Raw genomic sequence first — 144,179 nt, 5'->3', positions numbered from 1 at the left:
TTGCTTCAATTGTAATTTCTTTCGTAAAATCGTAGTTTCCTTTTTCGTTCGTCCCTTTTTCTTTGTGCTTGATAAGTAGCAACCTTCTTTTTATTTAACCATGGATATATAAAAATGTAGCTTGCAATTGATCAAGAGGGAGGAAAATAGTTAAGGATCAATAAGAGCAAATGGGGGAACGAAAGAATTAAAATTCATAATGTCTCAAAGCACATATTAATTCAAATGATTCAGAGTTTGTCACACAATATATGTAGTCCCAGTCCTTGTAGAACATGGAAAGGCCTTTCTCCTAGAATCATCTATTTTGCAGAATGCATGATAGCATGGAACCAATGGTGGCCCTCCCATGCCCAATTTCGTCATCACTCATCGATGCAATACTCACTGTGAAAATCCCTAGTCCTGTGAGAGAAACAAATCTTGTTGTCCCATATGCATGTAGCTGAGGAGTTTAAAGAGAGTGTTGTTCTTTTGGTTGACTGAACAACTACACAACGTTAACTTTACCTGTTTGCTGGCTTCATGAATGAAAGGGAACAAGAATTAATGTGCAGCTGATTTGTACTTGGAGCTTCTCAGACTGGTCATGCTTAACCCATTTATCACTCGTTCATTTAAATTTGGATAAAATGTGTTTAAGGTTTCTCATTTTTTTTATTTATTAAAATTGGTTTTAATTTCTGTATTTTGAAAATGATGATTTTATTCCTTATATTATTTATAATGAGTGAATTTCATCTCTCAATTTAATAAAGACTAAAAATATAATGACCAAAATCATCATTTTAAAATATAAAGACTAAAATTAATTTTTGATTGAATGACTTATAACATACTTTTGCATTTAAATTTTTATAGCAAATTGGCATAATAGAATCAGTTCTCAAGGTAAATATAACTCTCAAGTGGCACTTGATTTGGTTTGAATGTTTTCTATTTTTAGTTTTAAATAAAATAACAATCAGAGTAAAAATATATTTATTTAAAATTTAAAAAACAATTTCTCTAAAAATATTTTAAAAATATGTCCAAAAATGGAAACAATAAATAAATGCTTTTATCCTTTTCTAAAGAATTGAAAATGCACTAATACCTTATTTTCTTCCCAATACATATATGTTTTCTAAATATTAAAAATTTAAAATGAAAACAGAAAGTAATTAAGCATCAAGTAACTTTTCTTGGGAGTTATAAAATTGGTTTGATACATGCTTTCTAAATCTTAAAAATTTAAAAATGAAAATAAAAAATAAACATTAAAATCAAGTGTGACCTTAACCTCTCCCGAAAGTTATAAAATTGATTTGATAATAAAAAGAAAAAAAATGATAAAAAAAGTCATGGATTCAATTCTTTCAGCTAACAAAAACTAACCATTAACAACTAGTTACTAAAAAAAACTTAAGTTCTCTTTTGGTGGATAGTGTCAATAATTTCTTGAACATAATACATCCTTCTCTAATCCTCATGGGTTAATTTGGACAAAGGTATAAGCTGGAAATGTACTACTTTTGATATAATCACATTGCTCGATGCCGAAGACAATCAGCTCCTTCCTAAAAAAGGCTTTAAAATTCATTGAGCTAGCTAATTTAGCCCTAGCATAACATTATCAGTTAATCATGGTAATGATTTAAGAAATAACTCCATGTATTATCGACAGAACAATTTAAATGTTTGTTAAGAGCAAATTACATAGAAAAACTATTAGTAAATTGTGTGCATATATACGATATTGAGATAAATCACTAGGCTTTCTCTATTTATAACTTGAGTAATAATATATAAATTAATATTCATATATCATAAACACTTATTCGATACTTTTAATTTTTTTTCTTATCAAATCATATCATCTATAATTATTATTTTTCTCTTAATTTAACATTGATCCAAAGCTGATCATAAAAGTACCTTGGCCTATATGCAAGGTGGTGTGTGAAATGAATCAAAGCCATGAACAAGTAAAGTACGTGGAGGTGGCAAGTGGAAGGCCAAATGAAGACTCATCCTTTTCCCAGCCATGCAAGGAACAGTGGAAACCCTGAATGGCTATAAGGAATGACTTGATGCAAACCCATAAGGCATCTTCTGCTATATATTAAGAATAGCAGACGCCATTTCCAAACCCATAATCAACTTTAAGTAACAATATGTCATTGAGTCCTCCCAGAGAGAGAAACAACAATGGGAATGCCCAAGCGAGGACGTTCCAGCTCTACTATTGCTTCCAGTGCAACCGCACGGTCCGCGCCGCACCCGATAACAACAACCCCACCCAAATCACGTGCCCGCGCTGCTTCGGCCAATTCATCTGCGAAATCAACATGCCGCGTCCAAGGCTCGTCGTGGACTTCACCACACCGGACCCCTCCCCAGAAGCGCGTTTGCTCGAAGCACTTTCCCTCATGATGGACCCTCCCATCCGCCGCTTCCCCGGTTTAATCCAACCCCAACCCGAAGAGCTCCCCGTCTACCACCGCCACCGCCGCCCTCGTCGCCGCCACCCCGAACCCGAACCCGAACCCCAACACCGCCCCCGCACCTGGATCGTTTTCCAGCCCATGGACCCATCCAACCCCTTCGAGCCCATTAACATCCCAAACCGACGCGGCCCAGGCCCAATCCACGGCCCGGGCCCAATCCCGCGCGGACTGGACGCGCGAGATTATTTCTTCGGGCCAGGGCTTAACGAACTCATCGAACAGATAACAGAAAACGACCGGCAGGGTCCGGCGCCGGCGCCGGAACGGGCTATCGAGGCTATTCCGACGGTGAAAATCGAGAGCGCGCATCTGAAGGAGAATTCTCAGTGTCCTGTTTGTCAGGAGGAGTTCGAAGTGGGTGGAGAAGCGAGGGAGCTTCAGTGCAAGCACATATATCACTCCGATTGCATTGTTCCGTGGCTGAGGCTGCACAATTCTTGCCCCGTGTGCCGGCACGAGGTTCCGGTGCCGTCGTCGTCGTCGTCGTCGTCGGAGGGTGATGAATGCGTTGGTGACGGCGGAGAAGGTAGGTTGCAGAGGTGCTTGAGGTGGACTCGTCGTTTTACTTCGCTTTGGCCATTCAATGCAAGGTATCGTCGACGGGTTCACCCTCAAGGAAATAATACTACTGTTGCTGCTTCTTCTTCAAGGGGTGAATCATACTTTATTTAATTCACTTCTTCTTATTATTATTCATTACACTTCTAAATTACTATACATGATATTAGTTGTGCTAACTCTTGTGATGGTGATCATTGATAAAATTAAATCCTTCGTTGTCTGCTATTTATTATCTAGTAAAGTGAAAGAGTTAAGTTATTGTTATTCTCCTACATTTCCAGTTATCTCTAATTCCTTGACTTCATTAAGACCATATGGACCATGGTTAAAATACATATTACTGTTATTTCTGAAATTAATAGCTAATTAATTCAAGAGCAATTTTTGCGTGTTCACAATGCTTGTAAGATCATACAATATATATAATCAATCGATCAATGGCTCATAACGATTTTAAAACAGCTTTAGTGCAAACTCTTGGATACAAATTAATTTCAATATATTTTGACCTTTTAATTGGTTGTGTTTATTGATAAGCTACTTGCTTGTAAAAATTGAGTTCGCTCTGGTTAATTCAATTTGAAACCCTAAAACTAAAATGGCGATATTAAGCTTCACTATGATTGTGCAAGAATTGTTCTCATATTGAAATATGTTTACCTTGTGATTATATGTTGATTATATATGTGATTCAAACAGAGGCAGAACAATATGAAAATAAATCTAGGAGATTTTGTAAACATTCGATCACATGTATAGTGTATTACTATTATTTATTAGTCATCAATTACGTGATATGACTCACCATTTATTTATTTTTTGGGTGACCAGGATATTCTCCATCTAACAGTCCCACATTATTCTCTAGAGGTACGTACAAACCAAATTCAACATCTTTAATTCGGCTTAGCTCTTCTAGGTTTCTCCCAACAGATTTTGAACCTAACGAGAAAAGAAAATAGAAATGCTTTAAAAAAAAAAAAAAAGTATATTGATTATATCAGATGTTAGATTGTTGCGGTTGAATATATTCGCTCATACAATGAAAAGTGAAAATCATCTTTGCATTCATTAATTTTCAGCAGCTAATCGGAGGCAGCCCTCTTGTTGCATTCTTTAAGCTCTCAAATGGTTTACATCTGAGGCTCGTCAACTGGTTAGGATTGTAACTTGCATGTAAAGGCAGTAGATTAAGATGTCACGATCACGAGTAAGTTAATTTGAAGCTCTCTTGTTTGTTACGAGAGAATTTAATATCTATATATTAACCGTGTAAAGCAATCTTACACATTGTTTGTTTGTGTAAAATTTTTTACAATGTTGTATAACCTTTTTTTTCTCTCGTTATGATGTCTTTCCAACTTTGGTTACATTATTTTTAAAACAAGTAGAAGCTAAATAAACTTTTAATCCCATAACGTACACACCTCTTTCAATTTTAGTCTTCTGAAAAAAATTCTTGTCGTTTAGTCCCTGATGGTTTTTGTCAGTTTTAGTTCTTAAAAATGATGAATCGAAAAGAAAATCTTTCAATATATAAAGAACCAATCCCAAAAGTTTATAATTTGATATTAACTAAAATAGCAATATCAAGGACTAAAGCCAAAAAACTTAACAATGAACAAAAACATTTTGCTTAAATTTAAATTATAAAGATGTATATTACAGAGACTAAACTGTTTTTATTTTTATTTTTGAGAATAGACTAAACTGTTAATTAGACCATAAATAAACTACACAGGCCTAATCAAAGGCCTTCTTCTGAATAAAGTTTCAACGGCTAATTGCGTTTTGCAGGGCTGTCATTGGCTTGCGATTCAAAAATTAATGGCCTTCAAGTTTCAATCACGTTAAAAATTGAATTCATCACCAGATTCTACGAAGTTCGAGATCTGTATAATACTGCCACTTGTCGTCCTACCCTTGTATTTCACTCCATAGATAAACACATGTATAATTTAGAAAGGTTGAGGATACATGTTACCACAAAAAGATCCCATGTCAAATTGCCATATTTGTTGGTTACCATGTTATATCAATGGGTACGCTGTAAATATTAATTTGTTATTTGCAATGACAATTACCACATGTTATCACAACATGGGCACACTTTTTTTTTTGCTTTTTTCAGTACAAGTACACTTGTTATGTTATTTGTAAATCATATATATTAATAATTACTGTGTAAGTCTAATGTTTCAAGTTTACATTTTTTTCTTCTTTTTACACAATAATTATTAATATATATGATTTACTAAAAATGTAACTAGTAAAAAGTTCATTATTTTATCTTTAAAAAAAATAATTACTATAATTTAGAGAATCTTCAAAGTAGTTTACCCTTGTTTTCAAATGACCGATTTAGTGTGACTTTTTTCATTGATCAAATCGTTTCAAATCATCTATTCTATACCAAACATTTCCCAGTATATATGAATGCTCAAACAATGCATGGTGTGTTGTCACAAACTAAACATTGAACAACTAAGTTACAATTTTGGTCCCCTCTTTTACTTTCCTGCCAGCAAATCGCAAATCATCGTGTGCTTCACATGAGCGGGGGCCTATAATGAGTACCGGCACGGAACCCTTCCGTATATGCTGTGTTCTTAAAAATCATCTGAAATAAAGAAAATTTGGTGATCGGAGACATAATTGCATAACAGGAAAATTTTAGTAGCATCTTCATATACTTACAGCAAGGTTCTTAAACTCTGCATTGAGGTTTTTCAGTAATTTGTCAGATAACACAGTACCGAGCTGCTCCCCATGTAACTTTATATTTTCATCCTTGACCTGTATGACCAAGATTCTTCAGCCTGATGCAGGACGTATAGCATAAGTTGGAATTGAAGGAAAGTATACATTTTTGTTTTACCTCTGAAAGCAATAACTGTGATGTTTTTTGCAATATCTCTTCAACGAATTGCCCAGCATCTGCAAAGGAGCCTGATGAATTAACATTTTTTGCTGGTGTCCCCCTTTGAACTTTTCCTGCCAGAGGATGGCTTGACAACTTTAGCTGCCCAGAATTTTTTTTACTTTGTTACTAATTTAGTCACTGGGATAATTCAACCACAAACAAGCTTTTTCTGCTACCCTTACGAAATTGATGAACTAATGTGCTGAACATTTGTGAGCCATAGCAAGGGTCAAATGCGAAAAATATATGTCTGAACAACTAAATGCTAAACATTGTAGCAGTCAGTAGTCGCTAATGCAACAGCAGATTGCAAACAGTAGCTTCACCCAAAGTAAAGCTATAAACCAGCAAGCACCTTTTACTACACTAGATAAATTTGCAAATTGTCTCAAAAGGATCATAATGTCAATGGTAGGTCCTCATAAACTTCTAGTTTCAAATGGTACAAAATATAATTTTAATGCATTCATTGGGCAATGACGTTTTTAAGGATGAGGAAAAAAATGTTAACAGGAAAAAAAATGTATATATATACAAGGGTTAGAAATTAATCCACTGGGAAAAACAAAATAAAATAGAAGACTGTCACTCTACAAGTGTGATCATTTCATTTCTTTATGAGACCTAAACAAAATGATTGCTTATAGAATGAATTATACATTGCTGAAATGCCTAATGCAACAATTTTGGACGACTACACATCCTTATGCTAGTCTTCAAAGGATGTAGAAGATTTTGACAGATTCTTATCAATCCTGTTAAGTGGCATCATCAAATATGGCTCTGCATTAGCTTTCTGAGGTCAAATTTAGATAACTTAAACTACCCAAGATTGCTTGCATTTCAGATACATGCATGGGAAAAGCAGATAGAGACTATTATGAAAAGGAACAAAAAAAATGAGATATAGCAAGGCACTTTTAGCAATTACAAATTTACAAAACAAAAAAACTCAAGGTCTGTGCACAATACTGAGTCTGAGTACTTCTCAAATCATAGAAATGAAGACAATCAAAACAAATAGTAGCTGTTGTTTCAATGCAAATAATAGATAAATGAACAAATTGAATAATGCAGTTAATAGAATTTTTTACCAGAAACTGTATTGGTTCCATTATCCATGGAAACATGGTTTGCATCCTCAGGAACCTGTGAAGAAGATTGTTTTTGTGGTTGATCGGGTAAGACTATCAAACCAGATGGAACTAGTGCAGCTAGATCAGGGGGTTGATCTTTTCCCACTTTAGGATTGGCCTGCAAGGAGATAAGGCAGGCACACAATGATCATCAATGAATAAATAATAGGTGAATTTTTTATTTTATTTTAAAAGAAAAAAAAAAAAAAGAGGTGCCTTAAATTTACTCACCTCCAAATCAACGTATGAGCGATTTCTTCCAATTGATTTAAGAAACTAGTCAAGATCACATGCATTTAGAGCTGCAATTGTAAAGGATGAGAGTCTAATTAACTGGGTTTTCAGTGCATCGACGCATAATGGATCTGACATGAACCTAAGACATTATTATGTCTTAATCAACATAGATGAGCTAAAAGATATCATTTGGATACAAAACACCATGAATATTTAAGTTCCAAAATTGTCAAATAGTAAGCATGAAAGAATTGGTGGACCCATGGTGTTGAACAAATACTAGCAAAAGAATTCCCTAATGTGGAGGAAATGCATCTATATAATATTATCAACTTTATAAGAGTTGAAAAAAATGTGCAAGCAGATCTTTTTTCCTTTTCATAAGAGAATCTGTTTGCTTACATATAGACATGTCATTGGACAGTGGATGGAAGAAGCAGTGCTTCTGAGACTTGAACCCTTGATCCAATAGCAGTGAAACATCTCTTCAGAAAGGAAATGATGCAACATAGAAGAAAAATAAATGAGTTCCTTGGAAATAGATTAGCTGAGTGGATCAGAACAATGTTTATAAACAGTCTAACAAGCAAAAACATAAACATGAATTCATGGCTTCAACAAGCCAGTGCACTAACAAATCAAGTGTGGCTAAGATCAACACAGTATTAATAATTCAACAGATTTAGTTCATCATTCAAGAGAAGATCATTTTAAATTTGATGGCAGGAAAGAAGCAACAACTAAATTCAAAACTAGTAGAATTTTCATGAATAAATGAAGAAACTTTATAAGAAAACTCAAAGGATAGAAGAATGTGATTTAAGACTAAAATGAGAAACCTACAACTACAAGGAAAAACAGTGATGGATGGATTTCAAAGCGAAACATCTTAATAGTGAAAGAGGGAGGGAAATGCCTTCAGTGAATAGCTCCAAAGAACAGTATTGAAATCAAATTGGGTATGTGACCAAACATTTCCAAGAAAAAAATAATTAGATATCTCATAAGCACGCAAACAAAGAACATAAGCATACCGTGCTGATTCATTCACAAGTGCAAATGGAGTGACACAACCCAAGGGTACCTGGTGAGATAAAGAAAAATAAGAGCATGAGGTAAGACAATAATTTCAGCCATGTCATTAACACAATGTTGATTCTCTTCTTAAATTTTGTAATTGATAACTTCTTGCTTAGCATATATAGAAGTAACCATTGTCATTATATAATTGAAACTTATAGTAACGACAATATCAACATTCAACATAAAAACTAAAAGGAAAATTTTACATTGATTAATAATAAGGTTCTAAATATATGCATTAGTGTTCTCAATCGCTAATTGTGGAAAATGGCAGAAAGCCAATAAAGATAATGAATATTCTACAGATAAAAGCTATAAAACAGTTTCCATGACAAAGATAGGACAAATCTTTGACCAGAGTGAGATTAACTCGATTTACCAATTTCTGCAACCAACTCAATCAGTGATTAGAGAGTGCCTCAATAAGAATTGTCTTTCTTATACACTATATAATGCATGGCGATAACAAGGTAACCGGCCTAATTTTACAATTCATATGTTTAAAAAAAAAAAAAAAAAAACTCCATAAATATGTTTTATGCAAAGACTGTCAGAACACAAGCCTTTAGAACTTTTGGTCAATTTAATGGGCACTGCTTCTTCTTATACAAGGTAAGAGTGAAAGAGAGAAATGAAGGTTCCAACAACAAAATGATTCATAGAAGAAAGGCATAGACACTTAGACAGACCTGAAGTACTTCACCCAAAGCCTCCTCAGGTGCCATTCTGAGACCACCTTTTCCCAAACCAAGCCGCTGAGATAACACTGCTCAGCTTTGAAGCAACAAATAAATCTTATCAATACCCATTGAAGTAAAGCGATACAAACTCCCTAAGGCCTACAAAATCATGCATAACTTTGGTACCAGCTAAAGCAGAAACAACATACAGCCTGCTTTTCTAGTCCTGTTTAATTTTTTTATTTTCAAAAAAGTGATAATCAGTGCATAATACGCATAACAAGTTAAAAACAAAGAGCAACAGAAATACATAGATTTTTGTTTTAGTTATCCTCTTAAATTATAAGATACCTTGAGAAATAAATTCTTGCTGAGGCCACCCCCCAATTGTCCAACATATTGAGCCAGAAGGTAAAATAAAATAAATGGATATTGTATCAGAAATAAATAAAAAATGAACAAGATATGCCTTATACCTGAGCGTCAACGGTCAAAACAACTGGATGTTCATACTGGGAAAATGGAATCTGAAGCTCCTGTGAATAAAAAAGAGAAATTATGACAACAAAAAATTAGCTTAGTCTCGTTTATGTTTGAGTTGTTCTGTGACTGATGGAATAGGAAAAGAGCGAAGAACCTTTAACCGCGCAAGAAGCTGTTGCTTGGAGAAACCCATGACTATGTGCGGCGAAAGGAATGAATGACTTGCGGAGTGGAAACTAGAAACTATTGCAATCGCGGAAACCCAAAAGCACTAATCTCAAGGCCCGTTAAGAGCTTGGCCCAATACTTATTTAGTTTTATTGAAATTGATTTTATGACTTTATTAAGAGTATCTTATCTTTTTTTATTATTTATTAAAATAAATTTCAATATGAAAAACAAAAGTAATATAACAAAAGAAAACAAGAGATACAAGAAAAATTTTAAACTAATTAAAAAATGATAAACTTACAAATAACAATAAAAGTATACATAATATAGGTAATAGAATTATGTACAGACAAAATACATTGGTATAATAATATAAAAGTATGAGTGGTATGTTGATTTCATAAATAAAACTACACATGAGCATATAGGTTTGATATGAATTTGGCAGGATTTGCCTTTAATATTAGATTTAAAATTCGATTTTTTTATTAAGAGCATTAAAATTCAACTTGATAGAATAAAACAAACATTTTTTTTATTTGGTTTTATTACTTGTATTAGATATTGAATCAGTCTATGAATATTCCTGTACATGTATTAATTGATGACACGATGGTATGCAATAAAGACCCAAAGTTATTTAAACAAATTACCGGACTAAATTTTAGGTTATATAAAGGTACGATATAATAATCGTATCAATCTTGTTGAAATTTGTTTTAATATAATAACAAATGATATTAGATATTCCAAATTTTACCACTGATTGTATTTTTTTAGTTGTGAGAATTAAACATTATTTAAAAAAATATATGATAACTTACTTATTCTTATTTAAATAATTTAGCTAAATTCCTTGATTTACCACTAATTATATGAATTAAATGATATGGAGTTATTTTAATTTAATTACTACTTAGTTCTAAGTATTGATAAAGGTTAGGTATATATATCTACCGTCTACCAAAAAAATAAAAATAAAAACCAAAATTTCACATTTACGTGTCAGAAATAGGAAGTGAAGTTTATAAAAATGGACAATCTATTATTTGCGTTGCATCTAGAAAAAAAGGAAAATCTGATAAACAAAAATAAAAAAAATTAGAGGAAATAGTTTATGTATCTATGTTGACATTCAATTAAAATTTCTCATCGTATATATAATAAATTTGTTAATTTTTATGATAAATATTTTAAAATTCATTAATTTACTATGTTTTTAATTAGTTGTCATTGTACTTAAATTTTACACTAGCTGTGTAAAAATTAAACTAAAAAAATCAATTAGTATAATAGTAATTCTTATTCATGTCAAGATAAAAAATGGTTGAGAGAAACCATGGCGTAGCACACAGTTTTATTATTTTTGAGCAATTTTTTTTATAAATATTCTTCTTTTGGCATAGTAATAATTACAGTTGGTTACAGAACTGTAATAGCGAGTGTCCAGTTTGCCAAATGCCCACTAGCTCTGGGGCTCATAGAATTCCAAATGCTCACTGTCAACACTCAACAGACAATAGTTTCAAACTTTCTCTCACACGTTTTGGACCAAATAGTTGCATTTGAGTTAAGTACTGCGGGCTGAACAGTGAACGAAGAAAATAAATACTGTCGTTACTGAGACACCTTCACGGTTAAAAATCACTTCCTGTATTATATGCAAGATAATTTGCATTAATTTGCGTTGTTTGATAGGATGCCATGTGAAACAAATCAATTAATAAAAGTTTAACTGGTTAAAATCTACACGGATTCTTGATTAATCAGCAATTCACTAAAATTATGTCTTAATAAGGCCAAGCATGGATCATTTAAATCATGCTTAATGTTGGATCTCGACCTCCCTACCCCTGCCTTTTCTTTATGGTGGGCAATTATTCTTTCTCACAATCATTATATGAGAAGCGAGTGATCCCACATGAAATACCTAACCATTGTTTATACTTCAACGTATCACTTCTTTATATGATATCGCAATCACTATACATAATGTCATTGAAACATGTCATAACTAAATTAGTAATGACAAGCCTAATAATTATGGCCTTGTCTAATTCTACAGCACCTGTTACTTTTACGAGCACAAAATGGTATACTTAAAAGTAAACTATTAGCATAATTTCAAAGGATCTAAGAGGTAAAAGAAAAAAAAATACAACAAATTTGATTGAGTCGCTTGTTAATATAAAATAAAATACCAATAATTTACAAAATATATTATAATCTTGTATTGATTGACACATTGAGCTCACATGCTGACGGCCAAAAGAAGGACACTCACATGCTGTGTCTCAAAACGCAACATTTAAATTGTCATTTAGTTATATCATTTTCATGTGCATAAAATTGAGAATAAGCTAAATTGAATCGATGCCTTAGGGACATAATGCTATGTAGGCCCAAGAACATGTACGTCGAGAAAAACAAAGGTTTCAAAGGAAAGGGAGGATCCCCTGTCCTTCTTCCTACGTATATGTGAACTAGTAATACCAAAAGCAAAAGCTTAATTTCTTGTATACTCCCTTTGTGAGAAAAAGCCTACATAGCCCGTGGAAGCCACTTTGTGTCCATGTTGAGCATTGAGACTAGTTTAGTTAGATGCAATGTAAAAAGAACAAGAGAGAATGGCATCCCATGCCTTAGCCCATTTCACAATAGGACAGGTCATGTCTGATGAATAGGCTCGGACACATGATGAGGTTCAAAAGTTGGCCAAAAAGCGTCAAAGTTTGTCTAGCCTTCTTATTGTGTAAAGAATATGACCTTGCATATAATATTCTCAACACGTTACAAAAGAAAGAATTGCTTGCATCAACAGTCATGACTATAAATTTTCTTTTTCGCTAGATATCATATGCTACTAAAGGCAAACAAAGTTGGCCCAATTAAAGAACCAAAAAAAGAATTTAAGGAATCATCATACGATCAAATCATCTTTGATGTTCAATTTCATAAATTTGTTGCCTCCACCAACTCAATTAATTAAAAGCATTGCCAAAATCTAACCCAAAACTGTGGGAGGGAGAGTGTTACAGCTCAGGGGCAGAACAAAATCGATCACTATGCACCATGCATAAAATGGAAATTAACCAGGATTTATTCCCATCTAGGAGAAGAATAGAATAGGGTATAAAATGCCAAACTTAAACATCAAAATAAGGGAACACTCTTTGTTCTTTGGGCACGCGGGAGAGCAGACAATGCTTAGAAAAGACGCACTTTTTCCAATGGTTTCAAGTTACCACGCTCTGTACATGGTTTCCTATTCTCATTGGATTGGAAATAAGCATCTCAGATACCTTCCCTTGCAAAAAAAGCCTTCCTAAAGATACTCACAATAGCAAAAGTCTCCTCCCATAGTTACATTCAAAAAACAGTGAAATGAATTGCTTATAACTAAGGATTTTGATGACTATATTATTTTTTCTCCCTTTATTCTGTGACACAGTGGATGGGAAACCATTCATGACATTGACATAACAAGCTTTGCATCAATGATACATAATTTCAGACTCCTAGAAATTCACATAAGAGAGGCCAAAAATTGTCTTATCTCAACATGAATTTCATCTAATATGCACTATTATGTAGCATAGGGTATACAAATTTTAATCTGGTTACAGTCAGTAACATCTTAAGTTATACCACTGAAGACAAACGAATTGAATTTTTGAGAAAAGAGAAATATTGTAGTTGGCTTGAATTGATTTTTTTTTTTTCTCAGCAGAAGCTCCACAAACGAATGTCACTTTCTTCGTATAGATCATCAAACAGATGAGACGAATCGAAATCGAAGAAAGCACCACTTAGCATCTGATCAATATACTTAGGGGATTGAAGACCATCAGCAAAGGTGTACCAAGGTTCCATCACATTCATAGTCATTGGTTGATTTGCTTGGTCACAACTAGTGTAGGCTTCGAAAGACGATATCAGCGATGCGTTGTCGTCGATTTGATCCGAGGGAGAAGAGACCAATGAGGGGGATGAGGCCAATGATGATGGGTTAGAAGCAGGAGGTGGGGAAGGGGGAGTGTTGGCATTGTCAATGAAACTATTTGCAGCGGCCGCAGCAACTCTTTGGATTGATTTGGGGGACATGACAGCCTCTCCTGGAATGTATTGTTGTGAAGAGCTTAAAGGGAAATTGAGATTTGCTGAGGATCCTTTAAGGCATAGAAGTGCAGCATCATAGGCTCTAGCTGCAGCCTCCGGGGTTGAATAAGAGCCTAACCATATTCTTGTTTTCTGGTTTGGTGCTCTAATCTCAGACACCCATGATCCCCAGCTCCTCATTCTCACTCCCTTGTACTTCTTCTTCTTGCAATCTGATGATGTTGATGCTGATGATGAGAGTGAAGATAACCGCATTTCCTTTGATGATGGTTCTGTTTTGATCTTGTGCTCTAACTTAACCATGATAGATGGCTGCAAGTGCAAGTGCAAAGATCCTTCTTCAGTGAATAGAAAATGTTTGAAGAGTAGTACTTTCTTTGAGGTAGGAATTAAGGGTGCGTGTTTAAGAGGTTTCTCTTTCTCTTTTTGTTGAGTACTAGTTTGTTTTTTTTTGGCTCTCTCTCTCTCTCTCTCTCTATACCTTGTTGCTGCTGTTCTGAAAGTGGGGAAAAGAATCAAATCAAAAGTGAATGTGGGGAAGAAGAGAGATCCACTATTTATAGAGAGAACCATAGAGAGGCTTGCGTCTCAAGGTAGCAACTAGCAAATCCTCGGTAGTCAAGATACGACATTGGTGCCAGATGGTTTTTAGTTTATGTCAATTTAATACATACAACTTTGTTCTTAAAATGACTTTTTTGTCCTTTCTCACTGAAGCTTCCTTCATAGGTGTAAAATATATACTTACGTCACTTACCATATATTAAGCTTTTATCTTAACAAACTAACTTGTTCACTAATTAGTAATTGCATGTTTAGTAACCTCTTTTTCTTGAAAAATAGTTAATTTTCTGAACTCTCTACAAAAGATAATACTCTTTAAACTGAACTAAACTCACAGTAAACTAAATTGCGACCATATTGTAATCATGCTGCATATCATCCACTTTTTGGCTAGAAGAATCAAATTAACTCTTCTGCTTCACTAATCTAACTGACCTGATTACTGTTTAATTAGCACCAAAAGATATATCTGGCTTGTTCTTTCAGCACATTTTGACCACTTCCCGTGGATGAGCTTGCTTCCTAGTGCATTAAATATTAATGTTCTTTTGGGAGAGTTTTGATTTGGTCCTCGCAGAATGTTAGTTTTTGGATGCTCAATGTCAAAGGAGGATTTATTCTACGGCGGTATAAAATAAAATGTGATACGACTTTTTAGTTGATAACTTCGCAGGGTGGTTAATACAACTCAAACGACTAAGGACAAGTGATGAGCAAAGTTTTCAAACGCCACGACTTATAGTTGAAGTGTGCAATCCATAGATGCATTAAACTCGAATCCTATGGACGAATCAGAAATATGAAAATAAAGTACATTAATCTTCCTGTCTGTTTTAGGTCTGACTTTGGAATAAGTCTTCATCTTTTCCCTGCTGAAACTCCAATTTATTAATCTTAGATTGAACTCCAAAAGTAAGGGCAAAATTGTATCTTTGCAAACAGCGTACAGTTTTAATTATCCACCCAATAATGTGCACATTATCATTTTTTAGACCCTATGAAATTTCCTTAAGAGTATGTTTGGATGGAGGAATTTAAAATTCTGAGGAATTTTAAATTCTAAGAATTTCAAATATTTCAATTGAAATTTTTTTATTTTCAAAATTTTGTGTTTGGATAAAAAAGGTTAAAATTACGAGGGTGAAAAAAAATGAATGAAAAAAAAGAAAAAATATTATTAGTGTGCTAGTTATACGTGTTCCTATGTTCTAAGGTCATCATGTTTCACACTCTTACACGGTGTTTGTTTGTTTTTTTGAAGAAGACGGTAAGAAGAGAATTTCAATTTCTCACCTTTTAGGAGGAAATTAAAATTCCAAATTTTTAGTTGTTTAAAATTTTGTTTTAAAATTCCAAAATTTTAAATTATTCAAAAAAAATATCCAAACAATGAATTCTAGATTACAGAAATTCAAATTATCTGATAAATTACTTTCCTCAGTTAAAATTCTCTATCCAAACATACTCTAAAAAAATTGTGCTCATTTTTAACAAAACTTTCTTTGTTTATAACATAATTTTTTCATGTATAAAAGTTTCGAATGGAAAAAAATATGCTTCATTTTATTATATGTTATCTTAAGTTGTAACTATTTGAGGAAGGCAAGATGGTTTATATGTTATTGTATGTCATCTTATAGTATAGTTTTTTACATTAATATTGTATGTAGAGATCGAGAGAGACACATTGGATTCTCTCAAAATTAAGAGGTAGCTTCCTGCAGGTGCTGATGCTTGACAGGGATTTTGAACTAAAGCTGTAATGCACAAGAAAGTTGGAAGGTAAAATATTTATGCAGACAACACTCGACGCGCAGTTCAATAGTGAACCCCATTTGCATATGCAATCGAACAGCTGTTGCTTCTCTGTACTCAGCTGCAAAACCGCGTCATGGACCCTCATTTTCTCATCGACTGTGGCTTATGTCTGTTATCCTTTTCTCTCTCTAAACTACGGAACAATTTACTAATAATTAAATCAAAGCTAGCCTCACACACCTCAACGGTATTATAACGATGCTTATGCTAACGCAACGCCTGCATAACTTGACTTTTTCACTCCTACTTGTTTTATTTATATACTTTTGAGTATGTGCCTTCCGTATCTATACTTTTATTTTTCTAACTTTTATCATATGATTGCAAGCAATGTAATTAATCTTATCAGATTCATTTATACACATATATTTAATCTAACTGTCCATCATCGCTTATGCGAGAACTATAATAACCAAAAAGCGAAATATTAAGGTTTTAACTGGAATCTCCATTCTTATGACACAAAAGAGAAATTAGTATGGTTTAAGAACACTAATAACGTGTTTGGTTTGGTGGTAGAATAATAGAATATCAGGATGAATACAAAATATAGTAAAATTACCAAAAAAACAATTCTTTGTTGCTACATAAAAATCATAGTAAAACATGTATCAGGTATAATTAATTTTTGTGTGACACAATAAGATTAAGTTTTTCTTATAAATTGAAAATTTTAATTACATGTTATATATAAAGATTAGTGTGGATTATAGTCTTGAATCACATGATAATTTTTACTTCGATTTTTACTTTGAGAAAATGCCTGCTCCGCTCACATGCTGGAGGATATGTGAGGAAAAGAAAGCGCTTTTTAGGAACAAGTGACTTAACCTGGGTCAAAGTTGAATTTTACGGGTTCAAAGGTTTCCTCTGCTCTTTTAAATATTATAAAATTCAGTCCTCATGTAGGAAACATATCGATAATCTCTATGCATGAGCTGAATATATAAAAATTCATTAACACTTGAATACATAAATATATATTTTTTTATTTGAATTAAGTTTATGCAGTAGGTAAACATGAGCGTGAGTTTTGTCAACTTTACAGCAAAGGTTTTGTAATTGTCCGCTAGCAATGATCTTCCAATGTGTAAGGAATAAGGATTACAAAGTAAGAATCCCAGATTAAAAAAAATAATTATACAGAGAGAGATGTCCATGAATTTTTTTTATATTTGTTGAAACTACTAATTTAATATCAAAAGTCAAAACCAAGTTAGATGAGCAGCCTTTTTAACATGGTTTCAAGTATTAACTGCGTTTTTTTTTATCCTTCCGGTTCGGGTATGCAACAATCATTTGGTACAATATAATCATATATACTACTATAAACTTAGAAATGGGTGTGCCAGTGCCTTTATTTTGAATTGAGAGTGAACAAAACAATTAGTGAGAGTTAGATTGATTAAAGTAATAACAAATTAGTAGTCACAATTGCACTCCCCAATGATAATGCATGTGTGAAGAGAATAGTGTCGTCAATCCGTACGTGTCCTCTCCTTCTTTCTTGCTTCCTTCCCCTGTTACATACTTGGGACTTGTAGAGAGAACACACAAAATATGGATTAATATTCAAGACATTTTGCTCTCTCAATGAACACAAGGACATTTTTTAAAATTAACAACCCAAGAAAATAACTTGATAATCGATTTATAATTGGGCGTGGCAGCTAAGAGTACGGTCTTTGACATGCCATTGATTTCATATTAATGATGCGCACATGTTCTTGCCACGCACAATCTGTTTTAGAATTGTGATCAAATATTCTGAGAAGAGGAGGCTCTGATTGTTGGAAGTTTGAAGGAAACTTCATTTGCAAATGGGTTTTATCCATTGGATTAGCTGGACCTTCTCGAATTTGGTTTACTTCTTGTTACCTACCAATTATGTGTGTGAACATGATCATGATACGTCTTAGATTTACCAATACTTAAATCCCGAAAGTTGGAACGTGGAGTAATACATAGAGATGAAAATAAGACTCCGTAAGACTGTTCAGAACTATCTACCTATTAAAATGGTCAGGCTAAAAAAATTTTAAAGCTTGATTTAATTAAAAGAAAAGTAAAAAAATCCTTGAGTTACCTAAAAAATTTGTTTGTTCTGGTGGATCAGCCTATTCAAAAATTTTGTTAGGCAATGTTGAATTATTATTATTATTATTATAATTCACGAAGAGGAGGATCAACTTATTCTAAGAGTAATTTTTTTTTAAAATTATTTTTCATTATCATTATTTATTTTTTAAAAATTTAATGATTATAATAAATAATTAATTTTAATTTTTAGATTTTAAGAAAAATAATGATAAGATTTCAAGAATAATGTCCCCCAATGTCTTCTCTTTAATTTGTTTCAATGAGATTCTTGATACAACTTGTCAAAATTGATGTCATTTCGAATATCTCATTTTTTTGTTATATAAAAGGCGGAAGAAATAGAATGAAAGAAAGGGGAAAAAAATAGGAAAAAAGAAAGTATATGTTGGAAAAGATAAATTCTTATATGAGTTAGAGATTTTGGATGCTACATTGAATAAATTGGAACTTAGTCTCTGATATGTTAAGCTTGCACAACTGGCTTCGAGGGCCAACACCTCCTCCGGAAGAAGAAGAAGAAGAAGAAGAAAGCTAGAGGGAATAGTTTTGTATTTTCATTCATATCCTTGTTGATTATTACATAGCCATATATATAGCAATTCTTGCTAACATAATTGCACCAAATCATGCTAGGGAATATTACAATAACAGAAAGCGGTTAAACTTGTCTCCTAGCAGTACTACACAACAAGGTCCCACTTCCAGCTTAGCCTCGATTCTGTTTTCCTTTTAGGCCTTAGCAGACTTGTTTCTTCCTTCTGTAATACCTTATTCCTATCACTATAAGAGGGCTTTGTGATGGCCCTCTTAGCTTTTCCTTCTATCTGCACCTTTGATTTTTGCATTGGCACCTCTAGTTGTTGCATTTTTTTGGAAAATCACCATGTCCTCAAGGTGATAGTCTTCACATAATTGAGTCCAGTCTTCCCAGGAAGTATCATCTGGGGATAACCCTTCCCATTGCACGAGCACTTCCCAAGGTCCTTGTGCCGATGTTCACCGATAATCTAATATGGCTAGAGGAGTAATTACGGGCTGATGTTGAACAAATTGATTCGGCAAGTGAACCTCTTGGATGGATTCCGGAGATCCTTTGAATACTTTCAACAATGAACAATGGAAAACAAGGTGTATGCGAACTGTAACATCCCAATTTTTTCGTCAATAAATTTAAAAAGCTTTTTAGTAAAAATAAATAAATAAATAAATATAGAGAAAATAATAGGCTGAGTACCCTAGGTATAAATAGTTATGTTAAGTCAGTTGCCTCCTTTTAGCCTCATTTTCGTTTTTCCCCTTCTCCTCTCAAAACTCTTTCTTTTCCCGCAGCCCACCAAACCAGTCTCACAAAAACGACGATCTCGAACCCATTCACCGTTGGATCGTCGTGAAATTTGAGTATCATGTTCGCAACCCAATTCCGAACATTCTCACCGTTGGGAATTTCAAAATCATATGTGAGCTTAGAGGAAAACCCTTCGCATTGTAGAATTTTAATTTCCCGCAGAAACCCAAAACTGTCTCGGTAAAACTACGATCCCGGTTTCGTTAGCCGTTGGATTTTCATGAAATTTGGATATGTTGTTCGAAATTCAATTCCGCACGCTTCCACCGTTGGGATTTGCGAGATAATATTTGTGGATGGATAAAAAGGAATCGCATGAAGACAGTACAAGTGGAGGTTTCAATCTCTTCTCCGTCTCTCTGACGTTTGGGAATTCTATCGGAGCAGTCGGAGGAATAATTGAAAGAATTTCCGGGAACCGCTAGAGATGTTGCTATCTGGCTGAAGACACGTGAGTCCGCTCAGAGGTAAGGGATGAGTTATTCACGATTGGGGATTAGTGAGAACATGTGTAGGGATCCTTAGAGTATCAATTGGAATGAGTTTTAAGGTGTTTCTACAATTTTTACTTTATCCTTATAATTATAACTATGAGTTATATATAAATTATATATGTTTGATGAATCATTTGATATCCCAATGAGAAATTTTTGTGAAATTAATGTGCTCTTGTATTGAGTGTGAACCGTAGTATGAATTGATAAAATTAAGTAAGGAGATATTGAGTTTGTATTTTCCCCTTTTCATGCTGTTTAGTTTTTTTTATAGTTTAAAATTGATATTATATTTGAAATTGAGAAAAGAATTCTAATAGACTATGTGTTGTATTCTTAGATAATATATATATGAATTCATGTATACTTATATATATGAGAAAGTGTTTATATAATTATTTAAAATTGGTACATTGAAAACTTTCTTTAAATTCATGATCAAATATGATATACGTTGCTGGATTTATATATATATATATATATATATATTTAGTTATATATTTATTTATATTAATAGTTTATGTAAATAATATTGTAGTGTTGTTATTGTGTGATTCCAAAAATTATTCAAATGTTGGAGTTCGAGAATACTATGTTTAGATTTGAGATACATGTGTATTGAGATGTGTGTATTGAGTTATGAGCTGTGAATTATACAATAACCCGACCAGTGTTGATATTGAGAAAATTGTTTATGCGCAGTGTTAAAGAGAATGTGTAGGTCTCCTATTTAGGAACCAGTGTTAAATTGTAGCGTAATGTGTTAAATGTGTTGAAACATGAGTGTGAGGTCGTGGTATTGTGTAATTCACTAGCAGTGTTTATAAATGGAATATGTGATAAATTGTGAAATAACATGTTGCTTTGAGATTATAATATTGTTATTGAGATTGAGTATAAGTGAAAAGTTGAACATGTGTTAATTTGTCAGATACGTGTAAACTTGTGATGGTGGATTGTGACATTATGAGATGTGAAATTGTGAATGAGTTTTGGTTGTGGATAAGTGTGTAGTTAACACTTGATGTGACATTACTTGTGTTGTAAGCTATGAATTGTACAATAACCCGACCAGTGTTATCTTGAGAAAAGCGTTGATGCGCAGTGTTAAAGAGAAAGTGTAGGTTCCTAATTAGGAACCAGTGTTAAAGAGAAAGTGTAGGTTTCCTATTTAGGAACCAGTGTTAAATCGTAGTGCAATTGTGTTGAACGTGTTTAAAACACGAGCGTGAGGTCGTGGGTATTGTATAATTCATGAGCAGTGTCTGCATGCAAAATTGTTTTAGGGGTTGGACCTGAATCAGGAGGGAGAGGCCCTGACGGACTCTTCGGAGTGTAGGCCTTGGGGGTCACCGGGTTTGAGTACTCCTTTAAGCCTATGTTGATCCCATATGGTTGGAGTATTCTTGCAAAACATCGTGACCCTGACTGGTCTCCCTATGATCTTACTTAGTGAGAGTGACCTGACAAACCCATGGTGTGGTGTGTCTTGTTATGTACTCCTAAGCGCCCCAGGGTGGTTTTTCACTGACATGGTACCACATTGCATATAGGATTGAGTCTTAGCATAACTGTTGCATATGCTTGCTAATTGATGTGTTATTATATCTTGATCGAAGGGTGGGATTCTTGTGTAATGTGATTGATGATTGAAAAGTGAATTTTGAATGACGCAGTGGTGAAGTTACGTGAGCTATGTTTAAGCAAGTGGTATCTCATTTATATAATATGTATATTTAATTGTCTTGTTTCTCTATTAGCTAGGAATGTGATAACTCACTCCCTGTGTGTTGTTGTGTTTGGATCCTGTGATGATCTTGAACTTGTGTTCGGGGGAGCAGATGAATAGGTGGATGACTATGAAGAACCTCATGCTAGAGGACACGGGAATACAACGTTCTGATAGGATGTGACATTAGGATATAGGTTCTATATTAATTGTATGGAGCTTAGACGACCTTGTTTGAGTCGAGAATACTTTATTATTTATTTGGACAAGTTTGAATATGATATAGAAGAAAATGAATGTGAGCCTTTTTCCCCTTTGAAAGACTTGTAAAAAAAATGTTTTAAAAAAATACTTTTAATTAATATTTGAATTTTTTTTCCTTATTAGTATATATGTGAGGGGTAGAGGGTGTCACATTTAGTGGTATCAGAGCAGGTCGAACCTTTCGGCCAGTGTGTTATGTGCTTACCATATTCTGGTGTGCACTCTGTGTGGTTACTTATGACTTGTTTTGTTGAACATGTTTGAATTATTATTCGTATTTTCTCATACATGATTAAATGAGACTTAATAATAATGCTTGTATGTGTCTTGCATCCTTAATGTTTGCTATACCATAAATCCACTGTTGAGTCATGAGTTATGAGACTGGCCATCTCTATAATTTGCGAAGTGCGGTTGGACTTTATGGCAAGCCATTGGGTGATTCAAGTGGTCTTGATATTGATGGATAATGCCTTGATGAGCCCTTATCTTCCTGCATGTATGTTGTTAATAAACTTATTTCTATCTTGATGTGTGGATTAGTGTTGTGAAAACCTTTTGAACCATATATATGTCTTGGATGAGTGTGTCTTTCTTGATGTGTAAACACATGACTACTTAACTCCCTTTATTTTGTGCGTAGTCGTGAATGTAGTAGTTGAAGTTTATGATTCCTTAATACATCCTTATTAACTATTTAATTCTTACTTCTTATATGTACGTTGTATACTTATTATAAGAACCTTATAATTCTATGTATACTTGTAGTATGGTGTTTTACCTTAATTGCATAAAGAGTATGGTTGTTTGAGATTCTTGTTCTTAGCGATGGTGATACTCTATAGTTCAATGACTCATATAAAAAAAAAATATTTCATAAAGAATACACTTTTGACCATACCTTCTAATTCTAGTGCAACCTATTCTTTGTGTTGTGTGCTTAAGTCAAGTAATTCAATTACGCTTCCAAGCTTGAGTATAATTCATTCTTTGTGTTGTGAGCCTACATCAAACAACTGGATTATTGATGTTTCTGTCACAATCAAGTGATAGTTGATGTCTCCATATGTGCGTACACTGTGATTATGTTTTCGTTTATAGAATTCATTTGGAGTATCTACTGTTGATTATGGATGAGTGATCGTTCTTGATTTAAAATTATTGTCTCCTAATCAATCGAGTGTTCATCTTGTTATTAGTTGTTCATCTTCCAATCATGTCTTGTTAAACTGCTCGATTTGTTGTCATGTGTTACTTCTGTTACGAATAGAGAGAGACTTCGCCCTTGATAATTACATTAAGGCGTTCGAGAGGAAATCCTTGAATAGGCATGATTCTTGTACTTACAGATGAAAGTAAACTTAATAAGTCAAGTACTTGTGTTCCTTGAGGATATGCTTAGTTACCACCTAAGTGTGAAATTGAGAATCTTATGAGTGTAGTACCCATAGAAAATTGTAATCCTAGTTCCTAAGAGATGACTGGTAAAGAGTTGTTTAAGAATATAGAGTAGTTGGAAAAGTTGTGAAGAATAGTTAAGAGGTTTAATGTGAAACCTTAAGAAAAGAGTAAGGTAGTTAGTGAAGCATAAAAGGATTCAAGAGTGAGTGTTCTTGCGTAAGGTAGGTGACCTAAAGGATTATGGATGATAGTTGTATGATTAGCAAGATAAATCTTAGTTCTTTTTACCTTAATTTGGAAAAGTTTGTGGATGCTTCAAGGAATACCTTAGTACCTATTGTGGCCTCTATGTGTACCTGGTCATGACCACTATGTGTTCATGGAATGTGTGACAGGATCTCCTACCCTGAGTGTTGTGGTTTCAATGAATAGTGTTTAGTATGTTTCCAGTTAAGTTGAATTATAGGGTATACCTTAAGGTTGTTATAGACCCTTGGGAATCATGTTCGTACTAAGAATTTCGTATGCATTTTAGTTAGATGATGTTGACCCTTAGAGTATGTTATTTCTAGGTGAGAGATAACTCTAAATCCTTCTTGGGCAGAAGTTGTTTTGAGATGAATGAAACCTAAGATTAAGATAAAATTTCCTTAACCAGTAGTCGAACCAAAAGTTATTTTAGCATTCCTTGAATTAACCTTAATTCTAGTTGGAGATGACTCAAGTAAGTTTAAGTTTTCGGATGAGATCCTTGTAAGGAGTAAGTCATAAGTTCATAGAAAAGTCGGTCACTGTAAACCGTTGAGTGATATCTTGGCCGCGTAGATCCTTATTGGAGTAGTAAAATAATTGAAATAATTTTTTTAAGTTTAGAGGAGTGCTTGTAGAAGGACAAATAGTGATCAATGTTTCTTGACAACTTAAGACTTATGAAAAGATTTATCCTATATGTGATTTAGAATAGGTAACTATGGTGTTCACCATAATATTTTGGGAGACATTACCGTTAGTTTGATACATTGTGAGGATCTTTGGAGTTGAATCCGGAATAAAAGAGATGGATAAAATTCTCAAGAATCTTGTTGTGAGTTTAGTTTTAAACATTAGAACTAGCTTAGTAGTTAGAGCTTGAATAGGAAACCGATGGTATGACTAGTGTCCTAGTTATAGAGTTAGATATTGTAAACAACAATCGAAACCTCAAGTTCAAGTGCAAAGTTATAGGGTGACATGAGTATATATGTGTGAAGATTACCTTAAGGTGAACAAACTTACAGAAGTAGGGAGTAATCTGTATTGCTTATCTAATTAGCACCCAGTTAGTATCAAGTAGGCAACCTTAGAGTTGAATCATTACAATTCTTGGACCTAAGTGAGAGTTATGAGTCAAGTATATGAAAGTGAGAAAGATCATGTTGAAGGAAGAGGCTTAGACTCAAGGATGGGCAAATCATGTATTCTCGATAGTCATTGTGAACTAGGATTGGTGGAGCGTGAAAGTCTCGACAGTTTTCTTCTTACTTCTATTCTTGAACCGTCCCATGTTAAAAAAAAAAAGGGGGTCGACCATGTGTTTAGTCACGTTTTCTTGTGTATATTTGTTTGTTTCTAATTGTTATTCGTGTTTCTTATGATATTACCCTAATCCAAATACTATGTCTTTCACATTCTATTATAGTTGAGATGTCACTCTCGTGAGAAGACTTACTTATGAAATACTATCATTGAGTAAACGAGGATCACCGGATTTAGTAGTTAAGTGCATAAGAGTCTTGTGATCGGAGTAACGGAAAAAGAGTTTCAACTAGACACACAACTTGATATTGAGAATCATAAGCATGATATCTTTTTTCTCGATCTTTCGGCAAGTTTCGGGGACGAAACTTCTTTTAAGAGGGGTGGAATTGTAACATCCCAATTTTTTCGTCAATAAATTTAAAAAGCTTTTTAGTAAAAATAAATAAATAAATAAATATAGAGAAAATAATAGGCTGAGTACCCTAGGTATAAATAGTTATGTTAAGTCAGTTGCCTCCTTTTGGCCTCATTTTCGTTTTTCCCCTTCTCCTCTCAAAACTCTTTCTTTTCCCGCAGCCCACCAAACCAGTCTCAGAAAAACGACGATCTCGAACCCATTCACCGTTGGATCGTCGTGAAATTTGAGTATCATGTTCGCAACCCAATTCCGAACATTCTCACCGTTGGGAATTTCAAAATCATATGTGAGCTTAGAGGAAAACCCTTCGCATTGTAGAATTTTAATTTCCCGCAGAAACCCAAAACTGTCTCGGTAAAACTACGATCCCGGTTTCGTTAGCCGTTGGATTTTTATGAAATTTGGATATGTTGTTCGAAATTCAATTCCGCACGCTTCCACCGTTGGGATTTGCGAGATAATATTTGTGGATGGATAAAAAGGAATCGCATGAAGACAGTACAAGTGGAGGTTTCAATCTCTTCTCCGTCTCTCTGACGTTTGGGAATTCTATCGGAGCAGTCGGAGGAATAATTGAAAGAATTTCTGGGAACCGCTAGAGATGTTGCTATCTGGCTGAAGACACGTGAGTCCGCTCAGAGGTAAGGGATGAGTTATTCACGATTGGGGATTAGTGAGAACATGTGTAGGGATCCTTAGAGTATCAATTGGAATGAGTTTTAAGGTGTTTCTACAATTTTTACTTTATCCTTATAATTATAACTATGAGTTATATATAAATTATATATGTTTGATGAATCATTTGATATCCCAATGAGAAATTTTTGTGAAATTAATGTACTCTTGTATTGAGTGTGAACCGTAGTATGAATTGATGAAATTAAGTAAGGAGATATTGAGTTTGTATTTTCCCCTTTTCATGCTGTTTAGTTTTTTTTATAGTTTAAAATTGATATTATATTTGAAATTGAGAAAACAAATCTAATAGACTATGTGTTGTATTCTTAGATAATATATATATGAATTCATGTATACTTATATATATGAGAAAGTGTTTATATAATTATTTAAAATTGGTACATTGAAAACTTTCTTTAAATTCATGATCAAATATGATATACGTTGCTGGATTTATATATATATATATATATATATTTAGTTATATATTTATTTATATTAATAGTTTATGTAAATAATATTGTAGTGTTGTTATTGTGTGATTCCAAAAATTATTCAAATGTTGGAGTTCGAGAATACTATGTTTAGATTTGAGATACATGTGTATTGAGATGTGTGTATTGAGTTATGAGCTGTGAATTATACAATAACCCGACCAGTGTTGATATTGAGAAAATTGTTTATGCGCAGTGTTAAAGAGAATGTGTAGGTCTCCTATTTAGGAACCAGTGTTAAATTGTAGCGTAATGTGTTAAATGTGTTGAAACATGAGTGTGAGGTCGTGGTATTGTGTAATTCACTAGCAGTGTTTATAAATGGAATATGTGATAAATTGTGAAATAACATGTTGCTTTGAGATTATAATATTGTTATTGAGATTGAGTATAAGTGAAAAGTTGAACATGTGTTAATTTGTCAGATACGTGTAAACTTGTGATGGTGGATTGTGACATTATGAGATGTGAAATTGTGAATGAGTTTTGGTTGTGGATAAGTGTGTAGTTAACACTTGATGTGACATTACTTGTGTTGTAAGCTATGAATTGTACAATAACCCGACCAGTGTTATCTTGAGAAAAGCGTTGATGCGCAGTGTTAAAGAGAAAGTGTAGGTTCCTAATTAGGAACCAGTGTTAAAGAGAAAGTGTAGGTTTCCTATTTAGGAACCAGTGTTAAATCGTAGTGCAATTGTGTTGAACGTGTTTAAAACACGAGCGTGAGGTCGTGGGTATTGTATAATTCATGAGCAGTGTCTGCATGCAAAATTGTTTTAGGGGTTGGACCTGAATCAGGAGGGAGAGGCCCTGACGGACTCTTCGGAGTGTAGGCCTTGGGGGTCACCGGGTTTGAGTACTCCTTTAAGCCTATGTTGATCCCATATGGTTGGAGTATTCTTGCAAAACATCGTGACCCTGACTGGTCTCCCTATGATCTTACTTAGTGAGAGTGACCTGACAAACCCATGGTGTGGTGTGTCTTGTTATGTACTCCTAAGCGCCCCAGGGTGGTTTTTCACTGACATGGTACCACATTGCATATAGGATTGAGTCTTAGCATAACTGTTGCATATGCTTGCTAATTGATGTGTTATTATATCTTGATCGAAGTGTGAGATTCTTGTGTAATGTGATTGATGATTGAAAAGTGAATTTTGAATGACGAAGTGGTGAAGTTACGTGAGCTATGTTTAAGTAAGTGGTATCTCATTTATATAATATGTATATTTAATTGTCTTGTTTCTCTATTAGCTAGGAATGTGATAACTCACTCCCTGTGTGTTGTTGTGTTTGGATCCTGTGATGATCTTGAACTTGTGTTCGGGGGAGCAGATGAATAGGTGGATGACTATGAAGAACCTCATGCTAGAGGACACGGGAATACAACGTTCTGATAGGATGTGACATTAGGATATAGGTTCTATATTAATTGTATGGAGCTTAGACGACCTTGTTTGAGTCGAGAATACTTTATTATTTATTTGGACAAGTTTGAATATGATATAGAAGAAAATGAATGTGAGCCTTTTTCCCCTTTGAAAGACTTGTAAAAAAAAATGTTTTAAAAAAATACTTTTAATTAATATTTGAATTTTTTTTCCTTATTAGTATATATGTGAGGGGTAGAGGGTGTCACACGAACCCCTTCTGGTAAATTCAGGCAGTATGCTATGGTCCCTACGCGTTCCAGGACTTGAAATGGACCGTAGAATCGCTTAACTAATTTTCCCATGAATGCGTGTGGTCCCTTAGCTGAAGCTTGCCGGTGCGGACGTAGTTTAAGCATGACCCAGTCATCTGGTTGGTAGGTCACTTCTCTCGGTTTCGCATTCGCAATGGTCTTCATACGTTCTTGTACCTTCAAAAGCTTCTTGCGAATGACCTAGAACATGTCTTCTCTGTTTGTTAGCATATCATCAGCCGCATCAAGAGTGGAGGAGCCCATGAGATATTCTGGGAAATTAAATGGTTTGCGGCCGAATGTAATTTCATAGGGTGTGGTGCCCGTCGCCGTGTTCCATGTTGTGTTATGAGACCACTCTACCCATAGAAGGAGTTTGCCCCATTCCCTTGGTCAACGATGCACAAATGCTCATAGGTATTGCTCTATGACTCTGTTTAAAGCTTCTGTTTGACCATCACTTTGTGGGTGATAGGCTGAGCTCATCCTCAGTTGCGTGCCACTTCGATGAAACAGCTCCTACTAAATTTGCTAACAAACAGAGGATCGCGATCAGAGACCAGGCTACGAGGGAGACCGTGAAGCTTTCCCATAATTTCCATGAACAAGAAGACTACTGCATGAGCTGTGTGAGTTGGTGGAAGCATGCCAAGGTGGATTCCCTTCGAAAATCAATCAACTACCACCAGTATCACTATGTTGCCGTGATAGGGCGGAAGTCCAATGATAAAGTCAAGGGACAAGTCTTTCCAGGGACGATGGGGAACTGGCAGTCAATGCATTGCGAGACAAACTTGGTGACATTTTCCCGGAGTCTTGGCCAATCAAAGTTTTCCAACAAACGGGCTATTATTTTTGCGATTCCCATGTGACTGCTGGCAGGTGTTGAATGATACTCAATAAGTAATGTGGGAATCAAGGATAGCCCTTTCGGTAGCCAAATTCGTCCCCTTCTGAGAATCAAGTTATAAACCAGGGTGAAACCCGAGTGTTTAGTTGGTTATGTCGTGATGGCTTCTCTAAGTCGTCGATACTCAGAATGATCCTCTAGCTGGCGACGTAGTTCCTCGAAGAACAATGGGCAAGGAACGGATAGACTCATCAGTGTGGACGAGTCATGATCAAAACATCTGGAGAGAGCATCTGCCGCTTGGTTGTGTACGCCAAAACGGTATTGGATTTGGTAGTCATAACCCATCAATCGCGCAAGATACATATGTTGTTCCGGCGTCTGTATGACCTGAGTCAAGAGTTCCTTGAGATTGCGGTGATCGGTGATGATAGTGAAACGATGGCCAAGCAAGTACTGGTGCCATTTCTTTACCGTCGCCGTTATCGCAAATAGTTCATGAACATACGCTAATGCTCGTTGGAATTTTGGACTGAAAGGCTTGCTAAAGAAGGCGATGGGGTGGTTGCATTGTGACAAGATTGCCCTCATCCCAACACTAGAGGCGTTTTTATCAATGGTGAAAGGAAACTGAAAGTCCGACAAGGCTAAAACGGGAGCTTCGAAGAGAGCGTGCTTAAGCTGGTCAAAAGTCGTTTGTGCTTGGGGTGTCCATTCAAAGTGGTCCAATGTGGTGACGTGGACCAGAGGTGCTGCGATTGAAGTGTAACCACGGATGAAACGGCGGTAAAACCCAGCAAGCCCCAAAAAGCACCAAAATGATACGTTAAGCTTGCACAACTGGCTTCGAGGGCCAACACCTCCTGAAGAAGAAGAAGAAAAGAAGAAAGTTAGAGGGAATAGTTCTGTATTTTCATTCATATCTTCTTGCTAACAGAATTGCACCAAATCAAGCTAGGGAATATTACAATAAGAAAAAGCGATTAAACTTGTCTCCTAACAGCACTACACAACAAGGTCCCATTGCCAACTCAGCCTCAATTCTGTTTTCCTTTTGGGCCTTAGCAGGCTTGTTTCTTCCTTCTGTAATACCTTCTTCCTATCAGTCTCTTATGAAATTATCTTACAATAATTGTTGTACATACTAAGAATGCTAATATATATGTACTCTAGCTTATAAATTAAAATTAGCAAGGATGGAACTAGAAAAAATTGTTAGGAGAGATGAAAGCTTAATGCACTTGATAGGAAAAATTAATATTAATCTATAGCTAAAATTAATTTATTTATTGAATTGAAAGCAATTTAAAACCTAACATATAAATGAGAAAACATATTTAAAAGCAATAAACATATAATTGCTAAAATTATATAGCAGATGAAATTATTAGTGTTGTTATAATTAGTATAAGAAAATCATTATAATTATAATTTATATGAGCAATTAAAAACAATTAACTTATATTTTATCTATCTAATGTATAAAACTATTGTTATATATAAAATAAAAAGTAAAATTGAATAATACAAGATTTTTTAAAGAAGAAGACACGTTGATTTCTCCTACTATCTTTAAGAAAAACGTTTCAATATTTGAAAGAATAAAAGAATTCAAAGGAAGAGAAGTAAAAGGATGATGCAATTAATATTGGAGATGGCTTGCTTCCTACACAGACCTTATACATTGCTAATTGATAAATTTTATTGTTTTATATTTGTATTAATTAGATAGCATAAAATATTTTTTAAAAAAAAATAAGTACCGAAAATAATGTCTCTTCATATGTTGGACTATGGCTGAAGCTTGCTCATGTAGTAAGGGGGGCAAATATATAATGTGAAAATGGATGTTAATGGAGTTTTGTGGATTCGGGGGGCAACTGCCCCTATTCCTCCTAACCTAGTTCCATCTGTGAATATCGGAGTATATTCAAAATTTATTAAAAGATGTCAACAATCATATTATTCACACATTAAAGCTAAAAAATATTGATTGAAAAAAAATTCAATTTTATACTGATTAAAAATAAAGACAGGATAAAATATATAAATAGAAAATAATTTTTATTCTTTAAGACAAGTTGGAACTAAATTACATCGAAACTCACATTTTTAAGAGAGAGAAAAGATAATTAAAATGGCAATGCATGCAAACGTGTATGTATAAGTGAATATAAAAGTTAGTTTTAAATAAAGTACGTTCAGCGATGAGAGTGAGATATAGACATATAGTTCAAAAGATTTTAGGAGTAACTAATAACTTTGTGCACAGGAGGTTGTGCACTTAATCATTCTAAGAAAAAAGTGAAGATGGCCATTGTTCAATAGGTTAGATTATATAAAAATAAGGAATTAAAAGCCCTTGAGTGAGTTTAGTGGTAATTATTATAAGGGGAATGGTAGGTAGTTTATAAGAACTACTTGTGCGTTTTTTCTGTTAAAAAAAAAAAAAAAAAACTTGTGCCTTTTCATATATAAAGAAAGGATTATATGTTTAAAGTTCAGCGTGATATATATCATAATTATGCTTATAAGTCCGTGAATAGTACTCCAATTGTTCACAATAAAACTGTATTTATGTTTTGATTGTATATTCAGTTGGTAAGCAACATCATCAACTTTGCCTTAAGGTTTAAAAAGGGATCAATACAAATTAAAGCGTATAAAATTTTTCCCAATTTAAGTTTCGCTTTGTTTCTAAGTAACAGATCAAATTTCAATATTGAAATTAAAGGCAAAAAAAATCTTCATTATCCTGGCCTGTCACACCTGAAACATTAAAGATAAGAGTTAATGAAATATGAAATATAGTACTTTGTAATGGAGTTGAACCTCTTGGGAGAAATTACACTAGGGGCCAGGATCAACACATCACGCTATTTTAATATACGAGTTTTTAAACTTAAATTAAATGACTATATAATCTTTTTTTAATATTGGCCAATATCTATTCATAGTTGAGCTTCCAATATAAATTACGGAAATACAGTAGACTAGGTGGCATGCTGCCGAACTACTTGACCATAAAATGTAGTGGATGCATGCATGGTTGAGCCATTTTGATAAGGTACTATATCTGTACTCTAGTCTGTCCTTATTGGCCCGTACCAACTACAGAACCATATCCGTACCCTTTTGACAGACGAAGACACCCATGAAAACGACATACTAAATAATTCAGCCAGAAAGAATTGTGATTTGTAGGACCAATTAGGTTGGATATGGCTTGGAGTTGGCACAATCAAAAATGTTACTTAAGACATTTATTTTGTTATTTAACCTCTAAAAATATAAATATTATAAGATTTATAATGTCATAGAAAAAGACCGATGAAAAATAAGAGATGTTAAAAAAGTATTTAAAATAATAAGATGTTTATGCATTGTTATTATCTTCACTAATATTGACCTCACACCCACCCTAGGGGCTAGTGCCATGCTTGCATGCATTGGAGACTCGGGATGTGTTTGGAATCTGAGAGTGAGATCGATGTTGAACGTGCATTGAGAAATAGGATGGAGTCATGGAGGTACTACAAGCAGTACACTAAATACTGTTAGTGTGTTTGATTCCACAGGTTTTGGATGTAATTTTTAGAAATTAATATTTATAATTAACTTTTACATTTGAAACATTGTATTTTCGATCTTTCTCAACAAATTTTCAAACACTCTATAGCAAGTTGTTAGCCAAAGTAGTGATAGCCTCTATTCTCTTACATAAGTATGTAGTTAATTAGAGGCTTGAATCGTAACTATTGCATATGAATAACCTCAAAAAAAAAACTATTGCATATGAATAAAATTTAATTGGGAAGAGATAACTCACGTCTTAGATAGTGCTTTCAGATCTTGGAATTCAAAGAAATTAGTCTCCTTGAAGACTAAAGATATTCTTTACAATTGTATGCATAAAAAATGGTAAACTAATTAATATTATGTTTGGATGAAACAATTTAACAGGAGAATTTATTTTTTTTAAGGAATTTAAAATGATTCGTGATAAAAATAATTTGTTTGGATAGAGTATTTGAAAAAAAAAATTAATTTTTGGTATTTTTATGAATCATTTTGATTGACTAAAATAGAGAGATTTCAAATTCTCTCAAAAAATATAGAATTTTAAATTCTTTTTTTGAAGATGCCCACTCTAACTCACGTTCTTGCTCGTGACTCTTTCTCGCTCAACACTCATAACTACGGGTAACCAAAATTTTTACGGTCGATATCGACATAAGTTGTTTTTCACTGATGTTGGCCGAAGTTTTTTCGGTCATAATTTTTTTGTATGATGTCAACTAAAGCTATTTTTTGTCGATATCGGCTAAGATAGATGATGTTGGTTAGGGTTATTTTTTCACTAACGTCAGTCATGGGAAATTTTTGCTAATGTCGGTCAAAGATTTTTTTGGTCGTTGTCATCCAGGTTTTTTCAGTTGATGTTGACCAATAATTTTTTTGGCCGACGTAGGCTAGATTTTTTCCATTGATATCGATCATGACTAACTTTTGAGTAGACACTTGTTAGGATTTTCCAGTCGATGCTAGTTAGGTTTTTTCAGCCAACATCAGCCAAAACTATTTTTTAGCCAATATCATTTATAGTTATTTTTTAGCTGATGTTAGCTAGGGTGCTTTAGTTGATGTCAACAAGATTTTCTTAGCCGACGTCGGTTAGGATTTTTTTGTTGACATCGACTAGGGTTTTCTGACTGACATCAGTTAGAGTTATTTCTTAACCACATTAACTAGGTTTTTTGGTTGATGTTGGCTAGGGTTTTTTCTGCTAACATTAGCTAGGTATTTTTGACCGACATCAGGCATAACTATTTTTAGTCGACATCAACTAGGTTCTTACAGTTGACATCCACTAATTTTTTTGGTCGACATCGGTCAGAGCTATTTTTTAGCCAACATCAGCCAAGACTATTTTATAGCCGATGTTAGGTAGGATTTTTTGTCCGACATTAGTCAGGGTTATTTTTAGCCGACATTGGATAGGTTCTATTAGTCGGCATCGACCAAACTATTTTTTAGCTGATATTGGGTAGATTTTTTTGTTAACGTCTGCTAGGATTTTTTAGGCCTACATTGACTAAAAATAACCTTGGTTAATGTCGTTCGAAAAGATCCAAGTCGGTGTCGGCCAAACAAACCCTAGCCGACATTGGTAAAAAAATCTAGTCAACATCAGCTTAAAAATAGACTCAACCAACGTTAGTCAAAAAATAGCCCCGACTGACATCAGCTGACAAATATTCCCAACATACTTTGACAAAAAAAATCCTATTTGATGTTGACCGAAAAATAGTCTTGGTTGATGTCAGTTTAAAAACATCATTGGTTGTGGTCAGACAAAACAACCCTAGTTAAAATTATCAATATTTTGTATTTATAAATTATTAAAAATTGAAAATATTTTTTAATTAATATTTCAAAATTAGATTGTGTTTATTTTCTATAAAGTTTAATATTAAAATTTCATCTATTTAAATATAAAATTGAAATTTTGCATAGGGAAGAAATTGAATTGCCTTATCCAAATAAAGAATTTAAAATTGAAGAAATTTGAATTGATTTATCCAAATAAAGCATTTAAAAAATGAAAGAAATTAAAATCAAAGCAATTCAAATTCTAGACATTTCAAATTCCTTGAAATTTTGAAATTCCTTTTCCAAACACAAGGTAATGGAATCGAGCAGAAAGACGTGGGTTTATCCAAGTAAGAACTCAGAAGAATGCTAATTTAGAAAAGTGAGTGTGAAAATTTGTTTGATTTAAATTAAAATACTTAATGGATTTAATTAATTTCAAATTTGAATATATATATATATATATATATATATATATATATATATATATATATATATATATATACACTTTTCATTTCATACACACAAGAAAATTTTCTTTCTAACATTCTCTTTTTAATGTTAGGGTTTATTATCTTTCTAGAATTTTTATTTTTAGTCTCTAACTTTTTTTTATCTGTTTTCATTATTTTATTGTTACTTTTACTCCCTTAATTTTTTTCCTTAGTTTTAGTTGTTTTTATCAGCTTAGTTTTAGTTCAAAAGGACTAAAATTAAGAACGGAAAAAAGTTAAGAGATTAAAAATAAAATTTGAAAAATTTCATTAATTAAAAAAAATTCTTATTATTTTTTTATCATTTACAAAAATTTATTGAAAATAAAAAATTTAATGAATATCACTTCTAGATCAAGAAAGAGTAATTGAATGAAAAGTAAGACTTAAAAAAAAAAACATAATTTTCAGTAAATTTCAGATAGTGTTAAGAAAAAAATTAGCATCTCTCTTTCACACATTCTTCAAGAAGAGGATATAAATCTCAAATTGAGAGAGGAGATTAGAAGTCCTTTTGATGACTATAATAAGAAGCACCATTATAGTTTTTTTTGGGTGGCGATAACACCATTATAGTTGTTTGGAAAGATGTTTATATTTTTATTTTTTTTAATCCTCTGATATTCATTAGAATTTTTTTTACTAATGCAAAGTTTAATAAAAAAATAAATAAAGCTTATCAATAATTATTTTTGAAAAGGATAAAATTCGGATAACTCACATTTACACTTGATGACTGTAACGTGATTTTACTTTAAAAAATTATGTTTAGTTATTACTTGTTAAATACGGGTTAGTAACTTAGTATGTTTAAGCTTCTTTTTTTTTTTTAAACAAAAATTATAAATAAAATAACCATTTTAATTTTATTTTTTTATGTTTCTAAACTATTTTTTAAAGTAGTTTTTTTGGCTTTTTTTTAAAGAAATAAATCTTATCGATCTGTTTCATAAAAAACCACTTTCTTAAAACGCACTTTTTTAAAAATTAATCTTTTAAGTTTAAAGAAATCGGACCATAATCTTACTTCTTAAAACACGTCAGATTATAAGGGGGAAAATATAACCTATGTATTAATTTAAAAATTTCCATACTAAATTCAACTATAAACTTACTTATAAGACGAAATTTCAAATATAAATCATTTCACATTTTCACTTCAAACATATTTTTAAGCAAAATCATTTTTATAAAATCAAAATAATCCAAATCAAGTTTACAAGCTTTCACCCAAATTGCACATTTAATTTTTGTATCGTCATGTTTAATTACCAACAAGTTCAGTAATTACACATCTAAAAGTGAATAATATCAAGTATCAACATATCTAAATAGCATTACATTTGTCATGAAAATTATCTATTTTAAATTTGATTTTAACTAAAATCAATTTTATAAAACACAGATAATCTAAAATTAATTACATTTATGAATACATATAACGTCATTTTATTTTATTTTTATCGAATATTTATTTAAGCTATTAAAATTTATATTTACGTTAAATTGAAAGAACTGTATTAAATTTTACTATAAAATTCACAGTTCTAATTTTTTTTTTTCAAACACAAATTAATTGGTTTTATTTTGCTAGTGTTGCCTTTTGCTTATTTTTGGTGGTCCTCGTTTGTGTTTTAGATTCTTTTCATACTGCTAAAAAAGATTACAAATTACTTTATTTTAAATTCACTTTTAACTAAAATAAATTTTATAAAATAAAGATGATTTTAACCATGATTGGAAACACTCGGCCGAATACAAATTATGATAAACAGCTACAACTACAAGTGAGAAATTTCATGAGATGGAGTTTGGGCCTAGGGGGGATGGGCAAATGTGCACTCAAGGATTTCAAAATTGGAAGCTTCTTCGGATACGAAAAGCAAGATCCACATGGGTGTGACCAGATATTTTAAGAAAGCAATTATTAATATTAAATTTTACTACTTTTATATTTTATATTTTATAATAATAATATCTTGGAGGAAGCAATTATAATACCTAAGAGGATATTAGTCTAACTTATAATTTTACTATGGCGGAAATGTAGATTCCTTTGCAATTCGCTGCTAATCTTAATTAGGAATAAAATTCGCTACTAGTATTAAAAAATAAAACTATATTTTTTAACCATCTTCTTGCTAAATCATACTTATCAACATTTCACATGTTTGCTAAACATTTTATTTGGCAGATATATAGATGAATAGTCATATCTTCATGATTCTTTATAATAATGGGATGTGTCTCAACCTGCACAAAGGTAGGAATTCATTTTATTCCAATTAAACAAAAGATATTTTAAAAATAATATTATTAAATAAAAAGAATTAATTAAAATTTACTTATATTTTAGTTTAGTATATATTAATTTTTTTTATTTATATTTTAATCCGGATGAAGTATTAATCTTTTAATATAAGATTATTTAATATAAAATTAAAATAAATATTTTAATATCTCATTTAATAATAGGTACATTTGAATTTTTTTTTTGAAAGGTTAAAACTGCAGTTGAGATAGAGAGAGTATTTTTAATTTTTTATAATAATCATCCAAATCCAGTACCACTTACCATAGCAAGTGAGTTCAAACGGGAATGTAGCGTGTGGTTTAAGGGTTTGTGTTAATGCTACATTTCGTAACAAGATACAGGCGTCATAATTGTGATTGGTGAATGGCATGCCACGTACTCTGGAAATGCGTCACCCCTACTCCTATTGTACGCGCACTTGTGCGCTTGGAGTAATTTTAACCCCTGCAAGTAAACAGTAAACAGTAAACACTACTACTTACTGTTAATTGTATCGTGGGTAATTGACAAATTTAGATCTGGTCTGATTTGGATTCATAGGTCAACAACCTTCTTGTCTTGAGTAATGGCGAAGGACATCAAGCTCAGCTCTCGAACCCCTCTGCTCTTGCTGTTATGTTTCACCACTCTCACCGAGGCTGTATGGTTAACCATCCCCAGCAAGGGAACCAAGTGCATGTCCGAGGAAATCCAGACACACGTTGTCGTTTTAGCAGATTACTATGTTGTAGCCGATGATGTCCAGGGTCACCAACTTCAAACTATTTCCGCCAAGGTATAAAAACAGTCTTTTTTTTTTTTTTAATTTTGTTTTATTGAATTTTCTGATTTTGATTTGTTGTTATTCCCATGCCCAGTTGTAGATCCTTGGCAGATTTAGGGCTAGACTAGATTTGTAGATTTCTTCCTTGCTCTTGAACTCAAATATTGTGAAATACTAGGATTTAATTAACTCAAAGTACAAGTATGATACTAGAGTTCATATTGACCAACTCGTTTTATACAATTGCTCCTTTTTTTTTTCTTCCGTAGGTGACATCCCCTTATGGAAATAATCTTCACCAGAATGAAAATGTTACCCACGGTCAGTTTGCATTTACAACTACCGAGTCTGGGAACTACGTGGCATGCTTTTGGGTGAATAACAAACATCAAGAAGGTGGAGGAGAGACCACAATCAGCCTTGAATGGAAAACTGGAATCCATGCCAAAGATTGGGACTCCGTTGCAAGAAAAGAAAAGATAGAGGTAATAAATCTATTAAAGATTTCATTAATTCATTCTCCATCATTGATGAGTAAATAAATAGGTTAAATTGTCATGTAGATTACTATTTATGATAAGTTTGTTAAATTTTATAATAATTATTTTTAATGTCATGTATATTATGATTTCTGATTGGTTGACAGTATAATTTATATTAATAGGGCATAGAATTAAACTCATCATTGATTGCCTGTGTAATATCTATAATGGATTTTTTTGTGTGCTAAGTGTTTAATGGCATTCATATTCCTTTTGTGGCATTGCTTTAGGGTGTTGAACTTGAGCTAAGGAAACTTGAAGGGGCTGTGGAAGCCATCCGGGACAATCTAATTTATTTGAAGAATAGGTAAATCTCATCTGTTCATTGTGCTGCTTGATTTCAGTTTTATTTAATAGGATGCGATCTTTTTGTTATGAGGCCTTTATGAATTAGGTTTTTTGAAGCACTTCACTATGTAACAATGATGGTGATGGGTGGCTGAGAAACAAGACCTATAAAATTATTGCAAATCATTCATTATATATGTTGATTAATACATTTCAAAACTTATTTTCCCCTTTTCTTGGACATTGCTACAGGGAAGCAGAGATGAGGGAAGTTAGTGAAACAACGAATGCTAGAGTCGCTTGGTTCAGTATCTTTTCTCTTGGCATCTGCATTTTGGTTTCAGGGTTGCAACTGTGGTTTCTGAAACGATTCTTTCGGAAGAAGAAGCTCATATAGATATTGCTTTCTTATGAAAACTATCAACACCAAATTGTTTTCTCAAGTTTTTGAGATGACTCCAACATTGTATAGTTTTTCTTCTTGTGGATCCTTTCATGTGTCATTGGGGTTTGTGGGTTGCCCCTGCAAGGGCTATGCAGAAATTGGAGAGTTTGGTTTGTTCTTGGAGGTAATGGAATGATGGTGACTGGGTTTGATTATTTAGCATCTACTATATGTATGAATTCCTTCGTCATTATGTCCCTTGGAAAAAAGCATTCACAGTTCAAAATATTTGTTGCAAATGATTTCCTGTGAAAGGGACTGATATGCCCTGTTTTTAAAGAAGGGATGGACTACAATAATTTAGGAAAATGTTTAACGCTTATGTTATTGATGAGATGAAACAATAAAAATGTATAGAGCTCTGAATTATGTTTGTGCACAAATGTTTGATGTATAAATTGCACTGAGTTGAAGATTATTTAATTATATGAAAATAAGTGAATATTTATACGAATGAAGTGTTGCTTGTATCACTGTATAAAAGATGTAGTTACTAGTATATAAGTTTATTATATACCACTGCGGGTTAACCTTATTTTACTCGTGGGTTAATTATGGAAATGGGTAGAATTTTTAAAAAATTATCATAAAGGGCATTTTTTAAAAAAATTATAAAAATGAGTAAATCACTTTGATATATGATTTTATAACGAAGAAATCTTATATTAAATTACATCATGGTGCAAGAGCCTATTCGTTTATAAGCCTAAACTACCAGCATATAAGTTTATATATAATTTTTTTAAATATTATTCTAGCAGTTTCTCATGTTTTTTTTAATAAGATGAAAAAGTAATGCTGCTTAATACTAGTTTTATCATTATGTTACCTTAATTAATGTAATGCGTTTTTTTAACAAACTCAACCTGATTTTCAAGTAGCTTAATCCGATCTAACTATGATGCCAGTATTCTGACGTAAAAAAAAAGATAGAACTATTCGGTCAAAACAATAATGCATACTAGTGACATTTGAAAATCATGCAATTTAACGACGTAAAAAAAAAATCTAGCTTGTTAAAAATAAGTTGAGCTGATGATTAAAAAACATGTTGATCTAGGCGATGACTTCACGAGTAATGTTGATGGATTTTTTTTTGACAGAAGTAATGTTGATCTAATTAATACAAGTCATGTTATGTAAAAGAAAAATATAATACAAGTCAGGGTTGAAATTCTAACTAAGAAGCCCAAAATAAAATTAATTGGGCTTGAGAAATGAGCATATCCCAGCCCATGGAACAGCTTGGGTTTAAGGTGAGAGAAAATTCAGTGTGAGGATTGTGGTGTCACTGTCGAGAAACATGGTGGTCGGAAGTGCTTTGGGAGCGTTTGCAGTGGCAAGGCCTTCCTCGCCACTTTTTTTGTTAAGAGGACAAACGGCTTTCAAATTCAGACCCCTCTCATCTTCTTCTTTTGGTGCTGCACCTTCTAGAAAGCTCGTCCTCTACTCCAAACCCGGTTGCTGTTTGTGCGATGGCCTCAAAGAGAAGCTTCAAGCTGCATTCTTACTCTTGGGCACTGATTCACTTCACGGCGTTGATTTGCAGGCAACTCTCTTTCTCTCTCGTACCTTGTATGCGTTACTATGCATTGAATACGAGATTTTTTTATTTGATGTTTGGTTTTGTTTTGTTTTGTCAGATAAGGGATATAACTACCAATCCTGAGTGGGAAAACGCTTACCAATATGAGATACCTGTGTTGGCTAAAGTGCTTTCCGATGGCACCGAGGTATGTCCTGTCACACATACTACTCTGTTTCGTTCTTGACTTTGAAGTTCTATAATTAAACACAGTGGAGGATTCTCGCATTGATATGGGTGGAACTAGAAAATTCTAGGTGGGGCTTTCTTAGAGATTTAAGGTTAACAAATGACATTTAAACCGTTAAAATTTTATGTTTAAAAAATGTCTGGAATTCTAAAGTTTCTCATTACTTACACTTACATCCAATAAAATTGCTTCCAAAACTATATATTGAAAATGTTGGAAAACTGCCTTAATTGCTGCCCTATCTCAAGGAGTGCCTTTGAATTTGGCTCTATGAATAGATGAAACACATTATTCATAAGTTTAAGGCTTTTGTACATGAACAATATCACCGCAAAGACAAAAGAAAAGAGTCAAAGGGCGAGTATTTTGGCAAAGGCTTCTGAAAATGTCCTTTCTTTGGCTAGTGAATATTAATCTTGTGTTCTCCCACGTATTAGACAAGACATGGTTAATTTTGGCATACATTTTGAGTTTTGAGGGTGGGTTTTAAGTGCTTCCTTATTTTCAAATGTTGTCCATGTTGCATACTTAATAACTTGACAGTACGAAATGGGCTGAGCAAGAGAGTTTTTACTTGGATTGCCTCAACTCCATTCTATGGGCAATATGTCCTGCATGAGGTGAATGGTGGAATGAAAATGCACAATTCATGTGGATGCTCATTTTTTACACATCTTTTGACGCTCAATACCTAGTCTGATGGTTAATGGAAAAGGTTGATTACGAAGGTCAGGAAGGAGGTCTTAAAAATAAGTTTTCTATTAATTTGGAGTTGCTGAAATTCTAGGGTTTTAGGTATAGAGGGAACCAAAGGAGATAAAATAGATTGAATACTCCAAAAATTGATATTGGCTTGATGTGTTTATTGTGTTACAATATGATGCAAAACATAAAACACTAAACCTTATTTATACTAACGTTAGATCATAATCATAATTAAATAAACAAATCATGAAATAAGGAAATAGAGAAACTTATCCTAAAACATAATCTAAGATACTGTAAGTTACTCTAAGATATAATCAAGATATTATTGGATATTTTTCTATATTTTAACACCCCTTCAACCTCAAGCTAAAGCTTGCTGTACCTTAAGCTTGTTACAGATAAGCCCTTTTAAAAAAGAAAAATATAATATGTACTCCATCAATCATGCCTGGAAAGGAAACTCAAGGATGTTGGAGATGTCAGAGAGATTGATAAGCACCCAAGTACTTGGAAACCCACCCTTAAAAGCTAGTTGTTAAGGGGTGGAGAACCAAGCTCTTAAATACTCCAACGAGCATCTCATACTACTCATAATACCCAGAGGCCCTATCATAGTATCACCCATGAGAGTTGACATCTCAGCAGTTGACACTCTACAATGTTTCACTCACCCTTTTTGGTTAGCCCCTCCACAAGTATCTCTTTCAGAGACATCGACAACTAGCTTGATACCAGCAAGTCAACAACCAACTCTGTTACCAATTGATAAGCATTCAAGCACTTGACAAACCCACCTTTAAAAGCTAGCTATTAAGGGGGGAGAACCAAGCACTTAAATACTCCACTGAGCATCCTATACTACTTTGTGAGACTTAGGCACCCCATAATACCCAAGTCCCTATCAGATATGGGCATTGTTAGAAGCTAGAAAGACAACTCTTTGACCCGAAATTCTGGTTGGAATGTTGTATGACCAAGAAAAAAAGTGATTTTGCTAGAAATTTCCTGACAAGTAATTTATACTCTATGAGAACTAAAACTTCTCCAAATTCATCAAAAACAACATTTGGAAGCTTTAAACCATAACAAAATTCTGGATTGAAAAAATTGAAATTGAAACTGAGTTGGTATGCATCACATTGTTCTGGTTTACTTGCTAGGAAAATGAAAAATCATAGTGAGATAGGAAAAAAATATCATTGTTATGATTCACATTGGGAGGCACAACCAATTGATCACTGCGTGAATAATTTCTTTTTGACATTTCAATATTTTCTCATCAACAAAGACATTGGGAAAGAAATACTTACAGTACTGACTATAAAACCTCCACCACATCTTCCACTAACTCTAGCATTCCTGAAACTGTATCTGCCACTATCATATCTGATTCTCTTTCTACAAGTACCACCTTACACGGATTGAGCAAATTCAACATAGTTTTTACCATTCAGCTTTTGGATCAAAAACTGTAAGTTGATCTGATCCCCCTTTTGTTTATTTTCCATTCTACATTCATTATGTAATTAGGCAGCCCTGCCTATATATGTATCTTTGTTATTTTTGAAATAATATACAAGTATTTTTCCTTCCCTACATTTTTTCTCTCCTTAGCAATCCCTAAAATCACAGAAACCTAGCTGATGGAGAGAACATGCCAGATTTCTGCATCCTACAGGAGCCACACAGCCATGACAAAGTGAACATAGGTGGCAAGATTATCCCTGAAAGAAGGCAAGGTAATATGATTAGAGACAATAGCAGCCAGAATAGGGATGATGTTCTGAGGCTTTTGAGTCAGGTTGTCTTCACTTAATGGTTGAGGGTGTGGAGACCAATTATCCAACCTTAATGGTGGTGACTCGAATGGTTAGACGATAACAAAGTAGTTCCAAATTTTAGTGAACTTAGCAGCAAAATATCACAAGATAGGTTATATATTGAGGATGATATCACTTTGATACCATATTACAATTATAGAATTTCAGGTAGAGGCAGAAATAGGAAATAAAAGAGAATAAGAGATTGAATACTTTGAAATTGATATTGACTTGATGTGTTTATTATGGTACGATGCGATGCAAAATGTAAAGCACTAACCTTTATTTATACTATATTGGACCATATCATCATATTTATACTTTAAATTATTGTAAAATATAATGAGTAAATTATACTGACACTTCTTGAGCTTTTATGAAATTACACTAAATCCTCCTGTTTTTTCTACCCCTACACTAACCCACTTAATTGTTTGAAAAACATTAAACCGTGTTTCCCTATAAGGGAGGTTATTGTAAACGTTAAAATAGCAGAGTGAGTTTGTGCAATTTCACAAAATTCTGAGGGTATCAGTGTAATTTACTCAAATATTGAGGTATTATTAGATTTTTTCATATATTCTAGTACTGTTCTTAATCTTCATTTTTCTCAGGTAAAAAGTCCTAAGTTCCTTGTTTGTACTTTGTAAGTTGGTAGATGTATTTCGCTATTATTCATAAAGTGACATTATGACTGACCCTTCGACATTGGAAATTAGAACAGTGCAAGTAGGGGTGGTTTAGGACCCTTATAGATAAGCAATAACTTATCAAAATTGAGATATTTCTCATTTTCATTTATTTTCTAGGATGCCAAAATTCTTTTGAATCCCTTGTGGACTCAATGGCCCTTGTTAGAATGAACCCTAGCCAATTGTCATTCATTTTGCATCATCCACGAAAGGGTGTTGTCTAAATTATTATGCAGGTTTAAATTGACCTAGGATTGAACACTGATGGAGTTTCAAAGTCATAAAGTGCTATAGTTGAACATACTGGTTGCAGTTTATTCATGTCCAAAGCTAATTTAAAGCTTTAAGTCTTTGATTTAGGTGATTAATTTAACGGCTTAGGCAGTTAGACTCTGGAAAGCCTTGGATTTTAGGTAGGGCCTTTTGAATTCGTAGAGAAAGATACATGACTCAAGGACTGTCAGTATGCACTGATGAGGAATTTATGTGAATAGTATTAACACTATTACACTGGTAATTGAATTACAAAATAATGTCACAAACATGCACAGCACGATCAACCACATTTATGCAGACCCAATCAGTCACTTTTGATTAACCCGTATTTTCTTGATATAAGGATTAAAGCGGTTGTAAGGTTTTTCTTCGTCCATAATTTTCGGTTATAAGGTTTTTGTCCGTTTGCGTTTGGTTAGATGAGCCAATGTGGAGAAAAATTTCTTGCCGTATTCATTTTCAGAGAGATCCATTGTACACAGATCATTCGTTCAGCCCAACCAAAAACAATATCCCAACTGAACTTGGACCATTTCATTATCCTTGGACTGTTGCTTCCTGCACCTCCTTGGCACCCCATTACATTAGGCTCAATCCTTAATGTAATGGAGTGTCAGGAGCAAAATTTGGAGGTGCGGGAAGTTTTACTCTTATCCTTGGTGCTGGCCCAGCCACTTATTGGCCCGAGTTAAATGTTGGCCATCTTGAGCCTGAAGAATTAGTATCATATGAGTTCGTCTTTTCTCATTTCAATATAAAATAACAATTTGGTCAGCCATCTTTATGAAGATGAAGCTCATGGAACAAAACCAGTGCCATTAGAAGTTTGATAGTCCCCTATTAGTTTTCTGATTTTATGTTCCAAGTCCAAGTGTTTGATTCTAGTTTATTCTCCCTGTTTAGTTTCATTTAACTAATCAATACTACCATATTGTTTGCCACGCAGTACTTTTGCAGCTTGTGTGGCACGCTGCTCCAATTGCCATTTGCCAGTTTAAGCATATAATAATTGGTTCTAGTATTTGTTTACCCTTTCTTGAAATGTCCATGACCACCAAACAAATAAAATTAGAGTTATAGAGGAAATGATACTGTATGTATCATCTGATGTTAAGTTTGTCCTGTTTTCCAGGTGGCTTTACCGCGATTGTCCCCACGTCTAGGAGTGGAGCTCCTCCAGAAAAAGATAGCTGCTGCTCTGAGTCAACAATAAAAGGCGTTTGTTTGTTTTGTAACCTTACATTTAAGTATTTAACACCATTTCGTGTAAATTATATTTGTAGACTTCCATTTTTTTTTAAAATGTTGTGTATTGAATAAATTAATTTCAAAATATTGCAATACAAACTGAACCCGATCAAGAACTCCATCTAAAATGTATTTTCTCTTATATCTGAAAAACACTGACATTACGTTATTCTGAATGAAACCGAGTTCAAATTTTATAACTAAGGTTTTAGATTTAAGTTTTATTGATAAAAAAATATAATTGAAAAGAAAGTCTCTCTTAGTAGATTAGTAGATGTAATCAGTAAAATTTTCTAAGGAAACTTAGTTATTAACGAAGCCTGTGCACATTTTGCATTTTGCACCTAGAATAGGAGATCTTTCTTGCATTTAACCTTATTTTTTTTTCAGTGCCAGTGGAGTATCTGTTGAGGGGTGTGAAATTTGTAGAGTCTAAATTAATCGTTTGGCGGCTGTTCTGATAACAATGACCTTTCTTAGGGTTTGAATTGAACTTTGGTTCTCTCAATGAGACAGCGTCTCATTTATTGCTGCGTCTAACCCTTATCATGGAAGAGTGCATGTTTTCCTGCACGTAACATGTTGGAAAATTTTGAGAACGCATGAAAGCAAATGAGACACGCAAAATATTCAATCCTTCAGCATGGCCCATTTTCCACTTGTAAGCTGGGAGTCCATTGACACTGATGTGTTAGGTAGAAATGGGCGTCACTTTCCTAATACAGGACGGATTTGAGCTTATTTATTTTCCCATTTTAATAATGATTACATGGAGTTAGTAAAACATAAGAATAATGCTAATACATATTGCTGTATATGTATACACTTCTTATTCTTTGATAAAGGTTGGTTTTATATCATTATTAATAGAATAAATTACACATATTTTTCTTAAGATTTAAGGAAATTATACTTACATCATTTTCTTTTATAAAACTTATATATAACTTTTCTGAGTTTTAAAAAAATTACAAATGCATTTTTTTTTTTTATAAAACTTACACATGTCTCTTATGAAGTTTAAGAAAATTATGTATGTCTTTGTATTTTTAAAATCTACACAAATTCCTTGTCTAAATATTTGACAATAACAAGTCATATACGTTAATAATTTTGATTTAAAAAGTTAAAATATAATTTTTTTCGTCCTTTTAAATATGTAAATGTTCGGAATTTTTCATATTGAAAAAAAATTCTCTATTTTTCATACTCAAAATTAAATCTATTATTTTTTCTCAAAACTAAGTTTAGGTATATCTAAACTTACATGTATATTGTAAAAAGTGTCAGATTTTTTAACTTTTTTATACCATTTTTTTAGTCTTTTTCTTAATCAAAATTGTAAACGAACATAATTTATTATTGTCAAATGCTTAGACGATATTTATGAGGTTTGTATAGATTTTCAAAATAAAAAGGAAGTGTGTATAATTTTCTGAAATCTTATAGTAGACATGTGTAATTTTTTTAAACCTCAGGAAAAGATATGTGTTTATTTTTAAAAAGAATAAAAATATATGTAATTTTCTTAAATCTATTAAGAGATACGTGTAATTTTTTATTTTGAATATATCTATACTTTGATTTTGTCAAAAAAAAAAAAAAAACAATAACGTGGAGATGTAACTCATGATATGTATGTAGCAAGCACTTTATGTAGCACAATAATGCAAGTTGTTGTATAGCATTGCGAAGCATTTCCTCTATCACAATTCACAATAGACTTCCTAGATGTTCTAGCAAATTTCAACACTCAACTTCGTTCTTTATTTATCAATCAATTATCAAAAGTGCTTCTCTCTAATTTAATATTAATTAATTATAGATTACAAGTTTTACTAACCATTTTAAGCTCCCCTTTCTATATTTGCATTTTTTAAATGCCGAATGCAATATGTGTTTTGTTATTTTCAAATTTAATATACTTGACGTGAGTTTCCAAATGAATGAAACTAAATATTATTATTCACAATAATATTGTTAAATACATGGGGGCATGGTTATGAAAAACACCACATCTCCTTTATTAGCACTTTTATGGTCGATTCCAAGTTATTTTTCTATGCAAGAATGCTGATTTATTGTTTTTATTACGTAGACATGAATATTTCATTGACAATAATTTGATTTGGACTTGGAAATGACCTAAACTTTGTTTTATACATAATTTTCATAACTTTTTTTTTAATTATTCGATCACTTTAGATACAAATAATAAAAGCATCGTCCATTTTCTTTAGCTAGCATATTTGCTAATTTACTTCGTTGCAAGCAAATTATTACCCATTAAAATTGGCTTAGTGGCAGGGCCCGGATTTTTAGTAGTTTACACAAAATCTTAGAGTTTATTCTTATATATTGTCACAATTGTACACCAAATTATATATATATATATATATATGTATGTGTAGTTTTATATTTATTTATGATAAATTATTTTATATATGTTTAGTTCATATAGAACCACACACAATTATGACCGTTAAAGTTATTTTGTTTTGAGCCTTGCTTACTTTAATTAAGGCATCGATAATAGATTTTTCTTTTTTTACTAGAAATTATGTTAGGTATGTATTATAAATCACTTTTATTTTGTTAGTCAATTCCCTAAAAAATATCAATTCAGCATAAAAATTATTAATATAGGTACTATAAACAAATTTTATATTATTATCCAATCATAAACTGTTATAAATGATAACTTAGTTAACATTTATTATAATTATATTAAAAATCATATTTATTATGTTTTTGATTGATTAAAAGTGTAAATTATTTTACACCCAGTACATAAAAATTAAAAATTATAAATCAGCCCGATAAGAAATTTATAAATTCGGCATATATATAAATTACAACTCACGGATATAAACTGCGTTTTGTGTAGTTCTTTTTGAACTGCTGAAATCCCAGTCCCAATACAATATGCTAAAAAAGATTCCTTATATTTGTAGTTCTCTTGTCTCCCAAGATCGACAAGATTAATTAATTGATCAATTTTATAAAAGCAAACCACTTTAATCATCTAAAAGGTGTTAGGTAATAATGGACTTTTCTTTGCCTAGGTGTATGGATTTCAATTAGTTATTCTCGCACATTCCTCCATCAACCAGGGATGATTTGTGGGTAGTGCTCACTCAAACTTGTTTTTGTGTGTCTTTTCTTCCTTCCTTGGTCTTCAGCTACTAGTTTTAAAAATTCTCCCTTCACGGACATTTATTTCTTTGTGGAGATTTCCTGTTTCTGCCTTTTGATTCTGATGGCTGAGTTGCGCCACACACTCTTTACCCTTTCCCCAACCCATCATAATTATTTTAAACCACTTTTCTATATGCACCTAGTACAAGCACACGTCGTTTCCATAAGTTAAAGTTGGGAGAGATATCTCAATTTAAATATCCGATTTTCTTACACCTTTTTAATAAACAAACAACAAATTAAGCTTTATTTTAGCCTAAATCGACTACATGAATCACACAATCGTATTAGACTCAGTTAAAAAAAACTTCAAAATGAACTACATTTAAAAGATAACATCGACCCCTATACTTCTAAAAAATTTAAATTATTCCTTACTTGTTAAGAGATTCTGTCGTTTTTTTTATAGTGATATATTAAAAATCTAGATATAATTTATGAATCTATTTGACAAGTAATTAATATAATCTTTATACTTTATTTGAGTTTTCAACTATAGGTCCATCTAATATTTAGTAAAAATTAATGATTGTTAATCTATTAAAAAAAATCAGAAACACGAGGATTTTATCCAAAACTTTGGAGACTAATAAAAATCAAATAGTTGTGAGAATAGTACCTGAAATAAAATAAAAAAAAACTAAAAGAGACACAAAAAATATTGAAAATGTGTAATTAAGAAAGTAAAAGAAGTGTTAGTCTCACATTTCAAATTAAGTGTACTTGTGTATTCTAATTTATAATACATAAGTAGATTAGTATTGCATGCGCAACCAATCTTCACAGTAATGCAAAACATTTTAGTATGTTTTACCAAAAGAAACTGTACCATTGAAAGTTTCACTAAAAATTAAATGACTTTTGTGATAATATTTATATAAAACTACCAGTCACTTTACTCTGAAATTATTAATTTTAAATTTTAGAATGCTTATATATCACTTGTTCATCATACACAAACTTTAGGATATAAACTTCACGTTTTTAAATTCTTTATGTCACTTTACAAGTATATGAGATATATTGTAGAAACCGAATCAACTGTCATCAATGTAAAAAGACATTATCCCTGTATAATTTATGAGAAACTTATCATAAGATGGGTTTAAAATTAAACAATATCATTCTTATCATATTTATTGAATTTTATATTAGTTTAAAACTGCTTTCTTATTATTGAAGATACAACATGCCTTCTAACCAGATATTTTCCACGTGTCGTAGCTAAATACCTAAATCGAAATTAAGTAAAAATCATGGAAAATATGTTTTTAATTCTATACTTTTAGTCAAATGCGATCAAAGTTTATGTATTTTCATATTAATGGATTTAATCCTCAAACTTTATAAAAGATGTGGATTTAGTCTATACTCTCTACAATGTCTTTTAAAGTTAGGAGGAACTAAATTCATGTGTTTTTTTTTATATATATAATTTGACGATCAAATTCATTAATACAAAAGTATAGGGGATCTTGATCACATTTAGTTAAAAATAAATGGACTAAAAATATAATTTCTCCCGAAAAGTATCACATTCCTTATTTGTAGGTAAAATTTGGAAACTCAGATCCACTGCTGTCTCTGCAGTAGAAATCTCCGTCATTGATAACATTTTCTCTCTATCTCTCTTTTTAACTACTACTGTAATAACTAATAAGAACCGAATATGGTTAATTTGGGTGCCTAACTCATAATTCCATGATAATTTTCATAATATACAATACTATGTAGGTACTGCATGCAGGAAGAATATCGCGTTAGTCATTAATTTTGTCAAAGCTGTCCATTCGGGTTTACACGTATGCAGTATGCACCATCGATCGGATCTATCCGAAATGAAATTTTGGATACTTATTAACATGGGATCAAATCATTTATTTCTTTTTATTTTTCTTCTCAAGATTATGAGTTTTTCACAAATTAACTTTTTTTAAGGTGATACTAATTTTTATTTTAATGATAAGTTGGCCCTAATGATAAGTATTTTTAGTGATGAATTTTCAGCTCATGAAGCTTAGTTTACCAATTAACATCCCTTAATTAATACTTAATCATTGATGATATTGATGCCAAACCATATATCAGTGGCGTCTTTTCTAATGCATGTAGTAAAACAAAGGAAGCCATGCAATCAACTAAATATTAAAAAGATTTTTTTTTCTAAATTAAAAGTATCCTTATGATTACTATGGATGACTAAGTTATTTTTCTAAATATTTAATATAGTTGCTTATAAAAACTTGAACGCAAGACTTCTAATTTAAGTTAAAATAATCATACATCAATTAATTCACTAGTTTGGTGATTAAAAAAAAGTTGAGATTAACTTGGTAACACACTAATATATTCTTTAACCTAGGTGGAGTGGTCTCACACACATAGGGATAATATCTTTTAAGCATTTTATTATCTACTTAATAATGTTTATAGCATATAAATTTAATATTTTTTTCTAAATCATGTAATATTATTGTAGTGATCCTGTATTTTAATTTTTAAATATTTATGACTATATAATACTCTAACTGAAATTTACCTATATTATATGTAAAAATAAAGTTACCCAATGAATTATTTTTAAAATTATAAAAATTTAAGACTTAATTTATTTTATTAGAATTTTAAATTAAACAATTAAATCAATGTAATTTAATATTATTTATAAAAATTTTAAACATATAAATTAAGTTTAATAAAACGTATTATTAAAATAAGTGAATTTTACACTCAAATATATAAATTCACTCAGAAAATTAATACGCGTTGTTGGTCACAGTGAAATTTAGTCTTCTTAGGTAATGTCTCAGTTCAAATTTAATAATTTATGAATGGTAAAAATATAATTGAAAGAAAAAAATTGATTGAATTTTCAGCAAAAGTTAATCATTAACAACATCATTAAAAAAAATGACCAAAAAAGTAATTTTTAACGTGGTGGATAATGTTGGTACTTGGCGAAGATTGGAGAGAGAGAAAAAAGAAGCTAGAATGACATTACAATCCTTTTCATGCCACTAAACTGGAAGCAGAGAGGAGGAAGCTTTGGCTGATCAGCGTACAAGAGAACAAACTGGATCATGGTGATATTATTATCTATAATTGTTGGGGATAAGCAGTTGAAGGTAGGTACCACGCATGTTTGTTACATATTCGTCAAATTTTTATTTGTTGCAAGAAGCTAATATCTTTTTTAATTTGGATATCAACTTTTCCCTCTAAAGAGTAAAGGCTAGTGTTCGTTTTCTTGACTAAGATCTGTAAGTATGTGTAGTTCATAGTTGTTTCCAGTTCAGCATGTAATTAAGCACTACTGCATGCCTGATGAGGACGGGTCCCCAAAACAAGTGCCTTTCATTTTCTTCGAATGATCTTTCCATTTAGTTTAATGCTATGAATCTAAATGGTTGAGCGTCCGTGTGGCAAAAACGTGCATATAAGAGATAAAAATCAGGACTGAAGCTAATAAAAGAAGTTTCAGTGTTAAATAGAAACAGGACATGATTTTAGAAGAAACACACGTAGGTCCAAACTGCAGCCATTGCTAAATATTTAAGGTTGGATTATTCAGTAGGTTTTTAAACTATTTGTGACTTTTTAAATAGGTCATTAATATTTTTTTTTAATTAGGATCTCGATCATATAATTTTTTGTTTGAATTCTTGTGGTTTGTGAAACAACCACGAATTGTTATTTTGTGGTGGTTTTAAGCTGAAAAAAGTAATTAATAATAGAAACCTACTTTAATTTATTAGTTTATAGACCAATTAAAAAAATAGTTTAACGATCAATTTAAAAATTTACAAATAATTCAGAAAGTTATTGAATTATTTAACCCATAATTAACTTGATTGCGTTGGGTTTTTAGGTTCAACATTTCAGCATCTACTAAAAATATAAATAAAACTATACTTTTAAACAAGAGGATATATATATATATATATATATATATATATATATATATATATATATATATATATATATATATATATATATATAAATAAAAGGAAATTGTAATGGTATAACTTTGATAATTATTATTTTATTCTATAACTTTTACATAGAATATATGTAAAATTTTATATTAATCTAAAATATTTACTACCTCTTTTATATAGATTAAAATCGATTTATTGTTTAAATTTGACATAAATAATCTTAGTAATACGTAGATATAATTCAACGGTTAAATTAATAAAAATTACATTTTATATCATGTTATAAAAATAATGAAATAATTGTCAAAATTATATATATAATTTGATCCGTTTACACTAGGTGTAAGTCTACAAATTTACGCCAAATAAATAGTTTAATCTAATGTTTAGAATTAATTTACTTAAAAAGTTAAACAAGTGAGTCACATGTTATCAAATTGGGGTGCTGGTTGCATTTGCTTTGCATTATGGAACACTTTCTCTGGCAATGTCATGGATCTGATCAACGATGCCCACAAATGGTTTGAGCGTAAGCATGGTAATTCTCTCCGCAACTTGGGGATTCCTGTGGGAACTGTCTCATTCGGGGTTCTACGGTTGGAGAAAAATTCTCCGTGGGGACAGGGATGAGAATGAAAAACCCCCGCAGCTAATTCGGGGGCGGGGACTATGCTCCCCTATCCCCGCGTATATAGAATTTTAATTATATATCCTCATAACTTAGAATATGTATAACATAAATATAAGGGTTAATATAGTATTTTTTACTAGTAAAAAAATACAAAAATAAAATTATCATATATATAAGTAATATCTCACAAGTCATAAAGATACAAATATTATTCAAACCCTAAAACGCTGCATCAAAAATCTGATTTCGTTCCTTGACTTCTTTCTTCACCTTTGTTACTTTTCCATTGTTTCACCTTCGTTCCTTCTTCACTTCTTCATTGTTCGTTTCACCATTTCACACTGTTTTCACCTTTTTCACTTCTTCGCTTCTTCACCGTTCGTTTCAGCGTTCCTTCTTCACTGTTCGTTTCAGCTGTGAACTCGTGGAAGCCTTCGTTGCACCTTTTTCTTCTTCAAGTCGCACCAGACATTTCTGGGTTTCGCAACTTCGAATTATTCTTCCTCTATTGTATGTTCTTCGCATTGTGCACTGTAACATTAATGTGTACTTGGATATTTTTTGAATGCTTTTATGCTTGTGTGATTTTTTAAATGGTGGAGTTTTGTGAATTGGGAGAAATTGAAGCTTTTAAGATTAGGGCATCTGAAGATTAAATAGAGCGAGAACAAAATCGGGTTCAAGAATATTGAAATTTAAAACAAAATAAATAAGGGGTCCTTTCTCTATATCTTTTACACAATTTTCCGTTGTTCTTTTCATGTGTTTTTTTTTCCCGAGAATATGGAATGGGTGAAAGAATGGTGATGGCCGTGGGAAAGATTGGTACAATAAGCACCCTAATTGTTATTGTAGCTTGGACCTGTGCATTGTTGGAGAAACAAGATGGAGGAAGTAGTAAACAGTAGAGAAGAACAAAATAACGAGAAAGATCGTTTAGAGCATAGACTCATTTATGTAATTTTTAAGTAAATTAATTCTAGCCATTAGATTAAATTATTTCAATGAATGAGATTTGGTCTAAATTTTTAGACTTATAACTAATGTAAACGGATTATATATATATATTGGTTATATTTAATTTAATCTTTTATTTTTTTAAAATAAATTTGATCTAGTCATTTATGTTTTTAAAATAAGTCAAAATGATCCTTTTAAAATAATGGTCATTTTTGTTTTGGAATACAATTTTAAGTATTTTCTTGACTAATTTGATATGTGAAACTTGATTCATTCACATAAATATTATGAGATTCAACTAATGTTCAAACAAAAAAAGGATTATAAACATGATAAAAATTATGTGAAAAATAAGTCTCATAAATAATTAAAAATTATATTTTTTTCATTTCCTAAATGCTCATTGAATTAACTTTTTATGTGATTTTTCACTATGTTTATAGATTTTTTTGTTTGAATAATAGTCAAATTTTATAATTTTCATGTACAAATACGAATCTAATAAGATAAGTTTCACATCTTAAATTGATTAAAAAGATTCAAAATTATGTCCCAAAATAAAAAAAAATCATTGTTCCATATTGACAATTTTGACTTACTTTAAATTTAAAAAACACAAAGGATTAAATTAAATTTTCTAAAATATAAGACTGAATATAATAAAAAACATAAAGGATTAAAAATATATTTTAACTTATGTTAAAAGATACAAAATAAAGTTTGTTTTCAAACAAACCAGAAATTTAATATAAAGGGATATAAAGTTGATTGAGCATGAGTGGTTAAGAAAGAAAAAAATGAGAAAAAGGTTTGCGGATTTGACTCCTTCTCCTAATAAAAAACTAGTAAAGTAATAATTAATATTTATCGATAAAAAATATAAATTTAGTAGAAATTTACTAAATTAAGTTATTTATTTAATTTTTGTGAATTAGTTAATGAGATCTTATAAAAAGTATTAGAGTATGATTTACATCTATATTGTTTATTTCATAGTGTGTGATCATTTTCATTGTATTTTTCCTACCAATATTTTTATTCTTAAAAGTATGTTAGCAACATTGAGTATATATTTGTAAATACTTAATTATGCTATATAGAAATCATTGTAAATGATATTTAAAAATTGTAAAATTTGGTGTACCTTATATCATTGATATATATATATATATATATATATATATATAAATTAAAATACAATTACATGAAAATTATGTAATGAATATAATTAATGTGATAAATTTAAATTTTCACTAAAACTAAATCTCAAGTATCCTTTGCATTTTAGTATATATTTATATTTTTTTCTATCTAGAATTATGTTTCTTATAAACTATTTTTTCAATAAAAATAAATTTTAAGGTATATATATATATATATATATATAATTTTTTAATCCTTTTTAATAATAAACTTTTAAAGGATTAAATTAAACTCTCCTCTTATGTTAGATATACATTTTCCTCTACTAACAGATTCAAATTTATGACAAAAATTAAGAGATAAACTATTATATATATATATATATATATATATATATATAAATTTATAAATATTGTGTGTATACATATGCATGTATTTTTCTATTATAAATTATGTTTTATAAATATTTATTAATAAATAATAAACATAATAAATATTAAAGTATATATATATATATATATATATTAAATTTGGTAATAATTTTATTTATTTAATGATTAATTTTCAAAATATATAAATAATGTATTAATAACATTAAATATCACATTAATACTTAAGTTAAAGTCTACTTTAGGATAGATAAATTGTCAATAATAAAAGCAAGTAATAGGTACCATGCATGTTTAAATTTTAGTGGTTTAGAATTGAAGTATTAATGATGGACTTCATAAAAAAAATTAATGATGGAAATTTGGGAGAGAAACAACTCAATGTAAAGTTGACACGCGGAAGCAAATCAGCTTGCTTGGATAAATAGCTAGATTCTATTGTCATGTCAGGAGGGGTCGATCAAACTCCTCTTTCTTCAATTATACCAAGTACATTTCCTTTTATCAATTAAAAAAAATTGTATTGGACACACTTTGAAAATAAAGGCAAAAGGGACACAAAAAAAAAAGAATAGGTTAATCATTTTTCCTACTATTCTATTTGTAATACTAATTACTAAAAAAATTGTATTGGGCATACTTTAAAAAAGGGGGAAAAAGGACAAAAAATAGGGTAATCATTTTTCCTACTATTTTTTGGTAATACTAATACTAATTACTAAAAATAGTTTTACTTTATTTAATTACGATATGACCCGTATTCTTTTCTATTAACTTTTTCCCTCAAGTTCGGTCTAAACTAGGTTTTATGTCATGAGGTGGTTTTAAGTTACCAATTGAGAACGTGCTTGGTAAAGAGCCTTATAATGAATTAACTCAAACACGCAAAGAGAGATGCAGTTTTAGTCTCTCTCTCTCTCTGAGCTAACAGCAGTGTTGTGTGTCCATTAGTAATTAACTTGTGAAAAAGCAACGATGACTGTTAATACGTGTTTTTCAGACATTAATTAAGAAATTAAAAACAACAAATTCTTATAAAAATGTTCATTAATATATATATTTATTCATTGTGATTTTTAATGTATCTCATTATAAGTTTTTGTAATATTTTTAATTGTTAATTAATTCTCGAACCTATCCAACGATCAAAGATGTATGTTAAGCTAGGGGCATTAGTATTATAGTACTTTTGCTTTTGCTTTACGTGTATAAAAGGAAAGGCCATCCATCTCACCTATTGCCTCAAGGTGTGTTCATAAAAACGAACCACATAGCATTTCTTTTTCACTCTTCTCTCTTCTATTCAGCCACTACCTCACACCACCATGAGTGCCGAGAAGGTGAAACTGACTGGCAGATTACGCCTATTTTTCACTAATGCAAAACCATACATCTTAATGATTGGCTTGCAATTTGGCATGGCTGGAAATTACATCTTCGGCAAGGATGTTCTTAACCATGGCATGAGCCGTTTTGTGTTCATTGTTTACCGAAATGCTATGGCTACTATTGCCCTTGCCCCTTTTGCATTTTTTATTGAAAGGTGTCACTATTTTTGTCTCTTTTACACCTTCATTCCCTATCTTTCTGAATATATATTTCTATCTGTCAATCTACATCTATATCTAAAAGTGTACGTACGTTTTATCACTCACGATGGTGGTGATTTATAATTAATTTTAACATTAATTTTATTTTTTTTCCAGGAAAAGTAGGCCTAAGATGACACTCCCAGTCTTTCTACAAATAATAGTCCTTGGATTCCTTGAGTAATGATCTAAAATTAGCCTTACCTACACACATATATACATGCAACAAACGTATAGTATATATATAATACACACATTTACTTGCAGCGTGTGTGTGTCTATATATATATATATATATATATATACACTCATGTGTATTTGTAGGAAAAATATGTTTTAATAGGATAATAACTTTGTTATTACATATTGCTAACTTTGACCAGGCCAGTTTTTAACCAAAGCTTCAATTACTTGGGGATGAAGTATACTTCGGCTTCATTCACATCTACTATAGTGAATGCTGTGCCCTCTATTACCTTTGTGCTTGCAGTCTTCGTCCGGTAACTAATTGGGATTACTTTAATTCTTTAATTACTCATTTCTGTATGTAATCAATCGGGAACACTAGATTTTCATAAATATACATACTCAACTATATTATAAAAAAAAAATGCACATGGTGTATACTGAATAATTTCCCGATTAATAGATGGTGCAATATAATATGCAATTCACGTTTGGAGAGTCCGCATATAGGTTGGAGCATCTAAGACTTAGGGAGGTTCGGAGTCAAGCCAAAGTGATTGGAACATTAGTAACCTTTGGAGGTGCTTTGCTAATGGCAATTTACAAAGGTCCGGCATTCAACCTTTTTCAGTCTGGAAGCACAACCCATCATGAAAATGGAAGCACCTCCTCTCACAACAGCCACCAAACTGCTGGTGCTATTTATATACTAATGGGTTGTGTGGCTTTGTCGTCTTTCTACATTTTGCAGGTAAATACAAAGAGAAATGCTAGCTAGTATCATATATAACATATTTTCTCTTATTAAATGAAATTAAATTACAGATATTAAATACGTGTTTCTCATTCTTAAACTATCAGGGATTCTCATATAAACTGAGTCACATATAGATATGACAAAACAGGTTATTTGATCTGATGCGCAATCCCATGCGGGTCAACCTGATACGAATCCTAGATTATAGTGGATGTGCTAAAAAAAGTTTGACTTCAATTCAGACTTCTAAAAGAAAAAATATTATTTTTTATTTTATAAATTAAACCTAAATTAAACTATGATTAATACATGGATTTGTGACAGTCTATAACGGTAAAGAGATACCCAGCGGAGCTATCATTGGCAACGTTGATATGCCTGGCGGGAACAGTGGAAGCATCTGCAGTGGCATTTGTGGCTGAACGTCACTCCCGTGCTTGGGCTGTTGGTTGGGATTATAGGCTCTATGCTCCTTTTTACACGGTTTGTTTTACTTTGTACCAATTCATCTGAATTTATTATTACTTTACCAATTCCTCTATAGTGTAACGTTAATTATTTTTTTCCTTCTTTACGGAAAAAGTTTTTCCTTTTCTGGTTTTAGATCTTATATCACGTTAAGTGTCAACTAATTAATCTTAATCAAATTGTCTGGACCACTTATGAGCATAAAGCCGATAAAAAAATACCTTTGAATCAATTTTCACGTTAAATGATGTTAACCTTCTTCCATCCGTGTTTGACATTTGATTACCAAAAATAAATTCCTCCCATCAATTTCAATTTGTTCAATTAGAACATACCATTATTATTATGAAGTGTAACCTATTAGAGTGTTAGCCTAGTGGTAAGGGTTGGGATGGATAGCTTACATGAAGTCTTAAGTTTAAATATTATTGTTGTTTTGAAAAATAAAAAAAAAGATTATTACAAAGTAGAGTAAAAAAATTTCTGTGCCACTGAAAAGCGTAATAAAAACTGTATATAATTAAACATGTTTAGATAGGTGTTGCCACATGTCAAATGTGAGTTTAAGGTAATCAAATGATAAGTTTACAAAGGATTTGTTTTGAATCAGAATTATTGTTGTTTTCATATATATAATATATATTAAACTTTAGAGCAAAAAAATTAAGATTTTGAGTTTTATTCCTACACAATGTTAGTATAAAAAATTACATTATCAAACAATAAAAATTTATTATTGTTATGACTTTTAAAGTATATATATATATATATATATATATATATATAAACAAACTTACCATACACATTAATTTGTGTTGAATAATAATGTAAAAATTCTTTACACGGGTTAATGCTACATATTTAATCTATCATTTTTATGTTAGGTTAAGAATTTTATATAAAATTGATTAATAATTTACTTTTTTAAGATAATAATTTATAAATTAAATGTAATTTTTTTATTCAAACATTTTTATTGGAATTGATTTTATATATAATTAAAATAATCTAAATTAATAATTTTGTAAATGATAAACTAAAGACAAAAAATTGTCACTAAGTCATTGAGATTAAAGTAATATATTTAGATCTTCAACCAAAAATCACACACCACGAAATTCGTTTGATATGACTTTAATAAGTTCTTTATAGACTAAAGTTATTTGACCTAAAGAAAATTGATTTTATTTTTAAGTGGTTTTTTTTCTTTCTCGGGGACTGGTTCAGTGGTTGACAAAGTTTAATTTAAAGACAAGTTTAAGTCTACCAAATTTTGGGGGTCCAGTAAAGTGTTTTCATTTAAGACAAGTTACAGACCTCTATATTTTTTGGATGATTATGGAAGAACCTTAGTTTCAGTGGAGTACCATGTTGATATATATTGTCTCATAAAATAGGGACGGTTTCGATTTTAGATGGGACACCCATATTCCTTTAACCAATCTCCATGCACATCACCCTCCTCGTGACTCCCTAAACAAAGGTGCACAATATCAAATATGAAAAGAAAAAATGTTTTCATTTACAAGTGTTAGGAGGAGTTGCTTTATATTTGGAAAAATCTCAATAATTTAGTTTCTTTTATCTCATTTCCTAACTTTTTCAGGGAGTAGTTAGTTCAGGAATTGCATACTATGTTCAAGGGCTGGTGATGAAACTAAGAGGCCCCGTATTTGCAACAGCCTTTAATCCTCTTTGCATGATCATTGTTGCTGCTTTGGGCTCCCTTATATTAGGAGAACTGCTCCATCTCGGAAGGTATATATATATTTTTCTTCAATTTCCTCGGTTATCCTAGCTACTCCATTTATGCTTTCAATAATCTTTTCTTGTATCCCTGTTTTCAATAATTAATGTCTTGATGACAAAACACAGATGAAAACAAGCCAAAAATAAATACTCACGTTTCTAAACCTTCTACAGTACTTGCTACATGTTTCGTAGTATAAATTAAACATACAAGCACTTATTACACCTTCTAACGAGTGTATTAATTAAGGAAAATAATTAAAGTTACCTAAATTAAAAATGAACATTAATGAAAGAGACTCTCTAGCAAAAAAAAAGGGCATTCATTAATGAACATTTAAAATATTTTATTACTTAAAACATGAGCATTAATTCGCGAGAAAAAAATGGTCCGTTGAATGTTTTCACTAGAAATAACTAGGATATGATGTCACCTAGTAACCGAAAAAAGATATGATATGACTCCAATTAAACTAAACTAATAATACAACACGGTGAGCTTGTTTATAACTTTCTGGAAACTTCAGAGGGTGGACCTTTCTGTGTATTAATTGACAAAAAAAATTATTTTTTGAATGGTGCATATGGCAGTATCATTGGAGGCATTGTAATCGCAGTGGGGCTTTACTCGGTTGTGTGGGGCAAAGCCAAAGATTATTCAGAACCCAAATTACCATCAACAGATGCAGAAGACACAGAATCACTGCCAATTACTGCAACTTCCAAAATTGATATTATTTCTGGGAATTTGGAAAAACAACCATCAACTGATCAGAAATTAGAGGAGACCAACAAAGTGGGGGAAGAAAAAGAGTTGAATGTTGTGAAGGTTTAATTGACTAATCAACGATTCCTTGTCCACCCACAATGTTCGGAGAAAGTGAAGTCTCACGTGTGCACTACCAGAAATGCATTGCCTCAAGTCAAATATCAATGTTTACAAAGAATGAGTCTAGGCAACTTAATTCCTAAGATTAGGCCATATAGCTACCAATAGTATTCCTCTCTCTCTCTCTCTCTCTCTCTCTCTCTCTCTCTCTCTCTGTTGTAATTAGTTTTGAACAAGCAATTACCTACGTTCTGTTTGTTAGAGTAGATAATGTATTTCATTACTTCTGTAACCTATGTATATGATTAAGGCATGCAGTGAGAATTAGTATGAATGTTTGCTCTTTAATACTCACGTTTAATAACCACAAAAACGGAATTGTGTAAGTTAACTATGATTTTTATTTGACTAATGTGAAGCACACCTCATGTATTAGTAATGTTACCTAAATTTGTCAGCCATAAATAGAAGTGAGTGTCTGATAGCTGCACTCTGCAGTATCATGCTTAATGTTCAAAACAAGATGAATCATGTTGAATATTATACTTATCATCCCTATACAACAAATTAAACACATGTTTAAGGGGCGTGTAACAAAAAAAAGTCAAACTGAAATTAGAGGCATCTGAAAACAAAAATGGAACAATAATTGTTACAACTTGTTGGGAACGAAACCACTCATAGACACATAGTAAAAAAGAAAATAGTTGAGAGAAGAAGAAATAGTAGTTTCTTTATTGATTACTTAAGTACACATATATTCACTCTCTATCATATAACACTCACACAAGCACACTTTTAAACGCACATATCTAATTAACTAAGATTATGCAACAAACACTAATTGATTGGACAACACAAAATGGGCGGATTGGTAAATCTGATTGAATATTCACACTTGTTAATTACCTTTTTTCCTCCCATTGCTAAAGTTAATTTTATGCACACTGTTGCAATTTTTATCCTTTTATGTTATCACTCGATCATGTATTGCAATATAATTAGAAGGGCTTGACTTTTGAAATAATTGTTGACTTGTTGTGAAAGTCAATTTTTTTTCAATAATATGACGTTGCACAATTGGGTGATCCGGTGTAAAATCTTTACTCTATCCATCAAAATCAAATCCTTAATTTGCAATATAGCTGAAGCCTGAAGGTAAATTAGTTGTGCCATCATCAAATAATTTTATCAGATTCATAAAACTTGATTTTTTAAACTAACCAATGAACTTTATAACTTACAACCAAATAAATTTAAAACACTTGTACAAATGTGTTTTATTTTTGGGTTTCATATAGCAGAGGTGTAAATAGAAAAAAATTCAAGAGAAGTACTATTGGCACTACCTGTTTCTGCTAATAGCACTACCTGCGTGGATGATTTTTGCCCATATCCCAAAACTATCCCCTTAAAAATTGCACAATGGAAACGTGTTTCTGTTGTGCAATTGGAGGGTGAAAAAATGCACAAGGGGAGTACATTTTCATCGTGCAAGTGCACAATGGAAGTGCACTTCCGTTGTGTATTTTTTCACCCCTCAACTGCACAACGGAAACAAGTTTCCATTGCACTTAGGTAGTTACACAATGGAAGTGTGTTTTCGTTGTGTTTTTGTTAGGTCACCCGTATTTTCACAATGAAAACACATTTCTGTTGTGTAACTACTCATGTACAATGGAAATGTTGTGTTATTTTTTTTATATTCTCTAACAAAATGGAAACATATTTTTGTTGTATATCTGCACAACGAAAACATGCTTCCAATTTGTTAGTTGTTTTGCAAAAAAAAAAAAAATAACAATGGAACCACAATTCCAAATACACAATGAAATCATGATTCTATTATGTATCAAATTTCAGACACACAATGAAATCATAATTCTAATATATTTTGGAAAATAAAAAAGCAGAATCATGTTTTCGCATTGTTTTTTAACATAACAAAAACATGATTTTGTTGTGTTAAAAAAAAATTACCACGTTGGGTGGTCTAAGGGAGACGAGAGAAGAGTTGGAGAAGTGACGGAGAAATGATAAGAGTGAGAGAGGAAGGGAGAAGTGTTGGATGTCTTATGAAAGAGGAAGCGAAAAGTGTGAAAGGAAAGGAGAAGGGTTGGGGTGTAGGAAAAAGGAAGGAGGATAGAATGATAAAAAATTTATGAGTGGTAGTGTCAATAGCAATTTAGGTAGTGAGAATAATTGTTCCCAAAATTTAACAAAATACACACAAGAAAGGCCTTAGGCAAAATGTTATATCCATGCCCTTTGTCTAGGTACACTCCTCTTTTATTTTTACTTAAATTTTTTACAATCATAAATACTCTTTATACCCCAAATACCTTTGTATCATTATTCCAGACAATAGTTTCTAGAATTGTGTTTTAGTTTTTTTTGCTCTGGAAAATAGTTTCTAGAATGCAAATTCCAAAAACTTCTTCTATAATGCAATAATACTCATTTTGTTTCTAATTATAAGATCTTTTTCAGAAATTTGTTTGTCTCTTTTTATAAGATTTTTTTTCTTCTAATTTTTAGATGCATTAATTATTTTTTTTCTATATTTTTTTACTTAAATTATTTCTCTCCAAACATTAATGAGAAACAATTAAGTAGATAAATAGATAAAAGAAGGATAATTTTAAAATGATAGTACAAATAATTGACAGATTCGATATGATTAACTAAATTAACTATTTTTTTAAAGGAATTGAAGAGTCTTATAATTAAGTTCCAAAAAGTAGTTTCCAGCAAAATACAAGATGTGAAATAGTATTCCAAAAATTATTTTTCAAAATTTAAAAATAAAGCATTTCAAAAAATCATTGTATTGAACTTAATTTTTAATTTTCTTTCTTCACAACTTTATTTCTTTTAATTATGCGTAAATTACAAAAAAGGAGTGCAAACATACCTTGAGAGCTTGATGATGAAAAAACACTAATATTACACAAAGAGACCAAGTAAGCAAGACCAAAGCAAGATGTGGAATAGAGGTCATAAATGGAGTGAAAGAGAGAATGATTCTAATGAAAGCATGCAAATTGCTGGTATGCGTAACCAACTGATTTAATAGACCAATTATGTTATAAAATAATTAATGTCATTATATATAACACTAAAATTTCTAATGTATATTTAATACATATGTAAATTTGCATAATAATTTTTGTGACAATTAATTTTTATCTAATAATTAATTTTTTTACATATATAAATTGTAAATAAAAATCATAGGTTTAACAAAATTTTACATATGTAAAAAAATACATTATTAACATAAATTTACTAATGTATTTTTTTAACCTTATTACAGTTAATTTTGATCTAATAATATATTTTTTACGTATATAAATTTTAAATAAAAATCATAGGTTTCATAAAAATTTATATATGTAAACACATTAATTATTAGATAAAAATTAATTATCAAGAAATTTATTATATAAATTTATATGTGCATTAAATATACATTATAAATTTTAATATTATATATAATGATATTATTTTATGACTTAATTGATCAATTAGTTATAATAACGCGAATGTCACAAAATAATAATGTTGTAAAAGAACTTGGCTTAATTTTTATGTTCATGGGCTAAATGTTTGAGATTAAAGAATTAGGTCGGTGCAAAACCAAGGGGAGCTACTATTTAAATTCTACTTTTTACGTTTTGTACCCCTCAATTTTTTAACATTCCAATATTCCAAAAATACCCACCTATATTTCTAACATTTTTTTTCTCACCTCACCCGCCGCGCCCGCTCAACTCTCTGAAGTCTCAACTCATCTCCTTTCCTTCTCCTTTGGTTGCATTGTCATGTGTGCAGTTGCACAAGTTAGCTCCTCCCACACAGTTTTAAATCTGAATCATGCAAAATTATACACAAACAATTAAGACTAAAATATTAAAGAATTATGTTATGATTATATAATTAATATTTATTTAAATATATTTCTCTTATACGTATATATTCAATAAAAGATTTTTTAAAGCTTGGCCAGCAAACAATATTAATTCACCCTCACACAACTTCTTGTGTGTAGGGATGACAAACAAACCAGACGAGTATGAGTAATAGTCCTACATTATCCATTTGCGTGTGGTATTCATTAAGCAAATACTTCTGATTTTTTAGGTTCTTGTTATATTTATTCATTTTCTTCATTTATTCACTCCTTTTTTTTCTAAGTGAATAGGAAAATGTATTTTTTGGAAAATAAATTAAAAATAAGAGTGGATAAACAAAGAAGAAAAGTGGATATAGCCACTATCTTTTTTTAATATGTATACATATATATATATATATATATATATATATATATATATATATAGGTATCTGTGAATATTTAAAAAAAATAAAAAAATTAAAATTATTTTAAAAAACACTTCTATTATAATTTTTATCTATTTTAATATTTTTAATAGTTACAACTAAAATTATTTAAATATTATACACAATTAAAAATATTCATAAATAATTATTAAAAAAAGAATAAATAAGAAATTTATTTTATGAACTCCAAACAAAATTATCTAAAAATTATTCTCTAAAATATATAAATCAAATATAACTACACAAAAATATAAATATAAATAAAATACTATATAAAAAATATCTAAATATTTAAATATTAATAGGTAACATATACTCACCGATACAAATACCATTATATTCAGCGAAATGATTCTTTAGGGGTAATTTTTTTCTCTAAATTGTCAATAAATTTTAAATAAATATTGATAAATGAATAAGTTTTAGGATATTTCACGTCTTCTGAATTTAAAGTCATATGACTTTTGTTTCTTTTTACTGAAGTCGTAAAAAAATTATAACTTCTTATGTTTTTTTTAATATAACCTTGAAGTCGTAAATAATTTTATTTAAATTAATATTTTTATATATTTTTTTATTTAATATTTTTTTATATTTGTGTAAAGTCATACATATAGTTATAAGTACATTTTATTAGTGTTTCATTTATAGAAAATATTAAATAAAACTAAAAAATATTAATTTAAATAAAAATATATGACTTTGTATATTGTTTTTGTTTTACTTAATATTTTCTATATTTTTATATATTGTTTTGTTTAATATTTTTATATTTTTTATTTAATATATTCTATATTATTTTATTTAATATATTTTTTTTATAAATGAAACACTAATAAAATGGAATTGTGACTATATGTATGACTTTAAAGTTGAATTTGTTGAAATTTACTATAATTAGAAAAATATCTTTAACATTAACAAAAAAATATAGAAAATATTAAATAAAATATAAAAAAGAAAAATAATAAATATTAAATAAAAAAATATAAAAAAATATTAAATAAAACAATATATAAAAGTATTAAATAAAAAATAAAAAATTAATTTAAATAAAATTATTTACGTCTTAAATTTTATTTACAACTTCTAAGTCTAAAAAAAAATTAAGAAATCATAAATTTCTTTACGACTTCAGAAAAAAAAAAGTTATAAAATAATTTATAACTTTAAATTTAAAAGTCATAAAATATCCTATGATTATTCTTTTTGAATATTTATTTAAATTTTTTTGGTTTTAATAATTTAGAAAATAAAATTACCCCTAAATGGTCATTTAACCGATTATATTCATTAACAAAAATATCCGTACCTGTTGTTTGCGGGTACCCATTAAAAATACTCATGTTTTTACCCGTTGTGGATTCGAAGACATGACAAAACTCTCTTCAGGGGGTGCCCTCCACACACACGTTCCATGTGAAAGACAAACTCTATTAGCATGGAAATAGAGATAAAGAACACAAAAAACTGTATGAAAGGTAGGTAAATATAATGTCGTTATACCATATATGACGATTATAAAAAATAAAAAAAAAAGTTAATCAAATTTTTAGTTCTTTAAATTTTTTAACTTCTAATTTTTAATCTCTTAATTTTCTTTTGACAATTTTTAGTTCTTCATTATTTTTTTATCATCACATTTAATCCCTTTAATAAAATGGTCCATTTTCAATTTCTCATTTATTTTTACTGCTGAAAATTAATCTTGAATATAAAATAAATGAAAAACTAAAATAGAAAAAATTAAGACTAATTTTAAGTAATAAAAATAAATAAAAAATAAAAAATGGGCAAAAAATATAGAGGGACTAAAAATACAAACAAAATAAAATTAATGAATAACTAAAAATTATCAAAAAAATTTTAAGGACTAAAAATTGGAATCTAAAAAATTTGAGGGATTCAAAATTTAATTAACCCAAAATCAAATTATTGTTCCCCTAACTCTTCTACATGTTTTGTGAACTCAATTGTTGGTCGCCCCATATATCTTCCATTTTGCCATAGGGTATTGCTATATGTTACGAAGATTACTAGTACGAAAACACACAAATTCTACTTTTTTAGTTTTTATTGAGTAAACATAAAATATAGGAAATAAATAATATTAAAAAATGGCTTAATTATACAATCATTTTTTTAATTAAAATAAAAAATTTAATTGGATCTCTCAATTATTAAAAAGTTTAATTGTATCTTTTAAATTTTTGAAAACACTATAATCCTATCCTTTATATCAATTTCATTAATTTGATTATTGAAAATAAATATTTTTTACATCAATTTTCAATACGATAAATGTAAAACAAGACATTTTTACATCAATTACTCATAAAAGCATGGTCATACATCTAAAAGAATGGTCGTGCATCATTAAGCAGATAGTGCTTATGAATTAGATCTTGGCCTCATATTCATTCTAGATTTGCAACTTCAAAAATGACCGTGCTTGGTTAAGTATAGTTGTGCATAAAAACACCCCTTTATCTTTTAAAGTGCATAAATAGGAGAGGAAAAAGGAAGCACAACTAATACACTCTTATTCTTATTGTTCTCTATGCACTTAGAGCTCTAAAGGAGGAAACAAAGGCTTTCTCAGGGGGGATTAGTTGGGAAGAAACAGTTGTTTTCTTTCTTTGTAAAGGATTTCTCATGTCTTTTCATATGGCATGTTTCCCTGAGATTAGTGTGCTATCTCTAACCATGAATAGGTAAATTCATAATTAGGATTGTGGTGTAATGTATGGTTGGAAACCTTTTTTATGTTTAATTCCAGTTAATTCATTGTTTGCCTTATCAATTAGTTTGCTCTATTGTTTTAATTCTTCAATTTGATCACCCACTAAATGTTTGAATTAATTAATTGTTGCATGACCATTGTGCGATTAGTTGGTAATTGACATATTAGAGAAAAGTATCTAATACAAATTATGACAAATTTCTTTGATGTAATTTCATTCTTTTCTCATATAAGAATCATTCTTTATATCACTTATATTTTGTATGGTTAAATTTTACAACAAAATCTATTGTATATATTAGTTCGCCAATTATGAGAAATGATCATTTTCTTAATTTCATTCTTTTCATTATTTTTAATTCAATACAAAACACTTATAGAGAATCTATTAGGGATTGATCTGATGATAATAAAAAAAAATGAGTATTTAGATGTGGTTTTAAGTTTAAATCTCATTACCAATAATAATAAAAACACTTAAGTTTTGAAGATCCATCAACCTTAGTATTAAGGTTTTGAATTAATATATTTAGATGTTGTTTATAACTTATTGATGCAAATTTTTCCAAAATTTACTTCCCCTCAATTTTCCAACAATCTCTCTATTCATTGAGGTTATTATTGATATTTAATGAATAGAGAAGGGATAAGATCAATACCCGCTCATGAGTCCAAAACTATTTTTGAAGAAAAAAAAAAAAAAGGAATTCCACCCAGCATATGTGATATGTCATACTATATCAGACGCCACCATGCATCCTAAACTTTTCTTTCATATATATTTGAAAAATAAATATACCTGATAAAGAAAAGATAAAATAATAAGTGATATGATGTAATAATTTTTTTAAAAAATAATATATATTAATGAATTGCTTAATAGATATGAGTGTTCATTATCACTCTTTAATATTTTATTCTCACAAACTTTCCCGCTTTATTTAGACACAATCAATCATATATTTCTTTGACCAACTTTTTACGGTCATATTTTGTGTATTGTTTTTAAAAAAATGGTTTATTTATTTAAAATGTATTTTAAAAAATTTACAATAATTAAATACTTTTAAAAAAGTGAAAAACTGTTTTAATAACATTATAAGTTAAAAATTATGGTTTCTTTAAACCACTCCAAAAAAATAAAAGTGTGTTTTAAAAATATTAAACATATATATTATTAACACGCCAGTTTTAGAACAAAAAAGATGAAATCTTAAAAAAATAATTGTTGAAAATAGTTTTATCATTCAAACATAAAAAAAATTACACTGCTCGTGATATATATTATACATAACTATCTCAATCTCTCATTTTTTTAATATGCATTCAAAAATAATTTCTAAAATACAAAAAACATTTATTTATCATCCCACTTTGATGTTCAGAAAGTTATTGAAATTTATACGTAGCACAAGAAACACACGAAATTTATAGAAGAGGTTTCTTATGTCACAAACAAGGGACAAAAATGATTAAAGCAAAGAACTTTAATCAGCTTAAAAGAGTCAATAATGGTACTGGCCTTGAGCAGATGCCTTGACTACTAAAGCAAAGGGTTACTTATTTATCCATTTTCTTGACAGATGAATAGAAGTATATGTTGTCGATTGGGTGGTACCCCATGTCCAAGCTCCTATTTGCATGTCTCTTGGTCTAATGGGTATTTTTTTTATCATCTTCCCTTTATTATATGGAATTGTCTCCATCTTCCTTTCCCCCCTCAATTTGATCCTTTTATGATCTCTTTATATTTGTCTCTTATCTTAATTATTGTTTACCAAATAGACCACCTTATTTTTCTACACATTAATTTCTATAAATATACTGATATACACAGTACTCCTCCCCTTTAACCAATATAAAATCTACCAACTTTTGACAAGTTTATCAGTTAAGCAATATCTACGTGGCCTTTGATCCAAAGGTTAATCTGATCGATGGATCATCTCATGTTCCTTGCACAAAGATATAGTGCTGTCGAACAAAAGACGCAATTTTTACCGTATAAAAAATGTAGTTGATTGCTTACAATTATTTGAGCTATGGCACCAGCTTTCCTAGTTGGTATGGTAATTGTTGTTCAACAATTCCAACGCGATTCAGGTTCGGATGCCGGTAGTTGGATCTATGGCTTCAGAAAATGTGAGTTTGCAGTAGTTTTTAGTTTTTTTTTTATTTTTTATCAGGAAGCGATGAGTAAGATCATTAGGTGACTTTGGCAGGGAGTTAATAATAACTCAGAAATTCACATTAAATTTGATCTTACTTGAGATCTGATCCGTTAAATAAGTTTTTTTTTATTCATGTAAACCAAATATATGTATAAATTTTTTTCAACAATTCATATATATTATTCAACCAACTGAATTTGATTTTCTTAATTATTAAATAAAAGTTAAATTATCACATTTAAATAAGTTACAATTAATTTAAATGTGTATTTTTTATCTAAAACTTTGAATATATATTTAGTAAAGTTGCATACTCAAGAATTTGAATGTATATTAATATCATTCACTGAGTCATTAGTTTGTGTATGTTTATTAAACTTTTTTCAATACAGTAAATGTTTTTTAATTAAATTTTATGATTTTAAATGTTAAGAAAAATTATTAATTAAAGGAATCCTTACATTAAACACAGAAGATGTGCCCAACCCAATATTCATTCCAAACTCTAAAGTACCCATCCATCAGTACAAAAACTAAAAAAAGCTCCCCGCATTAGCATTTCTAGATCTAACCCATCCATTACAAAGCAATAATAACCCCCCAAAGGAAATAAATAACACCAAGAGTGAGCTTCCATTTAAAACAAAACTCCTCACTATCGTAAGAATGCCAGCAAACCGTGAAACAAGTTTGCAACTCTCCCCCACATCTTGCTTTCTCAAATCCACGCTTTAGTGTCGTTGATGTTAACAAAATTAGATAAATAATACAGTAATCAGTATCAGTGTAAAAGTGCTTCCTCGTTACAACGAATCGTGATTCGTGACCTTAGTGGTATCACACTCTCTTTTATTACCTTCATTAGAGGCAGACATTGAGGGCGCCAAGATAAAGCAGAACAAATAATTAGGCATAATTTTACGGTTATTTTCGTCCTGGGTGACAAAAATGTCAAAAGGTGGCCACATATAATAAACCCTCACCATATTTGGCACACATAGCTTTTTGTTAGAGATTGGGCACTCCAAATCATGATCTTTGGAATCACTTCCTTACATAAACAAATAACTTAAAGGCTAAAGCAAATCATTATAGAGGAAAGAGGAAAATAATAATTTTCTTTCTAGACTCGTTTTCCATCGTGCATGCACGCTGAAGCAACGCAACTAAAAACATAATAATGCAGATATTTTTAACTTAATCAATTGAATGACTTAAAAGTAACTTGTAGCGACTAAGAGTTTGTTTGTTTTACAGTTGGATCCATGGCGTTGATGAAACAAACCAATTCCAATTAATACATTCAGTTGAGGTGTCTTGCAGTGCTGCTGCAGACCATGATGTCTAAATCTATTGGTAAAATTTTGGATACAACAAAAATTAAAAATACTAATAATTAAATACACTAGTATCTAGCACTGCTCTTTATAGACTGAATTTATTAAAAATTACATAATTTTATAATTAAGTCTCACATTTTATTTTATTTAATGGTGAGTTTGATATCACTTGTAAATTTATATTTTTTAAAATTAATAAGAGAATGTGTTAAAAAATGTACTAGGTACTAGCACTACTCACAGAACACACAAATATATGTAATGAAGAAAAAATAATAGAATGTGCAAAATTTATTCGATTTCTTAATAAATGTTTCAATAAAAAGTTTTTATTATTTCAAATATGTTGTCTATTACCTACTAACCCCAAATACCCTACTGGAGATTTAAAACTTAAAAATATTCTCTCATAATAGACATTCTGCTTTAAGTGATTACGTACACTCGTTTATTCTTTATTCATAAACTTCTTTATGGAGTATTTAGGATGGGATATGGCTGCTTCTGAGAATGAATATGTGAGTATAACTAAATGTCTCACTTTCCAAAGTAATTGAAAAATATCACTACTCTTCTCAATGATGAATATCTAACATTTAATATTGTCATTTCAATTTTCAAACTTTTTTTACTAATTAATTCCAAAATAACACTGACGTTTCCCCCTCAAAATACAAAAAATAAATAATAAGAAAACATTTGATATATAAACAATCAATATGTTATCCAACACCTGAAAAGATAATAAAAAAATAAAAAATATGATAGAATTTATGATGTAATAAAAAAAGAAAGAAATTATAGGTGTGTATGTTTAAAATTATGAGTAATTTATGTATGATCACTTAAAGTAATATTACAGTGACTTTGTATAATGTGTACCGTAAAGCTTAATTTTTAGATTAAAAATACTTTTAAAATATTAAATTTATTTTCTAAAAATTATTGTATTTCACAAATTTGTCAACGATGAAAAAGTTTTTATATAATAAAAAATAATTGTAAACAAAACTTCAATGATATATTATTTTAAATACAAAAATAACTATTATAAACAGTGTTTTTAGTTTACTATAAAATTTAATTGTTTTTATATAATTCAAATAAAATATATTATTTAAAATTATTTTTCTTATAATTAATTATAATAATATGATTAATGATTTTTTACAGTTAATTCGAATACATATTATGTTTTTCTAGATAAGTTTATATCTAAATTTTTATTTCATTAATGAAAATAAAAATATTTTTAAATAAAATTTTAAATTATCATAATAATAAAATTGTTTTTTAATATAAACTCCTCGATGTGTGGGTATTTCATCTTTCTTCACTCTTATCCTATAAAAAGTTGATCCTGTTCCCGATCAAGTCATGGGGATTTACAATTTTCATTATCCTCGACCTTGTTTACGTCTCTCCTATTATTTAATGTTGCCTAGAAAACGAAGTTTCAATAACTTCATGTATCCTCCACCAATTGTATCGTCTGCGTGCACTGTTTTTTTATCATAATAAAACTTGTAAAAGTTTTGTGGAGGGAGCAAGCAATGAAAAAGCAGAACATGATTCTTAAGGCAACATGATACATGGCTACAATTAAGTGGAGGTTGGCAGAAAGGATTTTTCATTTATAAAAGTTAGTTAAGAAGTCGTTGTGTGACGATATATAATTAAAAACTGTAATTTTTCCACTAATGCTAACTCAAAATTAAATCACATAAAATGCACTATCAGATAGCATTATTTTTTTTGGAGAGAAATCAGATAGCATTATTGGAGATTATTTTACACCATTAGCTTTTGTTATATGAGGAGTTGGTGTTTGACATGATATCAAGCATTAGATTTGATACTTGACGCTCGATTCCATATATAGATAATGTTTCTGATTTATGTATTGTATATCGGATGGCATTATATTAGTGATGATTTTGCACCCATTAGCTTTAGTTATATGGCAGATGTTTGACCAGACATTAAGCATTCAAGTTTGGTGTTTTTAATTAGCGATCCATTCAGTGGTTTATCTGAGTTTTTCGAATGTAACTTTGTTACGGTGTAGTTCTTTTTCCACAATTTGCCTAAAATATCCACTAATTCTTTTAATGATTAGTTTTTGTTAATAAAATTGATGGATCATTTTTAGTGAATTTTTTTTCTTAATCACTTTTTTCATTCAAAAAAATTAAATTAAAGATATTGTTTAAGAAATTAAATCCAATACCACTTGAATTAATAACTTGTTGGTATGTCATAGCTTTTTTACAATATAATTCATTTAACATTTAAAAAAGTTGTTTTAAATTTCATAACTATATATTATTTATTAATTCCTCAAAGATCTAAAAGATTGATATCTTCTAATAAATACTTTTCTATAACATAAACGTGGGATCGAATTCTTGAATACATTTTAAGGAACAAGAGTTATGTGTCACATAGTATTAAGAGCAATTACTACATATACTATATATGAATACACCTACTAGGGATGATTTAATATCTGGAGGTTTTAATAATAATTAAAACCTGGTTGCTGCCCTTGTATAGAAAAAAAAATGTTGAGATTGCACGCGAAAAATGTTCAACTTAACCGAACGGTGGAATAAAGGGATTTTCTTAGAGACAACCGTACGTAAGAATATTATATTATATATAAAAGCAAAATATAGTGTTTTGTTTTTGTAGCGCAATATAAAGTTAATTGCAGTGCGTTTGTGAAAAAAACTTGGAACAGCCAAAGTGTGTTCTGACTCACGGCAACTAAATAGAGAGAGAATCAACCAAAGCTAGTTGCAGACACTCCCACTAAACAATAATATAGCTTTTGTTTGAGATTGACCAAAAGTAGAACTTTAAACAGGGACTCCGATACTTATCCTCTTGCTCTTCCCCTAGTGCAATTTGTCTTCATGATTACTCTTGGTGTTTATAAAAGACCACTTCGTACACTTGGGAGTATCTCACAAAGTATTTTCAAACATTAGCAAATAGCAACCAAACATACAAAGATGAAAGAAACATGTTGTTGTGCTAGTTTTAGTTTTGGCAAGGCAAAGCCTTATTTGTTAACGGTGGGACTTCAATTTGGGTTCGCCGGTGCATACATCTTCTCCGTCGCTAGTCTCAACCATGGAATGAATCGTTACGTCTTCGTTGTCTATCGCAATGCCATCGCTGCATTGGCCCTTGCTCCTTTTGCATTGATTTTCGAGAGGTATCTCATTCATGCATGATGAAAATTTAAAATTGGTGTTAGCTTTTATTTAATTTGTTTGATTAATTAATTAACATTACTCTACAATTTTGCAGGAAAATTAGGCCAAAGATAACACTCCCTGTCTTCTTACAGATAGTGGCACTGGGATTTGTGGAGTAATCATCTAAAACCTAAAACCTCTAGCAATCACTCTATCAGTAGACAATACAGATATAACACGCTGCCACCTTTTTATATTTGACCTACTTTACATTCACGTCATTTTAAGTAAATAACATGCATGTTTGGCTGTTTTAAAAAAAGTGTTTCAACAGTATTTTGATAACATTTTTTATATAAAAAATAAATTAATTCAAATATATGTAAGTTGTCGACATCATGCATCTATTTCCACTTACACAACTATTTGATCAGTAGTAATAAGTTTCACTAAAGTGAATGTGTTATTGACTTACTTATTGTAGTAAATAAAGGTGTGTGTGCTTTAAATATAATCTTTCCTGTATTGCAATTTAAGTAAATACAATTTTGAGTGAAATTATATATTCTAAATATAGAATAAGTTACTTAAAGTATATTTTAAGTTGGTAAATGAACATGTAATTATGTAAAGTGTAATGTAATAATTTACGCAACCAAATACCTCAGCAGAAAAAAAAAGCTTTATAGAAGTGAAATTGTTATTATGAATAAATAAATGTATATATTGTCTATTTATAAGAAAGATTAATTTTTAATGTACTATCACAGTGAACCAATCACAACTATAATAGACATGACTTTTAAAGTTGTTAATACAAAAGTTAATAAATTATATATATTAATTTAATGTTAAATGACAGTATATATAAAACCTCTTTACGTGTACTGTTAATTTATCAACTATATATTCTCACTTAAAAAATACTATAATTTAAGTAAATACAATTATATATAAATATAAAATTAGTTAATTCAGGCCCATATTAAATCGTTACTAGTACAAGTAGCTCTAATTTATAGTTTAATGTTTTTCTTACACAATTATCTGACCTAAAGAAGAAAAGCTACACCAAATTCAGCTTTTCGTTGAAGTGAGTGAATCTAGATATATTTATTATTTTGACATAATTTAAACAAACAAATATTCATATACCGGCCACTTTTTTGGTAGTTATATACCTGCCACTTTAATGATTTATATTAAATATAGTTTTCTTTATTTTCTTTTAAAACGAATACTAAAAAGGAACCTTTTTAATATAACAAAAATATAAGTTCACTCATTCTTACCGTAGAATTTATTATAAACTGGAAGTTTGTTGATTTTTATAATAAATATTTTAGAAATTATATTTATTTTGATTTTTAATTGGTGTAAAAAAAATTCCATTGACAATACATAAAAAAACTCTTTCAATAGTTATACATTTAAAAGTGTTTTTAATTAACATTATTCAAAGAATATTCAGTATGGTAAAATCACTTTTAAATATAAAATAATACTTTCAAATTTACTTAAGGTTAATTTTATAAAATCTGGTTCAGTTAAGACATAATTTGTAAACTCTAATTTAAACAACATGCTTATTATTTAAGTAACATTTCTCCTATATATAAACGGGCATAATCTTTCAAAGTTAATTAACAACAAAAATATGAGCACTTAAGTAATTAATATATAATTTAAACGATGAATATATAATAAAAATATTTAAGTCTGTAATGAATGAAGACGTTGTAAAATTTATGACTAGGTAGTCTATTTAATATATTTCTGCTAAGGATAACAAATATTAACTGTTCATTTTATCATATTACATACAAGGTACAAACACTAGAGTTTTAACAAGTTATAAGTTCATCATGCCAAGCATTGGTAAAGCATGCAGAAGTAACTTTTACGGTATAAATGCTTAAAATCTAATTTAATTAAAATTGAGATACCAATAAGATTGACCAATTATTTCATGGATCACTAAAATTGTAAGAATTTGTTTGGTTTGAGATTTTTTTTTTGTCTTTATTCCTAATTTATATAAATAATTATAAAAATTCTCAACTCACGTTTACTTTATGTATAATTTATTTTTAAATATTTATATGAGAACATGAAAGAAAGTTAACTTCCTTGTTTTTATATAATGCTGTGAAAATAAAAAATAAAATAAAAGTAATATAATATTTTCGCAAAGTAATATTTATAAAAATGAAAAATAAAAAAATGTTCTCATTAAATTAAGCCATCTTAATATTGTAATATGAAACAATTAGATTGTATAACAGTTAGTATTCTCATAACCACGAAATATAAATCTCATTATTAGAAAACTAATAAATGGAATGCATTTATTTGGATAATTACTTTTTAAGTTTTTCTTGAGCTACTTGTTAAGTTAGTAATTAGAAATTTGAGCTTCTAAAAAATTATTCTAAATTTGATTACGGGAAATAAAACTTGAATAGATTTTAATATCTCAAATTGGTGTTTAACAACTAATTCAATATTATATTATCGCACAGAATATTTATATTGATATATATATATATATATATATATATATATATATATATATATATATAATATGCTAGAATATAATAATTAATGATTTTATGCAGGTGTGTAATATATATTTTAATTATTATGTTATTGATATGGTTAGGAAGTAATTTTATTTTAAAAAAAGAAAAAAGAAGTTGAGTATTAGTTCGTTTGGCTTGTAATTTGTAATAGATTAGACTAAATGAAAAAATTTGGCTTGAATCCCATCACATGTGATATTTCAGGCCAGTGATTGACCAAGGGTTCACTTTCTTGGGCATGCAATATACATCGGCTTCATTTGCCTCTGCCATAATGAATGCCGTGCCTTCTGTCACTTTTGTGCTAGCCGTAATTCTAAGGTAATTAAGCTACTGATGTTTACCTACACAAGATAAAGTGACAATTACTATTGGATACAAATTATTTAATGCAAAATTCTGTAACCACGCACTTGCATCAGGTTAGAGCGTGTGAATGTAAAAGAGGTGCGGAGCCTAGCAAAGGTGATTGGGACGTTGGTAACTTTTTCAGGTGCTTTGTTAATGACACTTTACAAAGGTCCTCAAATTAAGCTATTTTTCTCTCCTGACACAACCCACCACCAAGATGGAAGCCACTCCCCTCAGGTTATCAAACACTGGCTCTCAGGGACTCTCTTTCTCCTCCTCGGTTGTGTTGCTTGGTCATCTTTCTTCATTTTACAGGTACGCTCTCTCTCCTTGACCAATCTTGTATCTCATGTATATGTTAATTAATTCCATTTTTATTTCTTCATTGTTCTATTTTGAGATAGATACTTAAATTGTGAATTGCAGTCGATAACATTGAAAAGGTATCCGGCGGAATTGTCACTATCTTCATTGGTATGCTTATCGGGTGCTTTGCAAGCCAGCGTGGTGGCAATAGTAGCGACTCGTCATTCTGGGCTTGTGGCATGGGCCTTAGGTTGGGACTTCAGGCTCTATGGCCCTCTCTACACGGTCAGTACTCCATTCCAATATTTCTTGTTTCCTGGACCCCAAAACCTATTTTTGTTTCATCTTCAAAATCTGATTTTCAAAGCAAGGTAACACACATAATAAATAAGATGAATTTAGTCGGCACACCAAATTAATTTGTTTTCTCTCAATCCCAGCCTATTGAATGCAAAAGGTTACGAGGCAAGTATTGTAACTAAAAAAGACAAATTGTTCACTCCAAAAGTAAATTCGTTGGTCGGCCCATTTTGGCCCTAGTTCACTATTTTCTTTAAGCCCAAATTATCTGTAAGAATTAAGAATTAAGCTTTTATAATCTTTAATAACACAGCAATGCATATTTCAATATTCGTGTAAAAAATTTAAATTGATAATACATCAACTTTAAATCTTACATTAATAAAAAATAATTTAATTAAAATGTATTAATATCATAAATATTTTTGTTATATTTAACATGTGTGATAAGATTATTCACTTCCATAATAGTTATTTTAAAAATTATGTTTACAATAATTTTTAATTAATTAACAGTGTAAAGATATTTACATTAATAGTGATTGAAAATTAAATTCAAAAGAAAAGAGCTATTTATATTATTGTATTGATGGCTCACTTAAATTGCAAGTTTTCTCTTGATAGTCAATTTCATAATTACAGGGAATAGTTACCTCTGGAATTACATATTATGCCCAAGGATTGATATTGCAAACCAGAGGCCCAGTATTTTTAACTGCCTTCAATCCCCTTTGCATGGTCATAACTTCTGCTTTAGGCTCCTTCCTTTTTGCAGAGCAGCTTCATCTGGGAAGGTATCTTATTACTCACTGCTTGATTTATTCACATTCTTAATTCTTCATCTTTAATTTCTTGCCACAATTAAAAGTTTGATTACCCGTATATGAAGTTAACTAGTCACAATTATTGCATGGTGATTATTACTTAATTTTAATTATTCATTACGTGTCCGTATCAATTTTCTGAATCATTCCCTTCCTTTGTCTTTCTCTATTGATCTCAGTATCATTGGAGCTGTCATTATCGCATTGGGTCTGTACTCTGTGGTATGGGGCAAAGGCAAAGACTATTCAAACCCAACGCCGTCATCACCTACAACAAAGCACACAGAGACACCACAGCTTCCAATTACCTCATCTGATATCTAACACAGATTTCCTAAGGAATTTGTGCATAGTTGCACTTCTGCTTCTGCTGCCTCACAAATCTGCAATAGTTATGTGTGTTAATTTCTTGCTTTCAGTCTCCACGTTGGGAAGGGACAGTATCAGATTGAGACAAGAGGCAGTGTCATTGGCATTGCTTTAATATATCATCCTAAAAGAAAATATGTCTAACGCTCTATGTGATGATAAGCTTTTAACCACTTTTGTCTTGGGTGGTTGATCATCCTTTAGCTCTTATCAAATGATAAACGTACTTTTAATAATATTATTATTAAATCTCTTAATTGATATCTTTCTGCCTTCTTGTGCAGCTAGATTTTAAGTTATTTATTATTAATTTAAAATGTTTTGTGATCTTGATGCATGTTAAGTGTGACTAACCACTACCAGAATTGATGTCACCAAAATTCATATAAGTAATAATTTGATAATTACGTATTGTTTCCAAAGAGGCTAGTGTAATACCTAATTTTTACTATTAATAAGTACTATTTGAATGGTGAGTTATTAAAAATAATAGATTACAAAAGGCTAATTAAATTTAGAAAACTATATAACCCATTAGGATTGACATGGTGGAGATTGGGGCAAATACATTAGGTTTTTAAGATTTTTAAGTGATTGAAAATGGATTATAAGAATGGACTGGGACACAGGGTTCGAACCCCTCCATGATCGTTCTTCTACAAGTTTCGTCAATGTAATATATATGCACAAGTCAATTGACAACTATTGAAGTTTATATTTACAAAATTAGATTAAGTTCAATTCGTTGGAAATAACCACAGTGTTTGAATTCCTTAACTCCGCAAAATTACGGGTGAGTTTGTTTAAATTTTTTAAATTTTTTTAAAATAAATGTTTTGTATATAAGTACTTTTTTAAGAAACAAATAAGATTTGTTTCTTAAAACAAAAATAAAACTATTTTTTTAAAGTAAAACTAGTGTAAACAAATACACTAACAAAACAGAAAGTTATTTATTTTATTAAAATAAATACTCATTTCAACAAATAAATTTAAATAAACTGACCCTATATCTAATATTAAATTTATATATAAATTCCCAATAACACATGAATTAACAAGTTTTATTCATATATAAAGTCGTCTTAAAAAATTACAACCAATCTCAGTTCTAGTTACAATCATAAGATTCCGCATTATAAACTCATTCTTTCAATGGTCAATCAGTCGAAAGCATTAAGAGAAGAGATTATCACTCAAGTTTATGAATAAACTTGCATTAAATATAAAAGGCTAGGATTCAATTATAGAGGATTTCCATAGAGTTTATTTATCCCTAACCAAAGGGAATTTATCAAAATATAATGAAATACATAATAGAAAAGCAGATGAAGATGAATAATTAATGTGGCTCCATTAAATCTTCAAAGTCTTCTTCCAAAATCTGAATCTCAAATGAGTGGTTAGATATTTTAAGAATTTTAGAGAGAATATAGCCTAAGAGTGAAGAAATGACGAACTTCTCTAACGGGCCTCAAAATTAATTAGCTTTTATAGCACCCTATGTTTGCTACAAAACTTTCCATCATTCTTGCTAGCATTGAGCATTGTCATTTGGGAAGTTTGTGAAGTAGTATGTAATTGTATGGAGGTATATAGGTCCTTTAACTATCCATTGACATAAGAACCTGCGATCAATAATCATTCTGTTTTTTTGTCCACTTTAATTGAGGGGTTAAGATTGGTAAAAAAATATTCAGGAACTAAAAATAAATTTTATTAAAAAAGAAGAAACTAAGATATAAAAAAAATATTGAGGGACTAAAAATAAATTTCATAAAAAAATAAGGAACTAAAAAGATGTTTGTAAAAAAAATTACACATAAATAACATGTTAGACAGGTTAATGATATAAAAACTCAAGTAATTATCAATATGATTGTCATGTCATTATTTAACCGTGATAAATTTTTTATTAGAAACTAAAAACAAAAATTGGAAAAATTTAGAGAAAAAAATATTAAATCCTTTTATTTATGAACATATACAAAAATATTTTTGAATGATCTTTTAAAATGTCATTCATAATAAAATTTATTTTATAATTTTAATTCCATCCAAACCAAATAACACAAAAGAAATGCTAGTAAGTGATAACACTTTCTAACTCCCTCTTTGTTATTATTGACTAAATTAACTTTATTGAAATTCACAAATTTTGTTCTAATACATGCTTTACATTAATGACTTTTTTCCTTATTTTTTTAGTTTTCAATAAATTTTAATCAAAAATAAAATATGTATTAAATTATTTTTATTAATTAACACTTCTCATAACCATAAATAATTAGATAGTCTTAAAACTTTTTCATCATCATGGTCAATCTTTACATAACATGTTAAACTTACGAAAAAAAATTAATAATACTTAAATTTGTTCTTAACTACTTTTTTTTAATATTTACTCTTAACCATTAAAATTAAATTAATTATATTTTTTTTATCACCATAACATTATTATAAAGTATCTATCAATTTTATTGATGGTTAATCTGTGGTGACATACTTAACTAATTACCTTTTATTAGATCTCTATTTTTAACTATGTTTTTTTCAGCAACCCAAAATCTTATTTAAAGAAATCGAACTTAAGATTATTGGACCAACGTTGATCATTAACTACATTTCTATGTATAATATTTCATTAAAATGGTTATATTTTGAGAATCTTTTATTTTAAACACAACTAATAATTTTTTTTATCTCTTTATATCACATCACATCAACCTTACTCACTTCTCTCGAATTATTTTTAATGGTGCCTAGTAAACGAAGTTTCAAAATTTCAATAACTTCATATCCTCCACCATGCCAGTTGTCTCGTGTGCGTGCACTGTATTTTTATTATAATAAAAACGTGTAACGGTGTAAGGCATCAGAGGAGAGGAGGGGCCGATAAAAAAGCAGAAAATGATACGTAAGGCAAAAATACTTGGCTACAATTAAGTCAAGGATGGAAAAAATGTATTTTTTTTATAACTATTGGTGAAGAAATCATAGCGTTATAAATAATGATGAAAACATATTTTTTCACTAGTGCTAACAAAAATTAAATCCATTAACAAATCTCATAAACTGCACTATCAGATAGCATTATTGGAGAGATTATTTTGCACGCTAGCTCGAATCCATAGATCATGTATGTGATTTATGTATTGTATATCAGATGGCATTATTAGCGATGATTTTGCACCCATTAGCTTTAGTTATATGGGGAGAATTGATGGTTGACATGACGTTAAGCATTAAAGTTTAATTTGGGTGTTTTTAGCTCCATTACTTTGTTTTATGTACTTTATGTGGTTGAAGTTGAACTGTGTTCTTCGCATGCAACTTTATTATAAATTCCATACCTTATATATTTATTAAAGTTAAAATTTGAGGAGATGAATTATTTGCACATAGCTGGTATACCATTAATGTAATCTTTCTCAACTCTTCTGAAAAAATCAATAAATGTTGAAAATTGCAGGAGAAAAATGTTAAAAGTTATTGCAGTGCCATGTTTATGAAAAAAACATGCAGCTGCCAAAGGGTAGTCTGACTCAGGCAACTCAACAGAGAGGGAACCAAACAAAGCTGGTTGAAGGTGCCACGTACTACTCAATAATAATATAGCTTTTATTTGAGATTGACCAAGAAAAAAGTACATAGAATTCAAAACAGGGACGACTCCGATATTTATGAATTATACATATATATATATATATATCCTCCTGGTCTCCCTAGTGCATTTTGTCTTAATCATTCATTATGGTTGGTGTTTATGAGTAAGGCCACTTCATGCACTTAGAGAGCTAGCTCTAGAATCTCTCGCATTTTTCATATATTGTCCCAAACACGTACACAAGGATATGGAAGAAATATGCTGTGCTAATAGTTTTTGCAAGAATTACTTCACAAAGGCAAAGCCATATTTGTTAACGGTGGCACTGCAGTTTGGTTTCGCAGGAGCGTACATCTTCACCGTGGCCAGTTTCAACCATGGAATGTGTCGTTTTGTGTTCATTGTCTATCGCAATGCCTTGGCTGCAATGATTGGCCCTCGCTCCTTTTGCATTCATCTTTGAGAGGTGCATGCTAGCTATAGTGCTACTCGTCTTATTATTAATTTTACATGCATTTTGGGGCTATTAATTCATGATATAAATTGAAAATTAGTGTTAGGTTTTATTTAATAGTTATTTAACATTCTCGCTACAATTTTTGCAGGAAAATTAGGCCGAAGGTGACACTTCCTGTCTTCTTACTGATAATGGCACTCGGATTTATGGAGTAATTCTAAAATAACCTACAGCCATCAGTACACACTATATAGTATATAACACGCTAGAAATTCTTATTTTTGACCCCTTTTTTATTTAAAAAAGCCATTTTATATAGACGCCATTTTAAGTAAAATAGCATGTTTAGCTGTTTACTTCAATTATATTACTTTCGTTCTAAAAAACTCTCAACGGCATTTTGATAACATTTTAAAATTTAATATGCATTAAGTACTTAAGTTGTCGGCATATTAAATTGTTGCTATTACGTGTAATTTTAATTTATGGTGTAGTGTTCTACTTACTCAATTATATGAAGAAAAAAAGTTACATCAAAGTCGGCTTATCCTTGAAGTAATTAAATCCAGATATATTTATTATTTTTACATAATTTAAAATGAACAGATATTGATATACGGGCAACATTTAATAATTGGAAAACTAAACCTTTCAAAATAATTGGTATACTAAACGTAATTTTATTTATTTGATTTTAATTTAAAACGAATACTATATATAAAAGATCTTTATTCCATGTATAAAAAAAATCTATAAGATTACTCAATAATATAATATTTTTATTATATTATTCTTTTAATTTGTTCTATTTACCACACCAACATCTTATCTCAGTAGGCTCTCTTCCCTTTTCATATCTTTCTCTATTATATATTTTACACAAACAATACCAATACAATTTGTACAAAAATATTATTCAAGGTTACTACTATTAGCCACTGCATCCTATAGATTTTATCTGCCTAAGGATTCCTAATTATATAGCAATATTTAAGCATAACTATTATGTAGGGGTATGTAATATAAATTATTTATTTTTTTAATTAATCATTGAGTTTACTTATTTTACTTTTCAAAATAAATTTATCGTTTTAAATTTAGAGGATCAATATCGATATGTAAAATTTAGAACATTTGTTCTTTTGACTTGTAATATTTTGCAATAGGTTAGACTAGTTAATGAACAAATCTTTAATCCACACCTGCATTAGTTCTACAGAGCTATCTTAAAAAATTTGTTAGCTTGAGTTGTGATTCGGACTAGTTGATCAAAGCAACACCCCTACTGCTAGTACTTTAATATTAATTAGTACAACTGTTTTTAACAGCTTAATTAAAAGAAATTCATTCATGGTTAAAATACTGAAGATACTTCAATCAGCACGATGAAACCAAGCTGTTAAACAAAGGAATAATAGCATATATACAACTGTTTTTTTTCTCGAATTTTTGTGATGATGGTGTATCCCATAAAGACGTGTGATATTTTAGGCCAGTGATTGAGCAAGAGGGTTTACTTTCTTGGGAATGCAATATACGTCGGCTTCCTTTGCCTCTGCTGTAGTGAATGCTGCGCCCTCTGTCACTTTTGTGCTAGCCCTAATTCTAAGGTAAGGTTCGGTTAACATAACATAAAGTGACACTCTCTCTATCTTCTTCTCTTAACTTTTTTTAATTTGACAATTGAGCATATATAGACTAATCTACTGCTTAATTGTCTATGACTTGTGTTTGATGAAAAATAGAAAAACTACTATATATAGCATGCAAACTTTAATGGAAAATTTTGTAATGCATCAGGTTGGAGCGCGTGTGAATGTTAAGGAGGTACATAGCCAAGCGAAGGTGATTGGAACGTTGGTAACATTTGGAGGCGCTTTGTTAATGACACTATACAAAGGCCCTCAAATTAATTAACCTTTTTTTATTCTCCAAACACAACCCACCAACACGATGGGGTTCACTCCCCTCAGGCTCAGGGTCTCAAACAGTGGGTCTCAGGGACTCTCTTTCTGCTCCTGGGTTGTGTCGCTTGGTCATCTTTCATCATTTTACAAGTAATATATTATGATCTTAATTAATTTAATTTTATTCTCTTTGGTGCAAGTATATATGTGTTAATTAATTTGAGTTTAATTTTTTCATTGCTCTACTAATTTGATTTTGGTTGGTGTAATGAAACTAAATATATATATATATATATATATATATATATATATATTTGATTTTAATATATTTTTTGTCATTCTAATTTTTTTCTGCTGTGTTTTGGTTCCTTTACTTTTAAAGTTTAGGTTTTAGTGTCATTGTCTTTTTTATTGGAATTATACAACTTTATAATTTGGTATAATTTGACTTTCGACCTGTTATAATAAAAATCAATAAATAAAATATTAGTTTGTAAAAATCGTTTTTAAATCTTCACATTTTTAACGAAAATATAACATTTTTTAAGATGGTTCTTTCAAAAAATTGTTTTTTAAAAATTATCTTTAAATTTTTATTTTTTTAAAAAAACACATTTTAAAACAGTTTATTAGAGAAACAATGTAAAAATAAGGATTCCAAAACCGTTTAAAAATTATTGTGAAAAGTGTTAATTTTTTACGACATTGAAAACTGCTGTGAAAAACCATAAAGAACCATTATGTCGCTGGTCATAAGTCACAATCTATAAAACCCGAATAGTTAGTACCACATGGCATAATATGACAGATATGGGTATAAAACAACTTTTTGAAATTTAAGATATGATATGTTCTGGATATGTTAACAAAAAATTATAAAGAACTTTAAATTAGTGTTGTTAAAAGAGTCTCGCCCTGGCTAGGAAACAAGACCCATGACCAAGAAACATACAGTTCCTTCTCATATCAACCAATCTCTTTGCTAATAACTATACCAATTAAGAGAGTTTTTATGGTGCTCCGAACAAATTTGGGGGAGGGGAGATTTGATAGTGTTAATTTTTTAACCAATCAAATTACATATTATCTCTCATTAATTTTTTTCTTCAAATTAGTCATTGATAGTATTTTTTTTTAAAATTACATATTTTTCAAATTAAAAAATATAATTAAAAATAACTTTAGAAGTCTGAAACCTAAAATATTTTTAATTACTTTCAACACTTTTTATAAAATCTATGCTTAAGAAATAATAATAAGAAATTTTTAAACCCTAAACCCTAGAAGATATTTATAACAAGTATTGAAAATAACTATAAAAATTTTAGGGTTCAGACTTTAAAATTATCTTTAATCATATTTTCTAATTTTAAAAAAATAATTTTAAAATTTTATAAAATAATAATCAATGACTAATTTGAAAAAACAAAAAAGTAATTAATGAAAAAGTGACAAGTAATTTAATTGGTTACGAAATTAACAATATCAAATCCCCAAATTATTGAGTGCAACATAGAAACTCTCATCAATTAAAAAAACATATTTGGTGGAATCCCAAAACAAATATATTGGTTCTATACATTGGTCGACAACTAAAATGCGTCATTACTAAATTAGTATTTAATACTAATTGTATCATTCCCTCCTCCTTCATTACCATCATCCGTAAAAAGCATATCTTCTTCTGATTCATGAAGAGATGACTCTGCCAATTCAAGAAGTCCAACACCATCATCGATCAAGTGGATCAATTACATTTCCACGCTAATGTCACACAATCTTGTTTCTCTTTTTTATACCATTCATCTTTCCTAGAGAAAAGAGAAAAGTTGGAATGAACATAAACCAGATCTTTTGCCTTATCTAGTTTCATTTTATTTCTCTTGAAAGAATGACTAAAGTAATATCTAGTTCAATTTCTCTCACAAAAGAACATGGCTGAACAAAAAGCTTTAGGCAAAAGCTTTTCTGATACGTATCCTAATTAAAGTTGTATTTTAGAAGAAGAAAGTCAAATATAAAAAATCAACGCTATTTACACCCCAAAAAGAAAGTGCGGCTCGGCCCATTTTTGCCCTAATTCAAAATTGCCTTTAATTCCAAGTCATTAAGATCCATGCTATTTACACCTATTTTATGCTCTTCACATCTCTATACATTTTTGGGTTTTTTTATTCTCAAAATATTCCTCATCCCTCTCATCTTTACAATTGTATCCCTACTTTTCTGCAGATTTTACAAAACTAGTACAGCTATGTTCTAATACATTATGGAAATTAATTTCCATAATATTTTTTATATTACAGAAATTAATTTTTGTAGTATAAAATAAATAATTATGAAAACTAGTTTTCATGAAAGATATTTTTGTAAAAAGAAACAAAAAGAAAGTTGGCGGAATTAATAATAATTGGCAATCACTAATTTGTGCACCCTAGCTCTACTGGCCCAAAAAAATTATGTTAAATTTAATTATTAAACCATTTATCATCTTAGAGAAAGTATAATTTGGCTGTATCCTAACTTTTTATATTTTTTTAATTTATTATTTGTTATCGTATTATTGAGAAGAGTAATTTTTTTAAAATAACTAATAACATCTCGTAGGATAATGATAGGGAAGCATACAACAACAAGAGACAAAGAGCAGATGGTGCCATTAGCAGAAGTCCAAGCACAAATAGATCAAACACAAGCAAAGGGGGTGCAAACAACAACAAACAAGAGAAGAATTGTGAGGCCTGCTTACCTTAGTGACTTCGTTTGAGCAAGATCGTGCAGGAGTGTTGTGTGCAGGATGGAAGATTCGATGTTGCCTTTAGGGGACAAGAATAACCAAATTGCTGAATTCTGAACATTCTAGAAATCACAAAATGCCAAAATTAGAATTCAGTATATATATGACTATGTAATAACAGCATCAATCATGAATGAAATTAGCAAATTACTCTGCTCTTTGCTTTTCTTCTTCCTCTTGAGGCACTGGTAACCTCGAAACCAGCTTATCTTCTCCTTCTTCCTCTTTGTTTTTGGAGGTGCTGACCCTCGAAGTTCAGCAACAAGCACAACACGTAACAATTTGGTGCTTTCATTGACCTCTCATGGCTGCCTTCCATGACTGCCACTCGCTATACAGAGCTTCCATGGTTGTCACTCGCTGTACGGAGCTTCCATGGCTGCCACTCGCCGTACGGAGCTCCCATGGTTGCCTTCCATGGCTGTCACTTGCCGTACGGAGCTTCTATGGCTGCCTTCCATGGATGCCATTACAGCCCCAACCACTACCATCCACAACAATCGCCAACCCACCATGACTTTTCTCCTGCTAGCGAGGACTGCCTCGAGGCCGTCCTGGCCAAACTTGATGCCGCTACACACTGCCTCGACTCCCAACTGGATGTCCTTCTCCTATGACTGCCTCGGTGACCCGGCCACCACTACCCTTCTTAGTCTCCATGCTCCGCACCCATACAACCAAGTCCCGTACCATTACCGCCTCTGCCGCGGACTCCACCGCTGACACCGTCGCCACTTCTGCCATTTCTGGCGCCACCTCCGCCGCCCATGGTGAAATGCTTGACGTCGGAGGAACCCACTTTCTGCCGGGAGCGTGGATTGTGTTTCACTTGTGACGAACGATACCCTAGAGGACATTGCTACGCCTCTAAAAGCTTTCCTTCTGGTTGCTGAAGACGAAGATCCCAATTGCCCTAATATAGATCTAGTTGACCCGACCCCGGACCCAACCCTCACACCCGACTCGAACCTGACCCATTTGGCCCAAATTAGTTTGAACTCCTTATCAAGTGATTTAGCATCGGAAACTTTGCACCTCGCCGACCTTCTCTCCAGCCATCGTGTGGTCCTCCTTGTTGATGGAGGGAGTACCCACAACTTCCTCCAGCCTCAACTAGCTATCTTTCTGAGCTTACCATGTCAGACCGCTCCAACACCATTACATGTGATGTTCTTTCATCACGGGCACTTCGTGGACTTACAGGGCGAGAATGCCACCACTTCAAGTCTTCTTCCCCAACACCAGTTCTGCCACCTCTGTCGGAACAACGAGGATGTTTCGTACTTCCATATATATTGCGGGATTTCCTGAAGCTCCTCCTGACTCACTACCCATTGACACACTTGGTGCAATTCGTCGGAATAAACCTTAGGATCCCGGTATTGTTTTTGGACGTCATAGTTTGAAAATCCAACACCTTGAGGACAAGGTGCTTTTGATGGGGCAGAGAGTGATAGGGAAGCATACCGCAACAGGAGACAAAGAGCAGATGGTGCCATTAGCAGAAGTCCAAGCACAAACAGATCAAACACAAGCAAATGGGGTGCAGGGGGTGCAAACAACAACAAACAAGAGAAGAATTGTGAGGCCTGCCTACCTTAGTGACTTCGTTTGAGCATGATCGTGCAAGAGCGTTGTGTGCAGGATGAAAGATTCTATGCTGACCTCTAGGGGACAAGAATAACCAAATTGCTGAATTCTGAACATTCTAGAAATCACAAAATGCCAAAATTAGAATTCAGTATATATATGACTATGTAATAATAGCATCAATCAAGAATGAAATTAGCAAATTACTCTCCTCTATGCTTTTCTTCTTCCTCTAGAGGCATTGGTAACCTCGAAACCAACTTATCTTCTCCTTCTTCCTCTTTGTTTTTGGAGGTGCTAACCCTCGAAGTCAGTAACCAAGCCAGTGCACGTAAGAGATACACAAATGTTTTTTAATTTATATTTTAGATAAAATTTTAAAATATTTAAATAAAAAACAAAATATCTTAATGAAAAAATTTAAAAATGATCTAAAATGTATAATTATAAAAAAGTATATTAGAAGACAAATTTTAAATTATAAAAATATAAATAAATAATTAAAATAAATTTAAAGTTAAAAATCAATAATGACATGTGATATTATTTAAAAGAAAATAAATTAAAGGTTAAGTCATTTCAAGATATTGCAATCTAATATATTAGTGTATAAAAGTGTTTTTTGTAAAAGTTAAACTTATAATTTATGACATAACAATATATAATTAAATAATAGTATAAAAATAATAAAATCTTATGTTCATAAAGAAAATAATTTAATTAGAATGCGTTGATAGTATAAAATTTGTGAATAAGATGTGTTTTTGAATTTAATTATACTTTTGTTCAAATATGATTAAAGTTTTTATAACTACATAACAATTAGTTTGCTCCTTCAACTTAAAAATAGTGACTTTAATCTCTCCCAAAATTTAAAAAACATGATGAGTTTTTAGAGAGGATTAAATTTACGTGTTTTTAGAGTTGAAGGATCAAATTGATACATATAAAGATATAAAGACCTTAATTTTATTTGATTGAAAATATAAAGAATAAAAATATATTTCTCTAAAAAAATATTTTTATCTATTTATAAATGATCATAATAAGATTACCACTTTTATAATAATTAATTTAATAATAACTAGCTTATAATCACTTTTTAGCTCTAAATAGCCTAGAACACCACCTGGTTTACAAGTTTGTTTTACCAAACTAATAAGCTGAGGGTACAAAAATATTTACGTTGATAATATAAAAATGAATAAATTGGAAATAAAAAGACATTATTATATATTATTGTAATGGTCGTCCGATTATAATTGCAGGTTTATTCTTCACATGCAATCTACCAGTTTTAAAATTACAGGGAGTAGTAACCTCTGGAATTACGTATTATGTGCCAGGGTTGGTATTGCAAAGCAAAGGACCGGTATTTTCACAGCCTTTAATCCCCTATGCATGATCATTACTTCTGCTTTAGGATCCTTCATATTTGCAGAGCAGCTTCACCTGGGCAGGTATATATCTTACTGATTAATTCACATTATTCTTAATTCTTCCTCTTCTTTAATTTCTCGTCACAATTAGAACTTAGCAGTTTGATTGGTGACAATTATTGCACGGTGATGATTATTTAGCTTAATTATTTATGATATGTCCTTATCAATGCCCTTCCTGTGTCTTTCTGCATTATATTGATTTCAGTATCATTGGAGCCATCATTATCGCAGTGGGTCTGTACTCTGTGGTGTGTGGCAAAGGCAAAGGCAAAGGCAAAGACAAAGGCAAAGACTATTCAGACCCCACGCCACCATCACCCACTACAAAGAAAACGGAGACACAACACCTGCCAATTACCTCATCTGATATCTAACTCAGATTTCCAAATGAAGGCATTTGTGAATATTAATGTACTTCCTGTTGCCTTAAAAATCTGCAATAGTTATGTATATATCATATATGTTAATTTCATGCTTTTGGCTTCCACGTTATGAAAGGAGAGTATCAGATTGCGACAATAGGCACTGTCATTGCTTTAAATTAAATAAAAAAAAAATCATCCAGAAAGAAAGAAACTATTTGTAACGTTTCATGAGAAGATAAGCTTTAATTTTAATCGCCTTGTTTTGGGTGGTTGATCATCATGCTTTAGCTCTTATCACACGATAGACTTTTAAAAATTAAATCTCTTAATTGATACTATATCTTTGCCTTTCTCGACGGCTACATCTAAAATGTTTTGTGATTTTGATGCACAAGAAGTAGTACGTTTTTACTTCTTTTTTTACTTAAAAAATTAGCTAGCTATTTAAGAGTAGGTGGTGATTCTTCCTCAAAAATTTCTAGCTATTGCCCATTTTTAAATGGTTTGTGAGTCAGTATGCATACAATCATATATTATATATTGTGTAAAATTTGCGTAGATGCCTTGAAGACTTCAAACCGCACTCGATATTATTAAACTATAGTATCATAGGATAAGGCTTATGGTACTTAATTATAATTTATGCAGATCTAATTACACTTAATTAGTATGTGAGAGTGCTGTTCGAGTAAGCGTGTAGTATATACGTAATATTATTTTAAAGAATTATTTAATTTTACATACATTTTTTATAAAAACTTTTACAATTAATTTTTTTTATTTGTTTTTATCACATCATTTCTTTTGTATATATTTGTTGCTTTTCTTTGCAATCTTTCTTTTATGTACCATCAGAAATTGTATTTGGTGGAATGAATGAATCCCTCACAAGAGTCACATATCAATATTCAAATCTTTATTAAGATATGTGTTTACATTTAGTGTCGAATAATGTTTTTAATAAAATTGTCGGGCTTCCAAAGAAAGAAAGCGTAGAACTAGAACCAAAGAAATCTAATTTATTTATAAAAGGAATACTAAAAAATGATAAGAATAGAATTTTTCTATTCTAATTAAATATTATAATTGGCAATACCTTTTACTATTTGCGAAGGGTGGAAGATATTTTTGTTATCAATATCATGGTTGACACTTCCAAATCCAAATATAATTATGATTCACAACTATTTATGCTACTAAACGATCGGAGATTGTTCTTATTTATGCTATCTATAAATTTATTAATCTAGCAACGTACTCTTGTATTCATGAATCATGAGAGCGTTTATAAGAGATATTTTTTCAACGAGAGTATTTCTAAGAATATTTTTTTAAATAAAAGCATTTTTAGAAATTGTTACCAGTCTTTTAATAGTCACATGTCAAATCTTAATCTCATATTAAACATTTTTAAATTTTTATATTTTATACTTTTAAATAGATTGTTCCTATTAATCCCAGATCTTAGATCCCTCACTATATTTGATCGTACTTCGAAACATAATTCTCTCAAAAGGATATTTGAGACAAAGAAAAAAAAAATGTTGTATCAGTTTTATAAACTTCAACATATATAACAAAATCTCATCAATTAAAAAACAATGGACAGAATCTGAAACTTTTCTTTTTGGTGTCATAGCATTTTGTCACACCTAAGATTCAAGCGTCCGACATACAGCTCCCACTCTAAAGAGGTATATTCAGAATCTTAAACAATTGTTCCCACCTAGTAGAACCCGAAACATGACTGTTCAAACTTCCATAACCAGTTAAAATGAGACTTAAGTCCAATCAGTGAGAGAATAAATTAACGACGACTGATACAAGGCTAAACTAGTCACCAGCTATTTGCATGCATGTAGTTAGCGATTGATGTTGTGTTTAGTCCAAAGTTTTGATAAATATAATCTTTCTAATTAAGACAGAAGCTTGAAAAGAAAGAAGAGCATTAAATAGTCAATTACCATTTTCCTTTGGCGTGTACTAATGTCTACTGAATTAGAAAGCATTAACAAAATGATGGTGACGTATTAATTTATAGTGATGAATAATAGTAGCAACTCTGAACAGTCCAAAATCACCTTTCTTCCCTCTTCTTGTTTCTTCATTATGTCTAAAAAGAGCAATAATATATGGATGAGACGCGCGACCTAGTTGCCCTCATAACATGTTTTAAGCTTTTGACTGCTGACCTAGCCGTGTTGCTGTTGATGTTGCATGCTGAATGGGAAGCAACTAGCAAATTAACAAGTGGAGATGCTGTATTACGTGCAAGGCAAGAACAAGTCAAAAGAAGGCTCATTAAAAAACAAAACTTAATTTTCGATTTTAAGTGTTCTGTTTTTATTTTCCTTTCTTTCTAAATTTTTTTTCTTTTTTTAACTGTTGATGACATGCAATGCATATGTATATAAAAGGTTTATACTTTTCTGGACAGCTACTGGCTAGCACTAGCACATATATATAGTTCTTGTTCTGCATTCTCTGTTTTTAACTGATGAAACTGTGGTGGCAAGGTGCACTTTACACACATTTGGACAGAATTTTACCCTCGAAGTTTCTTGGTTCTTAAATTCAGGCCGAACAAAAAACCATCCAACTCTCGGATTAGGACTTAGGTTCAACTAGTTAAACTGCTAGGTTGTACAAATGATATTTGACTATTACTGGTTTTATATATAAATATATTTTGGATTAAACATAATTTTAGCCTCAACAAATATCTTAAAGCTCATTTTTAGTCTCTCTTTTTAAAATTGTCACCTCTTGATCTTCGGATTTAAAGAATGTATAACATGCAGATTAAACATCAATTACTAATCCCGTCAATACAGCCAACGGTAATATCACGTTAGAACTCTAGACGTGAACATTTTGGCTAATGTGACATCCGCAAAGTTATCACTTGACATTCACATTGTTGTCATGTGACAACTTATTTTAATGCTTTATTTTAGTTTTTATAAAATTTAAAGTTTGATATTTGTTTATCAAACCCATGTGTTGTTAGCATTTCTCAATAAAAAATATCATAGTATTGAAGTTTAATAACACACAACCATGAATCCAGTATATGACTAGTTTAGAGGGTTGATCAAACAACTTTGATAATTAGTTCCCAATTGATAAGAAAGCTATGATTTGAATAATATTGTATGATTATCTTGATAAGATGAATGTGAAAATGAATGAAAAAGATATTAGAGATTTAAATTGACTAAAATTAGATAACAAATTAAGGATTAAAATAAAACATTGAATTTTATAGAGATTAAAATCAAACTTTGAATTTTATAAGAAATAAAATCAAACTTAAAACTTTACCGGGACAAAACCAAACTTCAAATTTTGTAGGAATTAAATCAAACTTTAAATTTTATAGAGACTAAAGTTAGATATTAAAAATTTTCTAGGAACAATAAAAAACATTTGCTACATGACAACAATGTGACAGGAATATTTAATGTGACATTTTTTAAAACAGAACATCACATGTAGAATGTTCACGTGACAAATGATTTTAAAATAAAAGACTAAAAATGAAATAGAAATGAATAAGAGAGAAAGTGAATAAATATTTATAATTTTCAATGAATATTCATTCGCATTCATTGTTATTGTTTTGCTATAAAACTACAGAAATGCCATTTAATTTTTGAACAAGAAACAAAGTTTGGGAAATACATGGGACTTTCCGACAGTTTTTATATCAGTATAAACAACACTGTGTCCATGACCATAGAACGAGCTTTGGCCACAAACCAGAATTTGGTACACGTAATTAGAAAGTGTATTAGAAATTAGTCATAAGAAAAAAGATGATAGATCGATTCTGATCTGACAAGAGAGCAGCTTCCCAGAGGGCGGGGACATGCGAATTAGATACAAAAACGAGGCAGTTAGGCCCTTATTCAAATAATAATAATAAAAAAAAACTTACAAGCATCACGCACTTCAACTACCCTGCGCAGAAAGAAGTAAGTGCGCTTAGGCAATAACCACTTTTTTCCAATTAATGTGTCTACTTGATTAAACAGTAATCAAGAGAAATTTAATTTAATAATGTAAATTTTTTAATTCCTCCTTACAAACATACTCTTGAGAACCAAAAGGTTACCACAACATCTGTAATGCTTTACACGCACACATTACTGTATATATTTTAATATTACTTGTATTTCTTTTTACGGATGTGTGGAGTGTAAGAAATTATTCGTTAATCTATAACAATCATGATTTCTATTAGGTCTTGGCATGATATGTACTTGAGTGATATTATTTTTTTATAAATTTAAAAATGCTAATATATGTTACTTAAAAATTAGTTAAAATTATAGACATATAGCTATCTTGTATTTTCTAATATATATAGTTTTTTTTTTTTTTTTTGCAGAATGGGCACTATCTTGCTTCAAAATCTGTCCTACACGGATTATTCTATGGCTGATGGTCTTGGCATTATTTCCAATGCCCAATTAAGTAAGAGCCTTATCAGCAGTGAAAATGAAATCAAGATTTGGGGTTTGTGCGGTGAAAGTGATGAAATAGGTGAAAAGAAGCATCAAATTGAATCAAGCGGAAGAGGAAAGCGCACCAGAGAAATGAAAGATAAAAAAAAAAAAAAAATCTCATCAAACTTAACAAGAGACCTAAAAAGTGGTAACTATATATTAATGGATGAACCCATTGGTATTGCGCGAGTTAATTAGATGTTTGATTTAATTTTCTATAGTGGTGCATGTCTACAAATAAAAACGAATAGTGCATTTGAATAGGACATTAACACTATGTTATTAAAGCGCGGTAACGTAGAATGAGTAGTTAGTAGGGGTGAAAGGAAAGTGACAATATGAAGTAAGTTTTTCAGGATTATGTAAAAGTGAATTATCAATTTCACCCATTCCCTCTTCTTGTCCCACTCAGATCGAGTACAATGAGATATAATATCTCAACTTGAATGTGAAAGAATTGTCGACCTACATAAATAATTTACAGACTATACAAAATTAATTAATTAGTAGTTGTAATTGGAATAGGCCATATATATAACATAACGGATATAGATATACTAGGGCACAATGTTCAAATTAAGAGTCGTATAGTTTATGGCTTGGACAATGTCCTCCTTAATTACGTCTTTTATCAAGTCCAATAAAGAATTATTACTTGAATCACCTGTCATGGATATCATATAGTGGTTGAAAGAATAATACAAAAAGAGGAACCAAAAAAGAAGAATATTTTATCTTATAAGGAAACAAAAAGAAGACAAGCAACTCCTAATATTTTATACAAATAAAATGAGATATATAAAAAAAATATAACATATTAAACGATGATGCAATAAAAAAATATATAATAAATAACATAATACGGAGCAGTCCCATTACATACATTACATCAGCCAAAAGAATTTTCTCTTTAATTTATTTAAACTGGCAGAATGGTTTAGAATCATTAGGTTTATAGTGTTTGGTGCAAATTCAAACTTGGGTTCTACGGTGGCTCACCGTACGTATGTGTGTATGCATGGTGACATGGTGCGCAACCCAATTCTACGAAGTGGCCACCAAGTTTTCCACTTAGTGATCAAGTGGCAACTGTCAATTTTTCCACAAACTATGTTTGTGCACTCTCCGCTCTGCTTACGAATTGCATTTGGTCGCTTCTTAATGTTGCAATTGCATTGCACTATTAGCTCCTCAATATAGCTCTAACTTTTATACCAAACATTTAGCTTTCCAACTAATTAATCATAAACGTTCACGTCCATTTCTATGCTAAATTTGTACAGGTCTGGTGAAGATGTTTTGGTCTCAAAGCCCCGTGAAATTAAGTAGGACATTCCATATTATCAAATTCTTGAATTCTCCTTCCTAATAATTTAGATGCAAATGCTGGAAGAAATTAGATTGGCTCTACTGAGCGATTAACTTTATCAAACGATCTGTATCCTGTACTTAACATCATTTTTTTGTTTGTTTGGCTGTACTTGGGTCAATTGTGTACTTAACCGTATGCTACAATCAAACGTCACCTTTTCTTTCAGTGAATGAATATGACACGGGTGATCTTAATGATGAAAATAGTTCAAGACAAACTTCCATAAACCATGTGTTTATGTATTTTGATTTTTGCGTAATTTTTCCGTCCACTCACTAATCATAATAATACTAGGAAGGAAACTATTACTATATAGTGTAGATATTATATTGTTTTCATAACTAAAAATCTAATTCAGTTCTGTTCATTTGAAGCTACGTTTTTGTTTTCATTACAAGAAATATATAATGCAGTTAAATTCATTTGAAGCTAGGTTTGAATGACAGTTGATAACGTTCTTTTCGGAATCCTAACTAGACAAAAATGATTAAGAAATAATTTTTTTTTATGAAAAATTAATGAAACAGAAAGAATTTTTACTTTAGAAGTAATTTTTTTTAGCTCCTCAAAATGACATCCAAACATTTGCTAATTACATGTTTGGATTTCAATTAAGAGAGCATAAAGGTGCTTTTACTTTCAAGATAACAATTTTTTTCTTCTTTATTTTATGCATTGGAATTTGAAATTATTCATTGGAATTTATAGAAGTAATTTTCTAACTTTATCTAAGCATAGCCTAAGTCATTGAGATAGTTTATGAGTAAATGAAATATATGATTAGATGATAAGAAGTCATAATTTTATTTAATTATTTTGCTGTCTCCATTTATTGTAAAATAAAAATAATGTGAAACGACTTTTGCAATTTTATGGTTACGGTACCAATTCTGACAATTTAATGTTTAGATAAACTTATTTCAAGGGAAATAATTATTTTTTTTTCAAAAATTATCTAAAAAGTGAAAAAAAAAATTATTAAAAAGCACAAGCATATACTATTTAACGTGTTTAAAGCTAATGGTAAGAAAGAACCTTTTCTATGAATTACTTTTTGAGTAAAACTATGTGTTTGAGAATAATTTATCTCGATGGGAAAAAAAGAAAGGAAAATACGAAATAAGAAATAAGAAGGATGAAGATAAATTAAAAGATAAAAAAACGAGTGTATAAAAATTGTTGCAAAAAAACATTACAAGAATGACATTGCTCTTTTTTTTTTTCAACAAACTATATACGTTCAGCACACAAAGCAAATTCGCTTTCACATGAAAAGTATGCAGTGTAAAGATATAAAGCAAACCATTATTTTTGTCACTAAAAAATGGATACACAAAACTGTACATATATAAAAACGTGATCATTAATTCACCATTTAAAATTAAGATGATTAATTTAAATAAGAAAATCATATTAGATAAGTATCATTACTGATCAAAATATTAGATAGTAGAAATTCACGTAATATATATATATATATATATATATATATATACACACACACACACATTAATCACGCTTCTTGAATTTATTTCTCACCTTCTAATCTTAGAGCTGCCGGGAACGCGCGTGTAAAGTAGCAAGCATTATAAAGCAGCTTTTTTGATTATAAATATTATTAAATATATTCACGGGTCGGGTATAAATATTAAGATAGCCAGCATTTGGTGTCGCAGTGAGTTTGCAGATAAACACAAAATCAAGCACACAAGCAAATTCACTTCTCTGTTCTGACACACATATTAAGTTCCCGAGAAAGATCTAGAGAGTAATTAAGATGGGTACGTGGTTCACAAATGCAAGGCCGTATCTGCTGTTAGTGGCAGTTCAATTTGGGTCTGCTGGCATGTTCATATTTGCGATGGATGCTATAAAGAAGGGTATGAGCCATTACGTGTTCATCGTCTATCGTAATGCCATCGCCTCTGTATCTCTTGCTCCCTTCGCATTTGTTCTTGAAAGGTCTCTTCCCTTCACCTCTCATTCATTCGTAATAAACATGATCCTTGCATGCATGCATATACATCAAAGTACTCAGCTCTATTAAAATAAAATAAATATTGTTTTAATTTGCAGGAAAGTTAGGCCCAAGATGACTTTCCGGGTATTTTCAGAGATTATGGCACTGGCTTTCTTCGAGTAATCATTATCCTACACTTACATATATATGAAATTATATTATAATTCCTGATATTTTTAATTAATTATTATGTATTTAGTGCACATAGTTAAATAAATTGTTTATATGGTGTTACTACTTGCAGAATAATACTGGACCAGTGCTTCGCCCTCTTGGGCATGAAATTCACGTCGGCATCTTTCCTATCTGCTGTTATGAACTCCGCTCCCTCTGTTACTTTTGTGATGGCTGTCATTCTAAGGTAAGTAATAATAAATCAAATAAGAGTTATATTTTTGTATCACTAATTCCACAATCATAGTAATGGTTGATGCGACTACGTGTTTTGATTCATCACAATCAGCATTACGACCATAATTGATATGAGCACATCAGTCATATTTTTTTTTACAATTTCTCATAACGTAAAAGTTTTTAACTCATAGTATTTAATTACCTACATGCTTATCTAATATAAAAATTAAAAAGACTCTAAATAATGGTCCATCAGGGGATATGTTAGTAATGGATCAAAACGCTTCTTTAGAAAGGTTTAGGTAAAGTCCCACCAGTGCTAATTTCCTTGTTGTATGTTTGGAAATATAGTTTTTAAGGAAAAGAATAGAAAAGGTCAAAATTTATTACTTTTAGATTAAGACAATTACAAAAGATTTATAAAAGTAAGCAAAATTTTACGATATTGAATTTATTTTAATTTATCGTATTATTTATTTTATTTAAAAAATCAAAAAAATATATTTATTAGAAATAATATGAGTATTCATTTTTTTTCATAGTATAATATTTCATACATACCCTTCGGATTTATAAGTACCACTTTAAATTATCTTTGAAGCTTGATATGACGTAACCTTGTAATGGAGTGATCTCCTTTTTCATTGTTTTTTATGTAGCATTTTTTAAAAAGAAAAAGGAAAAAATATGAAACGAAACCAATCGTAAAGTCCAGTCTCCTGAACTCCCTCTCATATGAACTCTGTTACAAAGAAATAAACCAAGTATGCATGTTGTCCTCGTCTAATGCTTCAAGTTACCACTTCCATGTCCAAAGCTCACAAAATACTGTTATAAAATCAAGTGTGAGACGAGAATTTTTATATTTAAAACTAATGAACGAAGTGATAATCTTATATATTAATATTAACTTTTTGTATCAAAGCTTCACTGGACAAAGACTGTTCTTTTGTGTGTGCATATACTGATATATACACATATATAAAGACTGTACGTTTAAAAAAAAAAAACACATGACTACTTAACAAATTATATAAATTGTATATTTTAATGCTAAATATTTATAATAAAATTTAATGTTTTAACATTATCCATCTCACCCTTTCATAAAATATAATATCTCTATATTGTGAATATGTATGTGAAAAGAGTGCAGAATGAAAATAATACGAAAAAAATTCAATTTGAAATATTTAATACACGAGACCCTAACGTAGTTTAGTTTAAACTTCAAACCAAATAATCGTTTCACACTACGGTTTAACTAATATTGATTTTTCTATTTATATACCAGGTGCATAGATTTCAAAAAATAGAATTGAAAGGATAATTAAATTATTTTTATAATTAAAAATGTTAAAAATAGAATTCACTACATTATTAACAAAAATCATTAATAATTAATTTTTTTTATGTTTTTGACACAATAACTTAATTATATACTTGATGCCAAGGATAAAATATATAAATTAGTATATAAGAAATATACGAAAGGTAGGAAATTATAGTGACCATGAGAGCACGGAAAGTTTCAGCCACGATGTAGGATTAATGTACCTTTTCCTGTTGATTTAATCTACCATTTCAAAACAAAATCACTAGTGCGCACACGTACGTACACACTCGTAAGAAGACAAAAACACAAATCTTGTTTTTTGTTTTATGGGTTGGACACAGAGAATTATAAATCATAAATATATACATTTAATGTATACAATATTTAATTTATGATATTGAACAGAATGGAGCACATGAAGATTAAGGAGGTGGCATGTCAAGCCAAAGTGATTGGCACAGTAATAACATTTGGAGGCACCTTGCTTATGGCACTGTACAAAGGACCCGTTCTTAGTTTTATGCGATCTTCAACTAGCCATCCTAGCCAACCTGAGAATGTGGCCACAGAAACTGGTAACCATTGGGTCATAGGGACATTGTTCCTCCTCATTGGTTGTGCTGGCTTTTCTGCATTTTACATATTACAGGTATATATGTAAGTTGCTGCAGGAATATATAGCCAATATATATGGATCATATTGTTACATACACATAAAAATTAAATAAAATCACATATTCACATATCTATTGATATCCTATGGAAAATGAATGATTCGTTGTTTGGTGATATGTAGGCCATAACATTGAGAAAATACCCAGCAGAGATGTCTCTGGCCACTTGGGTTTGCTTTGTAGGAGCACTTCAAAGCTCTATTGTTGCAATCTTCGCAGAACGCCACCACCCTCATGCTTGGTCCCTTGGTTGGGATACACGTCTCTTTGCTCCTGCTTACGCGGTAAGTGCTTTTGGATTGGATATATAAGATTGTACAGTAATAAGTACCTAACCCAACTATTTGAGCTGAAAAATGAAAAACATAACGACCCCACCCTAGCTCTAATATTGTATTGCACCCTATGGTCCTTATTATTATTATTATTATTTTTTTTAATTTATCCTTAATTATCTTATTTTTTATTACAGGGAATAGTTACGTCTGGAGTTCAGTATTACATACAAGGCATGGTCTCAAAAATTATGGGCCCAGTTATTGTGACTGCTTTTAATCCCCTGCGTATGATCATTGTTACGGCCTTGGCCTGCATCATCTTATCTGAACAACTCTTCCTTGGAAGGTACTACAAATTAATTAAGTAGCAAAATACACTTCAATTCTCATCTTGAATTGTCCACATTTTTTTTTCTCATGACTGACCTCATTTCCCCTATTTTTGTGCTGCATTTGAATGATATCAGTATTATTGGAGCAATAGTTGTGGTTCTTGGGCTTTATCTAGTTGTGTGGGGAAAAGCTAAAGAACGTAGAGGTCTGATGACACCGTCCCCTGCAGAAAATAACTTTCCAGAAGACCAACGACAGCTACCGGTCACAGCTCCAAGGAATGATAGCATTAACAATAATAATAAGGCTTAATTAGTCCATCGCCATGATGAAAAAAGTGATGTGGAAGGCACAATATATCAAGAAGAGAAAGTCAGCAAAATTTAAGTAAAGGCCTCGGCTTTGTTTAATTAGACATTGTTGTAGCATTCCATACAAATGATCTAAGGTCAATGTCATGCACATTACTAATACCATGAAATTGGTGGGATAAGTGGCATGACGATTGATGAAATTCATCATATATATAATTAATTAGTGGTCACTTTGAGCTGCATCATTGTTCTGGATTTGAATGAACAAATGTGCTTCCGAGTCATCATATAGTAATTCACTCAGTTCAGGGCTAATTTGCTTTCATATTCCACTTCTAAGTATTCCAATTCAGGGCCATAAAAAAAAATGTATTCCATTTAAGCTAAGGTTGGAGATTTTAATATAACTATACAAGTCTAATCATATATTTTTAGCACGTATATCAAGCTTCTACCTGCATCTCACTTGTTTATTTTGGTATATAAACACGACTGAAAAACCCAAAGCCGATAGGAAAGCATACTTCTTATATCAAGATTTCGAACACAACCAGAGATCCGAGTACCAGCGAGGTTCGCGGAGGCCACTGTCACACCACACCACCAATATAAATGAACTAATCACACCAAAGTTTCTCAATTTTATCTGTGTAAATAAAATTAAAATATATATGAAAAAAAGAAATATAATAGCGAACTTTTGAAAAATAAATTAATTAATGGCGGCTCCATTTTTCTATGTGCGGTGTTAGCTTGTCCACATGCATTTTTTCTATAATTTGTAGCATATATGTGTTTTTTGTTATTGGAAAGTTAAGAGAAAGATTTTTAACTCATAATTCTAAGTTATAATTAATGGGATCTAACTTAATTAATTGATTAGGATATAAGTAAATGTTATAAATTTTATCATATCAATCTGTCTTTAACTTTTATGAATAAAAAAATATTTATGACTTGTAAACTAAGATTGACCTCGATCTTCATGAAAAAAAACATTCTTTGAATCTTACCTAAGAAATCTCATTGTTCAAAGTCAAACCACCGCTTATGTTTAGGCAATTATTAATTACACCTCCCTTTTCCCTCCTCACCTCCGTAACTCGAAGCCAGTTGCAGTTTGATGTTTGGGTTAGAACATTTCTACAGAGATGTTGCTCTTGTTGGATGCAGGAAATCCCTGTCTAGGCAGGGTGCAATGGTTTGGGGAAATGGTCGAAGATGGCTTGGACGCTGGGGTGCCAGGTGCGTGTTAAATTGTCTTGACAGTTGACATGCATAATAAAGGGAAGGACATACAGAAATTAGCAGCTTGATTATATGCATCAGGGATATATTGTGTAGTGATTTTTGTTATTCTATGTCTGATCCAGTTCTATCGGTGAGTATAATATATGTTTGTGCAAAATCTGCATAATCTCCTAGTTCAATTATGATTATTATCATCAAGTTGATAGATTACCTTTAGGTTCTTATCACTTGGTATCTAAAAGGTTGTGTACTTTAACAGTTTCTGGTGGATTCTGTGCACAAACCTGACGACGACAATACGATAGGCTGGTACATTGGGTAAAAAATCATTTGCCACACGAATATGTTGCAATTTTTTTTTAAGCTCTTCAAGTTTTTCCAATGCCACCTACTTTTGTTATGAATAGGTTGAGGCGCTTACATCTCTAGTTAGAAGTGTTAAATCTCTCATTAAATAACTGTTTATTTGGTGCATTAGGCTATTTCTATTTTTTTGACAGAATTTTTAACTGATGAAAAAGCTTTACATAGATACACGAATCGAAGATACTATAGCACACACACAAACAACTTGCATCGAGAACCAGGGGAATAGTTTTACTCTATTGAACCTGTACACTGTCAAGCAAAAGATTTAAAGAGACTACCCATAGATGATACGTACACACAAAAACCAGTTACAAGTACGTACAACTTACAACTTATGCGAATCTTTTTTCCCCAGTTGCTTAATAAAGGACAAAAAAACTACTGCCAAGTGCTCACATCTATCTATGTTCTTGATTTGAAGATTGTGCAGCATCCTGGTGTTCTTATTTCATGTAGCAATCCACCCCAATACTTTAGCTAAAGTACCTTGGGTTTGGCATGCACTCTTTTCCCTCACACTATGGTTAAGTCTGCTGATGATGACAGCTATATATTGTTATTAATAAAATAAAATCTTCAAATTGATGTCATGAATGAGTTGTTTACTTGTGAATTTGAACCATTCTATCATATGCGTTTTGAGATATGATCTTCTTTTGCTGCTTTCACACATTCTCTTACAGATTTATCTGATGCCAACATTTTATAGATTTAATTATTTATTTATTATATGGCTCAAATGTTTTAAAGGCTAGCTGATTATTTGAGCTTTATAGTGTAACTTCATGTTCATTTTAATGTTGTGGCTGAACTTGCAGAGGCACAACCAGGGTCGTTCAAGATTGTGAACAAGTGCTGTTATAGAATTACTCTTGGGCGCCACACACCACCAGATTCACTCTTTAGAGCAGCAAATAGAAGACCATTGATAAGTGCTATGCATGTCATTTGTATACTAAAATCACATAGCAATTATTTAATTTTCTTCTTTTTTATTGTTTTTTTTGTGTTAAAACAACACCAACCTAACTTCTTCTGAGTTTTTATCTAGAAGATGCTAAAGTTAATGATTTTATAGTTATTTTGGTTGTATTTTGTATAGAGATGTAGCAGAGATATGAAAGAGGATTGAAGAACTGAAGTGTCGCACTAAACACAACATTCTTGCTTAGCACAATAGGACCGCTCAGTCTAAGAAGTCTGCTTAGTGCATCTGGCGGCTTAACAAGCATCTAATGGCTTAGTCACGATCACTTATGTCAACTGAACTTTGCATTTGTGCTCAACGCGTACGCGCAGGCTTAGCGCATAGTGATGATTCTGATTGATCATCAGGTGGACAAATATTTTCAAAAAATGTTTTTTATATATAAAAGCAACATTCATTCATGGAGAACACTGAACCACAACGCAAGGATAGTAAAAGGAGAAGAAGAAGCGTAGGAAGCCATTACCAACCAATGCAAGAAAAATTCGTTTCCAGAGCTTTGGTCGATCTGTTTCACTCTATTTTTCTTCCATTAAATCCCCTATAATTTACTCCACCTATCTGTAAGCCCCTCATGACAATGAGAGGTTAAAACTCCACCGTGTTGGGTGCTCTATAATCCAAAACTCTTTATGATATAATAATTCTAAACTATCTTATAATATAATGTTATTATTGTTCATCCCTGTGCTTATTCACATATTTATTGTTTGATCATTCATCTTTATATACTGTTTTAGGATATAAATATTGAGAAATGTTTGTATGCTAAGAACTTGGAAAGAATATCTAGAGTGAGTCATATCTAGGGATGGTCTTTTTTAGCCTGTTCATGCATCTCTTCTCTTAATGTAAATCATTTAGTAATCAATCGCTAAGGGATTGGGAGAGATATTAAGTGATATAGGTTATTTCACTTGAGGGATCTTGATTAGAATAGACTAGTAGATGCGGGTAATAATGATATTAATGTTAAAAGAGAAAAATTTAGTAAGATTACATCAAGAGAAGTTCTAGTAGTAGAGCCCCCAATACATTCCGCACTCATCACCAATCACATACTTTGAGCGTATGTCTTCTCACCTTTTATGTTAATGCTTTGTTGTTAGTTCTCAATTTATTTCTATTAATATTGATTTTTATGCACAAAACTCTCTTCCATTCATTAATTGCTTAATCATTATATATATATATATAACTCAGAGTACAAGTATAGTCTGTATGGAATACGATAATTAATCTTATTATTTTATACTACTTGTGCAACTTGATATGCTTGTCAAGGAGTCAACAACCATAAACATTCAAGTGCCCAGCCCAATTGCTTCGATTGCAGAAAACTGTGAAGCCCTGATACTCCAAAATGACCAACATATCGATGTCATACACCGATACGTATCTGGAAAGTATCAGAAACTTTTATTTTTCTAAAAATAATGGATACGACTAGGACACTGCTTAAGTTGGGGGGGGGGGACACAGCTCAAGCCATATTGGGATACTCCCTCTTTAGTCACGTTTCTCTCTTTCAACACGCAACTTCCTTCTTCAACTCAGAAGGGCAAAATGCAGACTCTCTTGTTCATGTCGGAGGACGACAAACACACGACGGTTCTCAATCTTCTCTCTCCTTTTTTTTTGGCACGGTCCGAGGTTTTTCTTTAGTCTTCTCTCTCCTTTTTTGGCACGGTCTCTCTGTTGTCTTCTCTCTCACTTTTCCAGCATAGTCTGAGGCAATCTCACTTCTCTCGCCCTTTCCCAACAAGGTCACCACTATGTGTGCATTTTCTGGCAATGTATCTCTTCTCTATGTGTTTTTTGCTTTGTGCGTTTGATTTCTACGCAATTTATCTGTTATGTTTTTTGAAATTTGATATAAAAAAATTGATGTTGTGCTATGTTGTTATTATTGTGTAGTTGTGTTGCTTGAAAAAATTTCTACACCTACTAGGGAGAGGTTTGCATATTTCCATACATATATAATTTTTTATTAACATATTGAAGATGTATTGTATCGTTAATTTTAAAAATTTGGTCATATTGTCGTATTTGTGTTGTTTCATATCACGTATCTAGGCTTCATAGGTAGAAAATGAGTCCCCAACACGTTCCTCACTTTGTAAGGAATTGTTGCAACGAGATTTGTGCCATGGTAAACAACAATGACTCCACAATTGTTGTTTCCACCGCGAGCCCATGATAGCTTCCTTATCGATGTCTAGCATCGCAGCCACTAGGGCAATGAGTGGCTTCTTGGTGTGAAACTCACTTTTGGAGATTACATTCCATAAGTACATCCAGAATCTAATTTCTAGAAAAGAGGTAGTTTTGAGGAAAAAATGGGGAAGGGGTGCATTAATAAACAAGAAGAGATATATGTAGTAATTGTGATAAATAAACAAATCATATGGCCCAATTGTAAAGCATAAAGGCCTATTAGTTCAAAAGTACACCTTCTTCACTTTTTTTTTAAAATCAAATTACTTAAATAATGTTTCCCTTTCAAACCTTCTTCTCTCCCTCATGTACTTCCATTTTCAACCCAACACACTTCTTTTATGGTAGCAACAACACATTTCCTTTTCTTTTATCACACTCCCATCATCCCATTCGATCTTTGATCTCCCTTTAGTTTTTTATTGATAGTGCAAAAGACTAAGAAGGGAGGAATAAAGTGAGACCAAATATCACCAAAGATTGAATGGGATGAAGGGAGTGTGATGAAAGAGAAGGAAATGTGTTGTTGCTATGAGAAAAGGAGTGTGTTGTTGCTTTGAAAATGGAAGTACATGAGGGAGAGAAGAAGGTTTAAAAGGGAAAGGTTATTTAAGTAATTTGATTTAGAAAAAAGTGAAGAGGGTGTCCTTAACTAAAAAGGGGAGTCGATCTTTTGAACTAATAGGCCTCTATGCTTTACAATTGAGCTATATGATATGTTTTTTTTCTCACAATTACTACATATATCTCCCCTTGTTTATTAATGCAACCCCTTTCCCATTTTTTCCCTTTTTGGAAATTAGATTCCAAACTTCGAGTTGCTACCGTAGAACACCTTTAAAGTTGTCTAAATTAAAGAACCAATATCAATTATATGTTTTCTTCACTTTAATTATTCACTATTTTACAATATATCACTTGTATGAGATTTTTAATACTCCTCGTGTTCTACTTGAATTTTTTTTATGTTTTTCTTAACATTTTAAAAATTACTTTCTGAATCACAAAATAGTATTTTGAAAAATATTTTCTGGAATTTTAAGAAAAACAAAATTGCTTTGGAAAGTACTTTTTATACATATCTAAACATGCAAGTTCTATGAAGACAGAAGATCATAGTTTACTTGCAGTATTGATGCCTATCTAATTATTTATAATAAACTAAATGAAATAAAATAATTATAGGTATATATAAAGAATTGATGTAGTGTGATTAGGTCTATAATTTAAGTGTTAAACTGAACAATAGTTTAGTTACTTTAATTTACTAAATACTATATATATATATATATATATATATATATATATATAAAGAGAAAGAGATTAATGTCATTGTTTTTTATGGGATATATGCTTTGTTCCCTTTTTAACACACCATGTTCCCTCGTATGATTTGTTACGCATCTATCTTGTAATACTTTTGGATTATTATCTTTATATTTTGAAGTATTTTAAGATTGTAATACGAAAATTAAAAATATAATTATTTTCTCTTAAAATTATTATCTAATTGATTAACCAGAGTATTTTTAGGAGCTATTATTCAATATTTAACGAAAGTGTTTTTAGGAATTTTGCTTCGACAAAAGCGTTTTTTGTTTTTTTAAACCTTTTATCTCTTTTTAATTTATTTTAAATTAAATTTCAATATTTTAAAAATAAATTATCAATGGCTAAAATTAACATAATATCACTAAATTGTTTATCTTAAAAAAATATAATTTATATATTAACAAATATTGATTTATTAAAAAATTTAATTATAATATATTCATATATTAAAAAAAATTATTATAAAAGAAATATTTCTCCTAAATTAAATTTTTAAAAGAACCAGATTAAAAACATAGAGATGTCATTTTAAACAGTGGGATAGAGCCGAACCTTATTCCGGATATTATACGCACATTGATCACCCTCAATTAGATGTACTCAGTTCACTGTTGTTTATTTCCCTTTTTAATCTAATATAAAGTAGAGAATGTTATTATTAAGCAATTCTTTCGGTTATATATATAAAAATTTATTAAAAAAACATAATCACCGGTTGAGTATAAATATTAAGATGACCAGCATTGGTTTTGCAGTACATTGCAGATAAACAAAAGAAAGCATAAGCAATTTCAATCACTTCTCACACACGTAGTAGTGTTCACGAGAGAGAGGAGGAATAATAAGAATAAGATGCGTACATGGTTCAGAAATGCAAAACTTTATCTGCTGTTATTGGCGGTTCAATTTGGCTCTGCAGGAATGTTCGTATTTGCCATGGATGCCATCAAGAAGGGTATGAGCCATTACGTGTTCACCGTCTACCGTAATGTCATCGCCTCTGTAACTCTCGCTCCCTTTGCATTTGTTCTTGAAAGGTCTCTTCCCCTTACCTCCCCTAATTAATGAACAATTGAACATCATGCATGCATGCGTATACATGATTTATTATATGGTAGTTTTTAATTCGGTTTCATCGTTATTTTGGGTGTAACATTTTCTGTTCTGAAGTACAAATGAAGTTAAGATCAAGAATATTCAGCTCAACTAAAAGAAATGTTGTTTGTGCAGGAAAGTTAGGCCCAAGATGACAGTCCGGATATTTGCAGAGATTATGGCGCTGGCTTTCTTCGAGTAATGATTTTCTTACGCTTACATATATATGAAAATTCAACTTCCATTTTGTTATTATGTATTTTGTGTAACTCCTTAGATACACATGGTTAGTTAAATTAATTATATGGTGTTGAATACAGAATAATACTGGATCAGTGCTTTGCCCTCCTAGGCATGAAATTCACGTCGGCATCTTTCCTATCTGCTGTGATGAACTCAGCACCCTCTGTTACTTTTTTGTTGGCTGTCATTCTAAAGTAAGTAGTCAATCAAATGACAAGAAAAACCAAAATTGAATTGTACTAATTTTCGAACAAAACATCAATATCAAAGGTATAAGTTTGATGTACATCAAACTTTGTTCAATATTTAATTAGAGAAAGAAAGAGAGACTAAAGATACAAAAGAGTAAATATAATAGTTGATATGATACAATAGAAAAAAAAGACAAAAAAAAAAAAGCAAATTATGCTAACATTCTTATGTTCTCTTGAGAATTGAGATTGCACACAACTCTTATTTTTCTAATGTTTAGAGCAACTTCTCTTACAAGAATACATAGGATAATATTTTTCGAAATAATTAAGAAGAGTTAATATAATGTAATTAAATATATATTAGATTTTGTAATATATATTAAATTTTGTAATAGTAAATATTTTTTATTTATAAAAAATATACGAATTAAATAATTCATATGAGTTATATCAAAATCAATTGTCACAAAATTTATTATTTAAATTTACATGCATATTAAATATATATTAGAAATTTTAGTGTTATATATAATAACATTATTTATTTTATAATGTAATTAACTCATTAATTCAATTGATTAGAACGTTGTGCTAATAATTTGAAAGTCACAAAAATTAAATTTTACATGGAATAAATTCAAAAGAAATTTTTTTAAAATAAATTAATTGTCACAAAATTTATTCTTTAAATTTACATGCGCATTAAATATATATTAGAAATTTTAGTGTTATATATAATAACATTATTTATTTTATAATGTAATTGACTCATTAGTTCAATTGGTTAGAACGTTGTGTTAATAACTTGAAAGTCACAAAAATTAAAATAAAAAAAAATTAAATTTTACATGGGGTAAATTCAAAAGAAAAAATTTTAAAGAACCAAATTAAAAAATGACTAAATTTTTCCGGGACCAAAATCATAGCCTAGTACAATTTTCTTTTTATCTTTAATTTTCTTTCTTGGTCCACCATTTCAATTCCCTTGCTATTTTCGTCAACAAAGCAAGAATTAAAATCTTGTTTAGTCAATTTCTGTGCTTCTTTTTGCTTTGTTATGCTCCCCACTGCTATATTTGGATGATCTCCAAGACAATAGATAAGTACATGATTACTCTACAAAGTTTGAGCTCCTTTTTCAATGTTGTAGAGTTAGGAGTACGTTTAAAACTAAAATGAGCTCTCTTTTTGCAGTTGGCTACAGTCAGATCAGATCACTTAAATTTAAATGTAGACAATCACTATAGCTATTTAATTTATATTTATCCTACTTCTGTTTCTAATGGTCTTCAGAGGAAAAATATATACATGGAGCATCCCAATATAAAAATATTTTATGCATAGATAGCTGTAAAGATCTAAATAAAGTATCTTAGTCAAAAATATGTTTTACATATACAGATTATAAAGCCTTGTTAATAATGCTTATACATAGTGGATGTATAAGACAAAGATACTAATTGAGAAAAATAAAAAAGACATATCGGTAAGCTAAATTTAATCGACAAGGCTAATGGTTTACCGGAAATGAAATCCAGACGTGCGATGGGGAAGCTGTGGGTTGCGCAAAAAAATGTAAAATTCCCTTCTAAGTGTACTGGGCCTGGCTATACCGAATACTTAAGAGCCCAAACTTATTACATTTAACTAATTGCAACAGCATAATAATAATAATATTAAATAAAATAATCATGATGATTAAATATAAAAATATATATTATGAGAATTTTTTAGCTTTGTAATTTGGATCACATTAACTTGGTAAAAATATATAAATTTTCAAAAGAATGATGAGATTGAAGAGTGAGGTCCATTTGCAGATTTGAGCCTTAAACCCTCATTATTATTAACCCAAGATAGAAATGGTTAATGTGTAACATTTAAAACAAATAAACCATCTAATAAAAAAATGATACACTGAAATAATTATTAATATTAAATATGAGAATATTGTAAATAATAAATTCTAAAAATTTAATAAAAATTATGTAAATTTGAGTATAAAGTGAGGATTTCATGAAAATTAAAAAATAAATTAAAAATTGAAACTGCTTTAGTTAAGATAAATTTCCCTCAAAAAATTAATAAAACTTGTGAATAAGTTATTGGTTTTAAGTCCTTAAGGACAAGTGGAAGTAAAGAGGGAAGAGAGGATATGTGTGGTATACCTTTTTCTGGAATTGTTTATTCTATAAGCTTATTACCATATCATTGTTGTGGTACCTTGGGTTCTGATTTTGTGAGTTTTTTCAAAATAACAATAATTTTTTATATAAGAAACCTCAACAACATTTGGTGCACGTCATCCCATAGAAGTCCTAAGGGTCGCGATGATAATATATGACATGTTATGATATGAGCCATGGTTAATACAAATCACAATGCATAACAATAACCTGCGCTGTGATATGCTTTACTTAAATTATGCATAATAATATGAGCAAATTACATTTCCTCAAATTTTGTCAAATTACACAAAATGTTCCTACTTTTCTACGCGTACAATGACCTCTCTTGCATAATATAATGTATTGTACTTGAATACTATTTCTTTTAATCTCAGTAGTAATATAGATTTGATTTTTTTTACGGATAAGCTAAAAAGTTCATTAGTAAAAATTACGATTAAGTTGAAAATATGGTATGTCAAATTCAAGACTCCAGTAGAAAATATGAGAGGACTAGCTGACCCCTGTTAATGAGAAAGCCAAAAAGCTCTGCATCATCAAAAAATATCAAGAACCGCCTAAATTAACATGAGTAGATCTCGAACATTTTCGAGGCCCCTAAGAGTAATGTTCTTTATTATTTTTTCTAATTTGTGCATGCAACTTGTAGTTTCTTTATCTTCATATCTCTAATTGAGAGTCTCGTGAATATTTTGTATGAGTTGGGGTATTCTGTATGCTCTGTTTCTTAAATAACAATATGCTTATAAAGAAAATGAGATATTATTTTGATCATTTGTGGGATTCTACCAAGCCGAACCTTATTGCGGAGATTATACGCACACTAACAATCCCTCTTGGATGAATAGTCACCACACCGTTTACTTTCTCTTTTTAATCTTACTGCTGCTGGGATCGTATAATGTAGAGAATATTAAGCAACTTTTTGGATTATTTGTCCTTTATTAAATATATTCACCGGTTGGGTATAAATATTAAGATGGCCATGCTTGCTTTCGCACTGAATATTGCAGATAAACAAAAGCAAGCATAAGATATTTCACTTCTCACACACATATATTGCGTTCACGAGAGAGAGATTAATAAGAATAAGATGGGTAGGTGGTTCACAAATGCAAAGCCGTATCTGATGTTATTAGCAGTTCAATTTGGCTCAGCTGGGATGTTCATACTTGCCATGGATGCTATAAAGAAGGGTATGAGCCATTACGTGTTCATCGTCTACCGTAATGCCATCGCTTCTATGACTCTCGCTCCATTCGCATTTGTTCTTGAAAGGTATCTTCATCTTACTTCTCGTATTCATTCCTGTAATTAATGAAAAACAACCATGCGCATACATGATTTAATATAACATATCTTCTATATATAGTAGATTAAAGATACCATGAAGAACCATGAGATAACATAGACGATAGATAATTTTATCCCAAATATTTGGTTATATGTTTGATCTCTAGTGGGTGCGTACCAAAAAATTAATATTTATCAAAAAAGATGTTAACCCCTCAAATAAATCTCAAATACTTCACGGATTAATCATTATATTTCGCCTCAAACATACCCTTTGAGATATATATATCATGAAGAATATTCAGCTCTACTAAAAGAAATATCGTTTTTGCAGGAAAGTTAGGTCCAAGATGACAGTCCGGATATTTTCTGAGATTATGGCGCTAGCTTTCTTCGAGTAATGATTGTCTTATCCTTATTATAAGTCAAAATTAATATGAAATTCAAATTCAAGTTTGTTATTACGTATTTAGTGCAATTCCTTTTGGTAGATATAGTTATATTAAATTAATGGTCTTACATACAGAATAAGTGATCTCATTAATATAGTAATATGGTTGAGGACATATATGTCATGAAAGGATAATTGTATATGGTTGAGGACATATATGTCATGAAAGGATAATTGTATATAATTTGATGAGGGACCAAATTATAATTATGAAATGTGGGATAATGTATGGCAGTTACCGGTTTAAAGGTATAGTCTCATTTGTAGAGAGAGCAATATCTCAATGCCTACCGTTTTCTCCTTATCCATCAGAAGAGAAGAGAGACATTCACATAAAGAAAGACAAGGGTTCTCTACAATTAGAAGATCACAAAATCCAATTTTCTGATCAATCATCATCATCAGTCCAAACAAGAAAGGGTTCTATTTATTTCTGTACAGTATTTTTCTCTCTGCATAAATAGAAAGCATATAGTTAAGATTAATGATTATTTGTTAGAATCAAAATTAGGCTAATTAATTGAATCTTTATATTTAAAATTAAATCCCAACATCGCTCTCTTGGGCATGAAATTCACGTCGGCATCGTTCTTATCTGCTGTCATGAACTCCGCACCTTGTGTTACTTTTCTGTTAGCTGTCATTCTAAAGTAAGTTGCGTCGATCAAATGATACAAAAATCTAATGCAATAAATAGGAAAGGCTCTAAAAGATGGTCCACTCGAGTTTCGTTAATTGTTAACCAAAACTCTTCACTTATATACGGGATGTTTAGAAGAGAAGAAACAAAACATGGAAGAACAAATTAAAATACAGATAATCTTTAACCTTTTTTTTTTGTCGCCTAATGTTCTTTACATGATTCGAAAAAATCTATCCACACTCAACAATAGAAAAGTTTAGGTTCAAGTCGCACAGGTGCTAACTTTAGTATTATACAGTTATACGGATAAGTTAAAATATAAAAATTAGGTGTGGATTATACAGTTATAATATTGTATTTATAAAAATTTGAAAGAAGTTAATGAAGAAAAAGTTAATAAAAAGGTAAAAATTGAATCTGTGTATAAATTAATTTAAAGATGAAAAAAAATAGATATTATATAACAAAATAAAAATAACAAAGTCATAATATTAAAAATATTGTAACAAAAATAAGACGATCAAATAACTATTCAATTTATAAAAATTTACAATTATTACATTCACATTGTAGTCAATTTATAACCAAGCATACTTAACATCAAGAAATTGAAAGATTGTTTTCATGTCAGGCCGTAAACTTTGTGCTTAAAAAAAACTCTTCGGTCGAAATTAATTTTTGTTGTCTTTTTTCAATCATTTTAAATAATATGACATTTGGCAACGTCTTCTGAAATCAAGTGAGAACATTTTCTCTTTCATAAAATAATTCATGCTTCTTGAAACAAATGAAAAATGAAGAAATAAATGAAAGTAGAACAAAATGCATATAAACTACTAACACAATGTCATTCTTCTTCATTATATAGAATGGGGGTATCGTTAGAGATATAGAGGGAATTTGAAATGGTTCTTTTTTAGATAATTTAATAGGTATTTCAGATAAAATAATAAAGCTGTTTTCTACCCATTTATTTATAGAACATGAATAGATAATAACTAATAACGTGGGCATGATTAGATTCCCAACTATTCATAAAATTCATAGTACTCGCTTTACTATTATTGTCACTCACGGTCTCCCTCTCATTGCCTATTTATAGAACAAATTTATCTATTTAAAATAATAGATAGCTAAGATTACAACTTTTTTAAAGACGCATATAATATTTTATATTTTAATATTGATTATTCATGACAAGAGTTAATAGTCAATATTTATTCTCAAATTAAAGAGTCAATAATGAAAAAAAAAAACCAATAATTCTCTATTTTATATATACGTGGAGTGCTTAAAGATTCAAAAATATTTTTTTATTAAAAAATAACAATTATATTACCAATAACAAATAGGAATAATTTATTACATGAAATAAAATATATTTTTTTTTACTTGTTAACCTATGTAGTTAGAGCACGAGATAGAAAAAAAAATGAATTAATATTTATAAATATGAAATGTATGAAATTGTAGTGATAGACGGAATCACAAAATTTGTTTCTGTTTGTCGAAGACTAAGAAACACACAGAATCATACATGTAATTTATTATACTGAATAGATAGGAGCACATGAAGATGAAGGAGGTAGCATGTCAAGCCAAAGTGATTGGAACAATAGTAACTTTTGGAGGCACTGTAACATCTCAGAAAAACGACGATCTCGAACTCGTTCACCGTTGGATCGTCGTGAAATTTGAGTATCATGTTCGCAACACAATTCCGAGCATTCTCACCGTTGGTAATTTCGATATCATGTCTGAACTGAGAGAAAAACCCTTCGCATTGTAGCCTTTTTCTTTCCCGCAGAAACCCAGAGCTGTCTTGGTAAAACTACGATCCCGGTTTCGTTAACCGTTGGATTATTGTGAAATTTGGATATATTGTTCGAAATTCAATTCCGCACGCTTCCACCGTTGAGATTTGCTAGATAATATTCGTGGAGGGAGAAAAAGGAATCGTATGAAGACAGTACAAGTGGAGGTTTCAATCTCTTCTCCGTCTCTCTGACGTTTGGGAATTCTATCGGAGCAGTCGGATGAATAATTGAAAGAATTTCCGGGAACCGCTAGAGATGTTGCTATCGCTGGCTGAAGACACGTGAGCCCGCTTAGAGGTAAGGGATGAGTTATTCACAGTTGGGGATTAGTGAGAACATGTGTAGGGATCCTTAGAGGATTAAATTGGGATTTTATTTTGGGATGTTTGTTAAATTGCAATTTTTCCTTTATGATTATAAATAAAATATTGATGTCCTGATGAAAATTGCTTGATAAATTGTGCTCTTGATATTTGTATATTTGGACCTATGATTTGGATATAATTGTGTAATATTATTTGAGGGGTTTTAGTCCTCATGTTGTGATAGTCTTTTATATAAATTGTTATATTGAGGATATGAAATGATAATTCAAATTGTGAGTATGTGATGAATTGTAGAATAACATTTTGCTTTGAGATTATAATATTGTTATTGAGATTGAGTATAAGTGTAAAGTTGAACATGTGTTAATTTGTGAGATACGTGTAAACATGTGATGGTGGATTGTGACACTATGAGATGTGAAATTGTGAATGAGTTCTAGTTGTGGATAAGTGTGTAGTTAACACTTGATGTGAAATTACTTGTGTTGTAAGCCATGAATTGTACAATACCCGACCAGCGTTATCTTGAGAAAAACGTTGATGCGCAATGTTAAAGAGAAAATGTAGGTTTTCTATTTAGGAACCAGTGTTAAATCGTAGCGCAATTGTGTTGAACGTGTTTAAAACACGAGTGTAAGGTCGTGAGTATTGTATAATTCATGAGCAGTGTCTGCATGTAAAAAAAAATTATTTTAGGGGTTGGACCTGAATCAGGAGGGAGAGGCCCTGACGGACTCTTCGGAGTGTAGGCCTTGGGGGTCACCGGGTTTGAGTGCTCCTTTAAGCCTATGCTGATCTCATATGGTTGGAGCATTCTCGCAAAACATCGTGACCCTGACTGGTCTCCCTATGATCTTACTTAGTGAGAGTGACCTGACAAACTCATTGTGTGGTGTGTCTTGTTATGTACTCCTAAGCGCCCCAGGGTGGTTTTTCACTGACATGGTACCACATTGCATATAGAATTGAGTCTTAGCATAACTATTGCATATGCTTGCTAATTGATGTGTTATTATATCTTGATCGAAGTGTGGGATTCTTGTGTAATGTGATTGATAATTGAAAAGTGAATTTTGAATGACGAAGTGGTGAAGTTACGTGAGCTATGTTTAAGCAAGTGGTATCTCATTTATATAATATGTATATTTAATTGTCTTGTTTCTCTATTAGTTAGGAATGTGATAACTCACTCCCTGTGTGTTGTTGTGTTTGGATCCTGTGATGATCTTGAACTTGTGTTCGGGGGAGCAGATGAATAGGTGGATGACTATGAAGAACCTCATGCTAGAGGACACGGGAACACCACGCTCTGATAGGATGTGACATTAGGATATAGGTTCTATATTAATTGTATGAGACTTATATGATTTTCTTTGAGTCGAGATGACTTTATTATTTATTTGGACAAATTTGAATATGATGTAGAAGAAAGTGAATGTGAGCCTTTTATCCATTTGAAAAGCTTGTATTTAAAAATGTTTTAAAAATATTTTTAATTAATATTTGAATTTTTATTCCTTTATTAATATATATGTGAGGGGTAGAGGGTGTCACAGGCACCTTGCTTATGGCACTATACAAAGGCCCCTTACTTAGTGTTATGGGATCTTCAACCATCCACGGTGGCTAACCTGAGAATGTGAACAACCCCACTGGTAACCACTGGATCCTGGGGACATGTTTCCTCCTCATTGGTTGTGCTGGCTTTTCTGCATTTTACATATTACAAGTAAGTGGATGCAAGTTGCAGTAAATGGAACATATGTATATAGTATATATAGTTTCACCTTCCTACTATTTTAATTTTAAAGATTAAATAAAATCAGGCATCTATTGATATCCTATGAGAAATGATGCATGGTTTGGTGTTATATATGTAGACCATAAGATTGAGAAAATACCCAACAGAGAAGTCCCTTGCCACTAGGGTTTGCTTTGTTGGTGCACTTCAAAGCTCTATTGTAGCAGCCATCGCTGAACGCCACCACCCTCATGCCTGGGCCCTTGGTTGGGATACACGACTCTTTGCTCCTGCTTATGCGGTCAGTGCTTTTGGATCAGATACTAGACTATTTTCTCATTTTAGTTCCTTAACTATCCGCACCGGTTAATTAGCATTTGCTTTTATATATATTATTGTATTCGTACATGGTCTTTTTATTTCTTTAACCTAATTTATTACAGGGAATAGTTACATCTGGAGTTCAGTATTACATACAAGGCATGGTCATAAAATCCATGGGCCCAGTTATTGTGACTGCTTTTAATCCCCTGCGTATGATCATTATTACAACCTTGGCCTGCATAGTCCTATCTGAGCAACTCTACCTTGGAAGGTACTACAAATTAAATTCAGTAAAAATCCTACAATTGTCCCTCTTTTTCTCATCTTAATTGTCCCTCTTTTTCTATCTTTTAAGAATACATATTGACCTCATTTCCCTTTGTGCTGAATTTTAATGATATATCAGTATTATTGGAGCGATAGTTGTGGTTCTTGGGCTCTATCTAGTTGTGTGGGGAAAATATAAAGAATGCCACGGAAGATCAATGCCACCGTCTCCGGAAAAGGATAACTTTCTTGAGGATCAACGACAGCTATCGGTCACAGTTCCTAAGAATGATACCAATGATAATAAGGGTTAATTATATTTTTCAAATCAATAATAAGGCTTAATTATAGTCCACCACCATGATGAAAAGAGTGATTTTGAAAGCACAATATCAATGTTCAGCAAATCTAAGCTGGCCTCTTTCTTGAATTAGACAATGGTGTAGCATTCCCGTACAATTATTCACACCGATCCAAAATTCTGATGTCAATGTCATGAACATGTTCAACCATGCAATTGGTGGGATAAGTGGCATGACGATCGATGGAATCTATCATATAAGTAGTGGTCACTTAGATTTGCATCATTATTGTTGAGTGACCTGATTTTCTTTCGATTCTCCATATATACACAATGATGTGCTTCTGGCTAATTTGCTTACGTATTCAACTTTTTGAGTATTCCACTTGAAAAAAGAAAAAGGTATTCCATTTACGGTTTGAGATTCTAATACAAATCTAATCATATATTTCCGTTAGATATATTAAGCATCCACCTCTATCCCACTTGTTTCTTTTTTTTATTATTATATATCATTAATTGAAAATGTCCAGCAACATTACAAGAGCGTAGAATGCTAAATAAAAAATGTCCCAACAATCCACAACAAATAAAACACGCTTTGCTCAAAGCTAAATAGCTACATATATTAGCAGTCCTATGACTATTTACAACACAAAAATAATCCTCCTATTACAAAATATACATGATAGAGCCCTAGACTTTTCTACACCATTTTTTTCTTCCCTTTGTTATTCTTTCTGGATCAACACTTTCCAACAGCAACTCAAGTCAAATCAAGACGATACAAAATAACCCACAATGAACATGATGAATAAATTGGTGTTGTGAAAATTAAATGAGCTTGCTTAAAGGCCACAAATCTAAGTAGACCAGTGCTGCCTAAAAAAAACTAATAGTTTGAATACTGTTGCAAAAAATGGCTCTAACAAATTCATTTTGAAAGAGAGGAGTGTGTTGCAGAAAGCGTAGAAACCCAAAAGGAGGCACCATTGGCAAACAAACAAACTAGAAAAAGGAAGGGATTAAAGGTGATGACTGGAAAATGAAGAGAGAAAGGTGGAGGTGATAGCTAGAGGAAGAAGAAGAGAGGTAGTGATGGTGAAGAGAGAAAAAAAAACTCAGTAAAGAAAAAGAAGAGCCACCTAAAATGAAAAAAAAAATCACCCATGGAAGTAAATAAAGGAACCCTCCCATTATCCCACCTGTTTATTAGTTAGGCATACAAACACGATAGAAAAGCCCAAAGGTCGCATGAAAGCAAACTTTTCGTACCAAAAAATTGCAAACAAAACTAAAGGCCCAAGTACTAGTGAGGTCATGGAGTGCACCGTCATACTTCCTATACAAACGGACAAATCACAATTAAACTTCAATATCACAGACCAGAAATGAGAAAACTCTTGTACGAAACGAATTTTGAGAGTGAGAAGCAAATAAACAAGTTTTAAATAATAAAAAGAAAAAATAACATGAGTAACATAATTAAACTGTTGTTTGAAAGATGGAACAAAGCAATAACACCATCCAAACCAACGTCAAATCAAAGAAAAAAAGGTAAGAAAAACCCAAAAAGGAACTAGTGATAATAAAATTACCCTGTATTTGACTCCAAATTCAATTTGAAAGGAGAAAGCTCTACCTTTAGCCCTTACATCCCCTAGCTCTATGATTGAGAATATTAGCTGGCCATAATATGTCTTCAGAGGAAGCTCTGTCCGCCACCAGTGCCATGTGAATCAACACATTTTATGTTTCGGAAACTAAATTCCGAAGCATTGTTGATACTTTAAATTTAATTAATTACTGTTTGAGATGTTACTTTTTGAAACATAAACTAAATTCTGAAATATATATATATATATATATATATATATATATATATATATATATATATATGTTTCAGAAATTAAATTCCACGACAACACTTAAAAAGAAATTATTATGTTTCGGAATTATCTATTAATTTATGTTCTGGAAACTAAATTTTGGAACAAAGCATAAAACTATTAGCATTTTAGAAACTAATTTTTTGAACATAACAAACCTAACTTACTAAATTTCAGAAACTAGTTCCCGAAAACAAATAAAACAATGTCTTGATCAAAATAAGTTCCTAAACAAACTAAAAAAAAAGAAGAGTGAAACATAAAAAGTTGTAATAAAGTTAATTTTTATTAATAAAAAATATCTTGATTTTAAAAGTTATTTGAATTGTCAGAAATGACCAAAGAAATACTATAACATTTTTTTTGGTTGAAAAAGAAATCATATAACATTATGACAATATAATTTCTATACATGTGTTACGTCATTTATTTGGGGGTAAAGCTTAAAAGATTATTTGATAAAAAAAACTTTTATTGGAAGAGGTAGCTTATATTTTTGAATGATTTAATAAATTTAATTTTACTAACAAGTTTCCTAGTGTCAATGGAATCACCAAATAATATTTTTTATAATTACAGTAAAATACATTAAAAATATTGAATAGTATATTTTTCCGTTTATAAACACTTTAATTTTTAACTCTTTAATTAATTAAGAACATTCAATTAATATATAATACTTAAAGTAGCATAATCTAATTAAGAGATCTTAAGCAGTACCATAAGTATCAAATTCATGATACCAATTTCGGTTGAGAGTTCTAGAACGAGAATAAATTTTGTTATTCTAATAGGAATACGATACCTGTCATGAACACAAAAGAATAAAATGTGAATATCTGTCAACTTGTATTAATTAATTATCAACTATTAAAATTGAAGTCGCGCGATTCCATCATGAACAATTTAAGTCTATGCGTTACAAAATACAAACTGTGTCACTCCTCGGATATGGATGCAGATGCTCTAGACATAAAAAAATTTAATAATAACAATTGCATTATATATAAAAGAATTGCAAAGGATCTGAATCCGCTCCCTACAAACCACGTTTGTACAAATGTCTAAAAATACTATAGTGCAATTCATCTTCAGTTTTACGAGAACGGGAACGAGATCAGTATCTTTAAGAGTATTCCAAATAAATAAATTTTTTTACGTTATCATTTCCTTTTTCCCTTGAATTTTAATTTAAATAAACTTTATCAAATTTCCTCTTTTTATCACATTTCAACTATCTATACTTTTAAATTAACTATATATATTTTTTATTTTTCCTCCTTAAATATTTAGCCACTTGTATTATTTATATATGTATTTGAATTAATTATGTTTGTTTATCATTTGTTTTTATATATAATCTCGCTAAATGAAATATATAATAGATCATTTAAAAATAATAAAATTGATCTTTTTAGGGAATAATAAAATTAATCTGAAACAATAATGAAATTGAGTAGAACTAAATCATGGATGCTATTTTACTTTATTAGAATCGTTTTAGTTTTAATATTTGTCAGGGGGAATAATAGAGCTAAAGTACAAGAAGTTTTTGTCACTAATAAATTATTTTCTTGTATTCTGGTTTTGATTTTAATATGTCTATTGATTTTCTTTAATTTTCTTAGGATCTGAGAGATTGATGAATATAATGATTATCATTGCAAGAAAGACGAGCTTCAAAGAAACATTGACTGTGATACTTCACATAGCAACCTTCTTGTTTTTTTTCTCTTCTGGATAGTCCATGTTTGCATAGCATAAAGAAGCATTTTTTACTCCATTTACTTCTTCTCTTATTCATTTTGAGTATATCTATTTGTGATTGTGTTAGTTGTTGCATGTTATGCTTGTATGTTCATATCATCTAAGAGTATTTGTCCTTGCTCACCATGCTTAACATGCATACCACATGGCACATTTAGTTGTTGTCTTCATCTTTTGTCTATAATGAGTTACTATTGTATGTTGACTCACTCACACTTGGATGTTATGCACCTTTTAAGCAATGCCTGTTAATTTTCACAGTGATGTGAAAATATATATAAGACATGTAAAAATATAAAATAATTTGAATATATATAAATATTCATAATTATTAATATATATATATATATATATATATTTGTAAATATTTATTAACATGTATTCTTAAAATTAAAAAAAATAATTAAGAAAAATATTTAAAAAATTATAAAATATATAAACTTTAACACACGTAAAAGATACCAATTATTACACTAGTGTTAAATTTAAGTGACAGGTCAATTATCCTTAATGTGAAAAAAATAGTTACCTAAGACAACCATTCGGATCAACCGCGACAACCGAATTTGGTTACTATCATGTCCATACAAATTAGCCTAAAGTTTGTAAAGTTTTTACTTTTATCAAATATGATCAATGCTTTGCTTTATATATGTATGTTGATGATCGAATTATTAGACAGTATCTGAAATTTACTGTTTGGATTATGTCAGTTTAACTCTAACATGGACGTACGGTTATTATAGGTTTATTTCAACTCCACCAACGAAAGCCCCGCCCCCAAGACTTTCCATATGATCATGCATGTTTCTCTTCCTACTGCATTCGAGAAAGTTTGTGATCACATATAAGCCTTTGTAGAATAACGTGAAACCATGTTTGTAAATTAACATATTGAACTTAAATTTTTAAATAATATTTCGAATTTAAATCTTATGAATAATATATATATATATATATATATATATATATAATTAAGAGACCTCAAAAACAATAAAGATGTGAAGTCATAAAGTTAAAACAAAATTCTTGCTGTCATAAGAAAAAAACTGGATTATTCTCATTTACGTTTATGTAATCTTTGCCCTGGCTTGTTTTGCCATTAATTGCATTTATCTCAGAATTAAAAATAAACTTGTAAGGTTAATTGAGTCATCATTTTTATTTTTTATTAGTATTATTAGGATTAATCATTAGAATTACTTTTAATTTATTATTTTTTTTTATTATACCTTATATATTTATGAATCATTTTTTAATTATAATATATTGGCAGTATAAATATTTTTTTACACTATTATTTTATCGTAGATGATCATATATTTGGAATTTTTTACTTCTATGATAATTATTTAAAAATCATACCTCAATTTTTTTTAATTAATTTATGTCAAAAAAATAATTTTCCAATTAATTAATGGTATAAAAAAGTTATAATCAAATTAAACTCTTTCAATACTTTTAAATTATATTTTTTTCTCTTTTTATTATATTTGTTATTTTATTTTCCACTTGTTTTTCTCATTCTACCTTTTTAGTATATAAAAGATTGTAATATAAACTAATTTTACAAATACAATAATTGCTTTAATCACTACTAGTAATACATGGACACTTAATTTATGGTAAATGTGTAGCACGTAGTCCCAGTTGCCTTCCACGCAAATTGGTTCGAACTTTCAAGAAAGGAGAGAATGGATATAACAACCAATATAATTTGACATGGAAGCGAATAATTATGTATTTTTAAGTATGTAAATTAAAGATTTTAATTTTTGGATTCGGGAATATAAAATAAATACTCCCTGTTGGATATTTGTTTAGAGGAGTGAATTATTTAACTCCATGTTGGATATATTCTTAAGATAACATGATATAAATTTTTTATGAAAAGTATGAAAAACAAATATTAATGATATTAACTTTTTTTCGTCTTTAATTTCTCTCCGACTATCTTAAGAATAACAATTAACAAATCTTAATGACATATATATGCCAGCTTTTTCTGGTAGGTTGACAAATGACATCGTATTGCATCTATATATAAATTGTCAGCACAGATTTGACTTCAGACAGTTTGATACGTGGGAGCATTTTATATTCCTTTCTTTGGTGGAAGAATATGAATAAATCACTGTAAATTCAACCAGAATTAATAAAAAGGAGATGCGAACAATTAGTTAAAGCTAGCTATTATAGATGTTGCAAACGAGATTAGGGAAGAGGAAGAGGAAGAAGGGTGATAGTTGGCTACTCTGACCATCCAGCTATAGCAATAATATTTATGTGTCGGGAGATAATTACAATATTAACATAATCAAATATGCACCATGTGAAATGAACCTCCACATATATTATACAGTAATGTCACTGTTTAGCGAAGGAGACTGAGGTTTGGTCCCTTTAACCCACCATGCCACCTATTAGGATTTGTTCTACATCTATTTTTCATAGTGCTTTCCCAATATTTTGTTTGGTGGGATTCCACCAACCTTAACCTGATTGCAAGATGGAATCCAAACACGAAACCACCAACTTTAACTCCTGGGCCATCACACCCACAAATTTATGCTCCGTCCGTGATTATTCATATAAAATATAAATTGAAAAACAATTTTCGCATGTAATCTATCCACAACCACAGTGCACATCTGAGGTCAAACAATTATGCAGTACATTATCGTAGAATAATCTTTGTCCTTGTGAATAATAATTGTTAATTAACAAGACAATTCACCTATTTTTATATATTAAATTAGGTCTTACACTTTTCTTAAGGAGATTTAATCTTTGAAATTAAAAATTAACGTCTAGTCTCTCAGTCATATTTTATCCAATGATACTATTTTTTTCATATATTTAATAATTATCCATGAAACATTTAAATCAATATCTGAGTACGTCTCAGAAAAATGCCGAAAATAAGTGAAAAGAGATTTTCATATTTTCTTCTTATCGTAATAAATATATTGATTAACATACACTTCATTAATTTCATTATAAATATATTCATAATAAACCGTGCGCTTGCATGTATCATGTGAGATTCAATATAATAGAAAACTAATAGATTTTTGTAATCTTTTACATTAAAAAATCTAATAGATTTATATGTAAAATCTAATGTGTTGAATTTCATATGATACATGCGTAAGCTCATGATTTATTATTTGGGTAGGCGCGGGGTGTGTTAAGGAGAGATTCCAACAAATTATCTTTCAACACAATGCATTATTGTTTTACATATTATGATATTAATAAAACCATGCATCAAAAGAAATTCAAGAAGATACATATTAATTTTTCAAGCAAGAACACTAGAACATACTCGTATCTTTTGATGTTTTAGCTTTTTAATTTTTTTCCAAACCAATTAATGTTTTAGAATTTCAAAGTTTAAGTAATATTTTTCTTAAATATGTCCTTCTTTAATACTCACTACTAACAATGTAGTTAGGTATATAAAATTAAGGTATTAAATAAGGACATTTTAATTTAAATACATCAAATTTTAATTCCATTAAATATTTTGTAATCTGTGTATAATAATATGAAAATGAGATAATATATATTTATTTATATCTTAAAAATCAATATGGTGTAACACTAATAATGGATAACTGATTTCTTTAAATATTTGATCAAAATATCTATGTAGATCAATCTTTTAAAAACATCTCAGTGGGATTAATTAGTTTATAACTCTCAGCCAGGATATATATTGAATTAAAACCACAATCTATATTCTAAGAAGTTAATGCGTTAAGTAAAGAACTCAGAAATTTAATGTATGGAAAGGGAAGATTCCATTTTCAGGGTTGTATGGAAGGGAAACATTGTAGCAAAAAACCATATTTTAACTCATGCATGGTTCACGACACATGATACACGCATGGCAATATGGGATGGGGTTTTGAAAGCTGCTGTCATGACACAATATACATACATGCATGCCTGGTAATATGAGATGTGGTTTTGAAGCTGTTCTGGTGTTCTCCATTCATGAAACCATATAGATCAAATGTCCAGAGTTAGTCCTCTGACCAAGTTTCCGCTAACTATATATTACGAACGCAACGTAATAGTTAATGGATCAGAACGAGACGGAAATGTCTGTCATTCCTTCTATTTTTCGATGCCAGGCAACTTAGGTTTTAAGTGCATATGTAACTGAACTTTAAAGGAAATTAAAATTGAATTTGATGATAGAAATGGAAAGCTATCTTAATTTTATGAGGTCTACAAATTCTTTTCTTTCTAAAAGGTTTCCTTAAGTTTTAAAAGAAAAAGAAGGACAGAGAAACTTTTGTTTAAAGTTTAAAAGAACTTAATTTTTCCAAATTTTCAAAGATGCCATTTAATGCCATTTAAGAGAGTCAATATTAATCATTTTATTATTTATATGCCATAAAACAATTTTTTTAACAAAAATTAATGATAATCCTCGTAATTCAATACAATACTTTTTAGTATGTTTTGATATTGTTTACATTTTTTTTTAATCTTAAGAAATCATTTATTTTGACATTGTTTTAAAACAAACACATTTTACATTGGAGTTTTTAACTGATAATTTACAACAAAAAAAATACATCTTGTTGGTATATTAGAAAATATTAATTAATTATTTTAAGATATTTTCAATTATCCAGTCTCGCATTTATATATAATCTTTATATTTCTATCATTTTAGTGTATATTTGATTAATTTATATGTTTCTTCCATTATAAGTCTATTAAGAGTTACTCCTTGTATGAACTATACGAAAAGATTTAACATTTCATCTTTTAATAGAAAAGACAAAGTATAGAAAAATAATGTAAAGTCTATCAAGAGTCAATATTAATCATTATATTATTTATATGCTATAAAACAATCTTTTTAACACATAAATGTCCGGTTAAAAATTAATGATAATCCTCATAATTCAACACGATATTTTTTAGTATGTTTTAATATTGTTTTACCTGTTTTTTTTTTTAAATCTTAAGAGATCATTTATTTTGACATTATTCTAAGACAAACACACTTTACATTGGAGTTTTTAACTAATAATTTACAAAAAAAAAATACATCTTGTTGGTATATTAGAAAATACTAATTAATTATTTTAAGATATTTTCAATTATACAATCTCACACCTATATATAATCTTTAGATTCCTATCATTTCAGCGTATATTTGATTAATTTATGTGTTTCTCTCATTAGAAGTCTATCAAAAGTTACTCATTGTATATGTCTCATCTTTTTGACAATTATACAAAAAGATTTAACATTTCATCTTTTAATAGAAAAGACAAAGTATAGAAAAACAATATAAAGTCTTTATGCTTTAATGACAATAAACAAAATATATAAGCTACATTATATTTTTAGTCCTTAAATTTTTTTTAATTTTTATTTTGTTAACTATAGCTACATCAACATTTAATAATGGAGATAGATTGTAGAGACTAAAACTTAGGATGGAAAAAAAAGTTGAGTTGATCAGTCACCCAAAAGTTTAAATACTACAAATAAAAAAAAGGTTTAGAGACTAAAAAAATAAGTATATCTTAATTTACATAAGAGACAAAATTTATCTAAAAAATATTAAAAAAAAAGATATTCCACAAGATTATCATAAATTTAATAAGATCTATTAATCAATGAATATATCAATATTTCCTTACTTGAAAATGATATCATTTTCATTCCTATGAATCCAGCTGGACCACTTTGCAACAAACTATGTAACATCTTAATTTCTGTAAATTTTCCTTCCCATTTAAAACTAGACTCACAACACTATATCAACCATAGCGGTAAGGAGTTGACTGAAGTCAACACTTAGGTGTATAAGTTGTAAGATATACTGGCAAATTAGTATTGTTCTTGGGAGGCATTAGGCATCGTATCAAGGAATGCAACCCAATTCAAATGTCTATATATAAACAAAAAAAAAAAAAAATCAATATCGATCACTATTCTGTAGAGTTGTTATTGTCTTGAACATCAAAGTTCATTTTGCAGGTACTCATCTCTTATTAATGATTTTCTACCATAACAGAGAATTTCATTGTTGTCAATAGATCTTAAAAATAAATCCATGTAAAAATCATTGTTGTCAATAAATCTTAAAAATAAATCCATGTAAAAATCATTGTTGTTTGATTTGATTTTTTTTAGCTGAGCATGCTATATCAACAGAAACAAGAAACCACAATCAAATCCTCATGGTTGGAATAAGGTTGATCTAGTGGTTGAAATAACAAGCTTAAGAGTGAAGGAAGAAGGAGAAAGAGATCAAGAATTAAAAAATTTCTATTGATATTTTTTTTTTAAAAAACTAACAATTTAATGTTTACCCATTAAAAAAAAACTAACAATTTAACGTTTACCCATTAAAAAAAAATAACAAACTCGGATATCTTGGATTTTGGGTGTAAATGTGTAAGGAATATAGCACAATCTGACGGTACCACCAAAGTCAAAATATACATTATAGTGGAATATTAAATCTGTTGTCCTATTTTCTTGTTTTTCTTTCTTTTTTTGTTTTTTCTTGTTTTCTATTCTTGTCTTGGTATCCCAATTAATTGAATAACGACATTTTAATAAGAAATAATAATTACGAGAAAAATATTATTATTTGAAAGACAATTTTTTTTGTTAAGTCATCATCGTTTAATTGGAGAAAAAAAACATTCGAAATGGAACACCTTAGCTTAATTATTTCTGGTCTGGTATAACACGTATGTTGAAATAGAGAAATTTATTGAGCTACTTAATGAATATTTAATAATGTTGATTGTATTAATATCCTTACTAATATATATCTTAATCGGACTCCAACATGATTTGAGTATATTAGATTCTATATGTTGAATTCAAATATGATTATATGACTATCATAGCATATATATGTGTGTGTTGATCGAGACAGGTTGCTTAACATTGTTATTATTCGATTTCTGACAAAACTAAACCATGTAATGTGTCCATTATGTAGTTAAAGTAGGTGAAAAATCTCTAATTAACGAATGATTTTTCACTCGTCCTTCTTTCTAAATGGTGTCCACATATACAACACACCCACTCTTACTTACCACATAGGAACATATTTGCTTGCGTCATGACCCAGCACGAAACCTAAATTCCATTTGGTGGTCAATGAATCAAACACCTCCCACTTCCCATAAATTAAACAAACAGAGAAAAAAATATAATAAAGAAAGAGAAATTACAATAATAATAATAAGAGGACAATAAATATTATTCTCTAGAGACACATGGTATCTGCCTTACTTTTTCTGACCTTCTATTATAAACACAAAAGAGGATTCTAGTAATTGCTAGGAATATGTTTGTTTTGGAAAATGGGTAAGGGAATAATCATTGGGGGTGAAAATTGAAAGTGGGAGAGAGTTAGCGCCTTGGACAAGCGAAAGGTGTTGTGCGAAACCGGGTCTTCTTTTTTAAAATTATTTTGCTTTTTTGGTCTATAAAAAGACCATTTATCGTTTTGAGGATCACCTTCAAACTCCACAAGTGTCACAAGTCATAGCTCGTTAGAGAGAGTTTGTGTGTTTTGTGTGTCACCTTGGTGTGCATACGAGATGGAGGACCAAAATGGTAGTGGTAAGTTGAGCCAAGGGCTTCGCAAAGTGAAGCCTTACCTTGCTATATTGTCCCTTCAATTTGGCTACTCAGGGATGTATATCATCACTATGGTTTCCTTCAAGCATGGAATGAGTCATTGGATACTCTCAGTGTATCGTCATGTAGTTGCCGCTATTATAATAGTCCCTTTTGCACTTGTCCTTGAAAGGTATATCTCTCTCTCTCACTCTCTTTCCCTTTCTCTTTCAGTGTTTACATCATATGTGTGTCTCTCTCTGTCCTCCTACCCAATTAGCAGCAGCTTTTGTTGTTCATACTAATTGTCAATGTCCTTATATTTTTTTTTCTGAAAAATGATAATCAGTGTCATTAATTAGTTATGAAACTGAAAGAAATTTTTTTATTGGAACGTATAAAATTATATTACTCATAATTTTTTTTACGCACAATAAATACTTCATTATGTTAATTTTTTAATCAATACCTTGATCGATGACACTGATTAATAATATCCATTTTTTTCTCACATCAGCTTAATTAATTAACAATAAGGTTTTGTTCTGATTCACAATCTTTGCAGAAAAATAAGACCAAAGATGACTCTTCCCATCTTCCTGAGGATAGTGGCACTTGGTTTCCTTGAGTAAGGCTCCTCAGATCATTTCCACCTACCATATTCGCAGTATCAGAATCATACATTTAATTTGTTTATTCACGGTCTCTTCATGGATTGTATCATGCGTTATAATATTTGTAATGCATGCATGCATAAGTAGCTATACATTTAATATAATCTTTTCATTGTATTCATTTTGTTAAGTAGCATAAAATCTATATTCTTTCTTGTTAAGTAAAGGAAATTAAAAAGATTCCTGTGGAATATAAATATTCAAACAATAAAATATTCACTTTGAATTTAATTTTTCAAACGTTTTTAAATTAATACTTTCGCTTACTCTTGTTTCACTCTTGCATGCACTTTTTTCCTTATTTACGTGACAATAAAAAATACAAGATTAAGAATAGAAACACATAACACATTTCAAGAACACTTACAATAAGCCCTCAACTTCAAAATCAAATGAATAAATTTATTAACTAAATAGCTATATATTTAACTTATAAATACATAAATATTTTAACACAAACAATACTTAAGTAAATATATGTATCAGGTTTATTAATTAAATTTCTTAAACTGGAAGCACTATTTATCGGCAGTGTTTGCTCTTATTTTTATTTAGCCGATAATTGGCTGTATTCTATATTTTCATAAAAAGAAAATCCTTAAAGAAATAATATATAGATATAGATATTCTGCATAATGTATAACCTAGCTAAAACTGATACAAATGAGATAATAATTAGCTGATAGTGACGTTCATAATGCTCCACCTTTTCTAGCGGACACATCATACCAAAGAAAGTGACACACCATAGATAATCATTAACAAAACGCAATGTTTCCAATCATAATTTCATTACTTTCTTACTTGCCAATAATTTTAATTCCTTTTGTTATTTTAATTAAACCATACTACGGAAATGCTAGCAGGGCATGTATCTGTTGGTAACATGATCCGTACGAGGCCGAATTGATAGGATGAGCACCCAGCACTTATATATAATTAAATAAAAATGCAAGTGCGGGGGGAAACACGATACACTTAGAAATAAGTATTTATTTCACATAGTATTCTGAAATAATTTGGGCACACCTTGTGCTCATTTTAAGCATTTTTTTAACAATACTGATTTTTAGTTTTCCATAAAAAAAGTCACAAATTATTGTGACGCACACTCGTGTCAAACTGAGACAAAGGTATTGTTTGTTCGAAATTCAACTGTAACATGGTATTTAATTGGAAAAAAATGAAGAAAGAGGAATTTATATTTTTTTTGTCTAATTTAAAATTTTGGAAGGGGAAGAAGAGAATGGAAGAAAATTTTCTTCTTTGTCAAATTTTAACTTGCATCTAAAATTTAAGAGAGTCAGAGAATGAAGAAAGTTTTATGTTTATTCAATTAAATTATCCTCAAATAATTTAAATCAAACCCTCTACAGTTATAATGTCTCTTTTAACCTATAGATAAAGGTTTCCCCGAGTCTTTTTAAAATCATTTTGGTTACCGTTAGATTTTATATATCCTATAAATTGTATAAAAAAAAGTTAGAGATGAAATTTTTCTAGTGGTTTTGTATAATTAATAAGTTTGTTGGTGATGAAATGGAACAGGCCAGTGCTAGATCAGAACTTGTACAACATGGGGATGAAAATGACCTCAACAACGTTTGCATCCGCCACTGTTAATGTCCTCCCGGCCATTACTTTTGTAATGGCACTCGTTTTCAGGTAAAAGATGATTCAATCACTGTTCACCATTATATTAATGTAAAGTTTGCGTGCTTACGCAAAGAAATAAGGCTAGTTCCTAGCTAGTGGCATTCCAAAGAATAATAATAGGATCAAATCAAAACACTATAGAAGCCACCCTGCATGCATGACATGGGGCCGCTACTTGACAAATGATGTCACAAACTATTTTGTTCCATATCATATCCACACTCTTTGCAATATTCATTCTTAAAATACATTAAAGCTAATTGATTAACTGATTCCATGTAGTTCAATGCTATCGCGTGTGCAAGTTGGATTAAACAACCTTTTTTTTTGTCAAGACATGTGCATATCAAATAAGATTCTTCCGATTTTCTTAGTTATTCATTGTTCAAGATTTATTCTAGTGAATCTAATGAGATGGAAATGATTCTACCAACGTACGTGCAGGCTAGAGAAGGTGAACTTGAGAAAATTTCACAGTGTAGCCAAGGTCATTGGAACCGTTATAACAGTTTCAGGAGCTATGGTTATGACTCTGTACAAAGGCCCTGCCTTCCAAATCATAAAGGGTGGAGGAGCCATGAGCCACCATAGCAACTCTAGCAGTACCAGTACCACCGAACCCTCTGACCAGCACTGGATAGTTGGAACTGTTTATCTCATATCAAGTTGTGCTAGTTGGGCTGGCTTCTTCATTTTGCAAGTAAGTATAGCCCAAACTAGTCATGTGCCATAAATCATTGCATGTCTATTGTCTTTTTTTTTTTTACATGGAAAATAATACATGTCTATTGTCTAGGACTATGTTGTCCCGAACAATTTTCACGTAATATAAATTATATTTTTTAATTTAACAAAAGAATTAATAATATGCCACGTAAAGATTGATTACAACAACATGGTCGCAGACTATATAAACTTCGCGGTCGTGCACAAAAACTTAATAGTCTGACTTTGTGTTTCTACTCTGTGGAAATAGTCATTCACTTTGAAGAAGTACCCAGCAGAGCTCTCACTGACAGCTTGGATATGCGTGATGGGTATTATTGAGGGTTCAATCGCATCCTTTATATTTGAACGAGACTTTAGTGTATGGGCTATAGGCTGGGACTCAAGACTTCTTGCTTGTGTTTACTCTGTGAGTGCCTTAATTTCCTTAGTAATAATTAAAATTGAAACCCATTGCATGGTGGTTGTTTCTAATTAATTACTGATTCAAATAAATTACTAATTTGCACTAAAAATAATAACCAGGGGGTGATATGTTCTGGAATGGCGTATTATGTACAAGGGGTTGTAACCAGGGAACGTGGACCAGTGTTTGTGACTTCTTTCAGCCCTCTATGTATGATTATCACCGCTGCATTGGGTTCCCTTGTCTTAGCCGAGCAAGTTCATCTAGGAAGGTATGTATTAATTATTAAACATTTTTTTTATTTGCATCAATCAAATTAATAGCAAATTCTAAATTTACTTGTGACTAGTTAATGTGCTAATTAATTAAATTTATTTTGTGTATTTAATCCCTTCTCAGTATATTTGGGGCAATTCTCATTGTGTGCGGACTTTACACTGTGGTGTGGGGCAAAAGCAAAGACCGTAAGAGCACAAGAGAAATAGAGAAAGGTGAAAGCCGAGAATTGCCAATAAAGGACGGTACAAAATCAGCGTCAGACATTTATGAAGGCATTGAGATCAATGTTCCTGCTGAGGTGTTGAAGAAAGGAGAAGGGAAAAATGTCCCACCAACAACATCATGAAAGGTCCTTTTATAGGACCAGCACTATAAATTTTCCTATTAGCTTAACTAGATTGAGGTCAAGAAAGATTTTGTGCATTGGGAAAATCTTTATCTGCCTCACTGGCTTCATTTTCATTGCGCCTTTCTAGAAAGTATAATGTCAGTCAATCAAATAATGCAATAATTAATGCCATTGTCTCTATTTTTTGTACTTCCAGTACTTTCCTTTTTTCTCCCTCACGTTGAGGTGCTTATCTAATCATACGTGTCACTGCACTCAAAGCAAAGATTCTATCTCCAAGAAATGAAAGAGTGTGCAAAGAAATAAGGGAGAGTATGAATTTTTTCCTATTTAGTTGCCACGAAATGGAGTAGAGATTTGAGAGAAAGAAAAAGTCTCGCCAAAAAACTGCTTACACACAGAAGTGAGGAGAAATATGGTGAAGTTTGAGAGTTGGTTTGCTTTTTACATAGTATCCTCACTTTTTTGCATTAACAGGTTCTAGATGGTCATAAATGGATTATGCTATGCTGCATAATTATATATTCCATATAATCAATTGGTCATGCATAATCGATTGTGTCATTTTCATAATCAATTATATGTGATTATGTTAAAAACAAAAAAAAATGGGGTAAGAATAAAATTATACTTTTGATAATACTCTTGTTTATTTTCTTTCTTATTTTTTTCAAACCAAACAACCTTAAAATTTATTTTTTTATTTTATTTCTTTTCGATCAAACAATTTATATGTTCACTATATTTCTTATTTAGTTTTCTTCTTTTCACTTTTTTCCTAGATAGTTCTTCTCCTTTTGTTTCCTTCCTTTTTATCAAACATAATCTAAAATAAAACTAAACATGCCAGGACATTTAGGTGTAGCAAATGTGTTTGTATTAACGTTTGAAAGTCTTTTAAAGGGTGGTTTGCGTATTCTAAAACAGTGAGCAAGAAACAACTTCCTCGTGTCATTGAAGTTAACATGTATTGATCAATGTGCAAGATTTTGACCAACCACTTTATTATATTATTCATAATATATATAACGTGGCAATACGATAAGTTTCTATTGAATATTTGTGTAAAAATATTTTACAATGAAAATGTATTAATCAGATTCAGTTTAGCTTGTCTTTCCCGTCTTATGGCTATATTTCTTCGAACTTTACTAGCAAGTTGTAAAGAGAATATTAATTGGATACTGGATATTTAATTGATCCTATATATGCTCGCATGAGGTCATTTCGGCATATATTTTGATGCCAAATGTTTGAGGAATTTTTTGGGTGCAAGATATTCTTGGATTTGACAATATAACAGATCCAAACAGCGCTTAATATTTTTCATAACCAAATTAATTATAAAGAAAAAGATAAATTAAACAAAGAGATTCTTTACAAAATTTGTTCAAACTGATGTGTAAGGTCTAAAAGCTTTGTTTAAAACACTGTCTAACTTGATAGGAGAATAAAAAATAAAACAAATATAATTTGTAAAGACTAAAAATTAAAAAAATAAAATTTTTCGCAAGAACAAAAAATAAGAAAATACTAAATTATAAAAACTAAAAATATATTTAAATAAAAAAAAGTAACACTTACCATATAAAACAAGTAGAAAGATTAATACCCGTTAAGGTCAGTCTAATAGGGGGATTTTGAATAGTTTGTATAATATATTTTAAATTCAAACCTCATTTTATTATTATCATTGTACATTAAAAATAACAGGAAGATTAATTAATATGAAAATGTTGTAAAAGTCTTCGTTATGAATTGACATTGTTTCACACCAATTTAATCTAATTTTTAGATTAGACCTACTACATTTAGATTGATGTTAAAGAGAACTATTAAAGATAAATTTAAACAAACTTCTACCATGTTTAGAAACAGGTTAAGAATAGAGGAATCGCATTTAAGATGTAAAGGCTATTATTATTATTATTAGCCGTTAAAAATCACTTCCAAATTAAACCTGGAAATCACACTCAAAATGTAAATCCAAACACGCTATTTATTTTCAAAATTCAAATTTTTGATTGGTAGTTAAATTCAAACAACTCACAACTAATTCATTCTAACTTTTATGCATAATAACTAGTCTAATAAATTACTCATACTATTTAGCTAGTTCACCCATCAAACTGGCAGGTTGAATCATGGTTCTTACAAAGCTATTTTTAACTTAGTAATTGGACAATAACTGAATATATAAGATCACACATCAATTATTAAATGGAATTGAATGATTGATCCTACATATGCCATGCATGAGGTCATTCTGTATATGTATATGCCAGATGTTCGAGGAATTTTTCAGTACAAAATATTCTAGGATTTGACAATGTGGTTTTTGTGTCAGCAATTCCATTATGGATACAAACAGCAGTACATGTACAACGAAGAGAATCAAATTCAGATTCCTTCCAACTTCTGAGTTCTGTCACAAAGATCCCCCTCCTAACTAAGCAACACGCGTCACGGGCAGCAAGACAAATACTGCTAAATAAATTAAATAATGATAAATAATATGCATATAAACAAAAAAAAAATCTTTAAGTCAAAGATGAGGAGTGTTTCATTAATCTCGTATATAGCACTGATCCAAAAAAAAATTACATTAAAAACATCAAATATAATTATACTATTAAATGGATCATTTCTCCACATATGTACTTAAGGAGATCGTATATTACTCTGACAAGTCTATGAGTTATATAAAAAAAAATTGTTAAATGTGATGCACATTTTATTATTAAAAAATGTCTAATTAAGTTAAAATATATTTCGTCAGATGTTCTAAATTATTTTAGATATTTTTTCTTTCACAGAGCTATTCTACTTCAAAAGCAATCATGTTTAGATCATTATTATTGGGTGCTAAATATAAACACTTTTTTTCCAGAAAGATTTGAATCCTATTTTATCACACTGGTGAAGAAGTAGTAACTCTTTCTGCTATACTAAGCTCCATTAATAAAATTATTTAGATTTTATAGTTACCAATTTCACAACATATGAATGTATCTAAAGAGTAATAAGTAAAATATTGAAAATCTTAGAAGAAGCATTTTCCACGGCACATTTAAATGGGCAGAGTTGCGTGTTCCTCGCACCTCTCACATAATATATCTTCCAATTAGTAACTACTCTACTAATATATCTTCCAATTAATACTTCAAATTCCAGAAAGAAAGAAAAAAAACAGAAGATGCATTCAACTATGCTTTAGAATAAAGCTTCTAACAAGTTGAATTGTACTTTCCACTTCATGTTGGGGTGTTGGATTGCTTTTCCAATGTCCATGGGTTGTAGGTCATCAGATTAGTATTATTTAGCCGTACGTCATTTCCACTTTCCCTGTAACTCCCACGACCTACAATTGCTACAGTTTAGGAGCTGAATCTTTCTCATGGCAATCAAGTGGTCGCTTTGTTGTTTCCCTGTCATCCCCCAATTTGTTTTGTTCCATTGAAGTAGGCAAATTTAGACACACTTCATACACATACAAGTTGGTTGATAGGATATGCTTGTCACAAGATCACGTTTACTACTTACTGTCCCTCTGCTCTGTGCTTACATGTCGCCAAGGACTTCTTTTATCCACCTCAAATTAAATTAGCATTGAAAAGAAAAAAAAATGGCGGATCGTCAATCGCAAACATCGTGGCAGACAATTTCATTATATATTTCTTTATATGGACCAAAAATAATTTTTTTCCTTCAAAATTTAATGTAAGTACATATTCAAGACAATTAATTATGCTGAAACAATCACGTATCATCAATTGATATTCATGTTTGCTGTGATGGCAATTCCATTATATTCCTTGCAAAGTCCATATACAATATCATATCTAACTGCTAAACAACACGAGGCAGGAAAATAAAATAAGTAAATCATCAGAATCTTGAGCATAAGAGGTAGGATAGATTTTGCTACTAGAATTATTTAGATTCCAATAAGTTGAATATTTGTACCCCAAATGGGTGGATGGTTTTTGGTTTCCAATCTCACTTCTATCAATTTCATTGGTGCTACTACTTTTCTTCTCGAATGTCCTTATTAGCTATAGCATGGTATATGAGATTGAGATACACTTGTATTTGCCGTCCAAGTTAGCTAGTTCACACACCCCATCGCTAACTTTCCTGTTTGGGCATTCCTCTTATGGACAAGTGGTAACCTATCATCTCCAACTTATTGCCTTAGTGGCTGGTAGGTCCAAACCCTACATGCTAGCTTATCAAATCCGCTAACTTCTCTATCACAATAGTTGCTTCCATACACTTTAACTTCGAAATTCAACATCATCTTCGATTAGAAACATGAGTGATTTGTTATGTGGGTTTTTTTTTATTCTTTATTAATTCTTGTGATTCAATTAGTAAGAATGGGACAACATGATTTAGTACAATAAAATTCGAAGTTCTTACATGTTATATCTAGATATTTAAAACTATGACCACGCACGTTGGCTATTAGTTATGTAATCATTTTAATTAAAGATAAATAATTATATTTTGAAGAATTGTTAAATAATGAAAAGGATTTAGTTCCTTCTTGAACTTTTGAAGTTCTGTCAGTTTTCTTGAATTCCTACTCAAAGTGATAGATCAGTACTAATGCATAATGTTCATCAATGATGTGCGATGCTTTAATACTAAAGTAGAATTGGCTACATGTTACTTAATTGGACACTAACGTGTGATAAATTAAGATGGGTGCATCCATCGTATTTTTATTTTTTTTGTTTTTTGGAGTTTGGAGGAGACACTAGCTAGTAGCTACCATGACCATAAGATCAATGCATCATTATTGTACAAAATTAAAGTGTGCAGGCCCCAGACAGAAAGAAATTGGACGCTACCTACTTTCCTATACTAAAGAAATCTCACCTTTTTGACCGAAATAAAGACCAGCTAGTATACTTTCTTTGAGATAATAATGGCTTTATAATTTTATAACGTCAACAAAGTTCAAAAAAATTTCAACATCAAAATACCTAGTCACGAACACGACTTTTTGCATGAGCAATCCGATAGTTATGCCCGAAACGAAACATAACATTATTGGGCGTGTGTTTGTGTGTTACGTTATTTGTCATAAAGTTTTTGTTTTGTGGCACGTATTTTATATGGTGGTTAGAAAAACAATTCTTAAAAGTTAAAATCATATCACACATTTACAGGTTAATTTAATTAAGTTTGTAATTGCATCAAAAAGGTTTTTTATGATTTTTTTTTTCTTTTTCCCACTTTATGTTTTTTTTACATAATGCATAAGCTTTAATTTAGTGCACCAAAAAAATATGTGCTTTTATTCAGTGGCAAAACCACATTCAAATGATTATCGACATCTAATCTTTTTAAATAAGTCTTTACAAATTATTTGGTATGGTTGTACGGGAAGAAAAGCATTCCATACGTTATATATAGTATATAATCATCGTAGGCTAAACCAATACATGTTTACATTTAACCCTATTGGTCTTAAGCGAGCCATGAAGCTACTAAAATAATACGCATACCACATTAAACTAAGCGAAAGTTCTATATTACATTTATATTAATACTTGCCCCTGCACTTCTGTAAAAGAAAGAAAGAAGGGCAAACGTAAATAGTTTAAATTTTCAAAAGTTTATCACACTGTTAAAGTGTCATTTAAAAGAAACAATTATTTTTAAAAAGTAGTTAGATCGATTTGAAAGAAAACAAAACACTTGCATTTAATATTCACGCTATGTGCTAAAGCCAGTCATATATGAGAACAAGTTACATGTTGACCAAATTAATTGCACTTTACGATCCATATCATTTTTAATCTGCACATTTTTTTAATTGTGTGTATTTCGTCTCTCAACACAACTAAAATTTAACATCTCCATTAATGGCCTTCATAGTGGAAGCGCCACACATCTTTGGAGCTTCTCAAATCGTTGACAGAATCCATATATGAAATCTCTTACTCACCATAACAACCACATACAAAGCAACAAAAATGATAAGCATCTGGACACACAAGCACTACAAGAGTATGTGCAGACGAAACACAAACAAACATAGTAGTCATGCATGAATATGTATAATTAACCAATCAAAATATATTCAACAACTCAACATATCCATACTAGATCATCTAATAGAGAATTGTATATATCAATCAATGATCATGTTATGTAACTTGTAGTCAACTCTATACTTGTGTGCATGAGACAGACACCACTCCATAGAGTTAATAAATGTTTATTCAAGCAAATCAATTGGTTATGTCTTCCATGGTAAATATATCAACATGATTCTTTATATAGTCAAAAACACGTCATGTCCCATATGCCAAAACCATTTGGCAAACACACCTAAATCTGATATATAAGAGCAATTGTGATTTCGTCATGATGTGTCGTGCAAGGATACGTAGTTGCTACTACAACACAAGAATGCACAGACTTAGTCTACTATGGAATCATACATTCGCAAATCCATAATTAAAGTCTATATCAACGATCTTAGCTATCCTTCCTTCACATCTCAGAACACAGGGTGTATGCTTTTATCCAACAACATATATGACATGTGCATGTAGATACATGACAACACCAATGTACATACTCTATCATCCTTATATTTATTTCCTACTTCTCTTGTTCAGATAAACTCAATCTCACAATGTGTCTCGGCTCGATCTACAGCCTCAAAATCAAACAAGATATATCGCTACGGCCTACGTACGGATCATAAAAGCACTACCACTCACGTGGTTTCCCAATTAAGTTCGGCCATTAATAACCTCTTAATTAATTAATGCTTCATAATGTGTTGATTACGATTGATTTAATTTCCTTAAGTATCGTATTATACAAAATTTATTAAGTTTATGAATAATATGTGTATTACAAAGTTTTGTTATATATAAAGATCTTGTTAACCAATGTCCTTAGGATTAGAAAACTAAAAGAAAATAAAATATTTATTATATAAATTATAGAAAAATATAAAAAAGATCATGAGAAATATAATTTTTCATCTCAATAAAAATATTTTTATTTTAGATTCTTTAACCAATGTTCTTAAAACATTGATCAAACATTTGTCTACGTATAATTAAATAAAGGATCCACTCGTAATTTTTCATTAAATGCTAATTAAATAATTAACATTTTAATGGACACTACTACCTATAGTCCTTTTCATATGCAGGAAGTGTAGTGTAAAAATACGCTACATTCGTTGCTTATAAAAAGCACCGGTGATAATATTATGTAAAAGTTCAAACTATAATTCATTTGAATTCATCCGAGTTATTAAAATAATCTATTAACTTATTACTATTTCCTTAACTTCAAAAATTTATTCCGAGTTAAAAGAATATTTTAATTTTATTACTTCATAAAAAAATCACAAGTTATTGTTATTACGCAATAGGTGCTTCTATAAATTTTTAAAATATTTTAAGGATAAATTAACCATTTTAACCCTAAGTTCATTATTTTACTAGCATTTATATTGTTTTAAACTATAAAATTAATCATCTTCAAATTATGGCTTCAATAAATTATATTAATATTTTAAATTATTTATCACACAATTTGAGTTTTCCCCCCTTTTTAGATTTTCCATTATAGCCTTTAAAACTATTCTAGATTCACTTCTTTTTATTCCTTTCCAAAGTTAATAATTTATTGAAAATAAATTTAATTACTTTTATCTAATGAAAAGTTACTTCAGTACAATGAGATTACCCATCAACTCAATTGAACCTATAAAAATACTTACAAATTATCCATCAACTCATTGACTATAAAAATCCAATTTACGTGCTATTTTTCCTCTATTCCAAGGACTATATGTTATTAATAGGTTTTTATTATATCTGATGTTTTTATACAGTTGACAATATTTAAAATTTCTCTCAAGTATCATCACACTATTACTTGCATATCAATTTGCTTAAAAATACAAAAATAATGAAAGATAATTTGTCTTTCTTCGTTGAACTCATACTTCTTACAATGAGATTAACTGTGTCAACTCATAGAACAACAAAATTAATCAAATACATGTCAAAAACCTGAAATCTTC

The 144,179-nt window shown here is 30.6% G+C and overlaps 10 protein-coding genes, 1 long non-coding RNA gene and 3 pseudogenes across 16 annotated transcripts; 12 read left to right on the top strand and 2 right to left on the bottom strand.

Moving 5' to 3' along the window:
* The first annotated feature begins 2,138 nt into the window (after window positions 1–2,138).
* Window positions 2,139–5,230, top strand: LOC114410442 (E3 ubiquitin-protein ligase RING1). Of its 6 annotated transcripts, none has more exons than XM_028374387.1 (4): window positions 2,139–3,015; window positions 3,882–3,920; window positions 4,136–4,260; window positions 4,848–5,230. In XM_028374387.1, exons 1-3 carry the CDS (start codon window positions 2,157–2,159, stop codon window positions 4,168–4,170), a joined length of 933 nt encoding a protein of 310 aa, XP_028230188.1. In that variant the 5' UTR covers window positions 2,139–2,156; the 3' UTR covers window positions 4,171–4,260; window positions 4,848–5,230. The 6 variants fall into 6 exon arrangements, with proteins under 6 accessions (XP_028230188.1, XP_028230187.1, XP_028230184.1 ...); XM_028374386.1 differs by having other exon boundaries at window positions 4,133–4,260; XM_028374383.1 differs by having other exon boundaries at window positions 2,139–3,141.
* Window positions 5,231–5,385: 155 nt separating this feature from the next.
* LOC114410444 lies at window positions 5,386–9,725 on the bottom strand (annotated as a pseudogene).
* Window positions 9,726–12,916: 3,191 nt separating this feature from the next.
* Window positions 12,917–14,419, bottom strand: LOC114410441 (ethylene-responsive transcription factor ERF014-like). Its single transcript, XM_028374381.1, has one exon. It carries the CDS (start codon window positions 14,183–14,185, stop codon window positions 13,487–13,489), a length of 699 nt encoding a protein of 232 aa, XP_028230182.1. The 5' UTR covers window positions 14,186–14,419; the 3' UTR covers window positions 12,917–13,486.
* A 23,506-nt stretch (window positions 14,420–37,925) lies between these two features.
* LOC114410440 (transmembrane emp24 domain-containing protein p24delta3-like) lies at window positions 37,926–39,876 on the top strand. Its single transcript, XM_028374380.1, has 4 exons — window positions 37,926–38,195; window positions 38,453–38,668; window positions 38,956–39,032; window positions 39,266–39,876. The coding sequence occupies exons 1-4, from the start codon at window positions 37,986–37,988 to the stop codon at window positions 39,408–39,410; spliced, it is 648 nt and encodes a 215-aa protein (XP_028230181.1). The 5' UTR covers window positions 37,926–37,985; the 3' UTR covers window positions 39,411–39,876.
* An 842-nt stretch (window positions 39,877–40,718) lies between these two features.
* On the top strand, window positions 40,719–46,098 carry LOC114410439. Its single transcript, XM_028374379.1, has 3 exons — window positions 40,719–41,007; window positions 41,102–41,191; window positions 45,862–46,098. The coding sequence occupies exons 1-3, from the start codon at window positions 40,762–40,764 to the stop codon at window positions 45,940–45,942; spliced, it is 417 nt and encodes a 138-aa protein (XP_028230180.1). The 5' UTR covers window positions 40,719–40,761; the 3' UTR covers window positions 45,943–46,098.
* Window positions 46,099–57,486: 11,388 nt separating this feature from the next.
* Window positions 57,487–62,205, top strand: LOC114410438 (WAT1-related protein At4g08290-like). The gene is made up of 7 exons (XM_028374378.1): window positions 57,487–57,779; window positions 57,943–58,005; window positions 58,209–58,325; window positions 58,522–58,762; window positions 59,093–59,251; window positions 60,843–60,994; window positions 61,577–62,205. The coding sequence occupies exons 1-7, from the start codon at window positions 57,562–57,564 to the stop codon at window positions 61,818–61,820; spliced, it is 1,194 nt and encodes a 397-aa protein (XP_028230179.1). The 5' UTR covers window positions 57,487–57,561; the 3' UTR covers window positions 61,821–62,205.
* Window positions 62,206–75,309: 13,104 nt separating this feature from the next.
* Window positions 75,310–80,616, top strand: LOC114410437 (WAT1-related protein At4g08290-like). Its single transcript, XM_028374376.1, has 7 exons — window positions 75,310–75,632; window positions 75,728–75,790; window positions 78,402–78,518; window positions 78,620–78,863; window positions 78,975–79,139; window positions 79,797–79,948; window positions 80,158–80,616. Exons 1-7 carry the CDS (start codon window positions 75,427–75,429, stop codon window positions 80,300–80,302), a joined length of 1,092 nt encoding a protein of 363 aa, XP_028230177.1. The 5' UTR covers window positions 75,310–75,426; the 3' UTR covers window positions 80,303–80,616.
* A 3,529-nt stretch (window positions 80,617–84,145) lies between these two features.
* Window positions 84,146–86,492, top strand: LOC114410927 (annotated as a pseudogene).
* A 4,402-nt stretch (window positions 86,493–90,894) lies between these two features.
* Window positions 90,895–92,657, top strand: LOC114410926 (annotated as a pseudogene).
* A 7,400-nt stretch (window positions 92,658–100,057) lies between these two features.
* Window positions 100,058–104,108, top strand: LOC114410436 (WAT1-related protein At4g08290-like). Its single transcript, XM_028374375.1, has 7 exons — window positions 100,058–100,357; window positions 100,472–100,534; window positions 100,660–100,776; window positions 102,511–102,754; window positions 102,902–103,063; window positions 103,252–103,403; window positions 103,525–104,108. Exons 1-7 carry the CDS (start codon window positions 100,173–100,175, stop codon window positions 103,700–103,702), a joined length of 1,101 nt encoding a protein of 366 aa, XP_028230176.1. The 5' UTR covers window positions 100,058–100,172; the 3' UTR covers window positions 103,703–104,108.
* A 6,529-nt stretch (window positions 104,109–110,637) lies between these two features.
* LOC114410432 (WAT1-related protein At4g08290-like) lies at window positions 110,638–111,463 on the top strand. The gene is made up of 3 exons (XM_028374373.1): window positions 110,638–110,898; window positions 111,092–111,154; window positions 111,277–111,463. Exons 1-3 carry the CDS (start codon window positions 110,714–110,716, stop codon window positions 111,395–111,397), a joined length of 369 nt encoding a protein of 122 aa, XP_028230174.1. The 5' UTR covers window positions 110,638–110,713; the 3' UTR covers window positions 111,398–111,463.
* A 3,110-nt stretch (window positions 111,464–114,573) lies between these two features.
* LOC114410433 (WAT1-related protein At1g21890-like) lies at window positions 114,574–115,574 on the top strand. Its single transcript, XM_028374374.1, has 2 exons — window positions 114,574–114,860; window positions 115,210–115,574. Exons 1-2 carry the CDS (start codon window positions 114,676–114,678, stop codon window positions 115,274–115,276), a joined length of 252 nt encoding a protein of 83 aa, XP_028230175.1. The 5' UTR covers window positions 114,574–114,675; the 3' UTR covers window positions 115,277–115,574.
* Window positions 115,575–120,295: 4,721 nt separating this feature from the next.
* On the top strand, window positions 120,296–121,097 carry LOC114410435. Its single transcript, XR_003666299.1, has 2 exons — window positions 120,296–120,448; window positions 120,584–121,097. It is a non-coding gene; the product is annotated as an uncharacterized LOC114410435 (long non-coding RNA).
* Window positions 121,098–131,904: 10,807 nt separating this feature from the next.
* LOC114410431 (WAT1-related protein At4g08300-like) lies at window positions 131,905–136,300 on the top strand. Its single transcript, XM_028374372.1, has 7 exons — window positions 131,905–132,214; window positions 132,587–132,649; window positions 134,244–134,360; window positions 134,796–135,051; window positions 135,328–135,486; window positions 135,603–135,754; window positions 135,883–136,300. Exons 1-7 carry the CDS (start codon window positions 132,003–132,005, stop codon window positions 136,106–136,108), a joined length of 1,185 nt encoding a protein of 394 aa, XP_028230173.1. The 5' UTR covers window positions 131,905–132,002; the 3' UTR covers window positions 136,109–136,300.
* Window positions 136,301–144,179: the final 7,879 nt, after the last annotated feature.

The sequence above is a fragment of the Glycine soja genome, chromosome 4, assembly GCF_004193775.1.
Source record: "Glycine soja cultivar W05 chromosome 4, ASM419377v2, whole genome shotgun sequence".
In the NCBI taxonomy this organism is placed as follows: domain Eukaryota; kingdom Viridiplantae; phylum Streptophyta; class Magnoliopsida; order Fabales; family Fabaceae; genus Glycine; species Glycine soja.
The sequence above is the reverse complement of the archived record's forward strand: the minus strand, read 5'-3'. Positions and strand labels throughout refer to the sequence as shown.

Bases quoted from the DNA above. Each gene is read 5' to 3' on its own strand.
- LOC114410436 (XM_028374375.1), top strand. From the start codon at position 100,173: ATGGGTACGTGGTTCACAAATGCAAGGCCGTATCTGCTGTTAGTGGCA. The intron at 100,358-100,471 runs GTCTCTTCCCTT...TTTAATTTGCAG, and splicing joins TTCGCATTTGTTCTTGAAAG to GAAAGTTAGGCCCAAGATGA. The intron at 100,535-100,659 runs GTAATCATTATC...TACTACTTGCAG, and splicing joins ATGGCACTGGCTTTCTTCGA to AATAATACTGGACCAGTGCT.
- LOC114410439 (XM_028374379.1), top strand. From the start codon at position 40,762: ATGGTGGTCGGAAGTGCTTTGGGAGCGTTTGCAGTGGCAAGGCCTTCC. The intron at 41,008-41,101 runs GCAACTCTCTTT...TTGTTTTGTCAG, and splicing joins TTCACGGCGTTGATTTGCAG to ATAAGGGATATAACTACCAA. The intron at 41,192-45,861 runs GTATGTCCTGTC...CCTGTTTTCCAG, and splicing joins TGCTTTCCGATGGCACCGAG to GTGGCTTTACCGCGATTGTC.
- LOC114410442 (XM_028374382.1), top strand. From the start codon at position 2,157: ATGTCATTGAGTCCTCCCAGAGAGAGAAACAACAATGGGAATGCCCAA. The intron at 3,142-3,881 runs GTGAATCATACT...TTGGGTGACCAG, and splicing joins TGCTGCTTCTTCTTCAAGGG to GATATTCTCCATCTAACAGT. The intron at 3,921-4,132 runs GTACGTACAAAC...ATTAATTTTCAG, and splicing joins TCCCACATTATTCTCTAGAG to CAGCTAATCGGAGGCAGCCC.
- LOC114410432 (XM_028374373.1), top strand. From the start codon at position 110,714: ATGCGTACATGGTTCAGAAATGCAAAACTTTATCTGCTGTTATTGGCG. The intron at 110,899-111,091 runs GTCTCTTCCCCT...TTGTTTGTGCAG, and splicing joins TTTGCATTTGTTCTTGAAAG to GAAAGTTAGGCCCAAGATGA. The intron at 111,155-111,276 runs GTAATGATTTTC...TGTTGAATACAG, and splicing joins ATGGCGCTGGCTTTCTTCGA to AATAATACTGGATCAGTGCT.
- LOC114410431 (XM_028374372.1), top strand. From the start codon at position 132,003: ATGGAGGACCAAAATGGTAGTGGTAAGTTGAGCCAAGGGCTTCGCAAA. The intron at 132,215-132,586 runs GTATATCTCTCT...CAATCTTTGCAG, and splicing joins TTTGCACTTGTCCTTGAAAG to AAAAATAAGACCAAAGATGA. The intron at 135,052-135,327 runs GTAAGTATAGCC...CTGTGGAAATAG, and splicing joins CTGGCTTCTTCATTTTGCAA to TCATTCACTTTGAAGAAGTA.
- LOC114410433 (XM_028374374.1), top strand. From the start codon at position 114,676: ATGGGTAGGTGGTTCACAAATGCAAAGCCGTATCTGATGTTATTAGCA. The intron at 114,861-115,209 runs GTATCTTCATCT...TCGTTTTTGCAG, and splicing joins TTCGCATTTGTTCTTGAAAG to GAAAGTTAGGTCCAAGATGA.
- LOC114410441 (XM_028374381.1), bottom strand. From the start codon at position 14,185: ATGGTTAAGTTAGAGCACAAGATCAAAACAGAACCATCATCAAAGGAA.
- LOC114410440 (XM_028374380.1), top strand. From the start codon at position 37,986: ATGGCGAAGGACATCAAGCTCAGCTCTCGAACCCCTCTGCTCTTGCTG. The intron at 38,196-38,452 runs GTATAAAAACAG...TTTCTTCCGTAG, and splicing joins TTCAAACTATTTCCGCCAAG to GTGACATCCCCTTATGGAAA. The intron at 39,033-39,265 runs GTAAATCTCATC...ACATTGCTACAG, and splicing joins CTAATTTATTTGAAGAATAG to GGAAGCAGAGATGAGGGAAG.
- LOC114410438 (XM_028374378.1), top strand. From the start codon at position 57,562: ATGAGTGCCGAGAAGGTGAAACTGACTGGCAGATTACGCCTATTTTTC. The intron at 57,780-57,942 runs GTGTCACTATTT...TTTTTTTTCCAG, and splicing joins TTTGCATTTTTTATTGAAAG to GAAAAGTAGGCCTAAGATGA. The intron at 59,252-60,842 runs GTTTGTTTTACT...TAACTTTTTCAG, and splicing joins TCTATGCTCCTTTTTACACG to GGAGTAGTTAGTTCAGGAAT.
- LOC114410437 (XM_028374376.1), top strand. From the start codon at position 75,427: ATGAAAGAAACATGTTGTTGTGCTAGTTTTAGTTTTGGCAAGGCAAAG. The intron at 75,633-75,727 runs GTATCTCATTCA...ACAATTTTGCAG, and splicing joins TTTGCATTGATTTTCGAGAG to GAAAATTAGGCCAAAGATAA. The intron at 75,791-78,401 runs GTAATCATCTAA...GTGATATTTCAG, and splicing joins GTGGCACTGGGATTTGTGGA to GCCAGTGATTGACCAAGGGT.